The sequence below is a fragment of the Narcine bancroftii genome, chromosome 2, assembly GCF_036971445.1.
Source record: "Narcine bancroftii isolate sNarBan1 chromosome 2, sNarBan1.hap1, whole genome shotgun sequence".
NCBI lineage: Eukaryota > Metazoa > Chordata > Chondrichthyes > Torpediniformes > Narcinidae > Narcine > Narcine bancroftii.
In genome coordinates, this window is record NC_091470.1 from 356,636,478 (window position 1) to 356,780,656 (window position 144,179).

General features: G+C 43.0%; 1 protein-coding gene and 1 long non-coding RNA gene across 2 annotated transcripts; one reads left to right on the top strand and one right to left on the bottom strand.

The window, feature by feature from the left end:
- Nucleotides 1-8,345: 8,345 nt before the first annotated feature.
- Nucleotides 8,346-15,726, bottom strand: LOC138755785 (uncharacterized). The gene is made up of 3 exons (XR_011352559.1): nucleotides 15,637-15,726; nucleotides 13,269-13,376; nucleotides 8,346-8,549 (listed from the first exon to the last, which is right to left on the bottom strand). It is a non-coding gene; the product is annotated as an uncharacterized lncRNA (long non-coding RNA).
- Nucleotides 15,601-112,462, top strand: twsg1a (twisted gastrulation BMP signaling modulator 1a). Its single transcript, XM_069922391.1, has 5 exons — nucleotides 15,601-15,724; nucleotides 29,530-29,699; nucleotides 81,179-81,278; nucleotides 86,054-86,320; nucleotides 111,852-112,462. The coding sequence occupies exons 2-5, from the start codon at nucleotides 29,574-29,576 to the stop codon at nucleotides 112,031-112,033; spliced, it is 675 nt and encodes a 224-aa protein (XP_069778492.1). The 5' UTR covers nucleotides 15,601-15,724; nucleotides 29,530-29,573; the 3' UTR covers nucleotides 112,034-112,462.
- The last annotated feature ends 31,717 nt before the right edge of the window (nucleotides 112,463-144,179 follow it).

A 144,179-nucleotide genomic window follows, 5' to 3' on the forward strand; every position in this document is an offset into this window, starting at 1 on the left:
GCCTTCCAGTCCTCTCCTCTTTGTTATTGTTTTGTCTATAAGTGCCCGTTAAAACTTTTTAAAAGTTTAGAAATAATTAGAGGTGTTGAATTAGTCTGTAATGGTACAACTGTTGAAAATAAGCAAAAAAAACGGCACAGATCGTGAAGAAATTGCATTTTCCGAAGTTATCTGAGCCTACCTGTTTACAAGAAGCCAGGACTCAGCGTGGAATGGATCCAGGAAGAGAGGTACAAGACTTGGCAACTGAGCCTTACTCTTTGTCGGCAGGGATCTTTAAAGATGGCGCCCGGCAGCCCTTGGAATAAAGGGCTGGCCAGGCGCGTGCGCGTGAATCAACGCCCGCTGTGAGCGCTGTCAGTGAGTCTTTGACAGCTAGAACAGCTGGGACGCTGCCAGCTGAAGACCCGACCTTGAAAAGATGCTTACTGATTGATGTAGCGGTGGCGCTGCGAAATGCACCTCCTGAAATGAAGACTTCAACAGACATCGATGTAATGAAGACATTTGATATAATATGGGTTAAGGATAGCCCTGGCCAACAGCCTCCAAGCACTGCTGAGGAGGCTGTGACAGGGGTTTCCACACGTAGTCACACTATAAGAAAAGCAGTTAAACCAAAGGAAATAGAAGACCCTTTTGCTATACAGAAACAGCGAGATCCTACTGTGCCTGAATTTATTCCAGTAGATATGCTTATTAAGAATCTTGAATCTAAGTTATCATCTACAATAAAAGAAATAGGTAAGGCTTTAGTTCAGGTTAATACAAAGCTTAATACCTTGGTGGACATTAATACTCAACAGATGGTTGATTATGGAGCTTTTAAGCTTGAAACGAGTGAAAGACTTGATGGTTGTGATCAAGGCATAGTCAAGGTACGGGACCAAATACAAGATGTAAATAAAATAATTGAAATTTTACAAATTCAGAATAAAAATTTGGTGAAAAAGGTTGATTATTTGGAGAATCAATCTAGACGGAATAATATAAAAATTGTTGGTTTGTCAGAAGATATGGAAGGATCAGATCCAAGAAAATTCTTCACTGAATGGATTCCACAAGTGTTAGGACAAGATAAGTTTCCGGAAGGCATATATTGGAACGTGCTCATAGAGCTTTGAGAAGAAAGCCTTTTCCAGGACAAAATCCAAGACCTGTTTTGGTTCGTTATTTAAATTATTATGATAGAGAGACAATTATACGTGTGGCTATAAGAAATGCACAACAAAGAGGATCTCCCCTGATGGTTCAGAATAATTGTGTTTTTTTCTATCCGGATTTGAGTCAAGAAGTTATGTCTCAATGACGTGAATTTAATTCTGTGAAAGAAGTGTTGTGGAAAAAAGGATATAAAGCAACATTTAGATACCCTGCAGTATTGAAGATTTTTCAAGATGGTTATCAACCAAAATTTTTTGATAATCCTAAGGAAGCTATGGACTTTGCTCAATTACTGCCAATTACGCAATTTCAGGAACGATGTAGTCCACCACGGTCTCCAAGGAGACTGGAGACGCAAGATGGGAACCGAATTTCAAGAAGAAATGGAAGCAATGGTGGTCGGAGTGACAAAGTTGTTTAAATTTTTTTTTTCTGAGAAGATTTCAGATAATGATGATAGATTAATGTGAAACGGGAGTTGGGAGAGGGAGCTGGGTGGGCATCATTTTCCAGAAGTCGTCAGATACGTGTGAGTTATCTCACACCCAATATTTTGTGGGAGTTACCACATTGAGCGGTTGAGACAGGAGGAGGTGGTTGTAACCTCCCACCTGTTCTTTTTTTTTTTAATTAATTTTTGGATTAAGGAGTGAAGTTTTTTTTATTATTTTTAATTTTTTTTCTTGTAGTTTTAGGAGGGGATAAGGGAAGGGGGTGTTTTTTTCTTTTTTTTCTCTTTTTCTTTTTATTTTTCTCTCCTCTTTTTTTGTGTTATTGTAAGTAATGTCTAAACTTAAGTTTGCCTCTCTTAATGTTCAGGGTTTAAATAATCCTATTAAGCATAAGAAAGTACTTGCTTACTTAAAAAAATTAAAAGTTGATGTGGCTTTTTTGCAGGAAACTCATTTAACAGATAAGGAACATTTGAAACTTAAACGTGAATGGGTTGGACAAGTTTTTTATTCTTCATTTAATTCAAAGGCGAATGGAGTGGCAATTCTGGTGCATAAGAACTTACCATTTCAGTTACAGAATGAAGAGAAAAATGGAGGAAGATTATTAAAATTGAACTGTACAATTCTTAATGAGGCTTGGACTTTGCTTGATGTTTATGCTCCAAATGTTGAAGATACAGCTTTTATTGTAGATGTGTCTTTATTACTTGGACAAACAAATTCCAATGTGGTGATTGGGGGAGATTTAAATGTGGTATTGGAGCCTTTATTGGACAAGTATCCAAGAGTAATTAAGAAATCTAAGATGGCAGTACAAGTGACTAATATGATGAAAGATTTGAACTTAGTTGATATTTGGCGAAGATTTAATCCTACAGAGAAAGATTTTTTTTTATTCTTCACGACATAATTCCTTTTCAAGAATTGATTATTTTTTTAAATTTCAACACATTTGCATAATAAGGTTATATCTGTGGATTATAAGGCAAGGCTGGTTTCAGATCATTCATTATTATTAGAATATCAGAGTTCACAAGATGTTCAGAGAACCCCAACATGGAGACTTAATACTATGTTATTACAAAAACCAGAATTTATTAGTTATTTAAAAAAACAAATTGAGGATTTTATTAGTAATAATGCTAATTCTGTTTCTAGTCATTTTGTTTTATGGGACGCAATGAAAGCTTTTTTACGAGGTCAAATTATTAGCTACGCATCTAAAGTAAAGAAAGAGAGAATTAGAGAGATTGAAGATTTAGAGAAAAAGATAACTGTTAGTGAAAAAGAATTTCAAAAAAATGCTACTGAAATGCAAAAAAATCAGTTAACTAATTTAAAATTAAAGTATAATGAATTGCAAACATATCGATTTGAATGTTTAATGAATCAAACTAAACATAAGTTTTATGAATGGGGTGAGAAAGCTCATAAAGTTTTATCATGGCAGTTAAAAAAAGAACAATTATCTAGGATTATACCAGCAATTAGAAAAAAATCGGGTATTACTTTTAGACAAAAAGAAATTAATGAGGAATTTTGTAATTTTTATAAAAAACTATGTACATCTGAGTGTAAAGATGTAAATGAAGATGCAATAGATTCTTTTTTTGAAAAATATTAACTTGCCACAGTTGAATCAAGAAGATAGACAAGAGTTGGATAAATCTTTTACAGAGAATGAAATTGAAATGGCTATAAGAGATATGCCAAATGGAAAGGCGCCTGGTGAAGACGGGTTCTCTATAGAATTTTATAAAACTTTTTATGTTGATATATCTTCTATTTATAAGAATGTAATACAGCAAATTTATAAAACTTTCCAATTACCTGAATCTTGTTCTTATGCAATAATTACGGTTATACCAAAAAAAATAAAGATCCTTTACAGGTTTCTTCTTATCGACCAATATCGTTGTTAAATGTAGATTATAAAATTGTGGCTAAAGTTATGGCTAATAGATTGGCTCAATATTTACCTAAAATAATACATAAAGATCAAACAGGATTTATAAAAAATAGATATGCATCTGATAATATTTTGCGATTAATTGTTTTGATAAATAAATTTAAATCTCAAATGAATCATCCAATAGTGGTCTCATTAGATGCAGAAAAGGCTTTTGATAGAGTGGAATGGAAGTTTTTTATTTTGTTTTGGTTCTTCATTTATTGGATTGATAAAGGCTTTATATAATAGTCCGAAGGCTAGAGTTGCTACTAATGGACAGATTTCAGAATCTTTTGATTTAACAAGGTCTACTAGACAAGGATGTCCATTGTCACCTGCTTTATTTGCTATAGTTATTGAACCTTTGGCACAGTTAATATGTCAAAATGAAAATGTTAAGGGTATGAGAGTTTTAAATGTGGAATATAAGATTAATTTATTTGCAGATGATGTTTTATTATATCTGGTAGATTCTGATATTTCCTTACCAGCAATTCAAGAATCTTTAGAAATTTATGGTCAATTATCTGGCTATAAGGTAAATTGGGCTAAAAGTGAAATTTTGTCAATTAGTAAAGATGATTATTCGATTTATAAAAATATTACAAAATTGAAGTAGACAAAACAAATTAAATATTTGGGAATTAATGTTAATACAGAATATCAGGATCTATATTCAATTAATTATCTTCCTTTAATTAAACTAGATTTGATTAGGTAGAAGGACTTACCTTTAGGTTTATTGGGGAGGATTAATACTATAAAAATGAATATTTTTTCTCGGATGCAATATTTGTTTCAATCAATTCCTTATTTTTTTTTAAAGTTTTTTTAAGGATTTATGTAAAGTAGTTAGAGAATTTTTATGGAAGGGAAAATTTCCGAGGGTAGCAATGAAAAAATTGATGTGGGACTTTCAATTTGGAGGTTTGAGATTACCTAATTTTCAATATTATTATGAGGCAGCTCAATTTAAATTTCTTAGTGCATTAATGAATATGGAGGATCCGCCCAGTTGGGCAAAGATAGAACTGGCAGTTATTTTAGAAAAATCTCCACGTGAATTTTTGTTTCGATCGAATAAAAATTTGCTACGAACCAATATTGAAACATTTATTAAATCTATGGACCAGTAAACTTGATAAAATGGGGCTTAAAAATAAATGGTCTGGGCGAATGCCATTATATAATAATCAACTTGTTCCTTTTACGGTCTCCAATATCACTTTGAAACAATGGGAAAGGAAAGGAATTAAAAATTTATCTGATTGTTTTTTTGAAGGACATTTTTGTTCTTTTGAGGAATTACAAAAGAAATTTGGTATTAGTGGAAATTCTGTATTTGTGTACTATCAGTTAAGATCATTTGTAAAACAAATATGTGGTCGTCAAATGACTTTATTGCCCGAAACTAGTTTTGAGAAATATGTACTTTCAATACCAGAAAAGGTATATCTGATTTGTATTGTATTTTACAAGAAATTGAAAGTAAGAAAGATTGGGACAAAGATAAGTTGAAATGGGAAAAAGATTTAGGTTCTACAATAGCTGAAGAAACCTGGATGGAAATTTGTCAAAATAGCATTCAGAAATTGATTAATGCTAGATTAGCGATGATTAATTATAATTTTATACATCAATTATATCTAACACCAGAAAAATTAAAAAAATTTGGTCTTAGTAAGTCAGATTGTTGTTTTCGTTGTGATCAGATAGCTAGTACTTTTTTACATACTGTTTGGTCTTGTGACCGATTGCAACAGTTTTGGAAAGGTATTCAATCTATATTTAATAGACTATATAATATTTGTGTTGTATTAGATCCTGATATATTTTTATTAGGGAATATGCAATCATTAATTGATTTAGGATTAAATGATTATCAGATTTCTTTTATCTATTTAGCTTTAGCAGTGGCCAAGAAATGTATAGCATCTACTTGGAAAAATAGAAATATACTAACCTTGGATAGGTGGTATTTAGAGATGAAGTCTTGTTTAATTATGGAAAGGATATCTTTTTCAATTCAAGATAAGATGTCTTTTTATAAGTTGAAGTGGACTCCATTTGTTAAGTATATGCAATTAAGTTTGATTTAAGTATGTTCCTAGATGTGATATTTTAGATTTGATAAATCCTTTTTTTTATTATTCTTATTTGTCATATTTTTTTGTGTGTGTTTTTTTTAATATATGATATTATTCATTTTACTAATTCTTCACTCTTTATTTTGGGGGAGGGGAAGGGTGGTTTTTTTTATATATAGACTTTTTTTAGTTCTTATATATGTAGGGGGGTAGGTTGAATTAAGTTAGGTTATTAATGTTGTACTGTAATTATATTATTTTATATTTTTTTCTTTAAATGTAATTTTTCTTTTTATTCCTGTGATAAAATCTTTAAATAAAGTTTAAAAAAAAAGAAACCCTTTGGAATTATTTTTACTCTGTCTGCCAAAGCCTCTTCATGCCTTTTTTTGGCCTTTCTAATTTCTTTCTTAAGATTCCTTCTACACTCCTTGTAGTCCTCCTTCAAATTCTCAGCTCCCTGCTCTTTATACCTCTTGTACACCTCTCTTTTTCTCCTAACCAAATTTCCAATATTCTTCGAAAACCAAGCCTCCCTATGACTTCCAGCCTTTCCTTTGATCCTCACTGGGTCATATCTGCTCTGTACCCTCAAAATTTCTTTTTTGAATATCCTCCATTTTTCATTTACATCCTTACCTGAAAATATCCTGTCCCACTCAATACTCCCCAAATCCCTTCTTATTCCTTCGAAATTTGCTCTTCTCCAATCCAGAACCTCAACTTTAGGCCCCTCTTTGCTCTTCCCTAAAACTAACCGAAAACTAACAGAGTTATGATCACATTATTTTCTATCTTATCCTATTCTCCTTTCTTGAACAGTAGTGCATTAGCCACTCTCCAGACCTCTCCCGCTGCTAGTGAGGATGCAAAAATCTTTGTCAAGCAATCTTAATTGCCTGTTTCAATAACTGGGGATGAATCCCATCCAGCCCAGGGGACATGTCGAGTTGAATGTTCCCCAAAAGACCCAACACCAGCTCTTTCTTGGTCTCAAAATGTCCTATTGAGCCTTCTCCTTATCAATGCTCCCTATCATGGTCCATCTCCTTCTCCTTAGTAAACACTGATGCAAAGTATTCATTTACCTTGTCCACCAAGCATAAATTCCTTCCTTTGTCCTTGAATGCTCTTATCCTCTCCCAGGACACCCTCCTGTTTTTACTGTGTATAAAATGTCTTGGGATATTCTTTCAGCCAGTTTGCCAAGGACCATCTCATGGTCCCTTTTCTCTTTCCTGCAACACTTTTGCAATTTCCCGAACCTTGTATATTGCCTCATTTTTCTTTTGACCAAATTCATCACATCATCCAAAATCCTCTTACCTTACCATCCCTATCCCTCCATCACAACTGCCACATGCTAGTCATGGGCTCGCCTGATAACAGCTGCTCTCAATTAACATCCCCTAGCTCCTGTTTAATCATGTCATTGTAGCCTACCGCTACAAAGAAACACACATACAGTGTGGCAGGTTAAGTTCACTCCTTTATTAGTCTGGAAAGGCTGCCTTTATACTGTTCCAAGTTCCTGCCGTTTTTTTTTCTCTGCTGATTGACTGAGTCATCCATATGAATAACAATGGCGGGCAGGAACATCCGTGCATATGAATGCCCTTCTTTCCCAGCCTGTTTCTGCTGAGTTAGCTGGGCAGCTTGACCAATGCCATTTTAGGGCTGTTGGTCTGATGCTGTCCCAGCTTCTACCCCCACCGGTTCGTTGTCCTGGAAGTAATTTTAGTGATTTCTGTCCGCGTCTGCTGCTGCGCGATGTGGCGGCCCGATCTTAGCAATTGTGGGCCACCACATCATAATTTGCCCTTTTCAAATTTTGTTTTCTCCAAGACCCAAGCTTATCCTTGTCCATAAATGTCTTGAAGCTTAAAAATGATTGATCACTTTTTCCACAATATTCCCCAATGAAACTCCATTCGCCTGGTTGCCCTAATTTTCCAATATAAGGTCCAGTATGCCCCACTTCTTGGTTGGGCTATACATGTAGCTTCATAAAACTCTCCTGGATGCATTTGACAAATTCTACCCCATCCAAGCCTCTGGCAGGAAGGATGCCCCAGTTAATATTAGAAAAAATTAAAGTTTCCCACTCCAACAACCCTATTACTTTTGTAATTTTCCATAAACTGTCCACGTCTATTCCTCCACCTCCAAATGGCTATTAGGGGGCTGCATTATGATCCTATCACCCGATATAATCTTATAAACCACTATCAAGTCTCCCCTCATCCTTCTTCGTTCCAAGGAGTATAGTATAGTTTAATCTTTCCTGGTAACTCAACTCCTGAAAACCCGGCAAAATCTTACTAAATCTTCTCTATGCTCTTTCAATCTTATTGATATCCTTCCTGCCGCTGGGCGACCAGAACTCCACACAATCATCTCACCAATAACTTGACTAACTTTAACATAACATTCCAACTTCTATACTCTGATTTATAAAGACTAAGATGCCAAATGTTTTCTTTACAATCCTGTCCACATGATGCTACCTTCAGAGAACAATGTATATGTATTCCCAGATCTCTTGGCTGCTCTGCACTTAATGGCCTACCATAACTGTGTACATCCTACCCTGATTTGCTCTTCCAAAGTGCAACGCCTCACACTTATCTGCATTAAATTCCATCAGCTGTTTACTGGCCCAATTTCCCAGTGCAACGTGATCGATAGTTCTCAGGAGCACAAATAAGCTTTTATTAGCTTACACCTAATGGCCAGTATTTACAGAGGTCTTCAGGTCATTCGGGGGTAAGACAGGAAAACAAGGTTCATATTGGGGCTGACAGGGGTGGAGCCAAGAGGAGGGGTCGGTCGTCTACTCTACATACAGTGAATTCCAGTTCACTGCATTCACCCCTTCCTTCAGAAAAGAACCTGCAGGTGAAAAAAGAGACCACATTTAAAAAAAAATTTGTACAATTATTTACAAGTTGTGTCTGTCAGGGAGACTGTGCCTCCTGTGGTTCTTGGGTAGTGGGACTCAGAGGGAGACTTTGGGGTCCTGCATCTAGTGGTAGCTAGGGTCAGCCATCTACTTTACATACAGACGGTGAATTCCAGTTACCTGCACCCAGCTGGTCCAGATGCCTCTGCAAGCTTTTAAAATCTTCCTCACAGTCCAGATGCCTCCTTTTTTTGTGTCATCAGCAAACTTGCTGATCCAATTCACCATGTTATCATCTAGGTCATTTATATAGCTAACAAACAATAATGGTCCCAACACAGATTGCTGAGGCACTTCACTTGACAAAGACCTTCAGTCTGAGAAGCAACCATTCACCACCACCACTCTCCGTTTTCTTCCACCAAGCCAATTTCGAATCCAGTATGCAACCTCTCTATGTATACCTAGCGTCTGCTCCTCAGCAGACCCAATATGACTGGCTCTCCACTCAGCTCTGGATCAGCACCTTGAAAACAGCAATTCATACATACGACTGCTCTTCATCAACTACACCTCAGCCTTCAATACCATTATTCCCTCGGTGCTGGTCAAGAAACTACTAACTCTGGGCCTTTGAACCCCCCTCTGCAACTGGATCCTTGACAAAGAACACAGTCAGCATGAATTAGAAACTTCTCCTCCTCACTGATTATCAATACAGGCGCACCCCAAGGATGTATGTTTAGCCCACTGCTCTACTCATTATACACCCATGACTGTGTGGCCAGACACAATTCCAAGGCCATCTACAAACATGCTGACGACACCACAGTTGTCGGCAGAATCACCAACAGCAATGAAGAAGCATCCAGGAGGGAGATAGATTAACTCATTGAGTGATGTCATGCCAATAACCTTGTGCTTAATGTCAGCAAAACCAAGGAGATGATTGTGGATGTCAGGGGAACACGACCCAGTCCTCATTGAGGGCTCAGTAGTGGATAGGGTTAAGAACTTCAAATTCTTGGATGTCAATATCTCCAAGGATCTGTCCTGGAGCCTCCGTTGATATAATCATGAAGAAGGCTCGCCAGCGACTATACTCTGTGAGGTGTTTGAGGAGATTTGGTATGTCACCAAAGACTCCTAAAAACTTCTACAGGTGTACAGTGGAGAGATGGCTGCATCACTGTCTGGCATGGAGGCGCCAACTCTCAGGACGAGAAAAAACTCCAGAGGGTGGTTAACTTGGCCTGCAACATCACAGGCACCAGACTTCATTCCATTGAGGACATCTACAAGAGGCGGTATCTTTAAAAAAAAAAGCAGCTTCTATCCTCAAAGACCCCCACCACCCAGGCCATGCCCTCTTCACTTTGCTACCATCAGGAAAAAGGTACAGGAATCTAAAGACAAACACTCAGTGGCACAAGGACAGCTTCTTCCCCACTGCCATCAGATTCCTGAATAATCAATGAACCAAAAACACTGCCTTACTTTTTGTGCACTTTTGCTTGTTGTAAACTGGTTTATATGAATGTTTGCATTCTGACGCTGACACGCCCGGTATTTGTGATGCTGACACGTCCAGTATTTGTGATTAATCATGATAATAAATTCTGAGTCTGATTTTAACTAGTGTAACACATCCAATAGACGATAACTCACTCACCCCTCAATCAGGTTTCTCTGTTCCTCTACACCACACATGTCAAACTCAGGCCCGCGGGCCAAATTTGGCCCATGATATAATTATATTTGGCCCGCAAGATCATATCAAATATGTATTAGAGCTGCCCCGCTGGCTGCCGCACCAGTATAGCGCATGCACAGCTAATACTACAAATCCCAGAATGCTTTGCAAATGCGTTGCCGCCGGCCCGTCAGCCCGCTAATCACCCCCACCTCCTCTCTTTACTTTCATTAGTATCTGCGACCTGTCGCCCAACTCACATGTAATAAACCCCTTACGAAAAATGGCCAAACGAAAGACAGAAAACAAGACCTTTCAAGACAGGTGGGAGGCAAACTCTGACCCCACAGTTTGATGAACTTGCATCTAAGAAGAGATGCCAAGTATCTGGTTTAGACCCAGGTGCATCAGAGTAAATCACAGTGTAGCAAGCTAAGCTTGGATTAATATTTTCTTTGGTTAACTTTGGACTGTTCATAGTTGAAAGATTGGATTTTCATTGAAGCAAGTTGTTATTTTTTTGACTTGTTGGCTTGTGAAAAAAATACATTTAAAAGGAGCTTAAAGGCTATAGAGAAATATTATTTATTGAATATTTTATTTCTCATTTGTTAATGCTTCTTCTGGAAAGAGTTTAACCCAAACTATTATTAAACATTTATTTTAATAAGAAAAAGTTTAACATTACATATGTTGAAAGAAGAGAAAACATGCAGATGTTGTTGAAAATTTTCAATAAATATTTAGTTTGGCCCACGACTTAGTCCAAGTTTTTAATTTTGGCCCTCTGTGAATTTGAGTTTGACACCCCTGCTCTACACTAAGGAAATGCCTCATTAAGTTGATGTGGCTTCTTCTATTCTTTTTGTCAAAATGAAATACTTCTCTATATTAAACTGCATCTGTCACCTATCTGCCCACTCTGGCTGAAAGACTTCTGCTGCATCTTCCTTGCTATTTACCCAGATCAGTATTAAATTGTACCCACAGACACACATGAACATTCTAGAACTGTTCTTTACAGATCGTCATTGTCTACTGTTCTCCAGTCTGAATTTTTTTTAAACATTGCTCTGAGGCTTAAAGTGGACCATACAAAGGAGGTGATCATGGACTTCAGGAGGACCAGGAACCACCGCCCTCCACTACACATCAACAAATACCTTGGAGTTCACTTAACTCAGTGATTCTCAACCTTATTTTTTCCCCACTCACAGACCACCTTAAGTAATTCCTTACTCACCACAGAGCCACAGGTGTTCTGTCATGAGTAAGGGATTACTTAGGTGGTATATGTGTGTGGGGGAAAAAGACTGAGAAGCACTGATTTAACTAGTGACATATCATGGACACTCAACATCTCCTCACTTGTCAGAAAGATGCAACGCATTTCCTGAGAAGAATGAAATGGGCAAGGATACCGGCCACCATCATGTCAACCTTTTACTGGAGATCTATCATGAGCGTCCTGGCCAGCTGCATTCACAGTGTTGCATGGTTGCTGCAGGGAAATGGATCAGAGGTCAATCTACAGGACCATAAGAGTGGCAGAGAGGATTCAACTGGAATCTCTGACCCCCCCCACCCCATTGATGTGATTGACCAGGATTGTGGTCTGTAGAGAGTGCACAAAATCATTGAGGACCCCTTCAACCCTGCACACAGGATCTTTCAGCTGCATCCAGGATCTTTCAGCTTCACCCGTCGCGATACCCAAGAAGCTTCAGAGCGAGCACTGCCAGGCTGAGAAAGCTTCTTCCCATGGGCAGTGAGAATGCTGAATGACCAAAGGAACTGCTCACACTAACCATCCGAGACTCTCATATTTGTGAAAGAATATTTATTTGTATATATGAATACTTGTCTTGCATATATATTATTTTGTCTGTATGTGTGTTATGTCTGGTTGTGTGTCTCCGTGTTTTGCACTGAAATCTGTTTCATCAGGTGGAACTTGTGCAATCAGATGACAATAAACTTGAATTGACTCAATGAAGTATCCTTGACCTGAGATGTTAATTCTATTTGTATCTCCTGAGATGCTGCATGACCTGAGTAATTAGTGCAATTTTGGATTTTCATTCCAGATTTTGAACATCTTTTATTTGATTTACCATGGCTTGGAAGTTTCTGTCCTCAAGCCAATTGTTTCTATGATTCCAACCACACCTGCCTCCTCCAAAAAGAAAATCACAACTAATCAGGTCTAAAGATTGATGTCGAATTCCTAGTCTTCCATAAACTCTTGTAGTTTGGCTTCAATGTATTTATTATGTACTTTTGGCAGAGACTTCTTTATCTCCCCCTGCTCTCTCCCTCCTTCTTTTCTTCCCTTTCTCTCCACCCTCTCTCCCTGTCCTCTCCATTTCTCCCACCCTTTCTCCCTCAACCCCCTCCTCTCTCATCTTTCCCTCTCCTCCCTCGGTCTGCCAGTTGTGAGCAAGCTGGTCTGTGGGTTGGTCCTCAGTTTGAACAGCCTGAAGCCCACCGCCCCAGCGACAGCCTGCTACCAGCCCCCAATGACAGGTAGTGGTGAGAAGTAAGGGATTATTTAAGGAGGTATGTGAGTGGAAAGAAAAGATTGAAATCTACATCTTTTGTTCAAGACTTGCAGATTTTCCCATACTCTTTTATAAATTGTGTGCATATGGTTTATACATTATGCACGTCTAATTAAATTGTGCGCATTTTTTCCCATGTTCTTACATATTGTGTGCATGTGTGCTTTATTCCCACGCTTTTCTATTAATTGTGGTGTGTTAAAAGTAATGTTTGATAGCAAAACCGTGTCCAGACTCATCTTTCACCGACCTGACACTTTTTCAACACAACAATGACCAGTGCAGGGACAAAAATATTAATGTCAGCGTTATTCGCCATTATCACCCAAATTTCAACCTGGCATACAAGACTGGGGGAATATTTTTGAGCCATTTTTTGGGAAAAACAAGTGGGTCTAACATACCATACCATCAAATATGTTATGTTATACATGTCATTACATGCAGACGCTTACGCTGCTGAGTTGCATGTTCTGTCCCTTTCGTTCTTGGAATGCTGTATAAAATGGCAGACCAAAATGGAGGTTGGCAGTTTTGGTCATTCCAATGTGAACTACCAATGCCTGGATATCATATTGGTAAAATCCCATGAAGGCTGTGTGAAAATCATCTCCCTCTCCATCCTCCTCCTTCTCTCCCTTCCTCTCTCTTCACCTCTCCCCTATCTCTCTCCCTCCCTATCTCTCTCCACCTCTCCCTCCCACCCCTCCTCTACTCCCCCACACCCTCTACTCCCCTTCCATCTCCTCCTTTATTCCCCCCCTTTGTCCCCCTCCCCTGCTTCACTGTCCCCCTCCCATCACCCACCCCTCGCTCCTCTCCCCTGCTTCACTGTCCCCCTCCCATCACCCACCCCTCGCTCCTCTCCCCTGCTTCACTTTCCCCTCCCAGCACCCTCCCCTCGCTCCTCTCCCCGGCTTCACTGTCCCCCTCCCATCACCCTCCCCTCGCTCCTCTCCCCCTCCCATCACCCTCCCTCGCTCCTCTCCCCTGCTTCACTGTCCCCCTCCCATCACCCTCCCTCGCTCCTCTCCCCCTCCCATCACCCTCCCCTCGCTCCTCTCCCCTGCTTCACTGTCCCCCTCCCATCACCCACCCCTCTCCCATGCTTCACTGTTCCCCTCCCATCACCCTCCCCTCGCTCCTCTCCCCGGCTTCACTGTCCCCCTCCCATCACCCACCCCTCGCTCCTCTCCCCTGCTTCACTGTCCCCCTCCCATCACCCACCCCTCGCTCCTCTCCCCTGCTTCACTTTCCCCTCCCATCACCCTCCCCTCGCTCCTCTCCCCGGCTTCACTGTCCCCCTCCCACACCCTCCCCTCGCTCCTCTCCCCCTCCCATCACCCTCCATCACCCTCCCTCGCTCCTCTCCCTGCTTCACTGTCCCCCTCCCATCACCCACCCCTCTCCCATGCTTCACTGTTCCCCTCCCATCACCCTCCCCTCGCTCCTCTCCCCGGCTTCACTGTCCCCCTCCCATCACCCACCCCTCGCTCCTCTCCCCGGCTTCACTGTCCCCTCCTTCACTTTCCCCTCCCATCACCCTCCCCTCGCTCCTCTCCCCTGCTTCACTGTCCCCCTCCCATCACCCACCCCTCTCCCATGCTTCACTGTTCCCCTCCCATCACCCTCCCCTCGCTCCTCTCCCCGGCTTCACTGTCCCCCTCCCATCACCCACCCCTCGCTCCTCTCCCCGGCTTCACTGTCCCCCTCCCATCACCCACCCCTCGCTCCTCTCCCCTGCTTCACTTTCCCCTCCCATCACCCTCCCCTCGCTCCTCTCCCCGGCTTCACTGTCCCCCTCCCATCACCCACCCCTCGCTCCTCTCCCCTGCTTCACTTTCCCCTGCCATTACCCTCCCCTCGCTCCTCTCCCCCTCCCATCACCCTCCCCTCGCTCCTCTCCCCGGCTTCACTGTCCCCCTCCCATCACCCTCCCCTCGCTCCTCTCCCCGGCTTCACTGTCCCCCTCCCATCACCCCCCCCTCCCTCCCCCCCCCTCCCCCCTCCCCCCCTCCCCCCCCCCTCCCCCCCCCTCCCCCCCCCCTCCCCCCCCCCCCCCCCCTCCCCCCCCTCCCCCCCCCCCTCCCCCCCCCCCCCCCCTCCCCCCCCCCCCCTCCCCCCCCCCCCCCCCCCCCTCCCCCCCCCCCTCCCCCCCCCCCTCCCCCCCCCCTCCCCCCCCCCTCCCCCCCCCCCTCCCCCCCCCCCTCCCCCCCCCCTCCCCCCCCCCTCCCCCCCCCTCCCCCCCCCCTCCCCCCCCCCCTCCCCCCCCCTCCCCCCCCCCCCTCCCCCCCTCCCCCCTTCCCCCCCCCCCTCCCCCCTTCCCCCTTCCCCCCCCCCTCCCCCCTTCCCCTTCCCCCCCCCCCTCCCCCCTTCCCCCTTCCCCCCCCCCTCCCCCCCCTCCCCCCTTCCCCCCCCCCCTCCCCCCCTCCCCCCTTCCCCCCCCCCCCTCCCCCTTCCCCCTTCCCCCCCCCCCTCCCCCCTTCCCCTCCCCCCTTCCCCCCCCCCCTTCCCCCTCCCCCCTTCCCCCTCCCCCCTTCCCCCTCCCCCCCCCTCCCCCCCCCTCCCCCCCCCTCCCCCCCCCTCCCCCCTTCCCCCTCCCCCCCCCCTCCCCCCCCCCTCCCCCCCCCTCCCCCCCCCTCCCCCCCCCTCCCCCCCCTCTCCAGCGATGGGAGGGGACAGTGAAGCCGGGGAGAGGAGCGAGGGGAGGGTGATGGGAGGGGGGGGGGGAGAGTTGGCAGGTGGTGGGGCCGGGCCGGCCTTTCCCCCCGCCCCCCCGCCCCCACGCCGCCACGCCCCGCCCGCCGGGATTGGCCGACTCACCGCGCCGCGCTCCACTCGCTGCCACAGAGGGGCTGCCGTCGCGCTCTGTGAGGCCTCACTTTGCCCGGCCCGGGACTGCAGAGGGGGGGTGAGTTTGGGCGGGCAGAGTTGGCGCCGACTCCGCGGCCTCACCTGGGCGGGGGCTTCTTGTTCGGGGGACGGAGGCGACCGTTCCGTTGGGCGGGGACGGGGGGGTCCGCGCGGCGCATCTCGCGGGGCGGGCGGGTCCTGCACCCCTCCCTCTACCCCCCCCCCCCCAAGGTGCGTGCCCACACTCTCCCGGGCCGCGGGCAGAGCGAGCGCGAACAAAGTGTCCGCGTGAAGAGGTGCCGAGAGAGAGGGCTGTTCACGTGACCGCGAGGAAAAAGGGGGGGGTTTGACCGCGAGGAGAGGGTCGGCGTTCCACGTGACATCGGGGAGGGTGTCCGCTTGCCGCGCGACTGTGAGAGTGCCCGCATTTCACGTGACCGCAAGGAGGGTGTCCACGTGACATCTGACCACAAGGACCCGGCCCGCACTGTTGCGAGGAGAGTGCCCGCGTGCCACATGACAGCGAGGAGGGTCACCATGAGGAGAGGAGGGCGCCCACAGGACCGTGAGAAGGGTGCTCGTGTGGAGAGTGTCTGCAGGACTACGTGTCACGTGACAATGAGGAGTGGATGCCACGTGACAGCAAGGAGGGCGCCCACATGGAGAGTGTCCACGTGCCCGCGAGGAGAGAGTCTGCAGGACTGCGTGTCACGTGACAATGAGGAGTGGATGCCACGTGACAGCAAGGAGGGCGCCCACATGGAGAGTTTCCAAGTGCCCGCGAGGAGAGAGTCTGCAGGACTGCGTGCCACGTGACAATGAGGAGAGTGGATGCCACGTGACAGCAAGGAGGGCACCCACATGGAGAGTTTCCAAGTGCCCGCGAGGAGAGAGTCTGCAGGACTGCGTGCCACGTGACAATGAGGAGAGTGGATGCCACGTGACAGCAAGGAGGGCGCCCACATGGAGAGTGTCCACGTGCCCGCGAGGAGAGAGTCTGCAGGACTGCGTGTCACGTGACAATGAGGAGTGGATGCCACGTGACAGCAAGGAGGGCGCCCACATGGAGAGTTTCCAAGTGCCCGCGAGGAGAGAGTCTGCAGGACTGCGTGCCACGTGACAATGAGGAGAGTGGATGCCACGTGACAGCAAGGAGGGCGCCCACATGGAGAGTTTCCAAGTGCCCGCGAGGAGAGAGTCTGCAGGACTGCGTGCCACGTGACAATGAGGAGAGTGGATGCCACGTGACAGCAAGGAGGGTGCCCCCATGGAGAGTTTCCAAGTGCCCGCGAGGAGAGAGTCTGCAGGACTGTGTGTTACGTGACAATGAGGAGAGTGGATGCCACGTGACAGCAAGGAGGGCGCCCACATGGAGAGTGTCCAAGTGCCCGCGAGGAGAGAGTCTGCAGGACTGCGTGTCACGTGTCAATGAGGAGAGTGGATGCCACGTCCTCTCCAGAAAAGTCAGAAAAAACAAAGGAAAACACAAAGGCACAAAAATAAAAATTAAAGTAAAGTGAGTGTAAAGATGGAAAGAAGATGGCGACGAAAAAAGAAAAATCGAAACCAACGGTAAGAAGAGAGGAAGAGAAGACAACGGAAGAAGAAGGAGAAGGCCTTACCTGTTCGAAGAGGCCCGCGGTGGAGAGAGAAACCCACTCCCTCAGGTCGGTAGAAAGTGGACTACAAAAATGGCTCGCTGAGCCGAGTAAAAGTGCGCAACCGCGCATGCAAAAAAACACACCAACGGGAGGGGGGACCAGCTGGGGAGTCGGTCTCCACAGCCGGCAATGACAGCTACAGAACAGCAGCAGCAAGAGGAGAGCATAGAAGACAACGAAAACAAGAAAGAAGAGAAGAAAAGGGCAACAAAGAAACAACAGATGGCCAACCCAGAGGAAGAAGAGGAAGAGGAAGAGTACAGTGAAATAGAAGAAGAAGGGAAAGGCAAGATAAAGGATATACTTTCTCTTATTAAAGAATACATGGAGTCATTTAAAGAATGGCAAGCACAAGAATTTAATGATTTAAGAAGAAGAATAAACAATACAGAAGAGAAAATGAATAAAATAGATATGACCTTATCAGAAATGGGAAAAAGAATGGACAAAGTGGAAGAACGAGAAGCAGCAGTAGAAATGGAGGTAGAGGACTTAAAAAAGAAATTAGAGGAATCTAATAAAAAAGTTAAAGAGACACAAGAGCTGTTAGCTCAGAAAATAGATATAATGGAAAATTATAACAGAAGAAATAACATAAAGATAGTGGGCCTTAAGGAAGATGAAGAAGGCAAGAATATGAGAGAGTTTATAAAAGATTGGATCCCCAGGATCCTAGGATGTCCAGAACTACAGCAAGAAATGGAAATAGAAAGGGCACATAGAGCTTTGGCCTTTAAACCACAACCACAACAAAAGCCAAGATCTATTTTAGTAAAATTCCTAAGATATACTACAAGAGAAAAGGTACTGGAGAAAACAATGGAAAAAGTAAGAGAGGGCAACAAACCACTGGAGTATAAAGGGCGAAAAATCTTCATTTATCCAGATATAAGTTTTGAACTCCTGAAGAAGAGAAAGGAGTTCAATACAGCAAAGGCGATTTTATGGAAAAAAAGGGTATAAATTTATACTAAAGCATCCAGCGGTATTGAAAATATTTATTCCAGGACAGCAAAACAGAATATTCTCGGATCCAGAGGAAGCACGAAAATTTGCAGAACAATTACAAAATAGACTGAGAGATGAAGACGTGTAATGAGAGTACAAAAGAATGCGAACTAAAAAGACACATAAGTTTTGAACTCCTGAAGAAGAGGAAGGAGTTCAATACAGCGAAAACGATCTTATGGAAAAAAACTATTCTCGGATCCAGAGGAAGCAAGGAAATTTGCAGAACAACTACAAAACAAGCAGAGAGATGAAGACATGTAATAAGAGTAAAAATGACCACGATTTATGTGTATGTGGGTAAAGAGGTATATGTGTGTATATGAAAAGTGTGCATACATGAATGCATCCGGATTTAGAGGAAAATATAGATAGTATAGACAAGAATTAATAAGGGAAGGAAATGGAATAGAGGGAATAAGGAGGGAATTAAAAGAGTGACCTTTGTTACATATGAAAAGTGAAATCTTTTCTGGGGGGGGGCTGGGTGGGGAGGAGTTACGGTCACTGCAAAATCAGCTGACCCTTGCGAGTGAATTCGCAAATCCAAATGGAGAAGGGAGATGTGGTTGTCCGACAAGGGATAAAGGACAATTCAGGAGGGGAAGGGGAGATTGGGGCTAAAGAACTTTTAAATAGAATAAGGAAAATGTTGGATGTTTTAGGAATGTTGTCTTATAAAGGGTTCAAAACAAGAAAACAGAAATGGATAAGAAGGAAAGGTAATGATGGAGAAACGGAAAGGGAAGATAAACAAAGTATAAAATGGCTACGTTGAACTATATGACTTTAAATATTAATGGAATACATAACCAAGTTAAAAGGAAGAAACTGCTAAATTTACTGAAAAAAGAAAAAAATTGATATAGCATTTGTGCAAGAAACACATTTAACTGAATTGGAGCACAAGAAATTAAAGAGAGATTGGGTAGGACACGTAACAGCAGCATCGTATAATTCAAAAGCAAGAGGAGTAGCTATATTAATTAGTAAAAATGTGCCATTTAAAATAGAAGAGGAAATAATAGATCCAGCAGGGAGATATGTAATGATAAAATGTCAGATATATTCGGAGTTTTGGAATCTACTCAATGTATATTCACCTAACGAAGATCAAAAGTTTATGCAAGATATCTTTTTGAAGATAGCAGATACACAAGGGAACATATTAATAGGAGGAGATTTCAACCTGAATTTGGATTAAAATATGGACAAAACTGGGAAAAAAATTAACAGAAAGAACAAAGTAACCAAATTTATAATTAAATCGATGGAAGAAATGCAACTTTTGGATATATGGAGGAAACAACACCCAAAGGAAAAGGAATATTCATATTACTCGGCTAGACATAAAACATACTCAAGAATAGACCTATTTTTGTTATCAGCCCGTATGCAAGATAGAGTAAGAAAAACAGAATATTAAGCTAGAATACTATCGGACCATTCACCCTTAATATTGACAATAAAGTTAGAGGACATCCCTCCAAGAATGTATAGATGGAGATTAAACCCCATGTTACTTAAAAGGCAGGATTTTAGAGAATTTATTGAAAGACAAATTAAAATGTATTTTGAAATAAATACGAAATCAGTGAAAGATAAGTTTATACTATGGGATGCAATGAAAGAATTCATTAGAGGGCAAATAATAAGTTATGTAACCAAGATGAAAAAGGACTATAATCAGGAAACAGAGCAGTTGGAAAGGGAAATAGTAAATATTGAAAAAGAATTAGCAATGAAGGAAGATACAACTAAAAGAAGAGAATTGGCAGATAAAAAAATAAAATATGAAACACTACAAACATATAAGGTGGAGAAGAATATAATGAAGACAAAACAGAAATATTATGAACTAGGTGAAAAAACGCACAAAATCCTAGCCTGGCAGCTTAAGACAGAACAAGCTAAGAAAATGGTATTGGCATCAAGGAAAAAAGACAAACAAATTACATATAATCCAAAAGAAATTAAGGAAAACTTTAGAGAATTCTATGAACAATTATACCGAACTGAAAACGAAGGGAAAGAAGGGAAAATAGATGAATTTCTAACTAAAATTGAACTACCAAAACTACAAATAGAGGAACAAAATAAATTAACAGAGCCATTTGGAATAGTAGAAATACAAGAGATAATAAAAAAATTACCAAATAATAAGACACCAGGAGAGGATGGATTCCCAATAGAATTCTATAAAACATTTAAAGACTTATTAATTCCGCCCCTCCTGGAAGCAATCAACCAGATTGATAAAACACAAAGCTTACCAGATTCATGTAAAACAGCAATAATTACAGTAATACTAAAGCAAGGGAAAGATCCACTCACACCAGCGTCATATAGACCAATATCTTTACTTAACACAGATTATAAGATAATAGCTAAACTATTAGCAAACAGATTAGCAGAGTATGTACTGAAAATGGTAAATCTAGACCAAACTGGATTTATCAAAAAAAGACGCACAACAGACAATATTTGTAAATTTATTAACTTAATTCATACAGTAGAAGGGAATAAAGCGCCAACAGTAGCAGTTGCTTTAGACGCAGAGAAGACCTTTGACAGAGTAGAATGGAATTATTTGTTCAAAGTATTGCAAAAATTCAGTTTACCGGAGAAGTATATTAATTGGATTAAAGCATTATATAAGGGACCATTAGCGAAAGTGACAGTAAATGGACATGTATCAAAGCAATTTAACTTAAGCAGGTCAACACGGCAGGGATGCCCACTATCACCTTTATTGTTTGCGTTAGCTATAGAACCACTAGCAGAATTGATAAGAACAGAAAATAATATAAAAGGGATAAAAATAAAAGACAAGGAATATAAAATCAGTTTATTTGCGGATGATGTTATAGTATACTTAACAGAACCAGAACTATCAATAAAAGAATTATATAAGAAATTGAAGGAATATGGAGAAGTGTCGGGTTACAAGATCAACGTAAATAAAAGTGAAGCAATGCCTATGAATAATGCGGATTTCTCAAAATTTAAGAAGGAATCACCATTTAGATGGCAAATGCAAGCAATAAGATACCTAGGTGTACAAGTAAATAAAAATCTCGGCCAACTATATAAACTCAATTATTATCCACTAATGAAAAAATTACAGGACGATTTAGAGCATTGGAAAGATTTACCACTAACACTAATAGGAAGGATAATCTGTATTAAAATGAACATTTTTCCAACGATATTATACCTATTTCAAGCATTGCCAATACAACTGACAGAGAAATTCTTCAAGGAGTTAAAGAAAATAATAAGGAAATTTTTATGGAAAGGGGGGAAACCGAGGATAGCACTAGATAAATTAACAGAATGGTATAAACAAGGAGGCTTACAACTGCCAAACTTTAAAAATTATTATAGAGCCGCACAATTAAGATACCTATCAGATTTTTATCAAACAAGGGAAAAGCCAGATTGGACCAGATTAGAATTAGATAAAATAGGGGAAAAGATACCTGAACACATATTATATAAATGGGATGAAAAATTGGTACAACATAGAAGTTCTCCAGTATTACATCATCTCCTCAATATTTGGAAGAAGATTCATGTAGAAAGAAATAAAACAAATTATCAATTACCAAAACTAATATTGACGCAAAACAAGTTACTCCCTTTTACAATAGATAACCTTTCCTTTAGAGAATGGGAGAAAAAAGGGATTAAAAGAATAGAAAATTGTTTTTCAGGAAATAGATTATTATCCTTTGAACAAATGAAAGATAAATACAATATAACTCAAGATACAGCGCTTGCATATTACCAATTGAGATCCTACTTGAAGGATAAATTAGGAAGCAGTTTGAGTTTGCCAGAGGGAAGTAACTTGAATATGTGATTACAGATACAATGATAATCAAAAGATTTATAACAAATATGTATATTAAACTGCAAGAAAAGGAGAATGAGGAAACAAATGGTAAAAGTAAACAAAATTTCATGCAATCTGGACATGTGAGAAAGTAGAAAAATTTTGGGAAGATCTAAATCAGATATTAAATAAAATAACAGAAAACAATATACCAAAGAATCCAGAGATCTTCCTCCTAAGTAACATAAAAAACAAAGAATTTGGAATTGATTTGGAGGATGCACAAAAAAGATTTGTTAAGATAGCTCTAGCCGTAGCAAAAAAATGTATTATGTCAACCTGGAAATTGGAAGATAATTTGAAAATACAACAATGGTATATAGAAATGAGTAAATGTATTCCATTAGAAAAAATAACATATAGTTTAAGAAATAATATTGAAATATTCGAACAAATATGGGAGCCTTACATGAAACACAATAGCGAAAACCTACCGGGGACAATCACTACCTAAGTTAATGGAAGGAAAAGGAAATGAAAAGAATGGACTCAGTGGAATTTCTGGTGTATTTTTATTGAATGACAACATTGTCTGACTGGTTTAATGTATCCTAGATTTTATACCTTAAATGGACGGGAGGGGGGAGGTAGGGAGGGTGGGATGGGAGGAGGGAGGTGGGGGGGGAGAAAATGGCACTGTATATGTGTGAAAAGGGAAAAGTGTGTATCATGGTTAATGTGGTTTATGGTGTGAAAAATAAAAAATTGAAAAAAAAAAGTGTCCAAGTGCCCGTGAGGAGAGAGTCTGCAGGACTGCGTGCCACGTGACAATGAGGAGAGTGGATGCCACGTGACAGCAAGGAGGGTGCTCACATGGAGAGTGTCCAAGTGCCCGTGAGGAGAGAGTCTGCAGGACTGCGTGCCACGTGACAATGAGGAGAGTGGGTGCCACGTGAGAGCAAGGAGGGTGCCCATATGGAGAGTGTCCACGTGCCCGTGAGGAGAGAGTCTGCAGGACTGCGTGCCACGTGACAATGAGGAGAGTGGATGCCACGTGACAGCAAGGAGGGTACCCACATGGAGAGTATCCAAGTGCCCGTGAGGAGAGCGTCTGCGTGCCATGTGACACCGAGGAAAGTTTCCATGTGGCTGCGAGGAGGGTGCCGACATGCCACGTGCCACATGCCCACGTGCCACATGCCCACGTGCATTGGATCTTTAACAGTAGTGAGGTCTGGGGACAGGGCGTCCCATTTCGGTGGGGACTCCTGGGAATAGCTGGCGACGGTGCCAGTTCGATGTAAATCATGATGGGATAGTGGGAGATGGTCCTTTCCCCAACCTGTGCCTGTCCTGGCATCTCTGAGTTGAGGTCTGTCTATGTCAGAACACAGTTCTAACCAGGCACTGACTGGAGATTAATTCCAAAATATATAACGTTGTTGTGAAGGATGAACCACAATCAGTATTTTCAAGGTTAACTGCACTTTCTCTGCGATTCCTCCAACCCCCTCATCTCCTCCACCCACTCTTTCACCCCCTTCCTCCACCACATACTCCTCCTTTCTTCCAACCATCCCCAACTCCAACCACCCCTTCCTATGCCCACTCTTCCATCCCCCTCCTCCACCACATAATCCTCTTCCAACCTTCCCCAATTCCCCTCCTCCATCCTCTCCTTTAATCCTACTTCACTCCATCTCCTTTCCCTCACCTCCTACCCTACTTAGTCTTTTCTGTGTTCTCCCCCTCTTCCTACAACTTTTGCTCTGCCTCCACCTCTTCCCTGCTCCCTTTCCCACCACCTTTCCCCACATTCTTTTACTTGGCTTCCCTCATACCTATCCCACCAATTCTCTACCCACATCCTCGATGCCATTTGCCCTTTCATCTTTCTTCCTTCTCCCCACTACACCAACCACCACTCCCTCCCTCAGCCTCCCTTTTGCCTCTTCCCTCTCCTCACCTTGACTGTACAGTCTGATGTGGCAGGTGCAGGCAGTATTTTACTCCTAGGGCTTCTAAAACTCAGTGTCACTTTCTCATCAAATCACAGCCATTGTGGAGTGAGATGAGAAACTTTTTCATCCAAGGGATATTCCCACGAGTCTTTGGAACTTTCACTGAGTTTTTAAAGTTGGAAGTTAATTGATCTCTGGTTATTAAAGGATTTTTTGGATTGTGCCAAAAAGGCTGTGTTTGAGCTGGAAGATGAGTGGTAGACTTGTTGGAATGATAGGTCAGGTTTGAGGTGCCAGATAATCTCCACCCTCAGGTTTTCCCTCATGCACTGTAAGTGCTCCTCCAGCCCAATCTATGCTCCTGGAGTTGCTGAGCCATGGAGAATGGAAACAGGCCCTTTGGCCAATTGTCCGTGCTGACCAAGTTGTCCATCTGAGCTGGTCCAGTTTGCCTGCTCTCAACGTACATTATTGTGCTTGTGTATTCTTTGCGCATGGTATAGTTTGTACCACTTTCCTGAGAAATGGGGTCAGTTTGTAGGTAAGTAGGAATATGTTCCTGGAATCTGCAAATCCTTGTTTGCACTTTAAGTGGTACTCTGTGTGAGGGGCCAAGGCAAACAGATTTAGTCTCTGAGGGCATTTAAATTTCAGTTTGTAGTGGCGGCTATTTTGCTAACTGAAGGATCTCACAACCAGACGGGTTGAGTTCAGTGAGTAAAAACTGATTTATTGCAGGCTGCCTGGCTGGTCTTATACTTCCAGCCCGGACCTGGCTGAGAACCGCGCTGGGGGGCCCCGACGTCACCGGGGCGTCATGTGGGTCCCCAAGCGTGGGCTTCTGAGCCTGGTGCCGAGGTCAGGAGGAGACCCCCCGATGGCGCCATTTTGGCCGGCTGCCCCGCCGTGTGCGTGACAAATGGGTCTGGTTTGCCTGCCTAATGGCATACCGCCACACAGTTCCCCCCCCCCCCCAGAACCGGCGCCAATGTCCTTTTTTGTCGGACGGCCTCGCTTCTTGGGTTGGGCCACAACTACTGGCTCGGTGGGGTCGAGGTAGCCTGTCCACCGTAAGGAGTTCCCTCTTACCACCGATGTCCAGTGTGAAAGTGGATCCTGAACGCTGGACGACTTTGTACGGCCCTTCATATGGTCTTTGTAGAGGTATTGTGGATGGGCCCCACCTGATAAAAACGTACTCTGCGGAATACAGCTCACTGGGGGTGTAAGAGGCCCGTATGCCATGTCTGGGCGGCGGTGGGGGTGTGAAGGAGTCCAACTGGGCCTGGAGGTGGGGAAGTAGACTGTGCGGTGACTGCTGGGGGTTGTGAGGTGCGTTGATGAACTCACTGGGTAGGGCTAGCAGTGCACCGTAGACCAGCTCAGCTGATGACGCCTGTAGGTCTTCTTTTGGTGTCGAGCAGATGCCCAGGAGCACCCAAGGCAGCTCATCCATCCAGTCGAGGCCAGTGAGGCCGACCATAAGTACCGACTTAAGTGGCGGTGCAATTGCTCAACTAGCCCATTGGCCTGTGGGTGATAGGCCATGGTGTGATGTAACTTGATTCCCAGCCTGTTGGCGAGCTGCAGAGGTGATCTGGGTGCCCTGATCACTGATGAGGTGGTTTGGAACGCCGAACTGGGCAACCCAACCGTTCATAAGTGCTTGGGAGGAGGAGTCCGAGGAGGCATCTGGCATCAGGATTGCCTCGGGCCAACGAGTGGTGTGGTCTACCACTGTGAAAAGGTAACGGTTACCTTGGGAAATGGGTAAGGGTCCGACAATGATTGTGGCTGAAATGTTCCTGGACGTATTTGAAATCTTGTATAGGCACTTTGGTGTTTCTGTGTACCATGGAAAGCTGGCATTGGGTGCAGGTTCTGGTCCAGTCCGCAATCTGCTTCTGAAGCCCATGCCAGACGAAGTGTTCTGTCATCATATGGACCGTGAACCTGATGGAAGGGTGGGAAAGGTTATGGATATGATGGAAGACTTGCCTGCGCCACTGCTGGGGAACCACTGGTCGCGGGGTGCACATGGAGACGTCGCAAAGGACGGTGCCCTCTGAGGAGTCGGGAGGTCCTGGAACCACAGGCCTGTGATGGCAGCCCTGAAGGCCCGCGTCTCCTCGTCAGACATCTGGTCCCGGGCGAGCTGGTCGAAGTCAAGGCTGGGTGTCAGCACGCAAATGGCCAGTCGTGAGAGTGCTTCGGCAACCACATTGTCTTTCCCCGCTTTGTGCCCAATGTCAATGGTGAACTCCGACACGAAGGAGAGGTGACGCTGTTGGCGGGCCGACCAGGGATCTCTTGCCATAGCGAGCGCCTGAGTGAGTTTGTGGTCAGTAAAAATGGTGAAAGGCCTCCCCTCCATGAAATAGCGGAAATGATGCACCACCAGGTACATGCCCAGCAACTCACGATCGAAAGCACTATACTTGCGCTTTGGTGGGAGAAGTCGGCTAAAGAATGCCAGTGTTTTCCACTGTCCATTAACCTGCTGCTCCAAGGATGGTGCCAACGGCTGTGGCAAAGGCAGCGACAGAGATCGCTATATGCAGGTTGGTGCGTGGGTGGACGAGCAGGGTAGCCTTTGCTAAGGCATCTTTCATGGCTTCAAATGCCCTGCTGGCATCTGGAGTCCAGGTGAGTGACTTGCCTTTGGTCGCGATGAGGGCGAAGAGCGGCTGCATGATGCGCGCAGTGCCTGGAATGAAGCAGTTATAGAAATTGACCATACTCGCGAACTCCTGTAGCCCCTAGAGGTTGTCCGGGCATGGGGACTCCCTGATGGCAGCGACCTTCGTAGTGGCTGGTGTGGCTCCTTCTGCCGTGATGGTATGGCCCAGGAACTGCATGTACTCTTTCCCAAACTGGCACTTGGCCGGATTGATTGTTAGGCCGATGTCGACCATTCAGGAGAAGAGGGTGCACAGGTGAGACTTGTGTTGTGCCCGATCTCTGCTGGCGACAAGGATGTCGTCCAGGTAAATGAATACAAAATTCAAATCCCTGCCCATTGTGTCCATGAGGCGCTGGAAGGTCTGGGTGGTGTTCTTGAGCCCGAATGGCACGCGTAGGAACTTGAACAAGCTGAAGGGGATGATGATGGTAATTTTGGGTATGTCCTCGGGATTTGGTGATACGCGCGCACCAGGTCGACCTTGGGAGTATACCCTCGCACCATGCAGGTTGGCCGTAAAGTCCTGGATGTGAGGGATCAGGTAACGGTCAGGTACTGTCACGTCGTTAAGCCGTCTATAATCTCCGCAGGGGCGCCAGCCGCCAGAGGCTTTCAGGACCAGGTAGAGTGGTGAGGCCCAAGGACTGTCGGAGCGTCGAATGATCCCCAACTCCTGTAGATGCGAGAACTCTTCCTTCGCTATCTGGAGCTTATCTGGTAGGAGCCAGCGTGCCTTGGTGTGGACCGGCGGGCCTTGAGTGGAGATGTAATGAAACACCCCATGGCTTGGTGAGGCGGCGGAGAACTGCGGCTTGAGGAGGGATGGGAACTTGGCCTTGGGAGTGCTGACCGTGGCTATCTGCGGCTGCTCTGTGCGGAAGGCATTGAGGCGAACGGATTGGAAGGTAAGGGCATCTACCAGTCACCTACCTCAAATGTCGACCAGGAGTCCGTGGGCGAGGAGGAAGTCGACACCTAGGATGGCGGTTGGAAGTGACGAAATGTTGAACCTCCACAAGAACTTCCGCTGGCCGATCTGGAAATGGACGGTCTTGTATTCATATGTTCAGATCTCCGTCGAATTGGCTGCATGGAGGGGAGGATGACTGTGGCCAGGATGACGCTGATCTGGGCCCCGGTGTCGACGAGAAAGCGTCGGCCGCTGACTGAATCCCGCTGGTAGAGAAGGCTGTGTTCTTGGCCATCTGCCGCAGCCATTAACAGCGGCCGGCCTGCTCATTTTCCTCGAACGAGCAGGGCTGATGACACTTCTGAGCCTTGGCTCCCCAGCGCTGGTGGAAGGAGCAGAGGCCTGAAGTGGATGACTTGGTTCTGGCTATACTCTCTGAGGCCCCTGCAGGGGCCGGGCGTTCCACCGCAGCGCTAGAGGAAGGCTTGGCGTGGTCATGCCCGTGACTCGTAACCTGCTGGACTGCTGAGCCCTCTGGGAATCGTTCGAGCCATAGCTCCTGAGCCTTTTGAGCCACCTTCTTAGGGTCAATGAAGCTCTCCTGGGACAGTAACGGTCAGGTGTCTTCAGGTAGATGGTTGAGGAAGATGCGCTCGAAGAGTGGGCAGTTGGTGTGATCGCCCATCTCGTCCATCAACTCTATTGGAGTTCTGTCCCCCATGGCGTCGAGGCGCAGCATCCGAGCGGCATGCTGGCACCTGGAAAGGCTGAGGGAGCCAGTGAGCACCCGCTTGATGGTCCCATACTTATTTTCCGTGGGTGGGTGTTGAACTAGGTGCAGCACTCATTTGGCGGTGGCCTGGTCCAGGGTGGCGACCACATGGTAAAACTTGGTCGAATCCGATGAAATCTGGCAGAGGTGAAACTGAGCCTCTGCGTGGCTGAACCAGGTCTCTGGCTCCTGAACCCAGAAGTCAGGAAGCTTGATGGCTATAGCGTTGATCGAAAAGTCGTTCATGTTGGGTTCAAAGACGTTTGAACCAGTCGGGGTCACCAATTGTAGCGGCTAACGGAAGGATTGAACAACTAGACGGGTTGAGTTCAATGAGCAAAAACTGATTTATTGCAGGCTGCCTGGCTGGTCTTATACTCCCAGCCCAGACATGGCTGAGAACCGCGCTGGGGGGCCCTGACGTCACCGGGGCGTCACGTGGCTTCCCCAGCGCGGGCTTCTGAGCCTGGTGCCGAGGTCGGGAGGACACCCCCGACGGCGCCATTTTGGCCACATTCAAGACAAGCAGGGCCGGTTCACCTGCCTAATGGCGTACCGCCACAAGTTGATGGATTTGTTGAGACCTTAGGATTATAGAACATGTCGCCATTCCTTAAATAACACAATTCTGATTTGTCTTAGTACAGCCATGTTAAATTTAAAATGTATGACATCTGATGAAATGGTAGAAACAAAATAAATTTTCCATTTCTGTGGAAACAGGAAATAAAATTACTATCTTTTAGTTTGTAGCTGGAACGTTTCATACGGTGCATTGTAAAAGCAGCAAAGGTTAGTTCCATGGAGAGATAAATGGAGTTTTCAAGTTGAAGGTTCTGAGTTCCAATGAAAGTCCTCCAACCTGATATGTTAACTCTATTTTGCTTCCCACTGTTGTGACTGGACCTGCTGAGTGTTTCCAACGCTTTGTGGTTTTAGTTTAGATTCCCAGCATCTGGAACTTGTTTGATTTCTCACCTGCTGTGGATCATTTTTTTTTTTTAATCGAGTTTTCCTTCCACCCCTCCAGTGCAGCTTGGCAGTCCCAGGCATCAGTCGTCTCACCTGAGAAAGATGAAACAATCTGGATATGTTACTGTATTCACAGTAGCTGCAATGCTGCTCTTCAGTTGGATAACAAACGCCAATGCGTGTAACAAGGCTTTGTGTGCAAGTGATGTTAGCAAGTGCCTCATTCAGGTAGGTTGATAATTAAATCTCTTTGGCAGACCTTGGTGTTAAGTCTCATCATCTCCAACATAAACTTCAATCCCATTGGATATGATCTGGATTCTCCACTTTCACAAAGGATGAAAATCCTGAGGGAGGGCTTAATCGGCAGAGATTCAAGTGAGAAGTTAAACAGATGCTTTTCCCTCACCGATGTGTAATGAATTCTGTGGCAACATTGAAGAAAAACAGGAAAAAGTATCACCAATAATCAAGTCACCATTCATCACGAAGGCAGATAATGTTATCATCTTTCCATAACTCTTCAGTGAAATTTGCTTTTTATACACAACTGTCACAACAACTGTAGCTGCACATCTGGAACATAAAACAGTGCAACACAAGTATAGGCCTGACAGCTCCCTTGTAAACCCATTCTGAAAAACCCATAATTCTATTTTTCTTACATCCATATCCATATCTAAGAGTCTTTTGAATGTCCCCATTGAATTTTCCAGCCTCCATCAATACCCCTGGCAATGCACCCACCATTTTCTGTGGGGTTTTTTTAAACTCCAAAATCTCCCCTAAACTTTCCTCCACTCACCTTAAACGTATGTCCTCTGATACATCTTCAGCACTTTATAGAGATTGAAGCACGTTGGGTGCTCTTATGGATATGAATGAAGCAACAATAATGCAAGCCGAGTCCAATAGTATCAGAACCAAGCAGTAATTCCAGTTAAGTGAATTTAAAGATCATCTGTGAAAGAATCTTAGTTGAACTTAAACATGTACCTTCTCGCAGCCAAAGTACACAATTTTCAGTGGGATGAGATGCAGAGAGAATGAAGAGTTTCTATTTCATAACCTATAAGTGAAACATTTTTTCAGCTTCTGATGAAGTCAAGCATGAACCTGTGGTACTCAACCTTTTTCTTTCCACTCACATACCACTTTAAGTATTCCCTATGCCATAGGTACTCTGTGATTAGTAAGGGATTACTTAAGGTGGTATGTGGGTGGGAAAAAAAGTTTGAAAACCACAGTTTTAATCGTTCCTAATTGACTCATTAAGTGCGCGGTTTAATTAACTCAAAGGAAATGGGCCATTGACAATTTTTCTCAAGCAAAATATTTCAGTAAAAATTGGGTCTAGAGCAGTGGTCTTAACCTTCCCTTCCCACTCACATACAACTTTAAGCAACCCCTTACCACTCACAGAGCACTTATGGCATAGGGATTACTTAAAGTGGTATGTGAGTGGGAAGGAAAAGGTTGAGAACCACTGCATGAAACCTCATCCTCTCTGCCCATTTTTGTGGTTAAGCCTCCAAACAACACATATATTGAAATATTTTGAAAGCTCTAATGAAATTTCTATGGCCTTCATCTTTCCTTGTATCAGTTAGAGCTCAGCTGTGAACTTTTAGAGTTGTAAAATAAGGCACAGTTGCAAACAGATAACACACTGGATTAATTTTGGAATTTGGGAACCATTGGGAGAATTGCTTTGAAACCTTTTTTCACAGTAAATGTCCAAGGTGTAATCCAGAGATTCAGCATTAATATTATTGAGGCAGTCTTAACCAGAGTGGATAGAGGGTCGTGTACTTTGACTGCCAAAAGGTATTTGACAATGTGCTTCTCAAAATGTCAGGTCAAAAATCTGAGCACCCAGAATTGGAAGTGACATTGTGGCATGAATAAAGGTTTGCTAATGGGCAGGATGCAGAACACAGGGTTTTTCTCAAGCCTGTCATGCCAGTCAATGTTGTTGTGTCTAATCTGCCCCAGAATGCCTCTTCTGTGCCCATTCTCACATCACTCAAACTTTGAAAAAATATATCGACCACTTTTTGAATACTCCAGTAAGCCAGGCTCTTAAACCATACTTGGCCAAGAATTCCAGAGATTCACTATGCACTGAAGGAAGAAATTTTGACATAACAAGGTATTAAATGACTACCTCCTTGTTCAAGTTTATTATTATCATATAATTGGACAAAACAGCATTCTTCAGTCCTCAGTGTAAAAACATGCAAACACATACAAAGACATAGCATACCTATTTATAAGCGACTTACATGCAATACATATATAAAATAAATAGATGACATGAAATTGTTTTAATTAATAAATAGAAATAGAGTTACCATTTTTTCATTTTTTATTATCTATGTTCCCTTGTTCAAGACACTTCGTGGAAATGCCTCAATATCTACCCCATCACAGATCTTGTATATTTCAATGAGATTATCACTCATTCTTCTGAGCCAGTGGTTCTCAACCTTTTTCTTTCCACTCACATACCACTTTATGTATTCCCTATGCCATAGTTGCTCTGTGATCAGTAAGGGATTGCTTAAGGTGGTATGTGGGTGGAAAGAAAAAGTTTGAAAACCACTGTTTTAATTGTACCTAATTGATTTGCTATGTGCACGGTTTCATAACTCCAAAGGAAATGGGATGACAATTTTTCTCAAGCAAAATATTTCAGTAACAATTGGGTCTAGAACAGTGGTTCTTAACCTTTCCTTCCCACTCACGTACTATTCTTAAGCAATCACTTACTAATCACTGAGCACCTATGGCATAAGGAATACGTAAAGTGGTATGCGAGCGAAGTTCTTGTGATTCATGTACAAGAGTACATGAATCTCTGCAGTCCACTCTGCCATTTCTCTCCACTTGCTGAAGTGAATGACTTTGCATTTTCAATTTCAGTTCTAATTTCATCATACACAACCAGATGAAACACGTTTCTCCAGACCACAGCGCACTAACATATGCACACACATTGCACAGCACATAATAATTACATTTATAGATAAAGATATGATATAAAATAAATATATAAATATTTTGGAATACTTTATTGCAGGTAGTCTGGTAGGTCAAAGATGCTGTGTTCTTACATTGGACTCATTTTGATAGGTATTTTTCCAATCCAATCTGTCTGCATCCTATGGCAATCTAATATACTCATCACAATACACCTTCCCAGCTAATTTGGTGTCATCAACAAATTTGAAAGCGAGGGCTGGCACATAGGTTACCATAATAACAGAGTAACTGACAGACGCAAAAAAAAATGGAAGGCAACAAGAGAATTGAGAGTTAAGAGGAAGGGTCAGGAAAGTAGACAGAACAGCCATGACTCTACATGGTGGGTTAGTTTAGAGGGGCTGCTTGGCCTGTTCTTATTCCCACTACTTCATTGAACATGTAGAATAAAGGGCTTTGCTCCTGGCAAATCAAAAAAAAATTACTAAGATGCCCCACCACTCCTTGACTCCGTGTAGGCACAGCTCTATGCTACAAGGGACACTAATTAAACGCTCCCAACCCTTTTAACAGTGCACATCTTACCAACAGTTTCTCCAGCACCCTTCCACATTTCTTGGCCTGAAGTGAAGCAGGGTGGTCCCAAGCTGGCAAAGAGAGAGAACAAATAGCACAGGGCACCTTTATAATGCTGGAGGGACAAGCCCAGATCATTTACCAGGAGGGTTAATACAGTAACAACAGCCAATGGCCCAAGGCCAAGTACAAATAGGCGAGAGAGTGTCCAGGTAATTTACATGGAGCCAACAGCAAAGTGTGCACTCATGGGTTGGGCGGAACCAAACCTTGATTGGCACCTGGTGTGTCTTCTGACTACCACAACCCTTCCCAATACATGTGCCCATTGGTTTGGTGTGGAGGGTCAGGTTGATGAGCTGAATCACTTCTGTGGGCCACCCAAAGGTGTGCAGACATTCTGTGTTTCATGGGAGACCCTTGCTGCTGTGGCTCTGACCACCTCTGTGGTTGCACACCTGGTGGAGACCAGCACTAAGTTTCTGCAGTTTTCCAACTTTATCTTGGGGAATTTGAATGTTGAATCTGCAATGGATTTATTCTCAGATACTTCCATTTCAAACAATCTAGGTAACTAACAGTTAAACAAGAAAAAAATCTCCAGACACTGGAGTCAAGTGCAAATCACAAAAGTGCTGTCACACAGGAAGTAAAAGGTAACCAACAATTTGGCCCTGAGCCCTTCGTCAGGAATAGGGATAGATGCCTAAATTTCTCTCTCCACTTTTTTATTCAGCATTTACATTTTTATACCTTTCATGTTTTACTTGCTGAGTTTCTCCCAAAACATTTTTGTAGGTAACTTTCAGAAGGTGTTTTTTTTTATTTGCTTTGAGCTTTGTAATAATTTAACATTTTAAAGGCGGGTCCAATTTTGAATAATTTTAGAATAGCTTTCAATATTTGTCAATGTCAAGCATTCATTGTCTTGTTGATGGCTGGTGAATCTAGGCCTTGATTAGCTATCTCTCAAGGTGGTTCTGGGAGGCTTAGAGTGTGGAATTCAGTGAAAGGGATGGTTCTGTCCAGGGCCACAGGGATCAGGAGCTGGTAATGTGGGGTCAGGTTCCTCCTGCATCTTATTGAGAATGGAAGGAGAGGCCCAGGCAAATCATCCTGGCTGTTTGTATGTTGTGACTCCATTAATGCATTCCAAGTTGTAAATTTATTTTAAAAAACAAGGCATTCTCATGGGCTCTAATGAGAACAATGTTTTTCAAAAAGTTTGCTTTCTGAAAGAAAAGTGTGGATTATGAAAGACAACTTCAAGCTGGACACAGATAATTTCAGATTTGCTGTATCACATTGGAAGTTGGAGAAACATTAAATTAACTCTGATTGCATTTAGCCTGGTTAATCACATGATAATGTCGACACATTGCGTTAGTTCAACTGACCTAAACGTGTTTTGCCACTGATTTACGTTTGTACTCAGCATCTCATACTTCTGGCCGTGTCCAATAATGGTCGGCCAGCATTGATGGATTCCATTTGCCCTGATAACGGTTTTCCATGGTGGCAATGTCCTAGTGAAACCTTTCACCGTGTTTGTCACTGACTGCGCCAAGATCAGCAGGGAAGAAGCCCAAGTGCGAACTCAGGAAATGAACTTTCAACGACATGTTGCATTTCATGGTGGTGAATGCTTGAAGCATGTTAAAAATATGACAGGAAATCACAAAAATCGGTTATAGGAAACTTTTAAGGTGATTTTCACGATCAGCTGCCTAAAAACCATAAAATACACCTAAAAGCGTTCAGGGAGCAAAATCTTTGTCCAGTGTAATTGGAATTTGTAGGTTCACCTGTTCATTCCTGGACTTCGTGATCTGTGGATTCCTGGCCCACTCCAAGTCTTGGGATACTGAGGGAATGCCAAAATATTAAACTGAAGTCTAGTCTAGTCTTTCAGGTGACTGAAAGATCTTGTCCCCTGAGGCTGTTTTGAAGTCTGCAGGAGTGGTATTCTGGCCAGCATGTCTCCTACAGATCATCTATCACCATTGTTTGTGGAGAAATTAAGTATGTAAGGTCACTTGGGTCCTTGTGCCTTCTGCACCTTTCAGCAGGTGTAGTTTCAAAGCTTCCAGCCAACAAAATAGTTAGGACCTTCTGAAAACGACACATAAACACAAGGCCCCTATTCCCTAGAACCTGTTCACAGGCACCTTTATGTCATATTTGATCAGATGTAGAAAAGAATAAGAAAGTACTCAAAGTATTCCACAGGTAAGACAGCATCTGCAGAAAGAGTAAAGTTGTTGGTCAGTAACCATTCATCTGATGAATTCCTTTTAAATCTCAGATTTTTAGCAGCAGCTGTATTTTGCTTTGCTGTGATGGGTCCTTGTGATTCAACTGTGCAACTTGTAATGGGGTACAGGGAGAAGGGGTAAAATGGAGGCTATTGATTTTGCTGAGCATATTTAAGTGATGGAAATCATTTTTGTAGTTTGGGTCTGGAATGAATGGCCAGGGATAATAGTGAGGGAAATTTCACCATAGTACTTGCAGAGGAGCTGGACAAGTATCTGAAAAGAAAGGCTGCAGACCCAAGAGAAGGCAGGAGGAAACAGGGATTGACTGGATTTGTCTTGCATGTATAAGCTCATGACCAAATGACCTACTTCCATACTTGTCAAACTATCTTACAGCTGTTACTCTTGACCAGCCAGCTGTTGTTTTGTACGATGTACAAACAAAGCCATACCTAGCATTACATTTTAAGCTCTGCCTGTTGTATCTGTGTTCCATGACTAATGCCGCGTGACTAGTTCAACAAGGGCTTGCCAAATCTTTAAGTAAAAATCTACCCGAGACATGTAGTTCCAGGCGCAACTTTCCAAGGAAGGGGTTACATGTGGAAGACGGGTTTTGATGTTTGGCCTGTGTTTTTTTTTGTGCAGGCTTGTGGATTGACTAGATGAAACTGAAGTGCAGCTGTGGACGCCCCAGTTTTCTGGCATAATCAGGGAATTTTGGATTAAAGGCTGTCAATTCGAGCAGTGTTGCTTCAGCCACAGATTGTTTCCTTGTGCCAGGTTCCCATCACTAGTATGGGTGGGCCTTCCTCCTTCAGTGGTTTGCAGAGTTTAGGACTGCACTGTGTCTCAAAATAAGAGAGATTTTCTCTCCCCTCAAATGGAATTTTTAATAAACGATTAATGATTGATTTGAATGATTGAGGTTTTCAGTTCACCCTCGGCTACTTTGCAACAATCTTAACCTAGTGAAGTCTGATTAAGGAGGAAGAACAAAAACTGCAGATGCTGGAATCTTGAGTGAACAAAGGGAAACTGGAGGAACATCATATTCTTGCAGTTTCCACAAAGAGTCCCGACCCAAGATGCTGACTTGTTTCTCTCCATAGATGCTGCCTGACTTGCAGGGACCCTCCAGCTTCTCCTTGTTCTCTCAAGTAGAAATGTTTCTAGTGGTAACAGCTCATAGAAGGTTGCATTCACCTCTCACCCTGCCCCCCCTTCTCTGTGCACGCCAGTTTTCCACAGCTGGTCTCACTTTTCCCGACCTTTCCTGTAACTGTGACATTTTTTTCCTTCATTGCAAACCACAATTGAATCTGCCTCCTTCAACTTCGACGTGCTAACATTCCGTCTGCTAACCACTTGCTGTGTTTATATATTGAGAAAAGCTATTTTTTGTTTTGGTCGTTGCTCTTTGTAAATCCATCTTTCCCGGTCTCATTGTACCAATGAGAACAGCCCCTCTGTAACAAGGCCCCTCATTATTTTAAACGCCTCTGCTGCAACTTGTTTGCGTAGATGAGTTGCTCATCCCAAGAGCTCATTGGTGTGTGTGCGTGCGTGTGTGTGTGCGTGCGTGTTGGCGCACGCGTAATAAATATGCACCAATGTCCTGGCCCCTTGCTCCCAGAGGGAGCCAGAATGTTATTTTAAAACATATCTGCCCATGGCCTTGTGTATTGCCAAATTGAGGCCATCCACAAATTGATTGGAGGAACAACACCTTGCATTCCATCTTGACAGCCTCCAACCAGATGGCATCAATATCAACTTCTCCAATTTTTGTTAAACCCCCTCCTTCAGTCTCTTTTTCTCTACCCCACTGTCTCCTTTCCTCCAGCTCCCCACCCTCTTCCCTTCTTTCTCATCAGAGAGCTATCCCTCTTTGCCCTCTGCTGTCTTTCCCTATCACTTCTCAGTTTTTCTTTCTCTTCTTCTATGCCCACCCCCCAACCTGTATCCGCCTATTATCTCTTACCTGTTAGGCTGGGCTCCTTCCCTTTCCATTCTCTTCTTCACCACCTCCCCCCCCCCCTTACTTTTTTATTCAGGTGCCTGCCTATTTTTCGACCTTTCTGATGAAGGGCTCAGCCCAAAACTTTGACTGCCTTTTACTTCCTAAAAAATGCTGCGTGACCTGCTGAGTTTACCCAGCACTTTTGTGTACTGCACCAGTCCTCTGTAGATTTTTTTGTTTTACCTTAAATTTTAAATTGAACATTTCCGTGCAGGACCTCAGTGGGTAGAATGCTGAGAGCAGAATTCAAAATGACAGCTGAGTCGAATCGAGACAGAAGTACAAGAGCATTTGATTTGTGAATGGCCAATTCTGTTATCCAGCAACCTGGTAACTTGAGGACAAGATGGTTGTCACAATAGTTTTTCAGGGAGTAGGCTCTTTTATACTTTATATCATTCAATTACGTTCCTGATTGGCAGCAAATAACAGTAAATACTAGAAGTACACAGCAGGTTGGTCAGCATCTGTAAACAGAAAAGACAGGTTATTGCCCCTTCAATTTTCGTTCTTCAGTGTTTTTGGACAATGAACTTTCCAATGTGTTTCTCTTGAGTTACTTAAGTGTTTTAGATTACCCTGTAAAGGCAGGCAGGCAAGCAATTATTAAAGCAAGAAAATGAAGCAAAAGAGTCCCTTAAGAAACATCAAAGGACCATGGATGTTAATGCCTCTGAGGCCTCACTGTTACCTCTCCGCATTGAACCCAAGCTCAAGGTTCTGCACCAGATCACACCACCTCGACCCCTGGTTCTGAACCCACCAAGGGTCAGGAAGCCATCTACACCCCAGGCCTGCTCACCTTCACAACTCCTGGTTCTCGGAAGCTGGTCGGCATCATTCCACTGAATTCTGGGCTAGAGCCTGCCTTGGCTGCCACACGTAGTAGCTTGCGCTCTGTGCAGCAACCTGGATGGATGATCAGAAGCTTCCTCGACCACACTATTCCCATGGCTCAGCCTCTGTCCATTGTTGTTAGTCATCTATGTTAATGGCCTGGTCATCTTCTCTGGGCTTCTCCTCCTGGTACCCTGCACCAATCCACTATGGACCTCCACCCCTACTTACCCCAGGATTGAAATAGTTACAGAGTTGGACTGCCAAGGACCAGGCCCCTCAGCAGTCCACATCCATTGCTTACCTATCCATGCTATGTCCCATTTACCAGCCCCTGGTCCACAGCCTTCTATGTGCTGCCTCTTCAAGTGCTCATCCAGATACTACTTGAGCTTTGTGAAAGTGCCAGCCTCCCACACCACCCAAGGTAGTTCCTAGAGTTGTACAGCAAAGAAACAAGCCATTTGGCCCATTGCATCCTGTTGACTGTGGGTATTCCATGTTAATGTCCTCTTCCAGCACATGACCTATAGCTGAAATCTAGGCCATTCAAGTGCTCATCAGCAAATCTGCTTCCACCACTTTCTCAGGCAGCATATTCCACATATTTTCACTCTTTGGGTGAAAAGGTCCCCCAAAAATTTTCCCTAAATCTCTTGCCCTGCCCCCTAAATATATCTATGCCCTCTAGTTTTATTTGGCCTCTGATTATGGGTAACGATTTGTGCTGTTGAATCCGTGTGTACTCCAAATGTTACAGTCCTCAATCACGTCCTTCTCAATCTCTTCCCCACCAAGAGAAGCAAACCCCAGTCACTCTTCAACTAGACCTCAACATTCCCAGGCACAATCCTAGTGAAGTTAATCATTGTCCTCTCCATCACTTTCATTTCCTTCCCGTAGTGTTTGTTTTCTGCAAGGATTGTGGTGTTGACTCAGCAATTGATTACTTAAACCATTAAGAGCGTAGAACTCAGCTAAGATATAACAGGGGTTATGGAAATCATGTTTCCCCTGGCTGGGATGTCTAGACTGGTTATGGCCTCAAAATAGAAGATGACCCATTCAGGATAAGGGTAAGAAGAAATTGCTTTGCCTAAACCTTGTGGGAGAAGCCAGATAGTGGTAGTAGAGGATTATCTCTCTGTCTGGAAGCCTGTGACCAGTTGTGTGTCTCAGAGATTCACCCTCTGTCCATTGTTGTTTGTCATCTATATTAATGATCTGGTTGATAATGTGGTAAATTGGATCAGTAAGTTTGCAGATTACACAAAGATTGCAGGTGTAGTGGAAAGCGAGGAAGACTTTCAAAGCTTGCACATGATCTGGACCAGTTGGAAAAATGGGCTGTAAAGTGGCAGATGGAATTTAATGTGGACAACTATGAGATGTTGCTCTTTGGGAGGACGAAACAGGATAGGACTTGCATGGTAAATTATAGGAAACTGTGAAGTGTGGCAGAAGAAAAGGATCTGGGAGCACAGATACATAATTCCTTGAAAACGGTGTCTCAGGTAGAAAGGGCCATAACGAGAGCTTTTAGATCATAGGCCTTCATAAATCATAGTATTTGGTGAGGCCAAATTTGAAATATTTGAAGGAGGCTGAGGGGTGATCTTGTGGAAACTCATTATGAATGATATAGTTAGGGTAGATAGTTACAATTTTTCTGGGTAGGGGAGTCTAAAATCAGAAGGCATAGGTTTAAGGTGAGAGGGGAAAGATGTAAAGGGAACCTGAGCGACAAATTTTTTCACATAGGGTGGTGGGTATGTAGAACAAGCTGCAGAGAAGCTGATGGAGGCAGGTACAATTTAAAAGACATTTGGACAGGTATATGGATAGGAAAGGTTCAGGATATGGGACTGGTTTAATTGGGCATGGGCAATTTGCGCCTCAGGCCCTGTTTCCATGCTGTATAACTATGATTCCCTTTCCCACACTTATAACTATTATCATTTACCTTTTACTTGCACCCTCCATCTCCCTCCTTAACCTTCCTCATCTTAAAGGTTATCTCTCTGTCTGAACTCTGATCGAACCCCCTTGTATATCAGCGTTGAATTTTGTTTGCATCATTACCTTGTTGAGCCAATCCAAGATTTTGACGGCCTCCAAACACATGCTTTCCAACACTGTCTCACATTGGGATGACCTTTGCTCTGGAGTGAAGGTTGAATAGTTTCTTCACTCCAGTGAAAGGCCCTGTTGAAATGAAGGTGTAGCACTGCCACAAGTAAGAATGAGGAAAGTATTGGTGTGATGAGGTCTTAGTTGAGGCTTTTACCCTGAGATTGGCTCTGTTATTAGGATCATAGCTCCAGATTTCAACAACCCTTGAAGCAAAAGGTTTCTTCCTCTGGGGGCCCTTCTAAACCTCTTTCCTCTTCCCCTGAATCTGTAATTAGTTTTTCACATATTTGCCACAGGGAGAAGTTTCATATTATTTAGATAATGTTTCAGATTTTTATCATTAGAGAATATACATGGCATCATATACTTTTTCGTACGAGCGAGGCAGAAATACCGATTATTGGTAGTGCAAACAAAAACTGTACACAACATACACAGGTAAACAAATGAAGAAATATAAGAAAACTGCAATCTTCTCTCTTTGGCTTGGCTTCGCGGACGAAGATTTACGGAGGGGGGTAAATGTCCACGTCAGCTGCAGGCTCGTTTGTGGCTGACAAGTCCGATGCGGGACAGGCAGACACGGTTGCAGCGGTTGCAGGGGAAAATTGGTGGGTTGGGGTTGGGTTTTTCCTCCTTTGTCTTTTGTCAGTGAGGTGGGCTCTGCGGTCTTCTTCAAAGGAGGTTGCTGCCCGCCGAACTGTGAGGCGCCAAGATGCACGGTTTGAGGCGAGATCAGCCCACTGGTGGTGGTCAATGTGGCAGGCACCAAGAGATTTCTTTAGGCAGTCCTTGTACCTCCATAATTCTTCTTCTTTGGCTTGGCTTCGCGGACGAAGATTTATGGAGGGGGTAAATGTCCACGTCAGCTGCAGGCTCGTTTGTGGCTGACAAGTCCAATGCAGGACAGGCAGACGCGGTTGCAGGGGAAAATTGGTGGGTTGGGGTTGGGTGTTGGGTTTTTCCTCCTTTGCCTTTTGTCAGTGAGGAATAAAGTACAAAACTAAGAGTCCATAAATGAGTCCCGGATTGAGTTTGTGGTTGAGGAGTCTGATGGTGGAGGGGTAACAGCTGTTCCTGAACCTGGTGGTATGAGTGTGTGACACCTATACCTTTTTCCTGAAGGGAAAACAGTGGGATCCTTGATGATTGCTGCTGCTCTCCGATGGCAGCATTTCCTGTAGATATTTTCTATGGTGGGGAGGGTTTTGTCTTTGGTAACCTGGGCTGTGTGCACTATCTTTTGCAGGGCTTTAAGTTCAGGGGTATTGGTGTCCCTACACCAGACCATGATGCAGCCAGTCAGCACACTTTCCACTACAATCTGTAGAAAATTTCCAAGGTTTCCAATGTCATACTAAACCTCCATTAACTCCTGATGAAGTAGAGGTGCTGACATGCTTTCTTTCACCTTTGATGTGTTGGGTCTATTTTCTTTGCCCCTCTGATAATTTTGGATACCTCCATCAGGCCTCTTCTCTACTCCAAGGAGAACAGAACTGCTGTTCTCATGATTAAAACCCTCCATCCCAGGTGACTCCTTTGAACTGTACCTAGTACTCCAGATGTGGATTAACCAGTTTTAGAACCATAGAACACTACAGCAGAGAAACAGGCCCTTCAGCACATCTATTATCTTTTATTCTGCCTCGTCCCACTGATGTGCAGCTGTACCATGGTCCCCCATACCCCTTACATCTATGTGCCTATCTAAATTTTTCTTCAATGTCAAAATCGAGCCCACATTCACCGCCAGCTGGCAGCTTGCTCCACACCCTCACCACTTTCTGCATGAAGTTCCCCCGAATGTTCCCTTTAAACATTTCACCTTTCCCCCTCAACCCATGCCCTCTAGTTCTTGCCTCACCTAACTTCAATGGAAAAAGACTGCTTATATTTATATGTACCCCTCATAATTTATCAAACTCTTATCAAATCTCCCCTCTTTCCGCTGGAGAGAATAAAGTCCGAATCTGTTTTAACTTTTCCTTGTAACTTAGTTTTTCATTTTCCGGCAACATCCTTGTCAATCATCCTTAATTTATAAAGTTGATTATAACCTCCCTACTCTTGTTATCTGTGTTCTCCAGTTAATGCCTTCTTCATCACCTTATCGACTTGTGCTGCCAGCTTCAGAGATGCTTGGACTTGTAGACAAAGTTTCTTCAGTTCCTCAATGCTTTGTGGGCCCTAACCTTCATTGTGTCTGTCCTACTTTCTTTTGTGTGTATGCAAAGGCTTGTATTTCTTCCAAAGGTGTGGGTCTTGATTGTTTCTCTCTTTGCTGGACTTTCTGATTTTGGGTTAAAAACTCGAGTTTCAGCTAATTTTTGTTGCCAGACCCTAAACCAGATTCTTTGTTGATTTCTTTATTTTCCTTTATTTCTGAAACCCTCTTTCCACTTCTCTAGTCTCACTCTGCATTAGTGACTATCTTGCTGTCATTTATTTGTCTGCTTCTCTCAGTGGTTGGTTTTGTTTTTGTTTTTATTTGAGTGACATTAGAATGAATGCTAATAAATTCGTCCACATGGGAATCATGTGCATTTGTTTGCAGCCAAGATGTTCCCATGATGTTAAGATTATTTCAGTCTTTCCCACTTTTGAGTGAATGGAACCTACCTGCGTGGTGAGACAAGAGATTGCTGAAATCTAGAGCAAAAAAACATAATCTTTCCCATTTATGGTTCCACCAATCTCCTTCCTTCAGCAGCTCTGTCCATCTTCACCCTAGCTCCATCTGTTTTTTTTCAATCTCCCCTTTTGTCTTCCACCTATCACTCTCTTGCACTGCCTTCCATTCTCCCATCTGTCCATCATCTTTCACCCCCTCCCCCCCTTGCCTCGGCCCACCTATCATCCTCTTCCCTTTTAACACTCCCTCTCTTTCCTCAGTCATGTAGCAGGGTCTCAACTGAAAAGATGGACTGTCCACTCCTCTCCATGGATGCTGCCTGACCCGCTGCATTCCTTCAGCTTCATTAAGGGACCTGGAGAGTTGTGTTGGAAAGTGTCCATTAAGGGGAAATAGGGAAGGTCAATGACATTTGCAGCTGTTCAGTCAGGTTTGAACTTAATTTAGATGTGTAAATGGAAATAATCACAGCTGGTCTGATTATAGAGCTGGTGTTGGTCGGCCTCAACAGCTCCACCAGGCTCTGGTGCTTAAAGGTAAAATGGTTACCTCTCAGGAAAGTTCTTGTTGGTTTCAGAGAGATATTTGTTGCTCGTTGGAAACACACAACTGATTTCCTCCAATCAGTCACTTCAGTGTCTTGCCGAAGAAACTTGCCCCATCATGGGTTTTCTAAATGATAACCTCTTCTTCCAGGTCACCACAGAGTTCCTCTTGTTTCCTATTTTTCAGGAGGAACACACTCTAGCCAGTCATTTTCTCTTGTAAGGGCTACAAGAGTTTGCAACAGGGTGAACTCAGAACTCACAACCTGTCTTCAAAATGGGGTTTTCAACAAGCCTACCAGCTTGCCATGTTGCAGCCTCAAAAAGCTACCGCAGAACTCACTTCTCTCACTCCAAATCCAATCCTTGAAAGATCTTTATCAGCCCTTGAGCCCGGACTTTGTTCCATTTGCACCTGCTTTTGAAATTCCTTCCAATGCAGTTCCATTGTCTCTGCAAAGCCACTGGTGCCTGAATGTCTAGCTTCAGCAAGGCTCTTGCATTTTAAATGAGATGTGAAGTGTAAGTATCTGTGAAGTGACCTACACTACACCTCCCACAAACTATCTCTTTTAAAAACATATAACCCGTAACAGTTTGGAACCACTGCCTTAAACACGAGGAAAGTTTTGTACTTGCAACCATAAATGGTTGTGACTGCAGCATGCTATGGCACTGTATTGTTCTCTTTTGTATTTAATCCAACCCACCCGAACATTCCTGTGGAATGTAACGGGAATAGAGCATTCATGCCTTAGCCTTTTCCATTTGTCAAAGGGAATAAATGATCTATATTCTGGCATCTGTTCATTCATTGTATACCATCAATCTCAGCCTTAAAATTTAATAGTTTGCCTGGCATCAGTTTCCATTTGGATAAGATAGTTTCATCTGTTGCCACCCTCATTCAAGGAATGTTTTCTAATTTCACACCCGCATGAAATGCTCCCCTAAATATTAGCAAAACTTTGATCCTTGGCAATTCGTCCAAGTTAGTAGAACTTAACTTTAGCCTAAGGAGCAGTGAACGATGTCTACCCTGATATCTTACAAACCATTATTCAGGTATCTCACCATTGTTGGAATCTTATTCAAAAATGGTTCCACAAACCATTCAACCTGTTCCATAGATAAGAAGTAAAAGAAACATAAAGGTCTGAAGACACCATGCTTGAAGTAAAAACACAATGCTGGGGAAACTCAGCAGGTCAAGCAGGAAAGATAAAGAGACAATCAATGTTTCGGGCTTGAGCCCTTTGTTATGAGCCCAGAGGACCCCAAAACCCAGCAGCAATAAATATTCACTGACAAATGGTCACTTAAACAAAAGTTGCTTTTAATTATCTTTAAACATGAAAATAGAATCAAACTTTAACTTACCTCTATTGACTTACTTAACCTAACTTAACCCCACTTCTCTGAGAGAAAGCCTGTTTGACTCTCTCTGCTTGCAAAACCACATGATCCTCTTACAACAGCAAGTTCTCTTCCAGACAACAGTGGCTCCAACATGCTCTTTCATCTGTTGCCTTTTGAAAACAACAATCCATTCGTGAAGTCTCTTGAGCATTCTTGCAAAAGCTCTGGAGCCGATATGTCTACCATGGGGCAAATTTTAAATAAAATTTATTTCCGAGTGTTTGCATGTGACCTACTCTTACAAACCTTTCCCAATTTATCCCCCAAAAACAGATCTATATACTCTGTCATAGCTTCATTAAGGCTTTTATCTTTATCTTTCCTATACACCGTTTGACCTGCTGAGTTTCTCCAGCATGGTGTCTTTACAACCTGTTTCATAAACTAACTTACAGCCTGGTCCAATCATCATTCAGGCAGTTTAGACCAATAACACGTGGATCTGCATTCCAGATGTTTTGGCTTTTCCTGTTTATCAGCTGCATCTTAAACTTTAATTGCTTTGTGGTCCCCTCCCAGTGTCTTACATCAATGTACCTTCTCATCAATTCCATTGCACAAAGTAGCTGCAGAACAACTGATTATTGACTTGTTGCCCCCCCCCCCCCCCCCCCCCCCCAGTGGGTGAGTTGTCTTCACCTCCTCTCGAGTGCCTTTGGATGCTCCGTTCCAAGTTTGTGTTCTTTTTACAAGGCTGAGGCCCAGAATAGGAAACAGCTGTGCATTTGTTTTATTACAAATCGCTAAAGTTAAAGATCATTTTAAAAGAGGGGAAGAGAGCAACCAGTACAGATTTTTTCAGCAAAGGACATGCATGGTATGTTGACATAATCAATTAAGATTCATTTACAAATTCCTTCTTTATAATAAGCCATTACTTTTTGTGATCTGATAGATTTCTCTTGTAAGTGGCTGCCACACTCCACACTTATTTATCAGGACTGGAATTCAGTGCTCAGTCTTGCTCTTCTGCCTCTTCAGAGCTCTCATGGCACTTTAAAGTTGATGGAACATGAGCATTATTTCTCTTGGCTAATTTACTATTTGACTTCAAAGTTTATAAGAACTTGAGGCTTTTAAACCTTTAGAATCAGGAATATATTTTTCAACTGTAACAAATACTGCTGTAAAAATTTGACCGGAAAATTGTTAGGTTATTGCGCTATACTTGCTCTGTTCACGAGAAGGAGCCCATTGTTTGCTACGGAAGAGATTAGGCTATGTTCATATTTAAATAAGGTTTAGAACAGTAGAATTGTTGTTCCTCCAGACTTATTCCTCTAACTGAGAGCTTTTTACTTGATACTTAATTCAGCTGTCAGACAGGCAGGAGGTCTGCATGTGATTTGTTTTTAAAGTTACTACATCTAAAAATTTGGATCTTGTAGTGTGTGTATATTTGGGGCAGCATGGTTAGCGTAGCACTGTTGCAGCGCCAGTGATCGGGACCAGAGTTCGAATCCTGCGCTGTCTGTAAGGAGTTTGTATGTTCTCCCCGTGTCTGTGTGGGTTTTCCCTGGGGGCTCCAGGTTTCCTCCCACCGTTTGAAACAACAGTGGTTGTAGGTTAATTGGGTGGCACGGGCTCAAGGGCCTGTTACTGTTGCTCTATGTCTAAAAAAATTAAAATAATCACTGTTTCACTGTTCCAATAAGTTTCTTGAGTCTACCAGAATTGGCAGATCTTTTCATAATGGAGCAAAGAAATATACAGTAAGATAGAAATTGTAAGAAGGGTTTGGGGCTATTGGAAGGTTATGACGTGTTCCCTTGGGTTGAATGGGAGGGGAATTTTGCTGCAAGATATTGATATTGGAGTTCATTCTGGAGAGGTTTTCTGGTCCTGAATAGGTGGATCAGAGGGTAGAGAAGAGAGAATGTAGAGTTTTAGAAAAAAAAATTATAATGTTGTGGATGTGTACAGAATTGATTATAAAGGTGAATGGAATGTAGACCTTTTGTATGCTTCCACTTGGTCCCAATGAGATGATGTTTAACCCTGAAATGAAACATTACGTGGGATATTGTATTCTGATCTAGGCATTGCACCTTTGGAACTATATTTTCACCAAACACTGATGCACAAGAATAATACTGAGTTTAAATGTCCAGAAAAAGTTGCATAGACTAACTATATTCCTTCAAATTCTGAACGAAGTAGCAGAAGTTTAAAATTAGAACTTGGACATTGACAGCTGAGGTCAAGATATTCTTCTGCACCCTCTCCACACCCCCAAAAAAAAAAGAAATATTGAAGGAGGCTAGGTCAACTGGAAACTTCTTAATTGAAGTTAACAATTTTTTGTTGGAGAAAGAAATTGGAATGGGACCAAGAGGTCAGATGTCAGTGTCTCACTGAATGATGGAAAATGTTGGAGTCTGAATGAATAACTCCTGTTCTTATATTACTGCTAATCTGTGCGAAATAGTGACAACATAATGTGACTGGGATTGTCCACTGTGGTATTAGAGGCAGCAGGATCTGAGAGTCTGGATATCGTACTCTATTGCAGGAGGGCAACGAGAGGAAAGTGTCATTAATAAATTTTATACAGGGCATGAAGTTTGTGGAATAGTTGTGTTGGGAATCTTGATTGTATTCTTTCTTATGTTCTGAATCTGTACTCATTTTAAGTTTGGACATACAGCATGGTAACAGGCCCATCCGGCCCATGAGCCCAGTCCACCCAATTTCCCCCAATTGGCTGTCAAACCCTTTTTTGGGTGGTGGGATGAAATTGGAGTACCTAGAGGAAACCCACGCAGACACAGGGAGAATGTACAATCTCCTTACAAACAGCCTCAGATCCAAACCCAGGTCCCTGGTGTTATAATAGCGTTGCACTAACCACAATATATTACCCAATCTTTTCATGTAGGTGTTGGTTGATCACTGCTGCCAATATCTTCAGCTTTCATCACAGATGTTTGAATTGGGTTGGAGTCCTTCGAGATTAAAGTTGCAGCATTTAATTTTTCTTTTAGTAAGCAGGAAAATAAGTTGTTCTCATTTAATACAGATAATTGAATTGTTTGAATACAGTGAAAAGCTTTGTGTAACTACATGTGGACCTTGGCCATGATGGTCGATGGAGCAACTTGTCCTTATTTTGGACATTTTGTGCTGTTCTGATAGCCTTGAATTAAAGAGAAACTTTGTATTCTGAAGATGCCTTCAAGATTCATTGAATTGCACATAAGTGTTTTTCTCTTTAAAGGTGCCAACATTTAGTTCTCGACAATGGCTAAGCACAAGTTGTACAGTTGTCAGAGGAACAAGACAATATAGACTATTTCTGTTCTGATCAGGTTTCAGATTTATTGTCTGAGAACATACATGACATCACATACATTTTTGAGATTGTTTTCAATTCAAGAGTAGGGAGGTTATGATGAAATTGTACAAGGCATTGGTGAGGCCAAATTTGGAGTACTGTGTACAGTTTTGGTCACCAAATTATAGGAAAGATATAAACAAAATAGAGAGAGTGCAGAGAAGGTTCACAAGAATGTTGACAGGATTTCAGGGTCTGAGTAACAGGGAAAAGTTGTGCAGTCTAGGGCTTTTTTCTCTGGAGCGTAGAAGATTGAGAGGGGACTTGATAGAGGTGTTTAAGATTTTAAAAGGGACAGACAGAGTAAATGTGGATAGGCTTTTTCAATTAAGAAAGGGGGAGATTCAAACTAGAGGACATGGTTTAAGATTGAAGGGGGAAAATTATAAGGGGAACATGAGGGGAAATTTCTTTACGCAGAGGGTGGTGGGGATGTGGAATGAGCTTCCGGCAGACATGGTCGAGGCGGTATCATTGGTTACATTTAAGGAAAGACTGGATCGTTACATGGATAGGAGGAGACTAGAGGGGTATGGACCGGGTGCTGGTCAGTGGGACTAGAGGGTGGGGATTTTCTACGGTATGGACTAGTAGGGCCGAACTGGCCTGTTCTGTGCTGTAAGTGGTTATATGGTTTTTCCTGCGGGCAAGGCAAGAAAAAACTGGATTCCACATACTCAGGTAAAGGAATAAAGAAATGTAAACAAACTCCAATACAGAGAGAAAAATATCAATAAAGTGCAAAAGTAAGAGTCCTTAAATGAGCCCCTGATTGAGTTTGTTGTTGAATCTGATGTTGGAGGGGTAGCAGCTGTTCCTGAACCTGGTGGTGAGAGTCTTGTGGCACCTATACCTTTTGATGGTAGTATTGAAAATGGAGCATGTGCAAGGTGATGGGGATCCTTGATGATTGCTGCTGCTGCTCTCTGACGGCAAGATTCCTTGTAGATGTTCCTGATGGTGGCAAGGGGTTTGTCTGTGATATCCTGATACCATGTAGGGCTTTATGTTCAGGGATATTAGTGTTCCCTCATACCAAACCATGATGCAGCCAGTTAGCACACTTTCTACCACACAACTGTAGAAGTTATCATACCAAACCTCTGGAAGCTCCTGCTCTCTTCTGGGACCTCTGCTCTTTGTGATTTTTATAAATAAACTGGATGATGGAAGTGGCGGGGTGGGACAGTAAGTTTAAGAACATCAGGAAGAGAGCAAGAGTTTCCAGATGCTTTGGAGAGGGGGCAGAGGAAATTTACCAGGATGTTGCATGGATTGGAATACATATCTCATGAAACAAGTTTGTTAGTGCTAGTGCTTTTTTCTTTGGAGTAAAAGGTGACTTAATAACAGTATATAAGATTATGAGGGGCTGAGACAGCCAGCATTTTTTTTCCTGGGGCAACAATAGCAAATACCGGAGGACATCGGTTTAAGGTTAGTGGAGGAAATGCAGGAGAGATGTCAGATATGTTTTTTCACATCTGGGTGGTTGGAATGCATTACTTGAGGTGGTGGTGGAGGCTAGTACAACAGGGACATGTAAAAGACTCTTAGAAAGGCTTATGGGTGTGGAGTCAGGAAAAATTAGATCGTTGTGGAGTAGGTTTCCATAAGTTGGCACAACATCATGGGCTGAAAGGCCTGTTCTGCACTTTAAAGTTCCATGATAAATTTAGAAAGGAGTAGATGAAATACAATTTAAGAGGAAGGGTTTCAGAGCTAAATCTGCAATTAAAAAGAGTACTAAATTGGCAGGGTTTGAGAAAGATCGCAAAGCTTTTGAGAATGAATTTTTAGTTGTACATTTATACCTTGTGTAGGGGGTCTGTTTCTGGAACAAAGGTGCTCTGGTCATTTTTAATTCTGGGTGGGGTGTTTCACTGGTCAAAGTCTCCATACCTGGCCTTGTGCACTATGTTTAGATTTTCCTTTCAATGGAGTCAGTGAACCATAAAATGTGCCATGTGGTGTATAACTTTATAAGGGCGCTGAAGTTGAATCACGCAGAAGTGTAAAAGAACGTGACTGCTGGTAGACTACCATCTCCAAAAGTTGTTGAATTAGTTTTAAAACAAAACTTTTATAAAATCTCTATTTGGCCAAAGTCAGACGACAACTCTCAGAACACCTACACTTTCTCACCCCTTCAACAGGACCCCGCCAAAACTCATCAAACCACTACTTCACGTATTATCTCTGAACTCACCACTTCGAGTCATCACCCTTCCATGGCCTCCAAGCTCATTATTTCCAAACCCTGCAGTCCTACCTCCTACCCAAGATACATAACTCCAATTGTCCCAATGGACCCATGCTCCTAAAATTACATCACCTTTTTTTTGTGTGTATATATATGTATATATATATATATTCAGAGCCAGCTCTTCAGCGCTTGACGTCCTGTTTTGCGGAAACTGCCAAAATGTTTGGCCTGGAAGTCAGCCTGAAGAAAACTGAGGTCCTCCATCAGCCAGCTCTCCACCATGACTACCAGCCCCCCCACATCTCCATCGGGCACACAAAACTCAAAACGGTCAACCAGTTTACCCATCTCGGCTGCACCATTTCATCAGATGCAAGGATCGACAACGAGATAGACAACAGACTCGCCAAGGCAAATAGCGCCTTTGGAAGACTACACAAAAGAGCCTGGAAAAACAACCAACTGAAAAACCTCACAAAGATAAGCGTATACAGAGCCGTTGTCATACCCACACTCCTGTTTGGCTCCGAATCATGGGTCCTCTACCGGCATCACCTACAGCTCCTAGAACGCTTCCACCAGCGTTGTCTCCGCTCCATCCTCAACATTCATTGGAGCGCTTTCATCCCTAACATCGAAGTACTCGAGATGGCAGAGGTCGACAGCATCGAGTCCACGCTGCTGAAGATCCAGCTGCGCTGGGTGGGTCACGTCTCCAGAATGGAGGACCATCGCCTTCCCAAGATCGTGTTATATGGCGAGCTCTCCACTGGCCACCGTGACAGAGGTGCACCAAAGAAGAGGTACAAGGACTGCCTAAAGAAATCTCTTGGTGCCTGCCACATTGACCACCGCCAGTGGGCTGATATCGCCTCAAACCGTTCATCTTGGCGCCTCACAGTTTGGCAGGCAGCAACCTCCTTTGAAGAAGACTGCAGAGCCCACCTCACTGACAAAAGGCAAAGGAGGAAAAACCCAACACCCAACCCCAACCAACCAATTTTCCCCTGCAACCGCTGCAACCGTGTCTGCCTGTCCCGTATCGGACTTGTCAGCCACAAACGAGCCTGCAGCTGACGTGGACATTTACCCCCGCCATAAATCTTCGTCCACGTAGCCAAGCCAAAGAATATATATATATATATATATATATATATATACATAAATAATAGTTTCCCCATTTCAGGGGACATTATGGTGGCCTGGCATGCTCTTGTTCCACCAAACTGGTATCTGCTTACCTTAACTTCATTTTATTCTCTACCTCCATCTGCGCTAGTTCGTATGCTTTCCATCACTTCAACAATTTCCAGTTCCCTGAACTTGACTGCTCATCTTCATCATGGACATCCAATGACTATACACTGCCATCTCCCATACTGAAGGCCTCAAAGCCCTTCATTTCTTCCTCACAAGAGACCCAACCAGTCCCCCTCCCCCACCACCCTCCTCCAGCTAGTAGAACTTGTCTTCACCCTCCATAACTTCTCTTTTGATTCATCCCACTTTCTCCAAATCAAAGGGATAGCCATGGTAACTGCATGGCCCCAGATATGCCTGCCTTTTTGTTGGCTATGTGGGCAATAAATGCTACAAGCCTAGACACACAAGGCCCCTCCACTCTTCTTCCACTTCATTGAGGACTACTTTGGTCTTTCATGAACCTGTGATGAGCTTGACTTTTTCTGCCAACTTTCCCTGACCTCAAATTCACTTGATCTATCTCTAGCAACTTGATCCATCTCTAGCAACACTCTCCCCTTTCTTGATCTCTCTACCTCCATCTAAGGAGACAAGCTCTCAACAAACCTTTTCTACAAACCCACTAACTCTGACAGCTACCTTGACTGCACCTCCACATCCTGATTCTTCCATCTCTGTCACATCTGTTCCCAGGACGAGGTCTTCCATGCCAGATCATCCAAGATGTACTTTTTTTTTAAAAAAAGTGGCTTTCTCTACCCTACCATTAACTCATCACTCACCCACATATCCTCCATTACCCACACATCTGCCCTAGTCCCTTTTTCCCACACATTCAACAAGGACACGATTCCCCTTGTCATCACCAACAACCCCACCAGCCTCCGCTCCAACATATCATCTTCTGCCACATGCTACACGATCCCACCAACAGACACATCTTCCCCTCTCCTCCCCTCTCTGTCTTCTGCAGGGAGTGCTCCCTTCGTGGCTCCCAGTCCACCCCACCCCCGTTCCCACTTTGGAACTTAACTCTGACCAATTCGCCCACACCTCTTTCATCAATATTTAGGGCTCCAAACATTTATTCCTAGTGAAGCAACACTTCACTTGTGAACCTGTAGGGGTCATCTTCTGCATCTGGTGTTGCTATTGTGGTCGCCTCTACATCAGAGAAACTGGATGCAGACTGGGAGATCACCTTTTGAGCATCTCACTTCTGTCTGCTGCATTAGTGGGGATCTCCCAGTTCTCCCGGTGACAACCCATTTTAATTCTCCACCCTATTCCCGTGCCTTCATGTCTGATCATGGTTTCATGCACTGCCAGTCTGAGACCACCCACAAACTGGAACTACACCTCATATTCCATCTGGGCATCCTACAACCAGATGGTATTAACATCGACTTCTCTGGTTTCCGTTTGTCCCCATCTATCTCTATTTGGATGGCATTGACGTCAACTTTTCCAGTTTCTGTTTACCCCCCACCCCCAATCTATCCCTAGGTCGCGTTCTGTCCAGTTCTCTCTCTCCTCTTTCCCTTCTGTCTCCTTTCCTCCAGATTTACATTCACAGATCCACCCTCTCCTATCCTTGTCCAATTTTAACCTTTTGTTGGTCTGTACGCCTCCCCCTGCCCTTTTTTTCCTTCTCCCAGCCTTTTAATTCAGGCGCCAGCTTGCTTTTTACTTGTACCTTGAAGAAGGGCTCAGGCGCAAAAGGTGGGTTATACTATATATCCTTATTTCTTATGGAAAGTGCAAGACCTGCAGAGTTCTTCCAGCATTTTTGTGTTTTCTCTCCAATCAGCATCTGGAGACTTTAGTGTTTCACCACAAATTATTTATTGTTAACTGCATTGCATATGGTAAACAAAAAAACTTTAGTACCTGTTGTGACTTGGGCATGCCAAAGGATGTTTACAGGCTATTAAGTGCTGTAACGTACAAGTGATGTCGTCAGTAACACGGCAATGTGATGATTAATGTTGACAATGACAGAGAGATAATGTGGGCCAGAACACTAAGGAGAATTTCTATGCTCTTTGATTGGTGCAATTGGGCCTTTTGCATCCTTCCGAAGAGCAAAAGTTACCTTGATGTGATTTAGCAAGTAGGTGAGTCCTGCAAAGATGCAATTTACAAACGTGCAGAACTGCAGTGGAATGGCAGCCTAAACCTAATGCTGGAGTCTCCACTTAATATTAAATCAACTTGCATTGAGCTGTTGGCCTCCTGTAAAAGATGCGATGGCAGATATTGTGTAGTCCATAGACCCTGTAATCGTTGATTACATTGAGCGACAATGGTGTGACATGGTCTGCTGCGTCCCTTGGGTCAGAGAGGCAACTCCAGCTAACTGGAGAGGACTTTCAGACATTTTTTTGCAGTGCTCAATAAAAATATATTCCAGTTAAACACAAGGATAGGGATGGTCAACCATGGATAATGAAGGAAAGTGATCAAATTAAAAGCAAATGGATTCAAACTGGCCAAGAGTAGTGGAAAACATGAAGAGAGCAATAAGATAGATTATGAAAGTAAATTTAAAGGGGTGGACAGAAACCAAGGAAACTGCAGGCTAATTAATTTTACATCCATAGTTCGGAAAATGTTTCGAGCTTCCATAAGACAAAAACAGCAAGACAACTGGACAGAAATTATTCCATCAGGCAGATTCAGGAGGGGCAGGTTGTATTTAACTAATTTAATGAGTGCAGTGGATAGAGAAGAACAGGTAAATGCCATATACTTAGCTTTTCAGGAGGCATTTGATTAAGTGTTGCACAAAAGATCTCTGCAAAACTACACAGAGTTGAGTGTAATGCATTGGTCTGGATATGGGATGAGTTAACCAATGGAAGACAAGGATTTGAGATAAATGGGTGTGTTTCTTGATGAAAAATAACTTGGGTAGAGGGCACAGAGAGCCTGCAGAGAGACTTGGCAATTTTCTAACAAATGGAGTGTAGCGTTAGTAACTGTGAACCCAACCTCTTTGGAAAGTAAAATAATAAATCAGACTATTATTAAATGGTGAAAATTGCAGCCTGCTGTGCAGAGGAACTTGGGGTGCTTGTACATTAATGGCAAAAAGTCCGTTTGCAGGTGCAGTAGATAATCGAAAAGAAAAATGGATCGTTGATCTTTAGTATTGGAGGGATTGAATTTAAGAGCAGGCAGATTCTGCTGCTCCTGTACAGGGTGTTGGTGATGCTGCACCTGGAGTACTGCATACTCCTTACTTCTCCTTACTTGAAAAAAGATGTACTGGATTTGGGGTGGTGCAGAGGATGTTCACCCAATTGATTCCAGAGATGAAAAAGTTATTTTATGAGGAGAAATTGATGTTGCCTGGAAATATGTTCATTGGAGTTTAAAAGATTGAAAGGCATTTAAAATGTTGAAAGGAATAGATAGGATAAAAGCATGGAGGTTGTGAGACTAGAACTAGGGTACACAGACCTTCGGGAGAGTAGACTTAAGGCAGGTGAGGAGGTAATCCCAGAGAGTAATGAATCGAGGAATGAGTCGAAGTTGCCTTGATTAATTTATTTAAGGTGCACATCAATAGATTTTTGAAGAATCGCTAAATTACAGGCGAACCGTAGAACACTTCAGCACAGAAAATCAGCCATTCGGTCCTTCCAGTCTGTACCGACCATTGTTCAGCTAGTCCCAATAACCTGCTCCCATTTGATAACCCTCCAGACCTCTCCCATCTGTGTATCTATCCAATTTATTCTTAAAACTCAAGTTTGAGTCCACACCCACCACATCAGATGGCAACTCATTCCACGCTCCCACCACTCTAAGTGAAGAATTTCCCCCCTAAACCTTTCCCCTTTCACCCTAAAGCCATGTCCTCTCTTATTTATCTCTCCTAATCTCAGTGGAAAGCGCCTACTCACATTTACTCTGCCTAATCCCTTCATAATTTTGTAAACCACTATCAAATCTCCTCGTATTCTTCTTCGTTCCAAGGAATAAAGTTCTAGTCTATTTCATCTTTCCCTGTAACTCAACTCCTGAAGACCCAACAACATCCTAGTAAATCTTCTCTGCACTCTTTCAATCTTATTGATATCCTTCCTGTAGCTAGGCGACCAGAACTTCACTCGATATTCCAAATTTGGCCTCACCAATGTCTTATACAACTTCAACATAACATCCCAACTCCTATACTCAATACTTTGATTTATAAAGCCCAAGATGCTAAAAGCTTTCTTTACAACCTTGTCCACATGCGACGTCGCCTTCAGGGAACAATGTACCCATATCCCCAGGTCTCTTTGCTTCTCTGCACTCCTCAATGCACTACCATTTACAGTGTATGTTCTTCTGTGATTTGCTCTTCAAAAATGCAATACCTCACACTTATCTTCATTAAACTCAATCATTCATTCATTAGCCCAATTCTCCCAATTGGTCCAGATCCCTCTGCAAGCTTTGAAAATCTTCCTCACTGTCCACTATGCAACAGCAAACTTGCTTATCCAGTTAACCATGTTGTCATCCAGATCATTGATATAGACAAAAAACAACAATGGTCCCAACAGATCCCTGAGGCACACCACTCATCACAGGCCTCCAGTCTGAGAAGGAACCATCCACTAGCACTCTCTGTTTTCTCCCACGCAACCAATTTTGAATCCAATTTACAACCGCTCTATGTATACCTAGTGCCTTAACCTTCTGAATTAAACTCCCATGTGAGGCCTTGTAGAAAGCCTTACTAAAGTCCATGTAGACAACATTCACAGCCTTTCCTTCATCTACCTTCTTGGTAACTTCCTAGAAAACTACAAAGCCATGCTGACTGTCCTTAATCAGTCCATGGCTGTCCAAGTGCTCAGAACTCCTTCCAATTATTTACCTACTACTGACGTCAGGCTCACTGGCCTGTAGTTACCTGGTTTACTTTTGGAACCTTTCTAAAACAGGCTGGTAATTGAGGCTGAATCCATGGCCAGATCAGTCATGATCATATGGAAGGCAGAGCAGGCTTGACGGGCCAGATTGTCTTCTCCTACTTCTTACGTTCTTGTGTTGCCTCTCTAGACTGTAGTGTGATTAAAAGCACACTTGTGGTATCTGTGCATGCCAGCACACATCTGTTTAAGGGCTGCTTAAACTTTCTCCAGGAAATGTAGCCTGTCATATTGTCCTTTATTCTCCTTTTAACAGTTCTTTAACTCCTTCCACTATAAACCTGACTGAGTTGCCTTAGAAATATTGAAACATTTAAAATGTTTGCAATTGAAAGGTTAATTAAAATTCTGCTCTTGGCAGCATCTGGAATGTATTGTGAAGTTCTGGTTTCAGTTATTGAAACCTGTAGGCTGCATTTTTCCTCCTCTGCCATACCCTTTCCAAAAGCATTGTCCAGAGCTTAACAACTGTTGACTTCCCTGCAGCACCTTGTCCAAAGAGTTATTTCCACTTGTAAATCTAAGCACTGAAATTTGCAGTTTTTGATGACAAATCAAGATTTATTGTTGTGAACATGTCATGAAGTTTGTTGTTTTATGGCAGCATCACAGTAAAAAATTAAAACACAAAATGCCAGAGAAGCTCAGCAGGACAAACAGTATCCTTTATGTAGCAAAGGCAAAGATACAGAACCAATGTTTCAGACTTGAGCCTTTATCAAAGTATGAGAAAATGCTGGCAAGCGTCTGAACAAAAGAATAAGGGGGGGCGGGGTGGCAAAGCAGGAGAAGACAGGTGGAGAAAGGAGGAAGGGGACAGCAGCAATGGCGGGGGAGTGGTGATAGGGCTATAATGGGTGAAAGAGCTGGAAGGACAGGAAAAGGGGGGAGGGGGGAAAAGGCAAGCAGGTTTAATGAAAAGCAGTAAAATCAATGTTCATGCCATGTGACTGGAGGGTGCCCAGACGGAAAATAAGGTGTTGTTCCTCCTAACCTGCGGGTGGCCAGGGTGGGACGGTATATGAGGCCATGGACAGACGTGAGCGCGTAAGGGTGACCCGGAATTGAAATGGCGTGGAGATTTGTCCAGGCTTTCCAAGAAGGAGACGAGGTTTTCGTGATAGGTAAGCTCTTCTGAGACAGGGAATGAGACAATATTCCAGAGCAGGTGAGTTTCACCTTCTCTCAGAGCACGCGATGAATTCATGAAGCTCTTCTACAGTACTCTTTGATGTGGGTGGTGTGTCGCTATAATTTCTGGGATTACACATTCCTAGGAATTAAAGACAAAATTCCATCACAATGTTATCCTATCAATTTTCACTTTTCTGGAAGAATTTGATTAAGATGTAAACTAGTTTACTGGGGCTAGCAATCTCTCATTGCATTGAGCATTGTATGACCCTAAGAGGAAACTTATCTTTACAAATCGTTTGAATACCAATGAATGACAAAATTAAAAAATGAAGGATCAAAGAAACAAAGAAAGACTAGAGAATAAAAATGAAAAGCTAGAACTTACAAGGCCTCAAAACCAATAGTTCACCAGAGGAACAGGCCCATGGACCCCTGACGTTGCAGCTCTGCAAAACTCTGGCTCGGAAGGACGTGGAAGCTTTGGAAAGGGAAGACTTACCGTATGTTGCCTGGATTGGAAAACATGAGGCAAGGTTAACAGAGCTAGGGATTTTCTCTATGGAGTGAAGAAGGATAAGAGGTCTACAGATTATGAGAAGCATAGATAGGGTGAACAGCTAGTACACTATTTTCCTCAGGCAACAATAGCAAATACCAGAGGACATCTGAATAAAGTGAGTGGAGGAAACTTTAGGGGAGACATCAGGGATTTTTTTTAAACACGGAGAATTATGGGTGTCTGGAATGCATTGCTGGGGCTGGTGGTGGAGGCTGATACAGTAGGGACATTTAAAAGACTTACACAGGCACATGAATGCAAGAAAAATAAGGGGGTTATGGGTGTGAGGTAGGGAAGGTTAAGTTTGTTGAGTAGGTTTATGTAGGTAAGCACATCAGTGGCCCATGAGCCTGTTCTGTGCTGTAATGTTCTATGTAAAGATATTCAGAAATCAGAGAACAGGTTTTCTTAATGAACAAACTTAAGTAGTTAAGTGGTTTACTCCTGTTCCTCTGGTGATCCGTTGGTTTTGTACACACTAACGTTCCAAACATGAAGGGCCCTATATTTCCCAGCCTAACAGTCCTGATTTTGATGCGCCTGTACCTCTTACTTTTTTTTAAATTTTTTATTTTTCACACCATAAATCACATTAGCCATGATATACACTATTTCTTTTTCACACATATACAGTGACTTTTTCTCCCCCCCCCCCTCCCTCCTCCCAAGCCACCCCCCCACCCCCCCCCCCTCATCCATTTTAGGTATACAATCTAGGTTGCATTAAGCCAGTCAGACAATGTTGTCATTCAACAAAAATACACCAAAAATTCTACTGAGTCCATTCTTTTCTTTCCTTCTCCTTCCATCAACTTAGGTAATGTTTGTCCCCGGTAGGTTTTCGCTATTGTATTTAATGTAAGGCTCCTATACTTGTTCGAATATTTCAATATTATTTCTTAACCAATATGTTATTTTTTCTAATGGAATACATTTATTCATTTAAATTTAGTAGTTTCTTCCTTTTAATTTGGTTATGTATTCCATTAATATTTAAAGTCATATAGTTCAGCGTAGCCCTTTTATATTTTGTTTATCTTCTCTTTCCGTTTTTCCATCATTACCTTTCCTCCTTTTCCATTTCTGTTTTCTTATTTTCAACTCTTTATAAGACAACATTCCTACAACATCCAACATTTTCCTTATTCTCCTATTTCTATCTTATTTAACCCCAATCTCCCCTTCCCCTCCTGAGTTGTCCTTTATCCCTTGTCGGACAACCACATCTCCCCTCTCCATTTGGATTTGCGAATCCACTCGCAAGCGTCAACTGATTTTGCAGTGACCGCTATTTCCCCCCACCCCGCCCCCCCCAGAAAAGATTTCACTTTTCATATGTCATAAAGGTCACTCTTTTAATTCCCTCCTTATTCTCTCTATTCCATTACCTTCCCTTATTAATTCTTGTCTATACTATCTATATTTTCCTCTAAGTACAGATACATTCACGTATGCACATTGTCTCTATTCACTCTTATACCTCTTTACCCGCATACATATCAATCGTGATCATTTTTACTCTCATTACCCATCTTCATCCCTCAGTCTATTTTTGTCTTTACCCACATACATATCAATCGTGATCATTTTTACTCTCATTACCCGTCTTCCTCCCTCAGTCTATTTTTGTAATTGTTCTGCAAATTTTCGTGCTTCTTCTGGATCCGAGAATAGTCTGTTTTGTTGTCCTGGAATAAATATTTTCAATACCGCTGGATGCTTTAGTATAAATTTATACCCTTTCTTCCATAAAATCGCCTTTGCTGTATTGAACTCTTTTCTCTTCTTTAGGAGTTCAAAACTTATATCTGGATAAATGAAGATTTTTTGCCCTTTATACTCCAGTGGTTTGTTGCCCTCTCTTACTTTTTCCATTGTCTTCTCCAGTACCTTTTCTCTTGTAGTATATCTTAGGAATTTTACTACAATAGATCTTGGTTTTTGTTGTGGTTGTGGTTTAGAGGCCAATGCTCTATGTGCCCTTTCTATTTCCATTTCTTGCTGTAGTTCTGGACATCCTAGGGTCTTAGGGATCCACTCTTTTATAAACTCCCCCATATTCTTGCCTTCTTCATCTTCCTTAAGGCCCACTATCTTTATGTTATTTCTTCTGTTATGATTTTCCATTGTATCTATTTTTTGAGCTAGTAGTTCTTGTGTCTCTTTAGTTTTTTATTAGATTCCTCCAATTTCTTTTTTAAGTCTTCTACCTCCATTTCTGCTGCTACTGCCCGCTCTTCCATCTTGTCCATTTTCTTTCCCATTTCTGTTAAGGTCATCTCTATTTTATTCATTTTCTCTTCTGTGTTGTTTATTCTTTTTCTTAAATCATTAAATTCCTGTGTTTGCCATTCTTTAAATGACTCCATGTATCCTTTAATAAGAGAAAGTATATCCTTTACCTTGCCTTTCTTTTCTTCTTCTATTTCACTGTACTCTTCCTCTTCCTCTTCTTCTTCCTCTGGGTTGGCCATCTGTTGTTTCTTTGTTGCCCTTTCCTTCTCTTCTTTCTTGTTTCCATTGTCTTCTGTGGTCTCTTCTTGCTGCAGGTGTTCTGCAGCTGTCGTTGCCGGCTGTGGAGATCGACTCCCCAGCTGGTCCCCCCTCCCGTCAGTGTGTTTTTTTTCATTCGCATCGCGCATGCGCGATTCCTCGCGCATGCGCGGTTGCGCACTTTTACTCGGCTCAGCGAGCCATTTTTGTAGTCCATTATTTACCGACCTGAGGGAGCGGGTTTCTCTCTCCGCAGCGGGCCTCTCCGGACAGGTAAGGCCTTCACCTTTTTCCTCCTTTGTCTTCTCTTCCTCTCTTCTTACCGTTGCTTTCGATTTTTCTTTTTTTGTCGCCATCTTCTTTCCACCTTTATACTCACTTTTCTGTAACTTTTATTTCTGTGCCTTTGTGTTTTCCTTTGTTTTTCCCGACTTTTCTGGAGAGGGCTGGAGTTCACCGTCCGGCCACTACTCCATCACGTGACTCCTCTCTCCCTGTAACTCTTACTTGATGGTACATGGTCCTTATCCCTTTATCTGTGATTTTGAAAATTGAACATTTTTAAAATTGCATATACAGTATATTGAGAGAGTGAGGAGAGAACGAGACTTGGGCTGCGAGCGGGGAGAGAACGTGGCTTCTGCTGTGAGCGAGAAGAGAACGTGGCTTGGGCTGCGAGCGAGGAGAGAACGTGACTTGGGCTGCAAGCGAGGAGAAAACACAGCTCGGGCTGTGAGCGGGGAGAGAACAGGGCCAGAAGAGCATGGAGGAGCAGTAGGGACAAGGAGAGTTGGAGCCCGCCAAACACTGGAGCCAGAGGGCAAAGGGATCTGGGTCCTGAGCTCCACAACCTGGGAAGGAGGAGAAGCGAGCCGGTGTTGAGGAGAAGGTGGTGCTCAGGGGACACCGAGAGTGGCCAAGTCTGAGCAGCAAGAACTGGGCCCAAGGGAGGTGGGAAGCCTTCTGGCAGCCGAGCTGGTGCAGAGTGACCAGATGATGGGAAGCAGCCCAACGACAGCCGAATTGGTCTGGAAAGAGACAGACAAGGGCACGGTGGAGCCTGGCGGGGGAGTGCCTCTTTTTGTTTTAAAGAGGGAACATGGGCCATCTTCATTACAGCTGCGTGGGGGATTATGCCAGCTTCAGTGCGGCATTGCTTCATAAAAAGGGCTTGTGTTTTGTGCAAATCTGTTCCAATTCCATAATCTGGAAAAATCCAAATACCAAGGATCTCGGATAAATGGATAAGCACCTGTATTGTGTTGGTGAGCCTTCTTTGTGACTTTGTGATCAAGATTATGGATTTAATACTTGATGGACAATAATTGTTTCTGATTAAGAAGGTGAAACAGCATTCCAACATAGGAACAGCATATTTTTGTATGACACTCAAACCCCAGCATCTGTACACCTTGTTTAACAATGTAGGAACATTGCTGAATTTGGCAATTATGCTTTAAAAAATTCAACTGTTTTCAACTTGTTCTCAATTTAGGTTGTGTTGAAGGGAGATGATCTGTCAACATAACATTGTTTTTTAAAGTTTCTTTGTTCCAAAGTGATTTACCTTTTAATTTATTCCACCACTCATCAATTCTTTCAATTAAACAAAAATTACACAGAAAAAAATGACACCCACTGGAAGATGTGGATCTGTCTCTTATTAAAAAAAACCGACTTGAGAACTATAGATCAGTGGTTCCAAGGCTCGCACTAGCGTGCTCTCTCTCTCTCTCTAAGACGATTTATTCTGTTGTTTGAGGTCACGCAAGTACAAGAAAAGTAATTTGAAAGGCTGGACAGCATTCTCATACATCGCCAAGAAGGTCAGACAGAATCTATGGAAAGAAAAACTGTTAACAAAACGTTCCCCTTTCCATAGACGCTACCTGACCTAAGGCACGTCACCAGAACTGGGAGAGAAAACCTAGCTATTTTCAATGGTTAGGGAGGAATGGGCAGAATAAAGGAAATGTATCTGAAAGGGTGAGGCCAAATGATTTCATGTGAAGTTAGAAGCCCATTATGCTGCCTTGTCTGTGTAATAAGTTGCTAATAACAAGGTTGTGGACTTGCCCAGCAAGTCAGTCTAAGCGAATACAATAAGAAAAACTGATTCAAAATGCTACTTATGACATAAGTAAAAAGTTACTCAGATGAAGACGAGGAGGTGTTTCTCAAGCTTTCAAGGAGCCTGGTAACAGTGCAGGAGACTGCATATAGACAGGTTGAGCATTAAAATGACAGGCCACAGGAAACTCAAGTTTGTTTCTGCACACTGGATGCAGATGGTCAACAAAATGATTGCCCGATGTTAGTTTCTCCAGTATAAAGAGCACATTATGAACAATAAATACACTACAGTAGATAAGAAAGGGTGTAAGCAAATTGTTGCTTCACCTGGAAAGTCTGTGCAAACTCCTAGATGGTGAGGAAGGATGAGTTGGCAGGGCACGTGTTGAAAGAGGTGGCTGTGACAATTGTAGGAAAAACTGGTTATCATTTTTCAAAATCGCATAGATTTTAGAATAGTCCCCGCAGATTGGATAGTAGTAAATAACATCACTTATTTTCAAAAGAAAGGAAAGAGAAAATTGGGAACGACAGACCAGTTAACTTTCCGTCAATGGTGGGGAAAGTCCATTTAGACAGGGAGTGATAGGTACATGGGATCTACAGTACAATCCAATCAAATTGATCAGTCCCCTCATTTTTTTTGTCAAAGTTCTACCCATTTAGACTCTGGATATTTCTTCCTCCCCAACCTCCCGGAATAAACTCTAAATTAGCGGTTTTCAACCTTTTTATTTCCTCTCACATACCATGAAAACAAGGTTGAGAATCACTGCTCTCGACCCAATTGTTATTGAAATATTTTGCTTGAGAAAAATTGGCCCATTTCCTTTGGAATTATGAAACCGTGCACATAACGAGTCAATTAGGTACGATTAAAACAGTGGTTCTCAAATATTTTCTTTCCACTCACATACCACCCTTACTAATCACAGAGTACCTGTGCCATAAGGAATACTTAAAGTGGTATATGAGTGGAAAGAAAAAGGTTGAGAACCACTGGTCTAAATATTGCCATTATGTTCTCCTGTCAAACACAACTGTCTGACTGTTCTTACTTCCATCTCTGTCATACATCATACTCCAAGTTCCTTGGAGTTATTTTCTTCTTTTCTTTGGCTTGGCTTCGCAGACGAAGATTTATGGAGGGGGTAAATGTCCACGTCAGCTGCAGGCTCGTTTGTGGCTGACAAGTCCGATGCGGGACAGGCAGACACGGTTGCAGCGGTTGCAGGGGAAAATTGGTTGGTTGGGATTGGGTGTTGGGTTTTTCCTCCTTTGTCTTTTGTCAGTGAGGTGGGACACCTACTGTGGGCACACAACATCTCCTCACTTGTCAGGAAGGTGCAACAGTGACTGTACTTCCTAAGAAGACTGAACCAGCCACCATTATGTCAACCGTCTACAGGTGCTCTATTGAGAGCATTCTGGCCTGCAGCATCAGTGTGGTACAGTTGCTGCAGAGAAATGAATCAGAGGTCAATCCAGAGGACCGTAGAGTGGCAGAGAGATTCATTAGGGTGTCCATCCACCCCAGCAATGTGATCTTCTGGGATTGTTGTCTGAAGAGGGCGCACAAAATCATTGAGGACCCCTTCCACCCCACACGCAGCATCTTCCAGCTACTCCTTTTGGGAAAAAGATACAGGAGAATCAGAGCCACCACCAGGTTGAGGAACAGCTTATTTCCACAGGCAGTGAGAATGCTGAATGACCAAAGGAACTACTCCTATTCATTAAACAATATTTATTTATTTGTGTATATGAATACTTGTCCTGCATGTGTATTGTTTGTCTGCTACGTCAACAGTGCACCCCCTATGTCTGCCATGATATGCTTTCAATAATTTGCATTTTTTTTGCCTGTATCAGGACTGGCCATTTTGCCTGCAATTATTTCTCTTCTATTCATATAGACTGGCTAGCTGGACATGTCTCACAGCATAATACATTAGATCTGACTGCTACATCAGGTTATTTAGTTTTGCCATATCAGAGATTTGTTCTATTCATCCCTCCTCTACCTTGGAGATGCAGGAGGCTGCAGATGCTGGAATCTGGAGCATGGGTTTCAACCAGAAATTACGACTGTTTCTTCCCACCCTCCACTCCTGCTGCTGAGGTAATCCAGCAGATTTTATTTTCCTCTCTGCTTTTGAAAACTACCTTGCTTTCCTTCATTGTTTCTGTCCTGACCAAGGATGCAGGCCCCGAAGTGTTGACTTTTTCCTGATCCACATGTGGTGAATGCCTGCCAAGCTGCCTGTCTCCCTCTGGCGAGCCTTGCTGTACTAACATTGGCTGTGCATTATCTCTTCTGTTAAGGACACTCCCCTTGGGTATAACTGTGTATGTACCTATTGTCTTTCATTATTGTACCAATAAAAGCCATGATTATTGTTTGACCACATCGTCTTTGGCTACTTCATCAACTGGCACTTCACCACGGATACTGCTTGATCTGCTGAGCGTTAACAAATTCTATTTCAGATTTCTGGCATCTGCAGCTTTTTAAAAAATGTAACCACTCTCCTCTCTTTTTGTGGAAATTACCTTATTTTTGTGGTAATTGCTGTAGTTTGTTTCTTCCACGTAGTATTCTGTGTAAAATTTTTCTTGTACGTAGCCTGTTCACTTCCAACTCAATGACTGATGTAGTGTTTTTAATGTCTGAACTTCAAAAAAAATCCCTACATACATTGGACATCCATCTTGCCCACAAGCTGCTCAAATAAAATTGCACTGCAATTCAAACTACTTTTATAAACCATTTAATCTGTTTCTGCTGCTTCATATATCTTCCAGATACCTTGATTTGATTACAGTATTGATCTGATTCTTTGCAATTCAGATGCTAGATATTCATGGGGAGGTAATCAACTGGATTTGACATTAGCTACACAGGAGAAGCCAGAGAGTGGTAGTGGAGGCCAGAGCTGTGCCTCAGGGATCATTTTATTTGTCATCTATATCATTGATCTAGATCTTAATATAGTAAATTGGATCAGCAAATTTGCAGATGACACAAAGATTGGGAGTGTTGTGGACAGTGAGGATGGCTTTCAAGGCTGCAGAGGGATCTGGACAAGCTGGGAAAGTGGGCTGAAAATGGCAGATGGAATTTAATGCAGACAAGTGTGAGGTGTTGCATTTTAGAAATAGAAATCAAGGTAGGACATACACAGTAAATGGAGGGGCACTGAGAATTATGGTAGAACAGAGGAATCTGGAAATACAGATACACAATTCCCTGTAAGTGGTGTCACAGGTAAAGAGAGCCTTCATAAATCAAAGTATCAAGTATAGGTGTTGGGATATTATGGTAAAGTTGTTCAAGACATTGGTGAGGTCAAATTTGGAGTATTGTGTCACCTAACTATAGGAAATATATCAATAGAGTACAGAGAAAATTTCCTAGGATGTTACCTGGACTTCAGGAGCTGAGTTACAGGGAAAGGTTAAACAGGTTAGGACTTTATTCCCTGGAGCAAAGAAAAATGAGGGGGGATTTGATGGAGGTATTTAAAATTATGAGGGGTCTAAGTGTAGGTTGGCTTTTTTGACTGAGGGTAGGTGAGAAACAAACCAGAAAATGTGGGTTAAGGGTGAAAGGAGAAAGGTTTTAGGGGGACATTGGGGAGAACTTCTTCACACTGAAAATGGTGGGATTGTGGAACGAACTGTCAGCTGAAGTGAATACAGACTCAGTTTTAATTTTTTAGAAGAATTTGGACAGGCATGTGGATTAGAGTGGAATGGAGGGCAATGGTCAGGGTGCAGGTCATTGGGACAAGGGAGAATAATAATTTGGCACAGACTAGCAGGGCTGACGGGCCTGTTTCTGTGCTGAATTGTTCTATGGTTCTATTTTGTAATGTCACATTTGGGTAAACTAGCAATGAGATTATTGCAAACAATGTGCCCTTTTTTGGAGAACAAATGTAGAAGGAACAAGGAACTGAAAGAAATTAACATTAATTTCTTGAAAACATTTTAAGTAAAATGGAATTAAATGAGCTAATCGAACCAGAAATCAATACAGAGGATCATCAAAACAGCCGAGAACATCACTGGGGTCACCTTTTCCTCTATTGATGACATTTACTGGGTGCTTTGCTTATAAATTGAGCTAAATGAATTATTGAAGACCATTTCCATCCAGCGCACGATATCTTTGACCCACTACCATCAAAAAGGTGTATCATTATATTTACATCCTTCCAGTCCATGGGATCCATTCTGGAATCAATGTGATTTTGCAAAAATGACAATCACCATCTCCATTCTTGTCAGTGCCAACCTTCTTCCAAACTAAAGGGTGTAGATTATTAAATTCAAGTTTATTATAATAATTTGACAGTTCATATGCAACCAGATGAAACAACACTTCCCAGCATCAAAATCAAGACTGTCAGGCTGGGAAATAGCTTCTTCCCGCAGGCAGGCTGAGAGATTGATGAACTGAATAAATCATATTTTAAATGTTATTTTGTGCGTGCGTGCGTGCGTGCGTGCGTGCGTGCGTGCGTGCGTGCGTGCGGTGTGTATGCATGAGTGTGTGTGTGGTTGTGTGTGGTTTGTGTGTGTGGTGTTTGTGTGGTTGTGTGTGTTTTGTGTGTATGTGGTGTGTGTGGTGTGTGTGTGAGGTGTGTGTGTGTATGTGTGGTGTGTGTGAGTGAGTGTGTATGTGTGGTGTGTTTTGTGTGTGTGCATGAGTGTGTGTGTGGTGTGTGTGTGGTGTTTGTGTGGGTGTGGTGTGTGTGTGTTTTGTGTGTGTGAGTGTGTATGTGGTGTGTGAGTGGTGTGTGGTGTGTGTATGTGTGGTGTGTGTATGAGTGTGTGTGTGGTGTGTATGAGTTTGTGGTGTGTGTGTGTATGTGTGTGTGGTGTGTGTGTGAGGTGTGTGTGTGTATGAGTGTGTGTCCACTGTGGTCTGGAGAAACGCTGTTTTGTCTGGTTGTATGTATACAGTCAGATTATAATAAACTTGAACTTAATGATGATCTGCAGCCTTTCGTTTTGGAGAAGGGAGCAATGTTTTTACGAATGGCTTTAGCTGTCACAAGGAAATGTATAGCTATTACTTGGAAGTCTGATACAGAATTAGGGATGCAAAGATGGCACACTGAAATTAGATGTTGTATTCCTCTTGAGAAAATAACATAATTCATTTTCTTAAAATATAGAGCCCATATTTACAACAAGCAGGTTAAAAAATGTATATTCTTAATGACCTGGGTGATATTTGGCTCCATGGCACCAAATTAGAATTTATATATTCATTGGTAATCTCTTTTTTTCTCTCTTTCCTTTTTTGGGGTGTTTGGTGGGGGAGGGGGGTGGTGGGGAGGGAGGTTGGATATACCACATGTATTCTTTTATATGTATAACCATATTAATTGAATGTACTGTGGGGGTTTTTTTGTTCTTAAAATTTTAAATAAAATATTCAAAAAATAGGTGTCAGTGAGAAGAGTGGATGCAGTGATTGTCATGTCCCACACATCTCCTTTAAATATTCCCCACTCACTTTAAACGTATATTCGTAAAATTTAACATTTTACCCTGAGAAAAAATTCTGACTTTCTACCCTGGACTGACTAATTTGTGTATTGGGAAACAGCCTCTTCCCGTAGGTGGTGAGACTGTTGAATAATCCAAGAAACCCATAAGTTATTATTAGTGTATATTTATTTTAGATCGATGTGTATATATGTCATTTGTGTTTAAGATGTACTGTATGTCTGTGTGTGTGTGCTATGGTTCACAAATACATTGTTTTATTGGGTTGCATATCTGCAATCAAATGACAATAAGCTTCAACCTTTCAATTTTGGGAACTCCATCAATATTGTTGTATCTTTGAGTTGGGGTCCATTTTAGATATCAGAATAATTCCTAAAATTGCTGAATCTGGCATTGAAATTTCTCCTTCAGTTCACCTGGGCCGCAAGAGATTGTCAGATGCTGGAAAACTTCTGCAACAAAACTCAATGTGCAGGATGAACTCAGCGGTTGATGTTGATGTTTTGGGTCAGAACCCTTCACCGACACTGAGTGCACAGAGGGGAGAGGGCCAGTATAATGAGAACATATAGAATGGAGTTGGTCAGGAGCCAAGAGAAGATTGGTGAAACAGGGAAGGGTGAAGGATGGCAGACAGATGGAGCAATGAAGGGTAGAGTGGCAATTGATTGGCCAGTGCCAGACAAAGGGAGAAAGAGGCAATATTTAAAGATGGGGACAGCTGGAGAAAGATGAGCCAAATGGGGTGAACTGGAAAGAGCTAATGATGATAAACAAACATATTGGAATCTTTTTCAAAAAGTTGATAAAATGGAAACTATTAAGGGAGAGGTGAAGGACCGATTAAACCAGATAGAAATTAAAGGATTCTGCTAGTGAAATGTGGGTTGAAGAGAATGGAACCAGAAAGCGTAGGGGAATGAGAATGGGTGGGGCGGAAGGGTGAGGGTGTGTATGAAGGGGAAGAACAGGGGTGGATCAGTAGGATGGTCTTGTTACCTGAAATTGGAAAACAAAGAACCGTGATATGAACAGCACCACCTACAGACTTGGAGTTTTGTCTCATAACTTTCTGCATATTTGGAAAAAGTCAGTCATAACCTCTGCTCTGTGGTGACAGAGAATATTTAACAGCAATGTGCAAGTAATATGTTGTATTTTCATACCTTCATTTTCATTTTTATCTTGTTTAATGGCTTAGCAAGATAAATACAACCCAAATATGATAATGAGTATTCACAAACATTCACAAAAACCTCAAGAGTTTTGAATGATATCTCCCAACTTGGCTTCAGATTCCTCACACAATAGCCAAAATGGCTGGTAGTTCATGGCCCAGGTTCTGATGACACTCTTTGTCCTTGAATCGTTTCAAAAACTGATATATTCTGATGCCCAATGCAATGAGATGGAAAAATGTCACTCACCTCTTTTTAGCACCTGGTTCCGTGAAGCTGCGTTTCCCATTTTCTTTCTGAGCACTGCACGAACACTTCTAGTTGTTACTGCTGTAGTTTTTTTTTCTGCTTGTGTGTTTTCAAGGTATCCAATGCAGAGATTTCAATTTCCATTACCATGGTTCAGTTGTTTAGGGGGACTGCATCTTAAGAATTTTCACTCTCCATTAAGATGAGCCATTGTGGTTCTGACAAGTAACAATTGTGGAATATCCTTGACACCCAAACTTTCATCCATTTGCAGGAAGACAGCCTCTCTTTGAGGAGATTTTTAATGTGTTCTAAAACCAGTCCTAACCTGGTTTTCCCAATCTAGTTGCATGTTAAAATCCCCCATGACTACTGTAATATTGCCCTTTTGACATGGCATTTCTATTTGTAGTTGTAATTTGTTGTCCATATCCTGGCTGCTGTTCAGAGATCTGTATATAACTGCCAACATTGTTTTTGTACCCTTGCCATTTCTTAACCCACAATGATTCTTTATCTTTCGATCCTATGTCACCTCTTTCAAATGATTATGATACATGTGATTGTTTGGAGCAAGCACAGAAAATGTTGTGGTGTAGCCTCGTGCTACTCGAAAGAAGACACATATGCGTAGTGTAGTCTGGTTCAGCTCTGAATTTTATTAGGGCTCAGGCCTGACTTTTATACTTGCACTGTTACTGCCATTGCCCCCCTTGGCTGTCATCACAACATGCATAACAAAAGCGGGTTTCCTGCACATGTAGTTTTCTGCATAACAATGCCCTTCCCCACGCACTGTCCTTGTCTGTTGGCTACACAGCAAAGCCAATGCCATTTTGGGGTCACTGGCCTTTAAGCTGCCCTTGCCATTCACCCGCCAGTTCGCTTGTTGGGGCCAGTGCCACTGCGTGGGCTGCTGGCTTTTGGTTGCGCTCGATCACTGCCGCTGTGGGCCACCACTTGACCCACCTCAAAGAACCAGCGGTATTGTCCTTGGTACCCAGAGGCAAAGTCTCTGCAGCCTTCAGTGGCCTGCCTCTTCAGCGTCATGCTAGTGTCTCAACCAGGCGCACTGGGTCCAGGTGTGCCAGCTTCATTCTGTCTGTGGTGAAGACCTCCATCTTGCTTCCAACCTCCAGCTTAAACATGGTCCTGTTGTTGCGGATGACCAGGAACAGACTCTCGTATGGTCTCTGAAGCGGTGGATGATGTGGACCCCTGCAAATGAAAACATACTCACAGTCCTGCAGGTCTTTGGGTATGTTGTCCGAGAGATAGAGAGAGAGAGAGAGAGAGACTGTGTGTGTGTGTGAAGTCCTGCTGTCTGCCTGGAAATGGTACTAATTCTCCCAGGATCACCAGTGCAGCTCCATAGATGAGTTCGGCCAGAGGTGTTGAGGTCCTCCTTGGGTGCCATATGGATGCCCAACAGCACTATGGTAGCTATCTACCCAGTTGGGTCCTTGGAATCTGGTCATGAGCATGGTTTTGAGGTGCCTGTGGAAGCAGTCCACCAACCCATTGGACTGTGCGTGGTAAGCTGTTGTGTGATGCAGCTGGGCACCCCACAGGTTGGCGAGGTCGGACTACAGTCTGGAGGTGAACTGGATGCCTCTGTCAGATGTGATGTGGGACAGTAACCCAAACTGTGCCACCAGCATGAGATGAGGGCCATGGCGCACGAGGTTGTGGATGTGCCTGCCAGTGGGACTGCTTCTGGCCACCTGGTGAAACGGTCCACCATCGTGAACTGATAGCGAAACCCTACTATGTCTGTGTGGATGTGGTCAAACCTTTGTTCTGCGGGCTCGAAGTGCTGAGGTTGGGTCTTGGTGTGCTGCTGTACCTTGGTCGTTTTGCACTGTGTGCATACCTTAGCACAACTGCTGACCTATTTCCATAATCCATGCCACGTATTTGCTTGCCACCAGCTGGACCGTGATCTGTTTTTTTTTCCCCCTTACTCCCTTCCTTCCCTTCTCTTTTCCCTCTTTAGTTCTTTACATAAACATTGTTTTTATATCTTCATATATACTTTTTCGCCTTTCTTCATTCTTGTTACATCTCTTCATCTCTTCTCCTGTCCTGCAAACGTTCTGCAAATTCTTGCGCTTTCTCTGGATCTGAAAACAGTCTGTTTTGCTCCCTGGGTATAAATATTTTAAGCATGGCTGGATGTCTTGATATGAATTTGTAACCTTTTTTCCATAAAGTTGATTTCGCTGTATTAAATTCCTTCCTCCTCTTTAAGAGTTCAAAACTTATGTCTGGGTAAAAAATATTTTTTGACCCTTGTATTCCAATAGTTTATTATCTTCTCTAATTTTATTCCTTGCCCGTTCCAGTATATTTTCTCTTGTCGTGTATCTCAAAAATGTTACCAAGATGGATCTTGGTTTTTGATGTGTGTGTGGTTTCGGAGCTAATGCTCTGTGCGGCCTTTCTATTTCTATTTCTTCCTGGATTTCTGTCGTTCCCATCCTTTTATAAATTCCTTCATGTCTGTGCCTTCTTCACCCTCCTTCAGGCCCACTATTTTTATGTTGTTTCGCCTACTATAATTTTCCAATATTTCAATTTTCTGGGATAACAACTCTTGTGTCTCTTTAATTTTTTGTCACTTCATTTACTTCCATTTCTACAGCCGTTTCCCACTCTTCCACATTCTCTACTCTTTTCCCTTTTTCTGTCATTACCAGTTCTAACCTTTGGATTTTATCTTCTGTTCTTTTCATTTTCCTTTTAATTGCATTAAACTCTAGTGATAACCATTCTTTTAGTGATCTCATTTGTTCTTCAAAAAAAACTGTTCATCAGTTTTACCTTCTATTTCTCTGTGAAGATCTTGGTCTTCTTCCTCTTCTTCTATGCCTGTATCTCTGTTTGTGTCTTCTTCTCTTCTTTATGTCTGTGTCTCTTCTGTTTTTCCTGATGAGCTGCTTGTATCTCTTTGTTGGGCCTCTTCTTGCTGGTCCTCCCCTCCTGAGCTTCCTGACGTTGGTGGTCTTGTCGGTCTTCCCTCCGTCTGGCTTCCACATCTATTTCGTCACTCCCTCTTCTGCTGTCTCCCTTATCCTCCAGCTGAGAGCCCTGGTGTCGGGCGTCCCACAGCTGCTTGCTCTGTGACAGCCCGCTTCTCTGCTGAGACCCCCTCCTGCCGGTGTCCTCTTTCTCCTTTGATTGCGCACTTTTGTTTGGCTCCGAAAGCCATTTTTGTAATGCACCGACTGGCTGGTGGGTCGCGACTCTGTAAGGCAGGCACTGACCTCGAGGGTCGGGCGCTCCTCGTCACCACAGTGTCCTGTTCCTTCCTGCAGGTAAGGCCTTCTTCTTTCTTCTCCGGCAACTTTTTTTACTTATTTTTTTTCCAGTTGTTCTTACTTTCTCCTTCTTCCAGCCCCCAGTTGCTTTGGGTACCATGTGCAAGGGAGAAGCCCGTGGGCTGTCCAACAACTGTACGATGCTGAGCTCCTCCAGCTTCCTGAATTCCTCCTTTGCCAGCTTTAGCTTCTCCGGAGGAAGGCGTCTTGCTCTTGTGTGGGTCCTGGGTTACGATGTGGTGCTGTACTCTGTGGCTAGCATGAACATCCATGAGAAGAGGTTGCCTCCCAACTTGCGGGTACCATAGGTCCAAATCATGCTGTGGTTGGCAGCCCTCAGCGTGGTGTCCTGTCCAGGGGGCAGGATGCTGACCTCTACTCCTGTGTCCACGAGGATGCGTCATCTGGACTGGCAGTCCCAAATGTACAGGATGGTGTCTTGGTGGCCAGCCGCGGTGGCCATTAGCGACGGTTGGCCCCGGCGTTTCTCTGAAACGTGCATGGCAGCCTGCACTGGCGGGCTCCAGCGCCCCATCTCTGGTGGAAGGAACACCACTGGTCATCTGGATCACCTCTTCTAGGGTGCTGCTGTTCTCTCAGCGTCTCTACATGGGTCTGGCTGCAGGGTTTAGTGACGAGCCCCACAGACGCCGAGCTCTCTCTCTTCTGTTTCTACAGAATATCTGCTTGTGCTGCGACTTTCCGGGGGTCGTTGAAATCTGTGTCAAGCAGGAGCAGTTGGATGTCATCAGGCAGTTGCTTCAGGAATGCCTGCTGAAACATGATGCAGGGCTTGTGTTTGCCCAGGAGGGCCAGCATCTCATTCATGAGCGCTGATGGGGTCTGTCCCCTAGCCTGTCCAGTGGAGCAGACGTGCTCCTCTCTCACACTGTGAGAGCCCGAAGGTCTCAATCAGCAAGTCTTTGAAGGCGGTGTCCCTTCCGATGGGAGCTCCTGGATGAAGTTGCGACCTGCTGTGTCCTGCTGCAGGACGCTCACCACATGATAGTACTGGGTGGATTCTGCTGTGATCTGCCGGATCTGGAACTGTGCCTCAGCTTGAGAGCGACCGCATTGACTGCTGCTTGTTTGCCTGTTACTGGGTTTAGATGCCATCTAAATCGTTGGAGTCACCAATTGTAGGCGCGCGCTACTCGAAAGAGTAGTGTAGTCAAGTTAAGCTTTGAGTTTTATTAGGACTCAGGCCCGACCTTTATACTTGCACTGTTCCCGCCATGACCCCAGTGGCTGATGTCACAAGATGCAGAACAAAAGCGGGTTTCCAGCGCGCAGGTACTTTCCGGCATAACAATGCCCTTCTTCCCTGTGTGCCATTTTTGGGTCGCTGGCCTTGAAGCTGCCTTTGCCGTTCACCCGCCGATTTGTTTGTTGGGGCCATGACCTTTGGTTGCACTCGTTACCCAGAATGCCGGCTCGGATCGCCGTCATGGCGGGCTGCCAGAGTAGATGGTATTAAATCAGGCAACATTGATGCAGGATTAAATAGAGTTAATGCTTCAGGTTGGTGACCTTTCGTCAGGTTTGGGACTGAAATTAGATATTCCTTCACCCAAGGGCTGTGAAGTTGGAGAGCTGCAAAGACTCAATCAAGGATTTCATCAGATTCATAGATTTTTGGATGTTGGAGAAAGTTAGCGTAGAGGTTAGTGCAACACTATTACAGTGCCGGCAACCAAGTTTGGATCTGGTGCACAGCTAGTCGAACAATGTCCTTTATGTAGTAAAGGTAAAAATACATAAATGATGTTTCAGACTCGATCCTTTCATTTCCATACCTTGATGAAGGGCTCAAAGGTCACTGTTTGGCCAGATGTGTTTCCCTAGAATTTTGTGTTTTTACTTCAACCACGGTGTCTACAGATTTTCGTGATTTAATTTTGAATCTGGTGCCATCCGTCAGATGTTTATGCGTCCTTCCCGTTTCAGCCTGGGTTTCCACCAGATACTCCAGTTTCCTTCCATCTATAGCGGCACTACAAGTTTCAACAAACTCACTGCCGAACGTCATGATGTAACATCATCAGGGCGTGTAACATTGGGTTTTTAAAAAGGTTGTGCGCGTCTATAAAGTACACAGGTTTGTTGAATTTCCTCTCAATTGCAACTCATTACTCCTTGAATTACCCACTGCGACATCACTGGCTACAATTGGTGACCCCGGCGGGCCAAAAACAAAATTTTGGACCAGCGATGGACAGCACGGCAGTATCCCTAAAACTACCTGTCTTCTGGATGTGGCAACCCAAAGTCTAGTTTGGACAAGCAGAGGCACAATTCCAGATCAAGAAAAGTCGAGGTGGACGCTGCCATTACCATGTGGTGAGCGCCTTGGACCAGGACACAGCCGTCCACATTGTGGATTTCCTTCGGGAACCACCACTGCACAGCAAGTACGAGGCACTGAAAGCACTCCTGTGTATTTGCGGTTCTCCTGGCGTAAAAGCTGTGCGGCTCTTCCACATCGACGACCCTTCAGAGCTCATTGGAGACACGTTGGAAATGGCGGACAGCCAAAAGCCATGTTTGTTCTTTAAACAGATATTTCTAGAGCATTTGCCAGTAGACATCTGCCTTGTTATCCAACGAGGATTTCAGCTACCCAAGAGCAGTGACTGCACAGGTGGACATCCTGTGGCACACGAAGCAGCAGGATGTGAAGCCCATCAAAATAATTGTTGCGTCACGCCCCAAGGCACCGAACCTTCCAGTCCCAACGACGAGAACGCGGTCTCCACGAGACAGATGTGACTCAGGAGCTAACTGCTGGTTCTTCACCGACATTGGGATGCTGGTGCCCGCAAATGCCGTGGTCCTTGTGATTTCTTGGGAAATGCCCAGGCCAACGGTCAATAACGGCTACAACAGCTGGCCAATAAAACAGCCTGCTTTATGTCTGGGACGAGCTCTCGGGGTGAAAATTCCACGTGGACATTGGTTCAGAGTTAGCGTCCTTCCTCCTTCAGGGTTTGACGTTCGTACCAGAGGAGCAAGTCCCAACCTCACTAACAGCACTATCCATAAGTACAGGACAAGAACCGTGGCTGTGAAATTTGATGGCAGCAAGTTTACATGGAGGTTCACTCTTGCTGCCATATCCTAGCTATTGCTGGGAGCAGACTCCATCCGCACCCAATCCCTAATGGTGGATGTGAAAGGACACCACTTGGTGGACAGCACGACTTTCCAAACCTTCTGCCTCGGAGATTCAAGGTTACCTGCCCTGCACTTGCACACCCTCGAATGTATGAAGAATGAATTCGCCAGAATCCTTGAAGACATCATCACTCCCCAGTTCTCCACTGCTACTGCGGAGCATTGTGTAGGCCACCATATTTTGACCCAAGGACTGCCTGTATACGCCTGAACCCATCGACTGCCAACTGAAAAGTTGCGCCTTGTGAAGGAGTTCGCTAAAATGGAGAAGTTAGGCCGGTCAGACTTAGAACGGCTTGTGCCACACCCAACAGTTTCATAGCATGGCCGGCCGCCAAAGACAAATGTACTGGACCTTTTTGAGCTGGTTCTTGTTGGGGGGGGGGGGGGGTTGGGGGTGGATGTAGCGACACTACAAGGTCCAGCAAACCAGCTACCGAACATCGTGACATCATCAAGGCACGTGACGTGGGGTTTTTAAAAAGGTTGCGCGCATTTTTAAACAGTTTTGCTTGAACTTCCTCTCAATTGCAACTCGTTACTCTCTCCTCTCGAATTACCCAACTGCGATATCAGTGGCTATTCTCTCTCTAAAAGTATATGGGATTTGTCAGTTCAGAAAGGCCTGTTACCATGCTATATCTCTTAAAAACAAAACTGAGAAATATGGGGACACAGCAAAAAAAATGGACTGTGGTAAAAATTCTGAATTGTTTTGTTCCAGGAAATGTTATCAAATCCATATGTTTTATGTTACAGAGATGGGATTTGGTGGTGGTGGGGGGGTTGGAGAGAACAAATGGGCTTTCTTCTGAAACTTGAGGGTAGTCCATGTTCGACACTGAACCAGGAAGGACGTACGTCATTGTTGTCAAAGGATCTGTCCTGGAGCCTCCATGTTGATGCAGTCATGAAGAAGATGTGGTATGTCACCAAAGATTCTCCAAGATTTCTACAGGTGTACTGTGAGAACATTCTGGCTGGTTGCATCATTGCATCTCTGGCACCAAATCCCAGGACAAGAAAAAACTCCAGAGGGTTGTTAACTCGGCCTGCTACATCACAGGCATTAGACTTCACTCCATTGACCACATCTATGAGGCAATGTCTTAAAAAAACAGCCTCTACCTCAAAGTCCCACCACCCTGGCCATGCCCTCTTCACTTGCTACCTTCGGGAAAAAGGTACAGGAGCCTAAAGACGAGCATTTTGCGGCACAAGGACAGCTTCTTCCCCACTGCCATCAGATTCCTGAATGATCAATGAACCAAAGATACTCCTTTACTTTTCATGCACTATTATTTTTTTATATATTATTGTTGTAAGATAGTGTAAACATTCATATTATAAACTATGATGCTGCCACAAAACACCAAATTTTGTGACTTGTTCATGACAATAAATTCTGAATCTGATTGAAAGTGTCTTGTCCTGTCAGGGTGCATCACTGTGTTGTACAGGAACTGCTCTGGAAAGGGTGCAGAGAAGATTTACAAGGATGTTGCCTGGCTTAAAATACCTAGAGAAAGATTGAAGAGGTTAGGACTTTATTCCTTGGAACGTAGACAGTTGAGAGGGGATTTGATAGAGGTGTTTAAAATTATGAAGGGAATAAATAGACTAGATGCAAGTAGTCTCTTCCCCCTGAGAGCAGGGGAGGTTGAAACAAGAGGACACAAGTTGAGGGTAAGGGGGGGAAATTTTAGGAGAAACATTAGAGGATGTTTCTTCACTCAGAGAGCGGTGGCTGAATGGAATAATCTTCCAGAGGAAATAGTTAAAGCAGAGTCAATTCTTTCATTTAAGAGGAGGCTGGATATATACATGGATAAGAGGGGGTTAGAGGTTTATGGGCGGAGAATAGGCGGCGGGGAGCTAGCAGATTTGTTTGAGTAAACTGGCATGGACGTAGGGCCGAGATGGCCTGTTTGCATGCCATAAACTGTTATATGGTTATATGGTGTGAATGTGGTTCAAACTATCACACATATTCCCTCCATTCACTTGGAAAAGCAGCCAATATATTAAAAGACATTCCATTCTGCCAAACTCTCATCATTTCTTTTCTGTCAGGAAGAAGATAAATGACTGTAAGCTTATGCACCACCATTTTGAAGGCCAGTTTTTTTTCCTGCCGTTATCGGATTCCTGATTGAACCGTGAAATAGTAAAATCATATTGCCTTTGCTCCGTACCTACTAATTTCTCTGTGACTCTGTATTGCTTGTACCATGTACGAGATGTTGAGCTGGACTGCTTGGAAAAACAAACTATCACTTCATCTTTGTACATGACAGTGAACTTGAACTTGACATCCTCCAAGATGCATGGAATAGATTTACTAAATCCTCGTTGATTAGACTTTGTGTGTGATTAGAATCTGATGATGTAATAGGAACCCTCATAGCCGCAACCACAATATGAAGAAAAAAATTTGGCAGTTCTCTCTCTCCAACAAAGCCAGAGCAGATGGTTTTAAATCTTTTCCAAGACATTCAAAAACTTATTAAAAAGAATTTAAAAAAAAAAAATCAAAATTAACAATGCTGCTTTTTATGTTCTTGAAAAGATTTTTTTTTAAATAACAAATTGTCCAAAAGTGTTCTGGAATGATCAGGCACATGATGTACACCCACTTTCTCTCTTTCTTATTCAAATCAACATAATATTCTTTCCACCTCCTCAGACCTGGCACTGAATTTGATAATTAGTTTGTAATAATAGTGCTGGATAATTGGCCCAAATTCCAGCTTCCCGGCTAAACCCTTCGATGAGCCCAGCATTTGAGAGTAGCCTGTCGTCTTAAGCCTGACCTCTCTGTGGAGTTTGCACATTGATCCACTGATTGTGCAAGGTTCCAGCCCTTGCTTCAACATCCTGCCTCACCCCTGGTTATTTAACCACTGAAAATTGCGCGTCAGTGAGTTGCAGTAAAAGAAGATGGCAGATCAGACTACAGATAGACCCCGATTTACAATGTTCCAACTTATGATATTTCAAAGTTGTGATGGTCAGAATCCATATTTTTGGTTTTGAGTTCTGATGTTCATTCACTCTTGCAATGTGCGGCATGCTATTCTCATGCAATTTTGGCCGATGGCAGCATCTTGCGAGAGTAGCGTACATCATACTCTCAACGATACTGACTTAACCATGCTACTCTCATGCTCCTCACCCCGACTTCCCGCAGATCCTTGCACCGGCCGACCATGCATACTGTTACAAGCCATTAGACATTCAACAAGACAAATGGTTACTTAAACAGAAAGTTGTTTTTAATTATCTTTAAACATGAAAATAGAATCAAACTTTAACTTATCTTGATTAACTTAACTAACCTAACTTATCCCCCTTCTAATTCTAAGCACACATGTATGTAATGTGTGTGTAAGTTCAGAAAAGTTCTTCGGTTCACAGTCCAATCTCACTTCTCATTCCTCAAAGTTCACTGGTTGCAGGTAATTCTTATACTGTGCACAGAATTTAATATGTATAAAATTCACCAGGCTTTGGTGCTCGAAAGGTAAATAGTTACCACTTAAGAAGGTTCTTGTCAGTTTTCAGAGAGAGATTTGTTGATTCAGGACATCCACAACTGATGTACTTCCACTGGCCACTAGAGTGTCTTGCTGACAAAACTTCAGGGTTCTCCAGATGATAGCCTCTTTCTTTCAGGTGTTCCTTTTTGTTTCTCTTATTCCAAGTGAAACATTAGGCAGCCAGTCCTCTCCTCTTGCATAAACCACAAGGGCTTTGACTAGGCCATCTTACAAATGGGCTTGCCAGCTTGTTCTGTTCCAGTCCCAGCTACTTTTGCTGGCTGTAACACGGTCCAAGTGATCTCTGTGTGTGTGTCTCTCTCTCTCTCTCTCTCTCTCTCTCTCTCTCTCTCTCTCTTTCTCTCTCTCTCACACAGAGAAAACCTGTTTGATTCTCTCTGCTTACAAAACCACATGACCCTCTTACAACAGCAAGCAGCGGCTCCGACATGCTCTTTCATCTGTTGCCTTAGGTAAAGTCTCTTAAGCACTCCTAAAAGCTCTTGCCAAAGCTGTGAGAGCCAATATGTCTAGCATTAGTAGAGCTCCAGTATTTCAAATAAGATCTGTTTCAAAGTGTTTGTATGTGACCTACTCTAACAAACCTTTCCAAATTTATCTCCCAAAAACATATCTATATACTCTGTCACAATACTAACTCCTGATGCCCTGGCCACCCACACATCTGAACTCCCAGCCATGTAAAGTGGCTTTTGAATAAAGGTTTTCAGCATTTAAATAAAAAATAAATTAAAAAAAAAAAAACAGTAGAGTGCAGTATTGTTTTGACTTACAATGCGAGTCCCGGAACTGAACCCCATCATAAGTCAGGGTCAACCTGTAATTGGTTTGCTCTGTTGGGGGCTGGAATGGGTCTGATGGGACAAATGGTCTCCTTTTCAGATAAGCAATAGAATATATCTTGGGGCAGCACAGTTAGAATAGTGGTTACAATGCTTTTGCAGTGCCAACAACAGGGTTCGAATTCAGCGTTGTCTGTAAGGGGTTTGTACTACGTTCTCCCTCCCACCATTCAAAAACATACTGAAGTTGTAAGTCAGTTGGATGTAATTGGGAAGCACAGGCTTGTTGACTGAAAGGCCCTGTTATCATGCAGTATATATCAATTTAAATTTTACTTTTAAAACTTTGTGTGGTGATGTTACTTCCACTAGCTCTTAACCTAATTGGTCAGAAAGACCATGTCCAGAAAGGTGCTGACAGGAGCTATTTTCAGGTTCATTTCCATGCTGTTTACTGATGACTTTTTAAAATTAATTTTCTATACTTTACGAACTCTAAAGCTTATTATTTGTAGTTCAGTTCAGATATGTTCTCATTTCTCCAATGCTCTGTTGCATGTTTTTATTGCAGGAACTGTGTCAGTGTCGTCCTGTGGATGGAAACTGTTCGTGTTGCAAGGAATGCATGCTTTGCTTGGGAACTCTGTGGGATGAGTGCTGCGACTGTGTGGGTAAGTCCTCTTTATCTCCCTCGGGTATTTGTTAATTTAATTTCAGTGGCGCAGCTTGTTAAACAGGAAGTGTAAAGAATAAAAAACATACAACGTAGTAATAACTGGGGCATGTTGTTATTGGGTTAATTGCAGCTTGTTTAAACTTATCCTGTGCTCCTGTAATAAAATTTAAAAACTGCGCTACAGAGATTACAGGAGCGCAGAAGGTGGAAGCATCTGAGGAACTGGTGGTCTCTGAAGAGACTTTTCCTTTTCTCTTTGCTTGTGGCACCTCTTGGTGTACTTTTATAGGGCAAACAAAAGTAGACAAATTTTGTTTATTGTGTCCATGGAAATTGAGGAACTTTGAAAAGTACATGAATGCATTCTTTCCAGCTGAAATTGAAAGTTAATATTTCTGGACATTTCTACATTTAGGGAAGAACATACTGGCTTGCTTATAGATGTATTTATTGGTCAAAGACTTGTGTTTGTGTAACAACTTCCATCACTCCAGGGTATCCAGTGTGTTTGTTTGTAACCAGTGATGTACTTCTAAAGGTCTGCCCCTGTTGTGAGCCAAATTGCATAAACCAATCTCCATATTTCCTTACAACGCAGAAAGGGACTTTATGGCCAACTCAGTCTTGTCCTCATAGAGAAATCATATGTCCTACTGACTTCCTCTGTAAAATGTCCTCCCCACATTCTCCTCAACTCCACAGAGTCTATCTCTTGCTTACATGGCAGGGGCAATTTACAGTGGCCAACCAACCCATATGTCTTTAGGATGTGAGAGGAAACCAGAGCCCCTGGGGGAAGCCTTGGGATGGATCACAGGGTGAATGTGCAGAGTTTGCACAGAGAACACCAGATGGCAGGACTGAACCTGGACACTGGAGCCGTGAGCACTGTGCTGTAAATAGTATGTTAAAATGATTGCACCTGTCTTGCAGTCTTGTTTCAAGGAAAGCATGGACACTGGGGCTAATGACCCTGAATTTTAAAATAATTTGTATGTATCTGGGAAGACAGACCTTTAGCTCCACATGTATGGCTCGGATGCAGTGAGCCAGACAGGCCACATCTGTAATGGTTCTATGGCTTAGTGCAACTCCATTTGGAGTTAGAGAGAGATCTAGCACAGAAACAGGAACATTGTTCCACTGAGTCTGCACTGACCATCGAGCACCCATTTACAATAATGCCCTCAACCATTGTTTTATTCTCACCATAGGAACAAGTTAAAAGTCAGTACCTCTCTAGTTGTAGTCTCAGAGCCATGGGGCTCTCGAGAGTAAAGCCAAGAGATTTAGGGCTAATACCCTAAGTGGCAACATGGGTAAACAGATTGGCAAACAAAGTATTTGGCATGCCTGCCTTCATTGGTCAGAGTAGAGGTTTGGTATGTTACCAAAGACATTTGAAATCTTCTACAGGTGTTTAATGGAGAGTATTCTGGCTGGTTACATCACTGTCTGGTACGGAAGTGCAAATGCACAGGACAGCAAAAAAATCCAGAGGGTTGTTAACTCCCTGCTGCATCATGGGCACCAGTTTTCACGATCGAGGACATCTACAAGAGGCGGTGTCTTTAGTAAGCAACCTCTATCCTCAAGGGCCTCCAATATCCACACCCTCTTCACTCTGCTACCATTAGGCAAAAAGGTACAGGAGACTGAAGACGAAGACAAGCTGGTCCAATTTCCCCTGCACGCTGTAGGAAATGCTTGGGCACATTTTTGAAGTAGTCCTATAGGACCTGAAAATGGTACTTTAAAATTAAACAAAATTCAAGTTCAAGTTTATTGACACGGGTAGATCTTCTACAATCAGTCTAACAGGTTAACTCTGACATGCATAGAGCTATACAAAGTAGGAAAACAAGAGCAATTACAGTGTATAGTGTTAGAGTGAAAAACATCAATTAGTGCATAGGAAGGGTTAACATGAAATCACTGTAAAATTCATTCAGGAGCCTGATGTCTGCAGTGAAGTAACAATCTTTCAACCACGGTAGGGAGTCTAGTACAAGAGGGCACAAATTCAGGATTGAAGAGCGCCCATTTAAAACAGAGATGTAGAGGAATTTCTTCAACCAGAGAGCAGTGAACCTCTGGAATTTACTACCATGAGTGGCTGTCGAGGCCAGGTCATTGGGTGTATGTAAGGCAGAGATGCATAGGTATCTGAATAATCAGGCTATCAAAGGTTATGGAAGAAGACAGGGGAATGGAGTTCAATGGGAGAATGGATCAGCAGAGCGGACTCAATGGCCTACTTCTGCTCCTGTATCGTATGGTCTGTGGTCCAAAAGGAGGGAGGAAAGAGAATGTCTGAAGTGGGATGTGACCTTCACAATATTGGCTGTTTTTTACCTTGGCAGCGGGAGGTTGATGAGGGGAGGGATACTTGTCTGATGTTCTGAGATGCTTTCACCACCACCTGCAACATTAGAGATACTCTCGAGCAGGAATGGCCAAACTACAGACCCTGTACCAACTGCAGCCCATTCCCCATTTTTAAGTGACCCAAGGTGAACTTTAAAAATAAAATAGAATATGGCCCAATAGAATGTAGTCTCTAACAATAAATGGCACTGTACATACATTGCCCTACTTAGTTTCAACACTAGATGTCGCTGCCAATTTGAACAATTACTATTCTATTAAAATGTTACTCATCAGTGAAAACGTTTACCTCAGGTTAAAAAAAAACATTTACCTCGGTTAATTAAACCTGGCGGAAACAAAAAAGATGGAAAATAGCAAGGAAGTGCCGAAAATGAATACTTTTTCACAGAAGCTCAAGGGGTTTGATTTGCAAGGAAAGTTAATAGCCTATTTTTAGCCTACTACAGGTGCTTATCCTTTTATTCGAGATTCTTGGGACCGGATACTTCTCAGTATTCAGAATATTCTGGATTATGGAATTAAAATGCCAGCGGTACAGACTTGCGCAAAACATAAACCTTTTTTATGGAGCAATGCCGCATTGAAGCTGGCTCATAGACCAACGCTGTCTTCGTTACCCATAATCCCCCACTCTGCTAGACCACTCTGAGGAACGCAGAGCAGTTCCAGCTGTGTGAGGGATTATGGGTAACGAAGACAGCTATTGATCCCGCATTAAAACAAAAAAAAAGCTCATGCTGCTGGGCTCTGCTGCACCCTTGTCTGCCTCCTACTGGCCCAGCTCAGCTGCCATTAGCCTGCTTCTCATCAGCTGGTCCCTCTGCTGCAGGGTGGCTTCCCATCACCAGCTCCTCTCTCAGGCCTGGCTCTTGCTGCTGCTGCTTGGGCTCATCTGCTCCCCAGCATCCCCCTCGGCTTTTCTCCCTCCGGCACCACCTCCTCCTTGGCACTGGCTTGCTTCTCTCCTCCTTCCAGGCCGTGGAGCTCAGCACCCGGCTCCCTTTGCCCTCTGGCCCCGGCAGGCTCCAACTCTCCTTGTCCTTGCTGGGCCTTCACGCTCTTCAGGCCTTGTTCTCTCCTCACTCTCTCCCCGCTCGCCCGCCCGAGTCGCACTGCTGCTTTCTCCCCACTCAGAGCTCAAGTTGTGTTTTCTCCTCACTTTCTCCCCACTTGACCGCCCAAGTCACACTGCTCCTCTCTCCCTGCTCACAGCCCAAGCTGTGTTCTCTCTTCACTCTCTCGCTGCCTAAGCCGAATTCTCTCTTCGTTCTCTCCCCACTTGTTGCCCGAGCTGCATTCTCTCCTCGTTCTCTCTAGAACACTTGAAAATATACTATACATGTAGGAAAGAAAATGTTTGGTTTTCAGAGGTTTTTGAAATCATGGATAAAGGGATAAGGACCATGTACCATCAAGTAGGAGGTACAGGAACATCAAAATCAGGACTGTTAGGCTGGGAAATATAGGGCCCTTCATAACGTTTGGAACGATAGTGTGTACAAAAACAATAGTTCGCCAGTGGTACAGGAGTAAACCACTTAACTACTTAAGCTTGTTCATTAAGAAAACCTGTTCTCTGACTTCTGAATATCTTTACATAGAACATTAAAACACAGAACAGGCTCATGGGCCACTGATGTGCTGACCTACATAAACCTACTCAACAAACTTAACCTTCCCTACCTCACATCCATAACCCCCTTATTTTTCTTGCATCCATGTGCCTGTGTAAGAGTCTTTTAAATGTCCCTACTGTATCAGACTCAACCACCAGCCCCAGCAATGCATTCCAGACACCCATAATTCTCCGTGTTTAAAAAAAATCCCTGATGTCTCCCCTAAAGTTTCCTCCACTCACTTTATTCAGATGTCCTCTGGTATTTGCTATTGTTGCCTGAGGAAAATAGTGTACTAGCTGTTCACCCTATCTATGCTTCTCATAATCTGTCAACCTCTCTTAAGTCTCCTCTCATCTTTCTTCACTCCATAGAGAAAAGCCCTAGCTCTGTTAACCTTGCCTCACAAGATGTTTTCCAATCGAGGCAACATACTGGTAAATCTCAGCATCCTTTCCAAAGCTTCCACATCCTTCTGAGCCAGAGTTTTACAGAGCTAAATGTCAGGGGCCCATAGGCCTGTTCCTCTTGTAAATTCTACCTTTCATTTTTTTATTCTCTAGTCTTTCTTTGATCCTTCATTTTTTTAATTTTGTCATTCATTGGTATTCAAATGATAAGTTTCCTCTTAGGGTCATACATTGCCCAATGCAATGAGAGATTGCTAGCCCCAGTAAACTAGTTTACATCTTAATCAAATTCTTCCAGAAAAGTGAAATCTGACAGGATAACATTGTGATGGAATTTTGTCTTTAATTCCTAGGAATGTGTAATCCCAGAAATTATAGCGACACACCACCCACATCAAAGAGTACTGTAGAAGAGCTTCATGAACCCATCCCATCTCTCTTCCGTGCTCTGACAGAAGGTGAAACTCACCTGCACTGGAATATTGTCTCATTCCCTGTCTCAGAAGAGCTTACCTATCACGAAAACCTTGTCTCCTTCTTGGAAAGCCTGGACATATCTCCACTACAAAATGTTTCACTGCCAGCAAACAGTCCACACGTCAAACTCGATGGCGAGAAAGGTAATGTATAATCATTGTGTTGAGTTAAATAACTTAATTTTTTTTCTTTCTGACTGTTAAAGAAGGCTATTTCTGCCTGTCTGATTTTAGGCCTAGATTTCTTTCTCTTCATTCAATAAAGATAATCTACTGAATATGACCCACATTTCTGTTTTTAGCAATAGAGTACAGTGAAGCATTGAATTATAGAACAGAGGTATATGAGTATGCCATTCAGCCATTTAAGCCACAGATGCTGGCTATTCAATATGATCATGTGTGATGGTGCAACTTCAATACCCTATTCCTGCTTTCTCCCCATGCTCCTTGATCCTTTTGGCCAAAGGGGAACATCCAATGCTCTTTTCAATATATCTAATGAATTAGCCTCAACTACATTCTGTGTAGGGAGTTCCACACATTCACAACTCTTGAGTGAAGATAAATCTCAGCCCTAAATAGCTTATCCCTAATCCTTCAACTGTGATCCTTTGTTCTGGAGTACCTCAACATCAATAACTCAATGTCATTCATCAAGTTCAAGTTTATTATCATCTACATTTACAACAGCTTTTCTACAGAACACGGCACACACTCATACATCCAGTTCATATGTACATCTATATCTATATTCCTGTCAGAATCCCCTCATTCTTCTAAATTCCATTGAATACAAATGCCTAACCTTTCATCCAGAATTCTGAAAAACGGCAACCTCCAAAAACCAGCACTTTTTTCGGTAGATTACATAAACTCATCAAAAATGGAGTTTGGCACCAAACATGACCCATTGTGACCCTGGGTCAACTCCCATATATCCCATCGTGTTCCGCTACTATATAAGAGCCTCCAAATCGCCTATATGGACACCTGTCCACTGTTGTGTCGTGTGAAGATTGGTGGTAGCTCAATGGCTGTCGTCGCTACCCATAATCTCCCACGCATCTGAAATCACTGTACCAACACTGGGGAACTGAGAAGGGGGCTGTTCTCCCGGCACTAGCACAGCGGGGTGGGGGGGGGGGGAAGAGATGGCAGCACGACTCGGGTGGGTGAGGGGGGTGAGAGACAGCTGCATGATTCGGCTGGGGAAGTGGGAGAGAGAGAGAGACGGCAGTGCAACTCGTGCAGGCGAGGGGGGTAGAGAGAGAGACGGCAGCGCAACTCAGGCGAACAAGGGGGAGAAAGTCAGCAGTGCGACTCTAGACAGGCGAGGGGGGGGAGAGAGACTGCAGCACAACTCGGGCAAACAAGAGGGGGAGAAACAGTAGTGTGATTCAGATGGGTGAGGGGCGGAGAGCTGGCAGCATGACATGCGGGCAAGGGGAGGGAGAGACGGCAGTGGGACTCGGAGGGGTGGGGAAGAGAACGGCAGCGTGACTCGGGCAAGCGAGGAGGGCAAGAGAGATGACAACGTGACTCAGGCAGGCTTAAAGGGACGTAAATCAAAATGATTCTGAAATCTGGATTCTGAACAATGGTGGATGTCAACAATCCCAGATAATAGGCACTTACATAACCAGAGTTTATCAAGCCTTTCCTCATATCCCAGTCTTGCCATCCCAGGAAGCAGTTTGGTGAACCTTTGCTGCATTTGCTCATTACCAAGTATGTCCTTCCTCAGATGAGCAGCCCTCACCAAGGCATTAATTTGCTGTTTCTGTATTCAAAATCTCTCACAATAAAGGCCAACGTGCCATTTGCTTTCTTCAATGCCTGCCGTTTGGTACTCCAATAATAACTGTCTGCCAATCTGAAAAGGACCTATTTATTACTATTCTGCTTCCTACCTACCAACAACCAGTTCTTTATGTATGTCAATACATTGCTTCCAATACCGTGTTCTCTGAATTTTCACACCAATCTCTTGAGTGGGACCTTGTCAAAAGCCTATTGAATGTCCAACTATACCTCATCAACTGATTCACCATTGTCCACTCTACAGATTACATACTCAAAATATTCTAGAAGATTTGTTGAGTACAATTTCCCTTTGTGACTCCTCTCCAAACATGCATTCAGAGAATCTTATCCTAATTGCCACGTTAACTAATTTGTTCTGACCCTATCAGAGATATTCCCTTTATTCTTTCCTCTTCCCCTCTCTCCTCTGTAACAGAAAATTAATCTATATTCACTTTCACATTTCTAATGAAAGGTCTCAGACCTGAAATGTTATCTGTTTCTCTTTCCACAGATGCTGGCTGACTTGCTAAGGGCTTCCAGCATTTTCTGTATTTATTTCAGATTTCGGCATCAACTGAATTTTTGACTTTTAAACTTTTCCCTTAATCAGTATCAGCTAACCTAAAAGAAGAGTGTTTCATTTGTATTTGGTTTGTTTACTTTGTTCGCCATCAGTAATTGGAACAAAGCTGTATGTTTTCCTCATGTCTGCGTGGTGGGTTTCCTCTCATTGTTCAAAATGAACCAGAGTTTAAGTTAATTGGGTGTAATCGGGTGGCATGGGCTTGTGGTGTACCCTGCTGTATGTCTAAATTTTAAATTGAAAAATCATGAAGCCTGATCGGAAAAGCTATTCCCTTTGTCTTAATCACAATGTGCCCAATATTACCTGTTAACTGGCCAGCCTGTGCTTCTCCTCCTGCACCTTCCTCCCTCCTCTCCTCACCACACCTCTCCCACCTTTTTATTGAGACACCTGCCAATTTTTGCTTATCCTTGACTAAGAGCCCAGGCCCTAAATGTTGTTTACCCTTTACTTCCTGTGGATGCAGTGTGACCTCCTGCTGTCTTTCTCCAGCATGTCTGTGTATTGCACTCAACCCCAGCATCTGGCACTCTTTTGTTTAACTTCTTTGCTGAAGGCGTTTTTGTGAGAAGGTTGGGTAACTGGTTGGAAGCTAGAATATTACAATGAGGAATCTAAAACTCTTTCTTTGGCTTGGCTTCGCGGACGAAGATTTATGGAGGGGGTAAAAGTCCACGTCAGCTGCAGGCTCGTTTGTGGCTGACAAGTCCGATGCGGGACAGGCAGACACGGTTGCAGCGGCTGCAGGGGAAAATTGGTGGGTTGGGGGTGGGTGTTGGGTCTTTCCTCCTTTTCCTTTTGTCAGTGAGGTGGGCTCTGCGGTCTTCTTCAAAGGAGGTTGCTGCCCGCCAAACTGTGAGGCTCCAAGATGCACGGTTTGAGGCGATATCAGCCCACTGGCGGTGGTCAATGTGGCAGGCACCAAGAGATTTCTTTAGGCAGTCCTTGTACCTTTTCTTTGGTGCACCTCTGTCACGGTGGCCAGTGGCGAGCTCGCCATATAACACGATCTTGGGAAGGCGATGGTCCTCCATTCTGGAGACGTGACCCACCCAGCGCAGCTGGATCTTCAGCAGCGTGGACTCGATGCTGTCGACCTCTGCCATCTCGAGTACTTCGACGTTAGGAATGAAAGCGCTCCAAAGTCACAGGTTCAGTTAACTGACAACTTACAAGAGCTTTCTAATGAAGGCACGAAGAGTTGCAATACTTGACCTTATACTGTCTCACTATCCAGGGACTTAAATAGTCTCTCCAGCAGTGTCACAGCATCTAGGGTTATTCCCCTCTTAACTCTCGGCCCTTTCATGCAAAGAAAAAGCCCGACTATAAAGGCGGAGATCTTCTGCCCTTAGTCGGAGACTTCGCTTCTTGAATACGGCTCCAAGGCGCCGACTGCAATCCCTCTTGGGGAAGGATAATCGATGGAGCACAGTGCTCTGCCACCTCCAGCGGCTGGTTAGGGGCGGGCTGATGATGCTGTCAGCCCATGGCCCATCTCCCACTCATCCCTCTCCCTCCATGACCTCCTCAGGACAGGGGCGGTCGGCAGGAGCCATCAGGGCAGGGGTGACCGGCGGGAGCCATGAGGGCAGGGGCAACCGTGAGGACAGGGAGAGCCAGCCGCTCTGGTGCCTCACCAGGCCACCGGCCTTCGGGACTGCTCTCTGCGGCTCAAAACACTGAAGAGCAAAGGCCGTCTTTCCTGCCCATAAGCCGCTCTGGTGCCTCACCAGGCCACCGGCCTTCGGGACTGCTCTCTGCGGCTCAAAACACTGAAGAGCAAAGGCCGTCTTCCCTGCCCATAATCTCTCATGTAGCTGGAACTGTTTCGGGAAACAGAGCGGTTCCGGCTGCATGGGGGATTATGGGTATTGAAGACAGCCATTCCTCTGGCGTGTATTTACGACGGGTGGCACTACGGCACCAGTTGCCCTGCCTCAATCGGCTCCGGAGGGCACTACGAGGCACCACTCAACATGAATGCAGCACAGGAAACAGCCTTTTAGGGCTGCTCCATGAAAGGTAAGTTTTATGTTTTCCCTCAGCGCTTGTAGCTGGCCTCCAGGTGGAGGACTTGCATGAAAGGGCCCTCTGCCTCTCTATCCCTCTCTCTCTCTCCCTCCTCCGCCTTCCCATTCACTTCATAACATTGTGTGAAATATCTCTCATGTTTATTTACATGGTGCAATTAAACTTTGGATCACTGCCAGCAAATTTATTGCTGTTCCAACTGCAGGATTCTTTGTTTCTTTTAAAAAAAATCTGGTGTCGTACATATTGACTGTTTCCTTTGAGAATAAATTTGTTAGAAAGACCAGAATAATTGCAATTGACAGGAGAATAGTATGTTGATGTATTTGGTATTAAAGCCAATTTTAATTTCCCATGCATTACGGCAGTTAGGAAAACAGAAATTGGATCTCACGGCATTAACAAATCATTTCTTGACACATGCACACATGATGCAGCTTCACATTGTGGAAAGCCCTGAATCAGACCATTCTCTAGGAATGTTAGCTCCCATGCCCCTGCCATTATACAGGCGTCACCTATGTTGACGTGTGTTGGAATCAGGCTCATATAGTCCTTTGGGGAAAAGGAAAATCTTTGGAAGAACTATCTAGTTAGCCCTTGTTCCAGTTCCTAACCAATAATTTATGAAAGTTTAGAATTTCTTGATTTTAAAATCAGTTTTTAATTTCAGAAATAATACTTTTTTTTACTAAATTCCTGAATATATATCATGCATAACACATCACCAATCTTAGTATAAACCATGTAATTTCATTTATCCAGTTAAAGTGGACCTTTGGTGGTTTGAAAACAAACAGAAATACTGCTGCACAAACAGACTTTTTAATCACTTTGTAAGGCGCGAGAACTCCATTATAGCAAGAAGCACCTCCACAAGCTGCTAGTTTTACCCCAAGAGAGACTCCTCGTGGCTTACAAATCATATCTTTTATAGCTTCAGACCACTATATTTCTAGAGCATTCAAACAGACTGCTACATGTAAGTACATGTTCCATGGAATTCTCTTGGGATTTGTTAATCAGAGTCATGTCCCTGACCCAATGGTTAATGGTCTTTTACTACCTTACCAAACATGGAGCTGTTCTTCTTCATCGTTGCTGAATTACCAAAACGTGTCATGGAATCTTCTCTGCCATATTATTTTGGTTACTAATTTAAAACTTACATTCACAACGCTGTATTAACATTATCACAGTTTTCCTTTATGTATGTTTCTGAACAAACCAAGGGTTTTTAACACCAGTTTTATCTCCTTAGTGTTTAACACTAAGAGGGCTTTAAATTCTGGCCTTGCCCCATAGAGCCTTTGCAGCAACCATGACTCCCAGGAGATAAAATTAATAAGTTTGCAGATGTCATGGAAACTGATGGTGGCTGGCGTTGATAGTGAACAGGGCAGTGTGAGGCTACAGTGATATTGATCAGCTCATAAGTCAGGCAGAGCAACAAAAGATTATTGTAAGTCGATGCCTTGTGATGGGGTCAATGAACAGTAGGTCGAAAAGGACAGTTGAGGTACAAAGGAACCTTGGAGTACAATTCAGAGATCCCGAATCGTCACATTACAAGTAGATGAGATGGTGATGAAGGCATATAAGATACTTGCTTTCATTAGCCTGGACTTGGAATATGACAGCAGGGTCTGGTAGAAATTTCTAAAATAGTGGTTAGGTTCGGCTGGAATACTGTATGCTGTTCTGATCACCCCATTATAGAAAGGGTGAGAATGCAGACCAGATTCGCCTGGATGTTGCTTGAGATGGAATATTTACTGAATTACTTTTTTTTAAATTTAGAGATACAGCACAGTAACAGGCCTTTGCAGCCAATGAACCCATGCAGTCCAAAAAAAACAATTAATCTACAAACCTCGTATGTTTTTGAAGGGTGGGAGGAGACCAGAGCACCTGGAATAAACTCTCGCAGACATTGGAAGAATGTACAAACTCCATAGAGCGCCGGATTCTGACCTAGGTTGCTGGCACTGTAATAGCATTGTGCTATCTGCTACGCCAATCTTGCCTCAATAGAAAGACTAGGTTTGTTTTCTTTGGAACATAGTATAGCGTCATCGATCAGCCACATTAGACAGAGAGTTATGATTACTAGGCTTTAATCACCTTAAGTCAGGGGTGTCAAACTCAAATTCACGGAGGGCCAAAATTAAAAACTTGGACTAAGTCGAGGGCCGAACTAAATATTTATTGAAAATTTTCAACAACATCTGCATGTTTTCTCTTCTTTCAACATATGTAATGTTAAACTTTTTCTTATTAAAATAAATGTTTAATAATAGTTTTGGATAAACTCTTTCATTGTCATTGTCATTGTCACTGGCCCATTTCCTTTGGAGCTCTGAAACCGTGCACATGACGAGTCAATGAGGGATGATTAAAGCAGTGGTCTTCAAACTTTTTCTTTCCACCCACAGACCACCTTAAGCAATCCCTTACTAATCACAGAGCACCAATGGCACAGGGACCCGAGTGGAAAGAAAAAGGTTGAGAACTGTTGTATTGTGGTAATTTCACATCTGATTAGGTTAATTTTTAGGCAAGTGGTCAGAGAAGGACCCCCCCCCCCCCACCCCAAGAAAGGCTTAAATCACAGGAACAAAATAAGCTTCCGTCTCACTGCTCCCAATCTTACACACAGTCCTGATGTGGAATGTGGGGTCGCAGCTCCACGTTCACCCGAGTTCAGGTGCTGTCTGTGTGGAGTTTGTACGCTCTCCCCTTGTCTTGGACCAACAGGTCGGTCGCCTGACGAAGGCACCCGAACCCCCCATTGAAACGCTGGGGTCCGGGGCGGTGGAGGAATTGGCTGAGAAGAGCACGTTGCTCCAACCCCCCTCCCATGGTTGGAGAGGGATTAAACTGCGATCTCACGGCGCCAGGCTCGTCTCCAACAAAAGGAGCGGGAGGCAGGGTCCGCCGCGCACGGAGCGAGGGGGAAGGCATCGCCAACGAGACGTTCGGTCCGGCGGCGTCGCTGAAGCGCAGACCCAGCGAGGATGGTCCCCAACTCCAGCCGCGTCTGTGTGTCCGGGAGCCGGGCGGGCTGAGTGCGACGCTCCGATCCCCGGGATTCGGGACTCTGAGATCCCTCCACACCTCCAGCGTCTTCATTTTCACCTTCAGTGTGCATGCGCTATACTGGCACGGCGGTCAGCGGGCCAACTCTAATATATATTTAATATGATCTTGTGGGCCAGAGTTTGACATGTGTGCCTTAAGTCATCAACACATCTCACATGTTGCTGCCCCAGTTCCACGGCAGGTACTGAGGGAGGAGTTTGGGTGTAACAGCCTTTATAGGGATTTCTGGGAGGGAGGAGTCACAGGTTCAGGGGATGAGCCAGCTCATACAATACATAGATGCTTAAAGGTAACCAATCAGGAAGGTTCTTGTTGGTTTCAGAGAGATATTTGTTGCTCCTTGGACACCCACAACCGATTCCTTCAGATCGGTAGCTTCAGTGTCTTGCGGAGGAAACTTGCCCCATCAGGGCTTTCCAAATGATAACCTCTTCTTCTGCAGGTCATCACAGAGTTCCTTCTGTTTCTCTTATTTCAGGTGAAATACTTCAGCCAGCCATTTCCTTTTGTTTGGATCACAAGGGTTTTCACAGGCTGAAGTCAGAATTCACAACCCGTCTTAAAAATGGGGTTTCAACAAGCTGGCAGCTTGCGATGACTGCAGAAACCAGTTTTCTCTCTCTCTCTCTCTCTCTCTCTCTCTCTCTCTCTCTCTCTCTCCCTCCCCCCCCCCCCCCCCACCCTTGCAAAACCACATAACCTTCTTATAACAGCAAACTACAACCAGACAGATTGCAGTACCGGTTCCAAACTTTTGAGTCCTGTTCATCTGTTGCTTTGAAAACAATAATCCATTTACACCTGCTTTTGAAATTCTTTAGCAAAGCAATCTCCTTGTTTTATTGTCTTTGCAAAGCTCTTGCATTTTAAATGAGATCTGTTTTGTGACATGTTTGTTTGTGAGCTACACTAAACCCCCACAATCTATCTCCTTCAAAATCATATCTATATACAAAATAAAATAAGATATAATCCATCACAATACATTCAGTGGCTTGCACCATATTCACCCCTTCTTTTGAAACAAAGTCCGACAGGATGAAGTGATTCAATGCTCGTTACAGGTTCAGCCTGTCCAGTGGTCTCGTCTGTCACTGCCACCATCGTAAGGTTTGCTGTGGTTCAGCTGCTGGTTCCCAAGTGGTGTCTTGCACAACAGGCTGTGCCTCCAGGGCTGGTGGGGGTGGGGGGGTAGTAGGACCGTGGGATTGCTTGGTCTGGCACTGTGTCGGGCGCAATTAGTGGGGCCAGTTGGCTGGGGATACCGTGAGGGAATAGTGATTGGTTGGTTGAAGGGTCCCCTGCATGCTCCAGATCTCAGATGGAAACTGTTTCCTGGCACCCATCCTGGTACTCCACGTAACCATATTGGGGGTTTGCATGGAGGAGGTGGACTTTCTTGACCAGAGAGTTAGTGTTGTGACATCTGATATGCCTCCAGAGCAGTACGAGCCCAAGGGTCATCAGCCAGGATGGCAATGTGGTTCTGGCACCAACTTCCTCCTCAGGAAGGAAAAAGCCTTTCATGCAGTGTCGGATTAGTAGTGGTACAGAGGAGGGACCTTGTGAGATAGAGCTCCTCAGAGAGGACATCTTGCCACCGGGAGATGGGTAGGCATTTTAACCTGAGGGCTAGGACTGCCTTCCAGATGATGGTATTCTCCCTTTTTATCTGGCCATTCCCCCGGGGGTTATAACCAGTGGTCCTGCTCCTGGCTATGACCTTGGCCAGCAGGTGCTAGTGTAGCTCCTCACTCATAAACAAGGATCCCCGGTCACTATGGATAGAGCAGGAGTATCCGAATAGAGCAAGTATGCTACACAGTACCTTTATGACTGTGGCTATGGTCATGTGGGGCAGGGGATGGTGAAGGGGAAGCGGGAGTATTCGTCAATGATATTCAGTAAGTATACTTATCTGTTGGTGGACGGGAGGAGCCCTTGAAGTCCATACTCCGCTCGAAGGGCACTTGGCTTTGATGAGGTGGGTTTTGTCTGGCTAAGACCGGGCAGCTCAGTGTCAGTTCCCTGATATCCTCAACCAAGTAAGAGAGGTTATGGGCTCCAACGGTGTGATAGAGCCTGATGACCCCGGGATGACAGGTTGTTGTTGAGAACTTGGAGGAGGTCACATGTGCGCGTTGGCACATGTCCTCCAGGATAGGGCATCAGAAAGCTCGTAGAGCTTCCCTGGCTGGTACAAGATATTGTAGGTGACTGCTCGTTGGTCAATCAGCAGGGTGAACAGTTTTCAAGCCAGGTTAGTGCTTCCAGTGGTGCACAGCTACCACAATGGCTTGGGCCTCCTTCTCAATGGCTGGCAAAGTTCATGGCCCTGGAGTGTCTGGGAAAGAAATCACGTATCACTCTCCACCTGGAAGGGGATGGATTCATCCACAGCGTGCATCACCACCATGGCAATGTCGCCTTTGAAGCGTGTGGACACCGCTTGTTCTTCTGTGGATGGGGGAAAGGTGGTAGATTTCATTGGGGGTGGTCTTTGTCCACGTAATATGGGTGTAATATGAAAAGAAGCTCAAGCACCTATTCAGGGCCTTGAGGGTATGGAGCAATGGGAGTTCCAACAGGGGGCGCACGCGATTGGGGTCAAGCCTAATGAAGCCATTCTCCACCACGCAGCCAAGGATGGGCAGCCATGAAGTACTGAACACGCACTTTTTTGGTTATATGTTAGGTTGAGGCTTTTGGCCATCTGGTGAAATTTCTGCAGGTTAGTGTCATGATCCTGCTGCAGATGGTCACATTGTCCAGGGAAGGAGATGTGGATTTTAGCCCATAGTTATCCACTATCTGGTCCATCTCCCTCTGGAAGATAGAAACCCCATTGGTGACCCTGAAGGGGACCTGGAGTAAGTGGTAGAGGTGGCCTTCTGTCTCAAAGGCAGTGTATGGGCTTTCTTCCAAACAGATTGGGAGTGGTGGTAGGAAAACTTGAGGTCAATGGTTCAGAAGACCTGGAACTGGGTGATCATGTTTGCCATGTCAGCAATGCGGGTGAGTGGTTAGGCATCCAGCTGGGTGATATGGTTTATGGTCTGGCTGTAGTTGATGACAATGCGGTGTTTCTCTCCGCTCTTAACAACCACCACCTGTGCCCCCCAGGGGCTGGTACTGGGTTCTACGATCCCTTCTACCAGAAGCTGTTTCACTTATGCTTTGATGAAGGCTTTGTCCCCAAGGTTGTATCACCTGCTTTTGGTGGTGACCATTGCAGTCGGGGGTGAGGTTCTCGAACAGGGGCAGCGGTGGGACCCAGTGGGTAGAGAGACTGCAGGTTGTGCTCTGAAGGGGGTTCAGGTGGTTTAAAAATTTGCAGTTGCAGACAGTGAGGGAGAGGGGTATGAGCCATCAAACTGGATTTGGACGCTCTTTAACTGGCACTGGAAGCCCCACACAGTCAGTGTCATGGTGCAGCAGCCTTGGATATCAGCCGAGTGGGATTTGGAAGCCAGGGAGACTTTACATTGTGCCGGGGTAACCATGAGAGAGTAGCGCTGCACTGTGCCTGGGCGAATTAAGCTCTCCGTGCTCCCTGTATCAAATAGGCAGTTCGTGGCGCGACCATTTACCTCGATGTTCATCGTGGCCTAGGCCAGTTGATGTTAGCTGTCGTGATTCAGGGTAATCGAGGCCAGCGTATGGTCACTGTCTGAGTCGCAGCTGTAGAGTTGGTTCACGGGTGCCCACCAAGATGGCTGCCCCCATGTTGTGCACGCAGTGCTGCTCCTAGCCGCCAGAAGCGGTGCCATCCCAGTTTGCCATCCCCATGGTCCCACCGAGCCGCTTCCCATGACTGGAAGTAATGCCAGAGGTGAAGCCAGATGTGGCACAGTCCACAATGGCAGCAGCTGCTGGGAACACACGCCGCTGCTAGAAAGGGGTTGGGTCCTTTCTTTCTGCAGGCGGAGAATGTAGCACTACAGATGGGGCATTTCTTTCTGGGATGCTTTGCATGCCCACAGCAGTAGCACTTCGGGTGCTCAATGGCAGCAGCGTTGACCTGGAACCCCGCGTCCCAAGATAGCGGCACCTGAGCTCCCCATTTGGCGGCCACGTTCCCTGAAGAGAAGACCTCTGTGTTCAGTTGTGCTGTCACGTACTTTAGCCAGATCGACTACTTCTTGCAGCCTTCGATCGCCCTTTTCCAGGAATCTCTGTCTGATGTGATCAGACTTGAATCCAACCTCGCATGCCTCGCAAATCAGGCCTTCTAGGTGGGCAGTAGCAAAGACTTCTTTGCAGTCGTAGGCTCACCCCAGCTCCACAGGACCCTTTTGTACTTGTCGACTGACTCACCAGGCACTTGTCTATGACAAGGAATCTGGCATGGATGATGTTCATCGGGTTTCGATACTATTTCTTTAGCAGCTCCATTGCGGCCGAGTAAATAGTGCAATCCCTTATCATCTGGAAGACTCGGTGGCCGACCTGGGTGAAGAGTAGATCTCATTTGTTTTCCTCACTCTGCACTCATTGCGTCTCATGAAAGCGTTGAGGCAGTGCAGCCATTGATCGAATTTGACCGAGGCCTCTGGATCTTTAGGGTTGGTGTCCAGTTTATCTGGCCATATTGCCTTGTCCATGGCAAAAATTTAAGGTGATTAAATTGTAGACAGAGAGTTCTGATATAGGCTTTAATCACCTTGAGACACCAACAAATCTCACATGTTGCTGGCCCGGTTCCAAGGAGGGAGGAGTTTGGGCATAACAGCCTTTATAAGGATTTCCGGGAGGGAAGAGTCACAGGTTCTGGGGGTGGGCTAGCTCATTCAATACACAAATACATACATAGGTGGTATAAGGGTGATCAGAGGGAGAACCTGATAGTTGTACAAAATTATGAGAGCAACAATAGGATAGATCGTATAAAACCTTTCCCAGAGCAGAGAGCATAGGTTTGTTAAACAATGAGAGGTTTAAGGGGATCTGGGTCAAGTGGATACTGGAGACAGGTATCCTCACAATGTTAAAGAAGTATACCAGCAAATTTGAGCCGAGCACTACATTGCATTGGATCCTACTATTTTCCCGCTATATCCACTAGCTTCCAGTGTGCACTATCTGGCATCCCATTTTACTTCATTCATCCCTCAACCCACCAGTGCCTCTTGACATAGAGAAGTTTTTAAAAAATGACCAATTTCATTATTAAATGTTCATTATAAAATAGTAGCAAATAGATTGGCAAAATATTTATCAAAATTAATACATATGGATCAAACTGGATTTGTTAAGGGTTGGAAACCTTCAGATAATGTAGCGAGGCTCCTTAGTTTGATACATTTGGTTCAAAAAATGGGAGACATGAGTGTGGCAGTGACTTTGGATGCTGAAAAGGCATTTGATAGGAGGAGTCACGTGATGGAGTAGTGGCCGGACGGAGAACTCCAGCCCTCTCCAGAAAAGTCGGGAAAAACAAGAGAAAATACAAAGGCACAGAAATAAAAGTTAAAGAAAAGTGAGTATAAAGGTGGAAAGAAGATGGAGACAAAAGAAGAAAAATCAAAATCAACGGTAAGAAGAGAGGAAGAGAAGACAACGGAGGAAAAAGGTGAAGGCCTTACCTGTCCGAAGAGGCCCGCTGTGGAGAGAGGAGCCCGCTACCTCAGGTCGGTAGAAAAAGAACTACAACAATGGCCTACAGAGCCGAGTAAAAGTGCGCAACCGCGCATGAAAAAAAACACACCGACGGGAGGGGGGACCAGCTGGAGAGTCGATCTCCACAGCCGGCAACGACAGCTGCAGAACACCTGCAGCAAGAAGAGACCACAGAAGACAATGGAAACAAGAAAGAAGAGAAGGAAAGGGCAACAAAGAAACAACAGATGGCCAACCCAGAGGAAGAAGAAGAGGAAGAATACAGTGAAATAGATGAAGGGAAAGGCAAGGTAAAGGATATACTTGCTCTTGTTAGAGGATACATGGAGTCATTTAAAGAATGGCAAACACAGGAATTCAATGATTTAAGAAGAAGAATAAACAACACAGAAGAGAAAGTGAATAAAATAGATATGACCTTAACAGAAATGGGGAAAAAAATGGACAAGATGGAAGAGCGGGCAGTAGCAGCAGAAATGGAGGTAGAAGACTTAAAAAAGAAATTGGAGGAATCTAATAAAAAAACTAAAGAGACACAAGAACTACTAGCTCAAAAAATAGATATAATGGAAAATTATAACAGAAGAAATAACATAAAGATAGTGGGCCTTAAGGAAGATGAAGAAGGCAAGAATATGAGGGAGTTTATAAAAGAGTGGATCCCTAAGACCCTAGGATGTCCAGAACTACAGCAAGAAATGGAAATAGAAAGGGCACATAGAGCATTGGCCTCTAAACCACAACCACAACAAAAACCAAGATCTATTGTAGTAAAATTCCTAAGATATACTACAAGAGAAAAGGTACTGGAGAAGACAATGGAAAAAGTAAGAGAGGGCAACAAACCACTGGAGTATAAAGGGCAAAAAATCTTCATTTATCCAGATATAAGTTTTGAACTCCTAAAGAAGAGAAAAGAGTTCAATACAGCAAAGGCGATTTTATGGAAGAAAGGGTATAAATTTATACTGAAGCATCCTGCGGTATTGAAAATATTTATTCCAGGACAACAAAACAGACTGTTCTCGGATCCAGAAGAAGCACGAAAATTTGCAGAACAATTACAAAAATAGACTGAGGGATGAAGACGGGTAATGAGAGTAAAAATGACCACGATTGATATGTATGCGGGTAAAGAGGTATAAGAGTGAATAGAGACAATGGGCATACGTGAAAGTATCTGTAATTAGAGGAAAACATAGATAGTATAGACAAGAATTAATAAGGGAAGGTAATGGAATAGAGAGAATAAGGAGGGAATTAAAAGAGTGACCTTTGTGACATATGAAAAGTGAAATCTTTTCTGGGGGGGGCTGGGTGGGGGAAAAGAGCGGTCACTGCAAAATCAGTTGACGCTTGCGAGTGGATTCGCAAATCCAAATGGAGAGGGGAGATGTGGTTGTCCGACAAGGGATAAAGGACAACTCAGGAGGGGAAGGGGAGATTGGGGATAAAGAAGATAGAAATAGGAGAATAAGGAAAATGTTGGATGTTGTAGGAATGTTGTCTTGTAAAGAGTTGAAAATAAGAAAACAGAAATGGAAAAGGAGGAAAGGTAATGATGGAAAAACGGAAAGAGAAGATAAACAAAATATAAAATGGCTATGCTGAACTATATGACTTTAAATATTAATGGAATACATAACCAAATTAAAAGGAAGAAACTACTAAATTTACTGAAAAAGGAAAAAATAGATATAGCATTTGTCCAAGAAACACACTTAACTGAATTGGAGCACAAGAAATTAAAGAGAGATTGGGTAGGACATATAACAGCAGCATCGTATAATTCAAAAGCAAGAGGAGTGGCTATATTAATTAGCAAAAATGTGCCATTTAAAATAGAAGAGGAAATAATAGATCCAGCAGGGAGATATGTTATAAGATGTCAGATATATTCGGAGCTTTGGAATCTACTTAATATATATTGACCTAACGAAGAAGATCAAAAGTTTATGCAAGATATCTTTTTGAAGGTAGCTAATACACAAGGGAACATAGGGAATAGGAGGGGATTTCAATCTGAATTTGGATCCAAATATGGATAAAACAGGGAAAAAAATTAACAGGAAGAACAAAGTAACCAAATTTATAATTAAATCAATGCAAGAAATGAAACTTGTGGACATATGGAGGAAACAAAACCCAAAAGAAAAGGAATACTCATACTACTCGACTAGACATAAAACATACTCAAGAATAGACCTATTTTTGTTATCAGCTAGTATGCAGGATAGAGTAAGAAAAACAGAATATAAAGCAAGAATGCTATCGGACCATTCACCCTTAATACTGACAGTAAAGCTAGAGGACATCCCTCCAAGAATGTATAGATGGAGATTAAACCCCATGCTACTTAAAAGACAGGATTTTAGAGAATTTATTGAAAAACAATTAAAAATGTATTTTGAAGTAAATACGGAATCAGTGGAAAATAAGTTTATACTATGGGACGCAATGAAAGCATTCATTAGAGGGCAAATAATAAGTTATGCAACCAAGATGAAGAAGGACTATAATCAGGAAACAGAGCAGTTGGAAAGGGAAATAGTAAACATAGAAAAAAAATTAGCAATAAAGGAAGATACAACCAAAAGAAGAGAATTAGCGGATAAAAAAATAAAATATGAAACATTACAAACATATAAGGTGGAGAAGAATATAATGAAGACAAAACAGAAATATTATGAACTAGGTGAAAAAACACACAAAATCTTAGCATGGCAGCTTAAGACAGAGCAAACTAAGAAAATGGTATTGGCAACAAGAAAAAAAGACAAACAAATTACATATAATCCAAAAGAAATTAAGGAAAACTTCAGAGAATTCTATGAACAATTATACTGAACTGAAAACGAAGGGAAAGAAGGGAAAATAGATGAATTTTTGACTAAAATTGAACTACCAAAACTACAAATAGAGGAACAAAATAAATTAAAAGAACCATTTGGAACAGTAGAAATACAAGAGATAATAAAAAAATTACCAAATAATAAGACACCAGGAGAGGATGGACTCCCAATAGAATTCTACAAAACATTTAAAGATCTATTAATACCGCCCCTCCTGGATGTAATCAACCAGATTGATGAGACACAAAACTTACCAGATTCATGTAAAACAGCAATAATTACAGTTATACTAAAACAAGGGAAAGATCCACTCTCACCAGCATCATATAGACCAATATCTTTGCTAAACACAGATTATAAGATAATAGCTAAACTATTAGCAAACAGATTAGCAGAACAGGTACCGAAAATGGTAAATTTAGACCAAACTGGATATATCAAAAATAGACGCACAACAGACAATATTTGTAAATTTATTAACTTAATTCATGCAGTAGAAGGAAATAAAGCACCTGCAGTAGCAGTTGCTTTAGACGCAGAGAAGGCCTTCGACAGAGTAGAATGGAATTATTTGTTCAAAGTATTGCAAAAATTCAGTTTACCGGAGAAGTATATTCATTGGATTAAAGCATTATATAAGGGACCGTTAGCGAAAGTGACAGTAAATGGACATGTATCAAAGCAATTTAACTTAAGCAGGTCAACGCGGCAGGGATGCCCACTATCACCATTATTGTTTGCGCTAGCTATAGAACCACTAGCAGAATCGATAAGAATAGATAATAATATAAAAGGAATAAAAATAAAAGACAGGGAATATAAAATCAGTCTATTTGCGGATGATGTGATAGTGTACTTAACAGAACCAGAACTATCAATAAAAGAACTATATAAGAAATTGAAGGAATATGGAGAAGTGTCGGGATACAAGATAAACGTAAATAAAAGTGAAGCAATGCCTATGAATAACGCGGATTTCTCAAAATTTAAGAAGGAATCCCCATTCAGATGGCAAATGCAGGCAATAAAATACCTAGGTGTACAAATAAACAAAAATCTAGGCCAATTATATAAACTCAATTACAATCCACTAATGAAAAAATTACAGGACGATTTAGAGCATTGGAAAGAGCTACCACTAACACTGATAGGAAGGATAAACTGTATTAAAATGAACATTTTTCCAAGGATACTATACTTATTTCAGGCATTGCCAATACAACTGACAGAAAAATTCTTCAAAGAGTTAAAGAAAATAATAAGGAAATTTTTATGGAGAGGGGGGAAACCGAGGATAGCACTAGATAAATTAACAGAATGGTATAAACAAGGAGGCTTACAATTGCCAAACTTCAAAAATTATTATAGAGCCGCACAATTAAGGTACCTATCAGATTTTTATCAAACAAGGGAAAAACCAGACTGGACGAGATTAGAATTAGATAAAATAGGGGAAAAGATACCTGAACACATATTATATAAATGGGACGAAAAATTGGTACAACATAGAACTTTTCCAGTATTACACCATCTCCTCAATATATGGAAGAAGATTCATGTAGAAAGAAATAAAACAAATTATCAATTACCAAAACTAATATTGACGCAAAATAAGCTACTCCCTTTTACAATAGACAACCTTTCCTTTAGAAAATGGGAAAAAAAAGGGATTAAAAGAATAGAAAATTGTTTTTCAGGAAGTAGATTCTTATCCTTTGAACAAATGAGAGATAAGTACAATATAACTGGAGATACAGTGCTGGCATATTACCAACTGAGATCCTACTAGAAAGAGAAATTAGGAAGCAATTTGAGTTTACCAGAGGGAAGTAACCTTGAATATGTGATTACAGATACAATGTTAATCAAAAGATTTATAACAAATATGTATATTAAACTGCAAGAAAAGGAGAATGAGGAAACAAATGGTAAAACTAAACAAAAATGGGAACAAGATTTAAATATAAAGATAAAAAAGGAAACATGGGAGAAATTATGTTCTGGAACGATGAGAAATACAATAAATACGAGGCTGAGTATGATACAATATAATTGGTTACACAGACTATACATTACACCGCAAAAGTTAAATAAATGGGACCCAACAGTATCTGATAGATGTTTTTGATGTAAAAAAGAAAGGGGATCAACAATTCATGCAATCTGGACATGTGAGAGAGTAGAAAAATTTTGGGATGATCTCAATCAGATATTAAATAAAATAACAGAAAACAATATACCAAAGAATCCAGAGATCTTTCTCCTAAGTAACATAAAAAAATAAAGAATTTGGAATTGACTTGGAAGATGCACAAAAAAAGATTTGTTAAGATAGCCCTAGCTGTAGCAAAAAAATGTATTATGTCAACCTGGAAATTGGAAGATAATTTGAAAATACAACAATGGTATATAGAAATGAATAAATGTAATCCATTAGAAAAAATAACATATAGTTTAAGAAATAATATTGAAATATTCAAACAAGTATGGGAGCCTTACATTAAATACAATAGCGAAAACCTACCGGGAACAAACATTACCTAAGTTGATGGAAGGAGAAGAAAAGAAAAGAATGGACTCAGTAGAATTTCTGGTGTATTTTTGTTGAATGACAACATTGTCTGACTGGCTTAATGCAACCTAGATTGTATACCTAAAATGGATGAGAGGGGGGGGTGGGGGGGTGGCTTGGGAGGAGGGAGGGGGGGGGGGAGAAAAAGTCACTGTATATGTGTGAAAAAGAAAAAGTGTATATCATGGCTAACGTGATTTATGGTGTGAAAAATAAAAAAAATTTTTAAAAAAAAGAAAAGGCATTTGATAGATTAGAATGGGATTTCCTCTTTAAAGTTTTAGAGAAATGTAAATTGGGTTCTATATTTATAGATTGGGTTAGAATGTTGTATAAAAATCCGATTGCAAAAGAAGTGACAAATGGACAGATTTCAACATCTTTTGAATTAACAAGATTAAGTAGGCAAGGTTACCCATTGTCCCCAGCTTTATTTGTTTTAGCAATAGAATCGTTAGCTGAATTAATAAAACAAGATTCAAAAGATTGTGGATATTAAGTTGAAGCAAAAAGAATGTAAATTTATTTGCAGATGATATTTAGATTTATTTCACAGATGCTTTAAATTATTTGCATCAACTTAAAGTAGAATAAAAGAATATGGAGATATATTAGGTTATAAAATTAATTGAGAGAAAAGCGAAATTATGTCTTTAGTTAATGGAGATAATCAGAAATGTAAGAAAGTAATTGAATTGAGATGGCCCGATCTTAGCATAAAATATTTAGGTATTCGTATGCAATCAGATTTTAACAAAATTATTTAAATTAAATTATTTATCTTTATTAAAACAAATTAATGAAGATTTGGAAAAATTGAATATGTTACCTATTACTTTGATAGGTAGAGTAAATTGTAAATTAATGTTTTTCCTCGAATACAATATTTCAATTTATTCCAATTTCAATTCCTCAAAAAAAAAATTTTTAAGGAATTAAATGTTTGTGTTAGAAAATTTTTACGGAAAGGAAAAATGTCTAGGGTTTCTTTGGAGAAATTGACATGGAAATACGATTTAGGAGGTTTACAGTTCCCCAATTTTGTGAATTGTTATGAAACAGCATAGTTGAGATTTATTAATGTAATGTATGAGTTAAATAATGTTCCAGCAGGGGTACAAGGCATTGGTGAGGCCACATTGGAGTTTTGGTCACCAAATTATAGGAAAGATATCAACAAAATAGAGAGAGTGCAGAGAAGGTTCACGAGAATGTAATGTATGAGTTAAATAATGTTCCAGCAGGGGTACAAGGCATTGGTGAGGCCACATTGGAGTTTTGGTCACCAAATTATAGGAAAGATATCAACAAAATAGAGAGAGTGCAGAGAAGGTTCACGAGAATGTAATGTATGAGTTAAATAATGTTCCAGCAGGGGTACAAGGCATTGGTGAGGCCACATTGGAGTTTTGGTCATCAAATTATAGGAAAGATATCAACAAAATAGAGAGAGTGCAGAGAAGGTTCACGAGAATGTTGACAGGATTTCAGGGTCTGAGTTACAGGGAAAGGTTGTGCAGACTGGGGCTTTTTTCTCTGGAGCGTAGAAGATTGAGAGGGGACTTGATAGAGGTGTTTAAGATTTTAAAAGGGACAGAGTAAATGTGGATAGGCTTTTTCAATTAAGAAAGGGGGAGATTCAAACTAGAGGACATGGTTTAAGATCGAAGGGGGGAAATTATAAGGGGAACATGAGGGGAAATTCCTTTACGCAAAGGGTGGAGGGGATGTGGAATGAGCTTCCGGCAGACGTGGTCAAGGCGGGATCATTGGTTACATTTAAGGAAAGACTGGATCGTTACATGGAGAGGAGGGGACTAGAGGGGTATGGACCGGGTGCTGGTCAGTGGGACTAGGAGGGTGGGGATTTCTTACAGCATGGACTAGTAGGGCCGAACTGGCCTGTTCTGTGCTGTAAGTGGTTATATGGGTGAATATAGAACTTGATAAAATAGGAGAAGCAGATCCACAACATTTTATATATAAATGGAATGAAATATTGTTAATAACAAATAAAGAAACACACATGCTGAAACATTTAATTGAACTTTGGAATAAAATTGAGAAAGAGATTGGTGGAAGAACACCTTTTTTAAAATTTTTTTTATTTTTCACACTGTGAACAATTTTAATCAAAATACACACAAACATTTCGCTCTTGAATATACACAATGTCATTGTCTCCCCTTTTTCCCCCCTCCCTTCCCTCCCTCCTTTCCACCCCCTTCCCTACTCACTAAACGTTCAACATATACAATACAGTAAACCCATTAAACAATGTCATCACACAATGAAAATAAACAAGAAAATTGTGTCATCTGCTTTTACACACTGGGTCAGTTCATTTCGTCTTCTACTCATTCTATCATTTTAGGGGGTGGAGGTCTGTGGTAGGCCCTCTCTGTTGTGTTCCATGTACGGTTCCCAAATTTGTTTGAATACTGTGACTTTATTTTTTCCAATGGAAAACATTTATACATTTTTTTGCTACAGCTAAGGCTATCATAATAAATCTTTTTTGCGCTTCATCCAGTTTGAGGCCTAATTCTTTACTTCTTATATTACTTAGAAGAAAGATCTCTGAATTTTTTGGTATATTGCTTTTTGTGATTTTATCTAATACCTGATTTAGATCTTCCCAAAACTTTTCCACTTTCTCACATGCCCAAATTGCATGTACTGTTGTTCCCGTTTCCTTCTTACAGCGAAAACATCTATCTGATACTGTTGGATCCCATTTATTTAACTTTTGAGGCGTGATATATTGCCTGTGTAACCAATTATGTGGCAATGTGCCACATTGACCACCGCCAGTGGGCTGATAACGCCTCAAACCGTGCATCTTGGCGCCTCACAGTTTGGCGGGCAGCAACCTCCTTTGAAGAAGACCGCAGAGCCCACCTCACTGACAAAAGGCAAAGGAGGAAAAACCCAACACCCAACCCCAACCAACCAATTTTCCCTTGCAACCGCTGCAATCGTGTCTGCCTGTCCCGCATCGGACTTGTCAGCCACAAACGAGCCTGCAGCTGACGTGGACTTTTTACCCCCTCCATAAATCTTCGTCCGCGAAGCCAAGCCAAAGAAGAAAGAACCAATTATATTGTATCATGCGTAACCTCGTGTTTATTATATTTCTCATAGTTCCGGAGCATAGCTTTTCCCATATTTCATTTTTTATCTTTATGTTTAGATCTTGTTCCCACTTTTGTTTGGGTTTATAGCTTATTTCATCATTTTCTTTCTCGTGCAGCTTGATGTACATGTTTGTTATAAATCTTTTAATTATCATTGTGTCTGTTCCTTCTAGTAATCTCAGTCTGCTTCCCAATTTGTCCTTTAAGTAGGTTTTCAGTTGGTGGTATGCAAAGTTATTCCGTATTTGTACTTCATTTGTTCAAATGATAATAAATTATTTCCCAAAAAAACAATTTTCTATTGTTTTAATCCCTTTTCTCTCCCATTCTCTAAAGGAAAGGTTATCTATTGTGAAAGGGATTAGCGGATTTTGCGTCAATAATAATTTTGTTAGTTGGTAATTTGATTTTTTTCCTTTCTATGTGAATCTTCTTCCAAATGTTGAGCAGATGGTGCAGTACTGGTGAACTTCTATATTGCACCAGTTTTTCATCCCACTTATAAAGTAGATGTTCTGGTACCTTCTCCCCTATTTTATCGAGCTCTGGTCCGGTGGAAGAACACCTTTATTTCAAAATAGACAATGCATTTTCTATGGAAATTTTTTTTTAATGTGGCTAAAGTATGGTTTTAGGAAAATTCAAGATTGCTTTGAAGCTGTGAAATTTATTACTTTTAGTAGAATGAAGGAGAAGTTTAAGATATTGGAAAATACAAAATTTTGTTAATATCAAATTAAGAGATTTTTTTTGTGAAATTTATTTGGTCAAGATTTAGTATTACCAGCAGAGACTGAAGAAGAATTATGATTATGTACTAAAGATGTCAATAAATTATATTTCAGAGATGTATAAATTATTACAAAAGTAGGCTTGAAATGCTGTTCATAAATCAAGACATCAATGGGAGGTAGATTTAAATAAGCAAATAGATGAATGTAGATGGATTCAGATATGTAGAGAGAGTATGAAAAGTACAGTTAATGTGGGATATTGGGTAGTTCAATATAATTTTATTCATCAGTTGTATTTAACACCACAAAAGTTACATAATATGAATTATATTTATTCAGATTTATGTTTTAGATGTGGACAAGAAGTTGGTACTTTTTTGCATTCAACTTGGCAGTGTTCTACAATTAAACTTTTTTTGGCTTGATTTGGGTAATTTATTAGAATGGATAACTGGAGTAAGATTCCCACAGGATCCAATGTTATTTTTACTGGGAGATGTTGGAGGGATTAAACCCAAATTAAAATTGAATATGTATCAAGAACAATTTGTTCAAATTGCCTTAGCAATAGCTAGAAAATGTATTGCTGTAACTTGGAAGTCATGTATTGATTTGGGAATAGATAGATGGCATGCAGAAGTTCAGAGTTGTATTCCACATGAGAAAATTACTTATAATTTAAGAGATAAACATTTTTTGTGAAATATAGAGCCCATATTTACAAACGTTATTAAAATTCAAATTAATCTCAAACATTCCCTTTCTCTTATGGGTCTCTATGAATATATTTAAAAGTTTAAAAGTATTGGAAAGTTAAGTACTCCTGTTGTGGCTTTTTTGTCCCTTTTTCTTTTTCCTTTGTTTTTAGTTTGTTGCGGGAGGGGTGGGGGGATTTATAGGAAGTTTTCCTTTCTTTTGTACTTTTTTTTTAATATAAAATACCACATGTACTGAGATTAAGTTTGAAATATTGTGATATGTTTGTTAAGTGATTTTTATATTAAATAAAATATTTTTAAAAAGTGAAGTTAAAAAATGTAGATAATATAAATCTGAAATAAAAAAGAAATGCCAGATACCCCTGATATCCAGCACCTATGGGGATTGGTAGATGTCGGATAAGTGTATTTTCCAGTTGCCTGAGACTTGCTCTTACAACGTCGAACTAATACACCTACATTAAGAATAAACAGTTTAAAAGACAAAAATACTATACTTACACTAAACAAACTTCACTTAAACAAACATTAAAGCATTTTACTATATTTTCAATCAAATTCTTTGAAAATATTTAACTGTCGCTGCATCTCCAGGTTCCTTCCCCTCCACGGAGCTAACCAAAAGATTAACAATAACATTATAGGTAACAGTTCCCCAATTTTATGAATTATTATGAAGCAGTACAGTTGAGATTTATTAATGTAATGTATGAGTTAAATCTTTGGCTTGGCTTCACGGATGAAGATTTATGGAGGGGTATGTCCATGTCTGCTGCAGGCTCGTTGGTGACTGACAAGTCCGATGCGGGACAGGGAGGCACGGTTGCAGCGGTTGCAAGGGAAAATTGGTTGGTTGGGGTTGGGTGTTAGGTTTTTTCTCCTTTGTCTTTTGTCAGTGAGGTGGACTCTGCGGTCTTCTTCAAAGGAGTTTGCTGCCCGCCGAACTGTGAGGCGCCAAGATGCATGGTTGGAGGTGATATCAGTCCACTGGTGGTGGTCAATGGGGCAGGCACCAAGAGATTTCTTTAAGCAGTCCTTGTACCTCTTCTTTGGTGCACCTCTGTCTCGGTGGCCAGTGGAAAGCTCGCCATAGAACACGATCTTGGGAAGGCGATGGTCCTCCATTCTGGAGACGTGACCCACCCAGCGCAGTTGGGTCTTCAGCAGCGAGGATTCGATGCTTGCGGACTCTGCCAGCTCGAGTACTTCGATGTTGGTGATGAAGTTATTCCAATGAATGTTGAGGATGGAGTGGAGGCAGCGCTGATGGAAGCGTTCTAGGAGCCGTAGGTGATGCCGGTAGAGGACCCATGATTCGGAGCCGAACAGGAGCGTGGATATGACAACGGCTCTGTACACGCTGATCTTTGTGTGTTTCTTCAGGTGGTTGTTTTTCCAGACTCTTTTGTGTTGTCTTCCAAAGGCGGTATTTGCCTCGGCGAGTCTGTTGTCTATCTCTTTGTCAATCCTTGCATCAGATGAAATAGTGCAGGCGAGGTAGGTAAACTGGTTGACTGTTTTGAGTTAAATTATGTTCCAGATAATAATGTTTACAGATAAAGCCTCTGACCAGGATGACTCTTACTAAGCAGGGATAAGAGAGTTCCCCCCAACAGTGAGTGGCATCAACCCGCTCTTCATCCTGGGAATCACCTTTGCTGTTTCACACAACTTTATTCAAGCAGCTGCTATGAGCAAAACACGACCAAGGCCCTCCGCTGACTGAATATTTGCTCCCGTCTTCTCCAAAGATTTATGTGTTACTTCAGAGAACATTTACTTTTACAATTTTAAACATGTATATTTTTTAACCTATAATTTCCTCAATTTTTTTTGCCTGCTGCTGGAGGCTGCCAGTTGGATGAATTCAGGATAAAGGGTTTTACTGTATATTTTTTTTTTAAATTTTCATGTTTTCAAATTCCTCTGTGGCCTTGTCCTCCCTGTGTCTGTAGCCTCTTGCAGGCAATGCCTTTCCATTTCTGGTCTCCTGCACATTCCCAGTGGAATTCCTTTCTTTATCCCTCAACCAGCCCCTGCACCCTTAGATTCACCGTAAACCCCTCTTTCATCAAGTTTTTTTCACATCTCCCCAGTCCCAATATATATCCATGTCGCCCAGGGGTTTTTTAAAACTTTATTTAAAGATTTTATCACATGAATAAAACAAAAAAAAATTACATTTAAAGAAAAACAAAAATTAAATCAGTCTACCCCCCCCCCGATATATACGACCACTAAAAAAAATCTATATATAAAAAAAACCCACCCTTCCCCCCCAAAATAAAGAATGAAGAATTAATAAAGTTAATAATATATATATAAAAAAAACACTCACAAACAAAAAAAAATAACAAGTAAAAATACTAAGTAAAAAAAAGTTATCAAATCTAAAATATCACACATCATATAGCCCAGGGTTGAGCTTTTCTTGCTCATTGTTGTGTTTTAAAGGTACCCTTAAAATGCATGTTTAACATTTTCTGACTTTTCTTAATATTTTAATTACAGAGCCTCACTGCACAGTGGTTTACTTCAATGACTGCATGTCAATCCATCAGTGTAAAAATTCGTGCGAGTCCATGGGTGCCTCGAAGTACAGATGGTTTCACAATGCCTGCTGCGAATGTGTAGGCCCAGACTGCATTGATTACGGCAACAAGGTGGTCAAATGTATGAACTGTACCTTTTGAAGACAGAACTGTAATGTTGTGAAGAAATGTAGAGTTAAAAATTGGTGACTGTCTTTTGACGTGAAGTTTTAAGTTTTACTTTTTTTTTTAAAAATTTTTGTTGAAGTTATGCACTTCATGCTTAGGAGTGAATACCGACATTGGACTTCGAAATGGATAGGAGTGAGGAAACTGCAGCTTTTTTATGGTGTAATTACTGCTGATATTTTTGTAATTTAAAAGAAAGCATTCCTTTCCAATCACGGTGACTGGATATATAGAATAAATCAGTGAACCATCTGTTTTTTTAATTGCTATACTCCTGCATCTGCTTACTTGATGTTATGAGTAAACTATTTTTGTATAGGTGACTAGGGCTGTTCAGTAGTTATCACTAGTTTTCATCAACCTTATGTACATAGCACTTTACAATAAAATGAATTCAAAATATCTAGCAGCAGATCATGATTGAAATGATCTTAATAAAAAGTCTGCTCATTTTATTATGCTAAAATACATTTTATCATCACCACAATGGCACTGAGCCAGTACACTTGGAACTCCCTCCTAATCTCATTGTAAATAATTAGGCTCACTTTAGTGACTTGCAGGAATGTTTGAAACACAATTAAACCTTTAAATCCCAATTTTGCTTCATTATTCAATGAGGTTAGACCTAACCTTCACCTTTGCTCTGTAATCTTTGAAAGGCTTATTATTTATTTCCTTCCCTTTGTTCAGTTCACACAGTCTCTTTCTTCACTCCATGGCTCAAGTGAACAGCGTGGGCTGTGGCTCAGTTGGGAGCACTTGCCTCCCTGAATCGGAAGGTGAAAGATTCATGTGGCCTCCTCCACAGCAGGGAGGGTGGGCACAGACTGGAAGACTGTTTCATTTAGCACCTTCACTCTGTCCGCTTCGGCAAGGATCCTCCCCCCACTGTGGAAGCCGTTTTAATTAAATGCACCATGGCCACACTGACGTGTCTGTCCATGACCTTATGCACTGCCAAATCGAGGCCAATTGCAAATTGGAGGGACAACATCTCGGCACTCTCCAACCAGACGGCATCCAGTTTCCATTAATCCCACTAACCCGGTCGGTCTCTCTTTTCCTATTTCTCTTTCTCCTTTCCACAAGCTCCTCACCCCCTTGCCTTCCTCCTCTTATCAGAGATCTACCCTTCTCTCCCCATCGCTTCTTAGCTTATTTCTCTTCAGCCATTCCCACCTGTGTCCACCAATTTCCTCTTATCTGTTAGCCTGTGCTCTTCCCCTTCTGCTCCTCCTGCTCCCTCGACCCCCCCACCAACCATGTTATTCAGATGTCTAGCTGTTTTTCCACATTCCCAACGAAGGGATCAAGTCTAAGACGCCAATTCCCTTTTCATCCTGTGGATGCTGTGTGACCTGCTAAGTTTCTCTGCCGTGTTTATGTATTGCTCGATCTGATACTGAGGCTTGAGCCCCCCCCAGAAATGAGTTTTTCATTCCATTGCAGTGTGGAGGGAGAGCTGCATTCCTAAAAAGCTTTCACTCCTTAGTTGCTCCCTCAGGTTAGTCATTTTTGAAGAGAAATTCAGAGCCTGATCAGTTTTTAACAGTTAGTACAATGAAGCAGACCCCCCCCCCCCAAGGCCCAACTCCAACCCCTGCTGTTACTTCACATTTCACTCTGACCTCCCCTTCTCTGATGCTGAGCAGACTGTCCTCTACCTCTCCTTCATACACCAGCATTGCACATTAACAGGTTCTGAGCCTGTCATGAGCCTCTATTTCTGTGCCTATTTGTTTGGCAAGAAGTCTACCTTCCACTGATGATCCTTTCTTCAACGCTCCTTCAAGGAAACTCCCACTGATTCCAACATCTCTGTAGACTAAGCATCCTCCATCCCTGTCTCTTGTAAAGATACTTTTGTTTTCTCTCAGGCTTCTCCATTTCTCCTTCATCTGTTCTCAAAATGTGGGATTCTCCAGAATGCATCCCCTGCATCAGTGAGATCAATCCTAGGCTTGAGGATCACTTTGCTGAAGCATAAGCATGGTTAGTGTAGTGGTTACTGTTACAGTATCAGCGATCGGGACTGGGGTTCAAATCCAGGCTTCATCTGGGTGCTCTGGTTTCCTCCCACCCTCCAAAACGTACTTTTGTGGGTCAATTGAACGACATGGGCTTGTGGGCCAAAATGGCCTGTTTCCATGCTTTTATCTAGATTTTTAAAAATAATTTAGAGCATATGCGCTGTCTGCAGTGGCCATCTTGATGTTTTAAATTTAACAAAATAGCACAGTATAAGGTCCTTCTGGCCCGATTAACCTACCAACCCCATATGTTTTAGAGGGTACGGGGGAAAACACACAGGCTACAGGGAAAATGTAGTCTCTTTTCAGACACCACTGGGTCATGGAGCTGCAGTAGCATTGTACTAACCTCTACGTTAACCATGCTGGCCTTTGAGTTCATGATGCAAACCATCTTAACTCCCCTCCCTATTCCCACATCAACCCATCTGTTCTCATCCTCCTCCACTGCAAGGGTGACACAAAATGCAAACTAGAGGAACAACAGTCCTTGAAGCAGTGTTTCTACCAGAGAGGTCATCTGTCCATTTTCCTCCCTGGTTAAAAAATTGGCTTGCATGTAGAAAGCAGAGTAGTAGTGGAAGGAAAATATTCTGTCTGGAAGTCGATGACTAGTGGAGTTCTGCAAGGATCTGTTCTCAGACCCCTACTTTTTGTGATCTTTATAAATGACCTAGAATCCCAGATGAAGGTTGGGTCAGTAAGTTTGTAGATGATACAAAGGCTGGAGGAGTTGTGGATGGAGCTGAAGGTTGTAGGTTACAAAAGGATCTAGACAGGATGCAGAGTTGGGCAGGAAAAGTGGCAGATGGAGTTAAAACTGGATAAGTATGAGGTGATACATTTTGGAAGAATTAACCAGAAGGCTGATGGTCCATTACTTAGGAGTGTAGATGAACTGAGGGACTTTGGGGCCCAAACCAATACATCCCTCAGGCACACCACACAGGTTGATAAGATAGGAAGAAGGCCCATGGGATGCTGGGCTTCATAAAGAGGGGATTCAGTTTAAGAATTGAGAGGTCATATTGCAACTCTACAAACTCTCAAGGGAGACCACTCTTAAGAGTATTGTGCTCAGTTCTGGTCACCTCATTATAGGAAGGATGTGGAAGCTACGGAGAGGGTGCAGAGGAGATTTACCAGGATGTTGCCTGGATTGGAAAATAAGTCTTATGAGGCAAGGTTAGCAGAGCTGGGACTTCTTGGAGCATAGGAGGATGAGAGGAGACTTAGTTGAGGTCTAAAAGATTATGAGAAGCTATTCCTACCTACCAGAGCAGGAATAGCAAATACCAGAGGACATATGTACAAAATGATGGGAGGGAGGTTTGGAGGCAACATCACAGAGAGTTGTGGGTGCCTAGAATGTCTTGCTAGGGATGATGGTGGAGGCTGAAATGGGCATTTAAGAGACTTTTGGATAGGTACATGGATAGAAGAAAAATAGAGGGTTACAGGGTAGGGAGGGTTTCATTTTTTTAAGGAATATATGGGTGGGCACAACATCGAGGGGTGAAGGGCCTGTACTGTGCTGTAATTTTCTATGCTGCCTGACCCACTGAGTTTCAGCATTTTCCCTGTTCTTGGATCCTTTGCTGCCAGGTTATTAGATCTTCGATTTTTTATTTATTTTTTTAATGTAGACATGTTGCATGGTAATAGTCTTTCCGGTCCATGAGCTTGTGCAGCCCAAATATATCAATTAACCTACAAACCCCATACATTTTTATGGGTGGGAGGAAACCAGAGCAGCCGAAGAAAACCCACGCAGACACAAGGAGAACATACAAACTCCTGAGAATCAAGATCACTTATGCTGTATATTTTTAGGCAAATTCACAAATGCAGTGGTGGTGGAGGTTTTATTAAACCATACAGATGGAAACCAATTTAACTTGGTTTCAACATCACGCAAACAGAACACAATAAATACAAGGCAGGAAGCCAAGAAATGGGGAATTGTTTCATAAAATATTCTAGATATTGAATGGATTAACAACATTTGATGATGCCATTTTATAATTAAACATTTCACATATCTTAATACATCTACCTAGATCACAAACAAACAAAAAATGAAATTGTGGCAATACCTCATATAGTAGATAACTTTACAAATTTTCACTAAGACATTAATAACTTTTTGGACAATGTGGACAGTAATTTTTGACCATTACAAATAATGCACTGCTCTTCATGTTTAAGAATGTTTGTGCCAAAAATGTTTTAGCCTACTTTTGATTAGTGTAATTTTACTCAGCATTTTCCAGGTGCACATTCCTTTCCTAAATCAGGTAGAGAGCTTGCTTTGCCCACCTCTTAGTCTGCATTTTCACAGTGTGTGGACCAATGGCTATCCGACTCATCTTTTTTTTTTCACACCATAAACCACATTAACCATGATACATACTTTTCCTTTTCAAATATATACAGTGCCATTTTCTCCCCCCCCCCCCCCCCCCCTTCTATGCAGCAGTAACAAAGCATTTCATCGGAATGCTATTTTGCTCATAAGGAGACATTTGGTGAGTTTTAAGGAGATCTTAAAGAGGATGCACATTTCTGGGAGGTTACACTCGAGCTTGGGTTTGACACCAGAAGGCAATGTTGCCTGTGCTTGAGGAGATGACCAAAATTAGAGATGCCAAAGAAAGGGAGGGTCAAGGGGGAAATTGAAAATAAAGATTTGTCAATAATGCTAGAAGGAAGCAGGGTAGGTTGGCAAGCATGAGGGTGACGGGTGAAAGGTAGGTGGTGCGAGATGGGACCAGCGCAGCAGAGTTTTGAATGATGATGTGGGAGGATGACCTAAGTCCAATGGAGAGTGTAACCCAGAGGTAACAAGTCGTATACATGAGTTTCAATCGCAAGCCGCTTTCAGGTGCATTCTCCGCCAAGAATCCGCCTGCAGAAGCGGATGCAGAGCTTTGGAGTCGTTGTTCAGGTGGCGGCCCTGAAAGCCTTGGAGCGCACTCTGGTTCCTGTCCACCGTAGCTGTACTCCCGCCCACTGACGTGACGTCATTTGAAGCGCGATGGAGGAGAAGCAGAAGGAACGCAGGATTATAGTGGACCCGGAGTGTGCAGGCAAGAGAAATACTGATGATGGTTCCAGCCTTTCTCGGTGTTCAGAACGAGATACCCTGCCTGCACACTCTGTTTCCAAATTCGCGCCAAGCGTCTCGGGCTGATTACATCATCAACCCGCCCCTTAGCAGCCGCTTTCAGGCAGATGCATTCAGGTGCCTAGGGGGACTTCATTGCTCCGGCGATTATCCGTTCCGGAGGAGGGTTAGAAAGAGCGCCTTGGAGGTGCCTCCTGCTCTTTCAGGTGGGTACCCCGAGAGCCGCATAGGGGTAGAATATGCGGTTTTATGTCGGGGTATTCTGGCCACCTGAAAGAGCCTACAGAGTGGCTGAAGAAAGAGGTGTTAATAAGGTGGAAACTGACATCCTTAGTGATGATACAAACACGTGTTTCAAGCTTGGCATGATTAGTGTAGCAGTTAGTACAATGTTATTACAGTGCCAGCGACTTGGGTTCAAATCCAGCAAAGGCTGTAAGCAGTTTCATACATTCTGCATGGGTTTTCCTGGTTTGCTCCCACGTTCCAAAGATGTACTGGGTTCATCGGTTAATTGGGTGGATTGGGCCGGAAGGGCTGTTACTATGCTTTATCTCTAAATTAAAATTGAACTCAAGTCAGGGTAAAATATAATAACATGGATTTAGTTTCAGCTGGTTTCTGGGAGAGAGATGAAGGCAACTGGGGAATGCAGTTTGGACACGATCCAAAGATTCAGTCTTTCATTGTTTATTTCTGCTTATCGAGTGCTGGATGTTGTCCAAGTATTTCTAATATTTGAGTTTAGATAAAAGCTCTCTTATCTGAAATGCAACTTGGTTGACAGAACCAAGGTAGAGATCATAAATAAAGGGGCAATGACTCTGATAGGAATATTCTATAGGCCTCCAAATAGCCACTGGGAGGTAGAGGAACAGATGTGTAAACAGATTGTGGAAAATTGTAAAAGCAACAGGGTTGTCATAGTGGGAGACATTAATTTCCCCAATATTGACTGAGACTGCATTGCTGACAGAGCCTTAGATGGGCTAGATGTGCAGCGTGCATTCTTTGGTAGTCACTTTGTCATTGAATAGAATCATTATGAGACCTTTCAACCTTTTGTGTCTGTCCTTGCTTTTAGAGCTATCCAGTTGCCTTATTTGGTACCAATCAGTATTTGCCCTTAAATTTGACCTCCCAAAATGCAACACCCCATATTTGGCTGCCGTAAACGCCATCTGCTCATATTTTTAGTTTACTCTCTGCAGCCTCTTGTGTCTCCAGTTTACTAGTCCACTGCAATGCCTCTTCAAAGCAAGCTGACTTTGAAGAGGTTTTCTTCCTCTGGAGTTCTGTGAGTCTCTTCCTCACTGTTGTTTCCACTGATCCCCGGCTCTTTAGCTACATTCTGACCAAGTCTCATGCTTCACCCCTCCCTAGTTCATCCACCCCCCCCCCCCCCCACTGACCCCTGATCAATCCTTTGTACCATCCTCATTACACCAGCTATCTCCCCTCTGCTGCCGTCGTGATGAAGGGTTCTGACCTAAAATTTTGGCAATTCATTTTCTCCCACTGATGTTGCCTGACCTGCTAAGTTCCTCCAGTAGATTGTGTTTTGCTCCGGATTCTAATATCTGGAGTCTCTCATATCTCCAACCACCATTCTTTATTTACACACATTAACATTATACATAAGCTAACGGCATTTTACCACACAAAGTTACAAATCAGAATTTACTGTCACGAACAAGTCACGAAATTTGTTGTCTTGCAGTAACCCAGAGGATCCCAAAACACGGCAGCAATAGAAATTCACCAAGACAAATGGTTCCTTAAACAAAAGTTGATTTTAATTATCTTTAAACATGAAAACAGGGTCAAACTTTAAATTATCACTATTAACTTAACCCCCTTCTAATTCTAAGTGCACGTGCATGTGATGTGTGTGTGAGTTCAGAAAAATTCTTTAATTTCCAGTCCAATCTCACTTCTCATTCCTCCAAGTTCACTGGTTGCAGGCAATTCTCATACTGTGCACAGAATTTAACATTTATGAATTTCACCAGGCTTTGGTGCTTGAAAGATAACTGGTTACCACTCAGGAAGGTTCTTGATGGTTTTCAGAGAGAGATTTGTTGCTCCTTGGACACCCACAACTGATTCCTTCAGTATCTTGCAGAAGGAACTTTCCCCCTCAGGGTCCTCCAGATGATAACCTCTTTCTTTCAGGTCACCACAGAATTCCTTTCTGTTTCCCTTATTTCAAGTGAAATATTATGCAGCCAGTCCTCTCCTCTTGCATGGACTACAAGGGCTTTGACCAGGCTGAACTAACTAACAACCAGTCTTCAAAATGGGGCTTTTCCACAAGCTTGCCAGCTTGTCATGTTCCAGTCCCAGCTTCTGCTGCTGAACTGTAGAACTGAACTCTCTCTCTCTCTTACTCAGAGAAAACCACATGACCCTCTTAGAAAAGCCAACTGCACTCAGACTGCAGCCCAAGACCCAATCTACTGAGTTAATTCATCTGTTGCTTTCCAAAGCAATAATCCATTACTCCACAGCATGTCCAATTAACATCTACTTGTGAAGTTCTAAGTTCTTATAGGCATTCTTCCAAGTTTTTGCAAAGGTATCTGGAGCCTGGACGGTCTGGCTTGAGCAGAGCTCTGGCATTTTAAAGTGTCTGAAGTGTCCTCATGTGACCTGCACTAAAAAAAAACCTGCCACAATTTATCTCCTTCAAAACATATTTATATACAATATAAAATATAACATAATCTGTCACAGCAAACATTCATATAAACCACCTTACAATAAATAAAAACTAGTACATGAAAAGTCAAAGTGAGGCAGTGTCTTTGGTTCATTGATCATTCAGGAATCTGATGGGAGCAGGGAAGAAGCCGTCCCTGTGCCATAGAGTGCTTGTCTTTAGACTCCTGTACCTTTTTCCTGATGGTACCAGAGTGAAGAAAGCATGGTCTGGATAGTGGGGGTTATTAAGGATAAAGACTGCTTTCTTAAGATACTGCCTCTTGTTAAGTGATGGAGTGAAGTCTGGAAGAGACTGTGCCTCAGTGCTGACATTGTGTTGATGTACAGAAACCTCCAGCACAAAAATCTAGTTTTTCCCCATCTCACACCCATACCCCTCTATTTTTCCTACATCCATTTACCCATCTAAGAGTCTTTTGAATGCACCCATTGTACCAGTCTCCACCACCACTCCCAGCAATGCATTCAAGTCACCCACCACTCTCTGAGTAACAATCTTCCCTCTGACAACTCCCCTAAACCTTCCTCCCCTCACTTTAAACTGATGTCCTCTGGTATTTGTGATTGAAATGTGATCAGACCCTCCTCCACGCCATTATCATCTCCTCCAGGTCACCATTTCCTGCAATGGAGAGCAGTTCCGCCAGCTTCTTCTGATGCAGCAGCTCGGATCTCTGCACATCAGCTGCCACCAGGAACCACGTGGGGAAAGAATCAGTCTGGAAAGTATGTGTTCATTTTTAACCAAGTTTGTTTCTAGCCAATTTTTGAAGTTTTCTTATTATTGTACAAGTCATTTAATTGGGAATTCATTCGGAACACCAAAATGGATGAACAATCTGCACAACTGACTTTAAAAATATCTCCTCTATCCTGCCCAAGTTTTGAAACTGAGTCATGATTTTTGAAAGTTAAAGGTCGCTGATGCTGTCAAACCCTTCGAGGGAAGGGAGGGTTGAAGCAGTGGTGACGGGGACCATCTGGCATGATTATAGAATGCCACCTCATGGGCAGTTGGTCACAAGAGTACTTGTTTACCAAATAAATCGTTATGATTGCTTCCAGTCATTTTTTATATCATGAGTATAGGATTTGGGATGTTATGGTAAAGTTGTACAAGACATTGGTGAGGTCAGATTTGGAGAACTGCATGTAGTTTTTGTCACCTAACTACAGGAAAGCTATCAATAAGATAGAGTGCAGAGAAGATTTACTAGGATTTACACCAACTACAGGGAAAGGTCAAACAGGTTGCAACTTTATTCCCTGGAGCATAAAAGAATGAGGGGAGATTTGATAGAGGTATTTAAAATTATGAGGGGTTTTGACACAGTAAATGTAGATAGTCTTTTTCCACTGAGGGTAGGTGAAATACAAACCAAAGGATGTGGGTAAAAGGGGAACAGTTTAGGTGGAAAATTTGGGGGGTGGGGGGGAACCTCCACACAGAGAGTGGTAGCAGTGTGGAACGAACTGCCAGCAGATGGGGGCTCAATTTTATATTTAAGAAAATTTGGACAGGTACATGGATGGATGGGAGAGGTATGGAGGGCTATGAACTGGGTGCAAGTCAGTGCGACTAAGCAGAAAAATAGTTTGGCACAATCTAGAAGGGCTGAAGTGCCTTATTCTGTGCTGTAATGTTCTATTAGGGGTTACGGAGAGAAGGCGGGGATGGGGTACTGAACTTTAAGATCAGCCATGATCTCATTGAATGGCAGAGCAGGCACAAAGGGCCGAATGACCTACTCCTGCTCCTAACTTCTATGTTTATATGGTTCTATGATTTTTATGGGAGCACTTTAGTAAAACCTGCATTGGTCTTTATAGAAATCTACAGCACAGGACAAGCCCTTTGGCCCACAGTGTTGTGCTAACCTAATAACCTATTCCAACAGCTGCCTCAAATAACCCCTACTGCATAACCTTCTATTTTGCTCAGAACAAATTTCTTTAAGAAATCAAGAAGGTATTTCTCTTTGGTCAGCTTTTCCTAGCGAAAAGAAGGAAAAGGTTACTGAGACACTGGGACAAAGGCATTACTAAGATGGCAATGCATGATGCGCATTACCCATTAGTCAAGCAACTTAAATCTTGGCGACACGAGAGGCAGCAGATGCTGGAATCTGGAACATTATCAATCTGCTGGAGAAACCCAGCTGGTCAAGTAGCATTTGTAAATCAGATGAAGGTTGGTCAAATGCTCGCTTATGTTAAATAGCCCGCTGAATTTCACTGTGTACACGAGGCAGGGGATGACTACTTGCTGGAACCACAAACTGCAGCATGGTCAGAGCTGATATCTTCAAGAAAGGAGCAGGCAAGAGAGAAGGGAAAAAGATAAAGTATTTGCTATTGATCCTTGAAGTCGTCGTGACTTCTAAATCTATTCAGGGAACCTTGCCTTACCTTGACTTAAAAATATTTTCAGACTGCACAAATCACCAGAAAAAGATGGAGATGACAGGGGCTGGTCAGTCAGTGGAGACAAGGGAGTGGGGGGGGGGATTTAAAGAATTAATTATATGATTGTGCTTTCAGAGTCAGTGGAGCCCAGACCCCGTTACTCTCAATCAGTGGCTTTTTATGACTGATTGTTGCTATGGTTTATCCGGCTGGTTGAGAAGCAATTATGGGGATAAGGCTGGAAAGGGGTACTGATGGTAGTGATCAGCCATGATCTGTAAAATGGCGGTGCTGGCTCGACGGGCCAAATGGCCTACTCCAGCTCCTATTGTCTATTGTCTAAAGTTGTCTTCAATGAATGAGATCCGCAAAGGCAATAATGTATCTGTTATATGAACGTTACATTTTCTATGTTTCACCAACTTCTTTGTCCATGGAACGGATGTTATTCTGGGAATGAAATATAAACTCAAGAGTGAGATCGACAATCGCTGCAGTCCACTCAGAACAGGCATCTGGATCTAAAATACTTCTACAATCGGTGGTGGGGGGGTGAACTTTTGCCAGAATGCAAAAATGCGTGCAAGTGAAAAAAGAGAAAAGTTGGCATTGTTTGAAAATTCTCAGTATAATCCTCCACTTTTGTTAGATCTCGTGGTTCCTCCAGATGGCATCAGCCGATCTGGTGCCGTGTCTAATATTCCCCACTAACACGGTCAATGAAAAGATTCATTCTTCTCCAATCCTCGCGGAAAGGATGGGAACGCACAGCGACTGAGAAATGGATGATTTCACAAAATGTGCTCTCTGCTGTATCTGTAATTCCCCCAAAGGAAAACAAAGGCTATTAAGTGTAGATTTTTCACCATAAGTGAAAATGTGCACAATGTTCTCTTTGAGAAGGGAGACTTCACATTGCAATGACCGCCTGCCAGAGAGGAACAGGATGCAGTGAAGGTTATTGTTTATATACTGACTACCATCAATGAGAACTTACCTACACGCATGGATTCTCTTCCAAAAAATATTTTGCTTTCTTTGCAACTATAATCCTAAAAATGTTGATTCTTGAGTTCCGCTCAGCTTGTCATATGCTCCTAATACACAGAACTGGGCAAAGAGCACTGGTAGGTTTAGATAACCATTAAAAACATGTTTCATCCTAAACCTGCTTGATGTTCACTCATGTAGCATTGTCACAAGAGGAACTTCTTGGTGACTCTGTGCTAATGGGAAAGGGGGTGAGGTGGGGTGGCATATAGGAAGGGTCAGTTACACTGCTAAAGGGACCTACCTGGTTAAGAAGAGAGATTTTGCCTCTTGATCCGTCTGAGATGAATTTGGAGATGCTGGAATCCTACTCAAAAAGCACAATGGTGAAGGAACTCAGTTGGTCAGGAAGCATCTGTGGAGGGTGAGGTAAACCACTATTTATTGGTCTGGGCACACTCATTGGCCTGCTGAACCTGTGGACCCCTCCCAGCAGCATGGACGTCACTTTGTTCTCTAGCAAATAAAAGCCCTTCAGTTTTATGAAATCGCTGACGGTGCATCAATTTTTGTTCGCGACAGTCTCGATAATGGAGCAGATCCTGAAGCAAGGGAAGCTGGAAATTGACCCTCAATCTCCTGAGGCATCACCCTCTGGCTATGCTGTTTCGAGGCATTCCTGCAGGTTTCTTCAGCCATCGTGTGGTCAGAGATCGACAAATTACAGGTACTGCACTCCCGAGTCGGTGTACTCGATGATCAGGGACGCTGCGTCATCTCAGGAGGTCATAGACATTCTAAAGGCCAATAACTGCAAAAGATTAACGAAGTCTACACCAGGCACCTCCTGGTGACCTGAAAGCAGTGACCCAGGGAGTCAAACACCAAGAACCTCCAGGCGTTACGAACCCTTGGAAGGGCCTGTGAATGAAAGGCTATGATGGCTGTGAGTACACCAAGGAGCTGATCGGGGATGCCTGTGTTGCAGGGATCAGGTCAAATTATATCCGCCAAAGAGCAAGGGGAGCTCAGCCTGCAGAGAGTAGTCGAGCTGGCAGGTACGCTGGAAGTGGCCCTTCGTAATATGGAGGCCTACTCAACCGACAATGCGGCTACCTCATGATTGCCCCTGGTGCCGCCATCTTGGGATGCATTGCCACCCCCTCATCCTGCTAACGATCTGACCACAGCGGCAGTACTCTGTGAACACCTTCTACCAGGTTCCATCAGCAACGCGACCACGGCCACTATACTCCGGGAGCACCCAAAGGACTACTTCTGCAGTCTGGGAAATGCTGCCCAGTGAAAGACACGATCTGCTCCAGCTGCGGGGATAAAGGAACACTATGCTAAGGTGTGTAGATCCAAACCCCTTTCCAGCAGCACTTTGTGCGATTTGCGAAGGCCACCATCTTGAATGCTGCCATCACTGGGAATTAGCAGTGCCACGTGCAAGTCGTGGGGACCACCATCTTGGGCACCATCTTTTGGGCTCAGCATGCAGGCCGTGGGGTTGCCATCTTGGACGGCACCATCTTCTGTATCAGCACGCGATCTCTCCACTGCAGTGCAACGCTCCGACACTGGCCTCTGTCACACTCGACCAGGGCAGACCACGTCAGCTCGCCAGGTCAATGATGGATATTCAGGTGAACGACCACGTGACAAGATGCCTGTTCGATAGTGGGAGAACAGAGACCTTCATTCATCCCGACATGGTGCAGCGCTACTCCCTTGTGGTAAGGTCAATAAACCAAAAGGTCTCCTTGGCCTCAAGGTCACAGACAGTGGATGTCCGTGGCTACTGCATAGTGACTCTGACCATGTGGGGTACAGACTATGAAGACTTAAAACTTTTGGTGATGCTCCAGCTCTACTCTGCCGTACTACTGGGGCTTGATGATTTTTGATGACACCTTAGAAGTGTGACAATGGAGTTCAATGGGCCCCATCCACCCCTCATTATCTGTAACCAGCAGTTCTCCAAGAGCCCACTGCGCTCCACCTACCCTTCAGCAACACTCCCCCCCCCACCCCCACACATTGCACATAGCCAGCAGCCCAGTCGCTCTTCACGCACAATCTGTGGACTCTCCACGCTCAAATTACCCCTCCTCCATGGTTCACCAATCTCACCCCCAACTGTAAACCTAGCTCCACCAAACATGAACAGTACGGTGCTGGGGACAGGGCCTTTATTCGGGCAGAGGTGCAGTGGCCACTTAATGAGTGGATCGTTGCGGTGGTAGTGACGAATGGGGAGAAGAACAGGATGGTCATCGACTCCAGTCAGAACATTCATAGGTATACACAATAAGATGCGTACCCCCTCCCTCCTATATCTGATATGGTGAACCAACCTGAAATCTTCATATCATCAGCTCCCTATTCACCATGAGGACTATCAATATACTGGGTTCGAGCAGATGGCCACTACCACTTCCTCATGTCCCCTTCGCGTCATCAACAGAGTCTCGGTCTTCCAGTGGAAGAAGGACCACATGGTGGATCAGTATGAGCTGCAGGCCACGTTACCATATATCGACAATGTCACCATCTGTGGCCACGGCCTGCAGGATGTTAGGTCTGCTTTGTTCATGAATGAGTGAGACAAACACCAGGCTGAGTCGAAATCAGGGTTCTTTGTTCTCTATTACCGGATTGTAACACTTGCGACCAACCAGGTTAGTCGGAGAATGCATTCTGCCGTTATCAGCAAAATGGTGATTTTTTATACCCTTGGATACATGCTTAGAACATCATCATATCATTACTTGTCCAATGACTAAAACTGTTGCTATCCTTTCCCTGCTAGCTTCCTGCCTCTCAATCCATCAATGTCTCTCTTATCTTGTAAGTACAAGGATGCATTCTGTTACTCCTTAGTACTGGGTGACTCCTTCTCCGGTCCCATCTCATGATGTTTTACCTAACAGGAGTACAAGGACACCTCCCCTTCTTGTTACTGCCCTGTACAGGGTAACTCCCTACACATTCCCATCTCATGATGTTTTACCTTACAATCCCTCCTTTGTCCTCTTTAGAGGACAATCTCGCCCTGACTATGCTACCACCGCGTTACATTATTTCGCCTATTATTGCCAAGCTCTATACGGGTTCTGTTCACAGGGTAGTTCGGCTGGTGGGCGAGGGCTCCCCCAACCCTCCTTTGCGTACACCCCCCATCCGTCACTCCGATCCCATTGCCCGTTTACAAGTTTCATCCCATTTGCCCCCAAGCAAAAAACTAGCTAACCCCCCGTACATTAGTAAATTCCCAAGTTAACATATGGTCTACAATCTAATTCATAATACTTGTTCTACAATCTGATTAATAATGTTTGTGTTACAATCAATGTTATAATATTTGTTCTACAATCAAGGTTATAATATTTAGGTTACAAGCAAGGTTAAAATTATATGTGTAACAATCTAATTCACAATCCCTCCTTCCCATCACATTCCCCTTCAGACTCCAGATCGATCTCAGCAACTTTCTCCGCCTCCTGTAATGTGAGATAGTCTTGCTCCACAGCCTGCACCGCTTGATATTTCGGAGGCAGTTCATCACGGTCAGCAAAGGCTTTCTCTATGGTCCTCGTGACCAGCGTTCGAATGCATGGAATACAACAACAGCCACAAGTGATAAAAATTGATACAGAAATGAACAAACCCAGCAAAAGTTGTCCTAACAATGTGCTCCATCTCCCAAACACTCCCTGTAACCAGGATAAAACAGGATTGGAGACTCCAGACTGGGCTTTTAATTCTTTCGCCAATGCCCTAAGTTTCGTTAACCCCTTAGTGAGTGATCCATCTGGCCCTGTGTTATTAGAGATAGAAGTGCAGCATAGATCTCCAAACATAGCACACACTCCACCTTTCTCTGCCAGGACCATATCAATCGCTATCCTATTCTGAAGTGTCATAAGGGAAGTTTCTGACAGTTGTTGATGTATTGCCTCAACAACGTCCCTGGTCAAATTTGCAAGGCGCTGGACATTATAGTGAATAAGGTTGATCCTATTAACATTTTTATTTACAGTGATGGGAAAAATTGCACTAAAAACAGGAAAACTTTCAAACCCAGCTGCAATCTCATCGGCTAATTTAAATTCGTCCGGAATATTCCGGGCTTGGCCAATGGCATCAATCCATACCCCATCAGGGTTCCTTCCTCCCGGCCCCAAGAGTCCAACACTCCTCCTTTTTCTCCACAGCCAACTCTCTGTGTGGCGCAATTCTAGGGAATCCTCGTCTCCCTCCTGCCTTTTGACAATCAGCACTGGCGCATTAAGGGTTACTAGAGCACACCGACCATCCCAGTTAGCGGGGAGCCAGTTGTACAGCACTCTTCCTCCACAAAACCACCAAATATCCGCCCTAGCCTGGGTCAAGCGGGTTGCACTACTGCTATGTGAGAGATCAACATGAGTCCTGCACGAGTCGCTGGGCAGCCAACCCACATGGAAAACGTGCGCTGCTGTGTTGTTGTTGGCAAAACAAGTAACATTAGTTATGCCTGTGGATCTAAAGACAGGGGGAGCTACATTAGCCGGAGCTATGGGAAACGTCTGTTCCCATATCAGACACCTATTCAGTGGGTTGGATTCTGACATTAGGTTCAAGGCGCAGTCCATAGCATCTGTCTCCTCAAAAATTGATCTGCTCATCCGTAATAATGGCCTTCCTCGGGCACAGACCCAGCAGTTCCCATACCCTGCTTGGTCCGCATATTTACCCATCTGATCTATCCAGGAGTTTGACTCATCAATACCTGTCTCAATTGCTATCTTCTCTCCCCTGGTCATCTTCGTACTGTCGAATTTTCTCACTTCCCCCTCTTTCGAAGTGGGTTTAATTATGTCCTTTGTGTATGTTTGTAAGTCGAACCTCACCACTCCCCAAGGATCTTTTCCACTAATAGACACTCCAATCATTAGATAGAAGAGGTCTCCGACACCATGTTCTCTCCCTGTGCCCCCCTCGCATGTCTTAGAGCTCCATCCCTTCATATTCCACGGGTTGCGCAGCCCCGCCTTTACTGTCAAAATCAGGGGATTCTCTCCTTTCATTGAATAGGTCACAGCACCACGTATCAGGGAGATTTTAGTGAAAAAATTATAATAAGGTTTGCTGGACCCTTTGTTAAGGGGTTTTCTTATCCATCTAGTGTCGGGTCCTGTCCACCACCAAACCTCACCCCAAGACGGACAGACATGTAGACCCCATTTAGGATATCCTATTTTAAAGGCACACATGTAAATATCATATCCTCTCCAGGACGCCTCATTCTTACCACACGCTATTATACTGCATAGATCGAACTGGAAGGTGTTATCCCTGTCTTTGTCTACCTTTAGAATAACTTTGGCCCCGCAAGAATCCGAGCTATTCTGCTGACTTATCCGGCATCCCATTAGTAGTACTGCCCATAGGGCCCCCGGTATCGTCTGCATGAGTCTCATCAATTCTATCAAGGCTGGCTACGTGCTGTTTTGCCTTGGAACAGTAGGCAAAATGATGCCAATTATGATCCCCTGGTTTGTCAATTCTTACCGACCTATCTGTTACGGCGGTAACAGTGTATGGTCCAGACCACCTAAATTCAGTCCAATGTACTTTACCTGGTTTACGGATATACACCAGGTCTCCCTCCTTTACTGGAACTCCTTCGGTGTCCGGGTTCTCCTTACTAGCATTCGCCACCTGTTGTGAAACTAAAGCAACCATATTACCCAGCATCTGCATATAATGATCCAGTTCCACTTCCCTTTCTTCCCACAACTTAACCCATGCTGGATCAGTCTTTGGACCGGGCATGGGTCGACCCGTTAGAATCTCATGCGGTGACAGGAAGGTATCTTTGGCCTTCTCTTGTCGCATAGACATCAGTACTAATGGCAATGCCTCAACCCAATTCAACCTGGTCCCCCCTAAAACTTTCCCTAATTTAGATTTTATCGTTCTGTTTGCCCTTTCTACTAACCCCTGGCTCTCAGGCCTATAGACACTACCAAAACGATGTTTGATCCCTAGGTATTCTTCAACCTGTCGGATCAGCTCATTCTTAAAATGAGACCCATTATCAGAGCATATCCTGCTGGGGACTCCATAGCGGGGTATTAACTCTCGCGTTAGCCAGCCTATTACACTATCCGCATCTTCTTTCTTTGTTGGAATAGCCTCCACCCATCGTGAGAACCTATCTACTGCCACTAAAAGATATCGGTAACCCTCCTTTGTCCTAAGGTCAGTACCCATATCTGTATAGTCAATATAGATCTCTTTCCACGGGGCTGTCGGTACTGGAAATCGTAAAAGCGGGTGGGGTAAGGTGATCCTTTGGTTATGCCCGTTGCAGATAGTACATTCAGCTCTAAAGTTGTCAATGTGCTCGCGTAAGTGGGGATTCCACCAATGTTGTTTAAGCGTATTATAAGTTTTGGTGGCGCTAATGTGAGTCGGCCCATGTGCTTCTTCAAATAATAGTGGGAGTAATTGACGAGGGGCAACTATCGTACCTATAGGGGAGCGCCAAACATGTACTGTCTGATTTTCATAGCTGATCTCCTGTCGAGTGGCACCGCGTTTCATCCATTCCTCTTTCTCACTTGGGCTAGCTTTTTCCTGTATTTCTATTAGGTGCTCAATATTCGGTGGGGGTCCCTCTCCCTTCTCATCTGTGTAGTCATTCAATCTGCTACAAGTCTCCTTAGTTTCAGATTCACTTTTTTTGTTATGGGACCTCAAAATCATCCCCTGTATGTGTTCATGATAACCAGTAACCTGTTTGGCTGCCCTGTCAGCCGCCGTGTTTCCCTTCCCTTCCTTTGTGTTATCTGGGGAATGGCCCGCCACCTTAATTAGGCTCAGAGCCCGGGGAAGCATGACCGCCCTGACCAGTCTCCGTAAAACCAGATCATGACGGACGTTTTGTCCGGCAGCAGTCCGAAAATCCCTTCTTAGCCAGCCTGGTGCTTCAATATGTACTGCACTCCAAGCATATGCAGAGTCAGTATAAATATTAACTGTTTTACCTTCGCTAAGCTCCAATCCTCGTATGAGCCCTATCACTTCTGCTAACTGAGCTGATGCCGGTTGGGGAATAATAGAGGACTCTACTAGATAGGGTGCCTCATCCTCCCATCCTACCACTGCATAACCCGCCACATTACCCTCAGAATTTTTATGGCAACTACCATCTGTAAATAACTCCCAGTCCACCTCCTCCATGGGTTCCTCAAATAGCTTTTCCCTCAGCTTGGAATCTACCTTGACTCTTGCTACACAGTCATGCGTCTCCATAAACCCCGAGTTCAATCCTCTAGCCATGTTGGAATAGTTGTCCCTGGGTGACCTGAAGGTGATGTGAGGACCCTTAAGGGCGTCCTCCATCTTAATGGATCTGTTGGCCGAAAAGCTGAAAGCATTAGACATTAAAATGGCTGAGACACTGTGGTCTGTATTAACAACTAGGGGATGACAGAGAACAATATGCGCGGTTTTTTGTATCGTTCTAGCTACTGCTGCGAGGTAACGGAGACATGGGGCTTTTCCTCTCTCTACATTATCCAGTCTGCAACTATAGTAATTTAGTACTTTCCTTCTTCCTCTATCTCTCTGATACAGTACTGAGCTAACAATGCTCTCAGTTTCAGCCACGTCCAAGTAGAATTCTTTACTGTAATCTGGATTAGCCAGGCTGATCGTTCTTCCCAGTTCTTGTTTGACACGCTGAAAAACCGCTTCACGTTCTACATTCCACCTGACTGGTTCTTTAAGCCTCCGGTGACCTATTTCTGTGACCATTTCCCTCAGACCTTGGGTTAGACTCACATATCCTGGAACATATGTTCGACTATACCCGCAAAGCCCCAAGAATGCCAGCATGTCTTGTACTGTAGTAGGTTTTCGATACCCTAGTATCATTTCTCTATGTGCCTCAGACATGGCCGTACCGTTTTTACCCACGAGTCTTCCTAGGAAAGTTACCACCCTCCTTCCGGTCTGACATTTCGACCTTTTTACTTTAAATCCAGCCTCGCCTAACCCCTTGAGTAAAACTGCTGTCCCTGTCAGGCACTCATGTGGCGTTTTCCCTGCTAATAGTAGGTCGTCTACATACTGAATCAGTGTAACATCTTCCGGGAGCTTTAATTTCATTAGGATTTCGCTAAGGGCCTGATTGAACAGTCCTGGACTGTCCTTATAACCCTGAGGTAATCTAGTGTATGTGTACCGATGTGCTTGGTAAGTGAAAGTGAACCAGTCTTGGCATTCCTCAGCTAATTTCAAGCAGAAGAATGCGTTTGCCAGATCAATGACAGTATAGTATTCGTGCTCCGGACTCAGAGCCCTAAGTGCTACATATGGGTCTGGGACTGGTCTCCCGATGGTCTTGGTAGCCAAGTTAATTTCCCAGAGGTCGTGTACCATCCTCCAGTCTTTTCTACCCTGTTTGGGAACAGGCATGATGGGCGTGTTCCACATACTGTCAGGTGCCGCCCTTAAAACCCCTGACTCCATTAACCCTTCTATCGTTCCTTTAATACCCTCCTCCTGACTGGGCGACAAGCGGTATTGTTTTCTCCATATTGGTTTCTGCCCGGGGTTGGCCAATTCTAGAAATACCTCTCCTTTTATTACTCCCACATCATAGGGCCCCGTTGTCCATATATGTGGACTCAGATTAGAAAGATATTTGTCTGAGTCTCTGTGATCAATATTTTCTCCTTCTATGGCTCGGTCTCTTTCTACTTTCTCATTCACAACCTGGTCCCATGCTTCAATATTCAGTCTGACAAATTTTCCTCCCTCCGAGGTGGAATATCCCGGGATTTCTGTCTGCCTGTATTCACACCCTATCGCTTCCTTTACCATCGGACCCAGCTGTCGAGCGTGATGATCTTTGGCAATACCCAAGGTCACATGAGGCACACTTTCTACTCCTAAGCAGAACCACTCCATTTGTTCTTCTGTCATGACAACCATAGCAGCTATTCCCTCCTTACCTACAAAGATAAATGGACAATGTATCGTTTCTGTCTTCCCTTCTTTTAGAGAGTCCCACCTCTCCTCATATTCCTGGTCCGGGTGGATGGTGTAGTTTAATGTAACATGCATAGGATCTAGTGGATAAAGGTAATCCCCATACCGAGGAATACTGGCCCTCCACTCAAAAAACTGTTTAATCAGCCCTGGGCCTGGTTCATCATACAGTAGCCGACTCCAGAAAATACTAACCTCCACAGAGTCTTCTGAAGCGTTAGATGGGGTCATTACTATAAACTGTCCTCCCCTTCTTATTGTATCCCCTGGGTATGTTAACCGAAGGCCCTTCTCAGAACATTGTATGGTTATTCCTAGTTTGGTAAGAATGTCCCTTGCTAATAAATTAATGGGGCAACTTGGCACAACCAGGACAGGCGTTTTAACCCTTTGTCGTCCAAATGTCATGTCGATGTTATCTGTATAGGGCTGTGTTTCCCTTATCCCGGAGAATCCTATTGTAGATAATGTTTTGCCCGAAAATGTGCTCCCTGGGGGTTTTTTAATCACTGTCGTAACTGCTGCCCCTGTGTCAACCATAAATTCAATTTTTTCTCCATTTACCGTCCCCCAAATTTTTGGTGGCTCCCAGGGAGGCGTGATTTTTGATTCTCCTGGGCACCGTCAATAATCAAATTCAGCACCTTCCTCAATATAGTCATTACACTGAGGTGCCTGGACTTGTTGATCACTCTGCCACCCCCCGATTCTCTGGGGCCCATCAATGTGTCCACCCCTACCCCTTGCTTGTCCTCTTAAGTTTCCTCCTCTTCCCCGATAGCCTCTAATAGAGGGTAATCTTTTTCCCCTTGCTCTCCCAGCCTCCGGACAGTTCCGCTGGTAGTGTCCAGGACTTTGGCAGTACCAGCATACTGCATGTTCCCCTCTATACATTGTACCTAGCTGTCTTTCCCAACCATTTCTTACTTGGGGTCCCGGATTTATCACTGGCCCCATGACCTGTGGGACTATCTGTTGGGCCGCTAATTTAACCCCTATATTTTCTATGGCTCTCACCAATTTATCGGTTGTCTTGTCCACCTCCTTCTGGGACGCACTTTCTGACTTAGCATGCTCTGATTGACGATGTCGTTTGATTGCATGTGTCAGGTGTCTTTTCCACAAATCCTCTGACATTGTCTCTAATCCCACAATGTCCCTTAATTTTGCTTGAACCGTAGCAGGTAGTCCGTTTATTATCCCATTACGAAAGTGAGCCCTTCCTAAGGGGCTGTGGTCAGGTCTTTCTCCAGTCCCTGTTTCCCATAAGTCCCATGCTCGAGTGAAATACTCGTGTGCAGTCTCTCCTTCCTTTAGTTGAAGGGTTACCAAGGCATCCAAATTATAGGGTGTAGGAAATGTTTCTCTAAGTGCTTCCCAAAATTTATTCCGAAGTGGGTTAAATTCTATTTCATCCCCCAATTTACTGCTTCTTACAATTTTCTCTATTTGCTTCAGGGCCCCTTCTGCCTTTAATTTTATCATGATAGTTCTGACATCTGCGAGTGCTAATTGTTCTTGGCAGGTTTCTCGCTCAAAACAAGAAATCCATGGACTAGCCCCATTACTCAACGGAGGTAGTTTTTTCATTAAACTCTCTAAGTCCATTCGTGACCAGGGTACATATTTTTGAGTTCCCCGTCCCGTGATCAGTAATGGGCATTGATATCTCAATTTTGGGGATTTCTGCTCCTTCTTTACTCTTGGCATGCATTTATTTATCCCACCTTGTTCTGACTCTTCTTTGTCACTGTCACTGTCCCTATCAGTTTCCAATGTCTCAGGGTCAAAGGTATATTGGTCACGTTCATCTCTAAGATAATCTTTTCGGCCATAGTTTAGTTGTTTCACATCTTTCTCTTTTGTCCTAACTATGTCCAGGTAGGCATGTCTATTTTTCTCCCTCCCGAGTCTTTTCCTTTTACTTTCCTCCCATGGTGGATCGTATCTCGTTTCCTCATCTGTACTACACTTTTCATCCTTTACTCCTATTACCATTCCTTCAGCTTTAATTTCTCCTGACAGTGTTGTAGTTATCTTTTCCACTTCCTTAAATACACCTACCATTAATTCTTTTTGATCCTCACTGATCTGCCCCAGCACATTAATATCTCTGTTTAAGTTTTTAATGTTATCCTGAACCTTTTTCATGTTCCATTTCTGTATCTCTAACTCCTTTTCTATTTTCTTAGACTCCAGAGGGGTCTCTACATCTATTACTCCCCCTTCTATTTTTATTAAAGGGGCCTGTACCTCGTCTGATGTGTCCCTATTCCCGAGGTTCTTGTCACACCCCAGTGTCTCAATATCTGGATATAAGGGACGTGACTCCAGGATCCCATCTGGGGTGCCAGGGGCACCTTTTGACGCCACATATGTATAGGGCGGGGGTCTACAAGCTATTTCTACAGGGGCCATAATAGGTGGGTTATCAGGGAGACCAAATTCTTCGAATATAGCTAGGACATCGCGGTACTGCATCTCCTTGTCTCTAACCCTCTTTTTTGCTGACTCGCGATTAAAGATTTTGTTTTCTGTGTCCCGTTTTGTTTCTTCCAGCTTGTCTAAGACTCTACGTTTTAAAATTTTGTTTCCCTCACCTGTCAGGAACATCTCAGTGCCCCCGGGTAACCAACCCCTCTTCCTCCAGCGGTCTACACATTTTCGGAGCATTTTTTGTTTTTCCAATGCCGCATTACTGGTATTTCGCTCCTCTAATTCCTGATTAATTTCCTTAATAACTTGGTCAAAAGTCTTAGCAGGCAACTGTACAGCCATAGCTGCGGGACCGCTTTCTAATGCCTGTTTTAATTTAGGTTCTTGTCCGTTTAGGGGATCTATGTCAACGAAAATTGCTTTTAAAAATGTCTCCTTGCAAGCTGGATGACTAATATCTTTTAAAAGAACAGTCTCTAAGTCTTGTCCTCCAATTGACTTCAGACTGTCCTGTATACTCTGATTGCTCGTTTTCCACTCTCTGTTTTCCCAAAGGGGTCTGAAAGTTAAATTACAACTAGAAAACCAAATATTTGGGCTATACTTTTGTCCTGTTTCCCTGTACCAATCTATGAATTTACGTAACTTTATCTCCTTGGTGATGTTGGGAATACCCTCATTTAACTTATCAAAAGTATTTCGAATAAACCGGGTGTCTCTTAGGAGTTTGTCAACTTTTTCATTAATATCTCCTACCTGATCCGGACACAGCTGTCGCAGCCTTCTGTCGTCGTTCTTGTTCACCAGGCAGGCGTCCCTGAGTACTTTTTTTGTTGTCTCAAGGTCTCTAGTGTCTGCTGTGGTATTCCACCACGGCGAATTGGGGAAATAAATTCTTAACTTCTCAAGTGTACAGACATTATCATACCTACCGGACATTTATAAGTCAGTCTCTCAGATACAATTGAGGCCAATAAGCCTGAACCTTTGTTTTCTTTCAAAGCCCAACCTTCACGTGGGAGATTTCTCCTCTTAATAACCAGTTTAGGGCAGAAAACTCAGGTCCTCAATTGTTTATAGACCACCTTCTCACTCTATTGGACTTTGCAACGACACAATAAAGACTTTTAAACTCTAGTAGTTTCTTGCGAAGCACTTAATAAATGTCATTCAAACACCTTAAGGACTTTTATCTTGTCTGTAATCACTTACGTGTTACAATCCTGGCATGCGACCTTCAATTGTGGTCGTCTAATTTGTCCGATCTCCAGTTCTTACTGACAATCATAAAGATTTTTAAAAAAAAGAGAATTTTGTTAAAACAGGCTTCTCTGGACCTTTTTATCAGCCGGCTGAGATGATTGTCAGAAAAAACAGAAACCGTCGTCCAGTGTTCACTCACCCATCACGTCGGGGTCACCAAATTGTTAGGTCTGCTTTGTTCATGAATGAGTGAGACAAACACCAGGCTGAGTCGAAATCAGGGTTCTTTGTTCTCTATTACCGGATTGTAACACTTGCGACCAACCAGGTTAGTCGGAGAATGCATTCTGCCGTTATCAGCAAAATGGTGATTTTTTATACCCTTGGATACATGCTTAGAACATCATCATATCATTACTTGTCCAATGACTAAAACTGTTGCTATCCTTTCCCTGCTAGCTTCCTGCCTCTCAATCCATCAATGTCTCTCTTATCTTGTAAGTACAAGGATGCATTCTGTTACTCCTTAGTACTGGGTGACTCCTTCTCCGGTCCCATCTCATGATGTTTTACCTAACAGGAGTACAAGGACACCTCCCCTTCTTGTTACTGCCCTGTACAGGGTAACTCCCTACACATTCCCATCTCATGATGTTTTACCTTACAAGGACCATGACGCCAACCTTCAATAATTTCTCAATCTCACCTACAATAAAGCCAAGTGTGTATTTCGCACAACCCGCCTTGCCATCCTTGGCTGTGTTGTTGAGAACGGAGTCATTGGTCCAGACACTGACCGCATGCACCCACTCCTGGAACTTCCCCTCCCCCACAGCCTTAAGACCCTGAAAGGGTGCCTAGGATTTTTCTCTTACTATGCCCAGTAGTTCCCTAACTATGCAGACAAGGCCCACCCCCTCGTCAAATCCACCTCTTTCCCTCTGATGTCAGAGGTCTGTGAAGCCTTCAGCTGCATCAAGGCAGATATTGCCAAGGCCACAATGCACGCTATGGATGAATCCATCCCATTCCAAGTGGAAAGCGAGGCATCAGATTTAGTTCTGGCTGCTACCCTTAACCAGGTGGGCAGACCAATTGCTTTCTATTCCTGTACCCTCCAGAGTCCCGAAATTCAACATTCTTTTGTCGAGAAGGAAGCCCCAGCCATTGTTGAGGCAGGGCGGCACTGGAGACAATACCTGTCCAGTAAACGATTTACTCTGCTTAACTGACCAATATGCAGTTGTGTTCGTGTTCAATAATCAACAGCGGGGTAAAATCAAGAACGACAAGATACTGAGGTGGAAAATTGAACTGTCCACCTACAATTACAATATCTTGTGCTGATCGGGGAAACTTAATGAGCCACCTGAAGCCCTATCCTGCGGGACCTGTGTCAGCGCACAGATTGACCTCTTACAACAGTCTGAAAACAGGGTAATTAAACTGTTATCTTTATTTACATGCATGGGGGGGAGTCTCAACAGGGATAAAAGGGAGGGCACACATATACATATACACACACACACACACACACAAACACACACACACACACAAACACACACACACACACACAATCACGGATAGATAGCCACAAAAAGGTAATAATATACGATACAGTGCAGGTATGGCTCTAAACTCGGTACAGCGATATCTAAACACACAATTCCCAATCCTTTCTCAGCGCACACCTTAACAACGATTCTCCAGCGTTACTCGTGGTTCCTAACCTGGATTGGAGCTGGGGTTCATCCCAGGGGAAGAAGAAAAGAGACAGATGGTCCAAACGTGTTGGGGTTTATAGTGCCATCAGCTGGAGAGCTCGCCCCTGGTATCGATGAGGTAATTAAAGGGGCCAATGACCAGGTGTGTGCTAACCTGTGGGCGGGGCCTTGACTGGCAGGAGATGCGACTTCCAACTAGGTTCCAGCCGGAGAGGTCACATGACTCTATAATCTACACTACAGAGCTTTATATTTTAAATATACAAGATTTATATATTTAAATATCAAAAGAATTAAAAAAAATTATAAGGACAGGTTTTAAAATAGAAATAAGTTCTCCAGTGATCTCACTGAATTACAGAATGAGCTGGGGCCCTGTGTACTTACTATTTATTCCTGCACTTATTTCTTGTTCTTTTGGTTCCTTCAGGAAGCTTGTAAATAGCACAGTTGAGTGGATCACCAACTATCTCCAATTTCCAAGGGTTTTAGATGAATTAGTCATGAGTTCCATTTAATATTTCTTTTGGCCAACTCAACAGACCATTGATATTATCCTTCAGTCTAAGGCCACTTCTTTTGTCTCGTCAGCAATTAAGAAAAGCCACCCTCATTTCCATGAAAAAAAGACGGGACCAGCTTCAGATCCAGATCCAAGTCAGTTTTACCTTTTGAAGCACCCTGCCATGTATGGCTTTGCTAAAATCCCCTCCCTCCTTGTACATTCTTGAAAGCTTCAATCAGGTTAGGCAGCTACAACCTACCTCACCAAATCCTTGCTGACTGAAGGAGTCAATTGCCCTTTAAAGTAGATTCTAACAATTTCCCTCCATGTGAAGTTAAACAAATTGGCCTCTAATTACCTTCAGCTAGAGAAAAATGAAATATTATCACCAGAGCCACCAGAATTTCCTCTCTTGCTTTCTCCCAACAACCAGCAATATATATCATTCAGGTAGCATTTTAAAAGATGCTAACTCTCTTAATATTCCTTTTTAACATGTTCAGGGCATCCCGTATTTAATCCTAATTCATCGCCCTACAAAATCAGTTTCACCCCTTCTCTTTTGTGAAGGTATTTGTGAAGTATTTAAGAACCAACAACTCCAGAGGTTTTCCAGCACCTACAGCCTTCTAGTTTACCTTCCACATTCTGTGTGTCTCCAGAAGACCTTACCCTTCGCTTTTGGTTTGAATGACCCTTTGCTTTCTTAATCTCTGCTTTAAATTGATTCCTGCACTTTCTAGACCAGTGTTTCTCAACTGGTATTCCCCGGAACCCTAGGGTTCCGCAAGAAACAGTGATAAATAGGCTAATGCATCTTTGAGTAATTTTTGTTTACTTTTATATTCATAATGTTACTATACATGGACAGCATAATTGTTGGAAAATCCTCGGTCATTATAATAAAGGCTTCGACCTCTTAGATTATTTAAAATGAAAACCCCGGTGTGAGGTCTCATCAATGAGCACTGTTACAAGATCAAACCAGCAACCACAAAGAAGGCAGATCACACAGGAGTAAAGATGAACAATTACTTTATTAACAAAAAAATTCACCTTCAAACTTCAATTCAAAATCCCCCCTTTTATAACAATGCCCACTGGTTACTATGCAAATCTCTATAACAGTGTAAAACTAATAAATTCCCCAGCCTAAATTTAACATACGTAATCAAAGTCTAAGCTACACTTCTAACCAGCCCAGAGAAAAACTTAGACACAAAACACACACGACTCACAAAACTTCGATCTCAACCGAAGCAAAGATCATAAACAAAATTCAGTTTGTTTGGTAAACTGAACCCAAAAGATCTTTGAGAGAGAGAGAGCACAAAATTCGAAGTTATCTTGTGTTGCTTGCAGAGAGAGGAACCACTGGCTTGGTTCTATTCCTTCTGCTGCCTTTGGAATGCTCATCCTCTTTGAAACCCCAACATTCTAAACTATCCTCCAGACTATGACTCATGCTCTGGGCCTTCTTCCACTCCTCAGCACCACCCAGTGGTGGTTTATCATCCAAGTCCAGACATTTTTAGATCATTTTCTGCACATGCTCAATCCGTCTCCCACTCTCTCAGCAGTCCACCTTCACCTTGGCTCTCTAAGGCAAACTGTCACTTTCCAACACAAAACCACACAACACATAGGCCAATACACAACACAGAACTCTGTAACAGCAGTATGATTTTTTTTTGCATTGCCAATAAATTTTTACCAAAAAATGGGGGTCATTTTTTTCCTTAAACAAGTTATCCGAAAAAAATATATAATTTTACCAAGTGAACTACGATAAAAATATAAAAGAGATTGATATTAATAATGCCATATAATAATTTTTATGCAGGGGTTCCCTGAGACATTAAAAATATTTCAAGGGTAAAACGGTTGAGAAACGCTGTTCTAGATTCTTGAGAACCCAAGAAGTGCAGATCCTGGATTTTAGTTTTCATTTTTGAAAGCCAATATTTTAACCTATTTACACGTTCTTGGTACAAATCGCTTCTGAGTTTCAGATACTTTGCGAGTTTACTTGTAATTCCCCTCTCTCTCCCCCACCCCCCCCCACATCAAAAGAAAACCAAACAACTAAAGAGACAGAAAATAATGAAAGAAAACAAATTCAGCATTCCGCCATTCTTTCTAATCGACCCTCACTTTTTGAGGTGCTTTACGTGTTTTATCAGATTTTCTGACCTGTGAGCTGCTATTATAACTGGTTCCCTAGATAAGGTTGCCATATTTTGGCAGAAGTGTCGGATTTATATCTTAAATTCAAGATCCCGGAGTCTTAAGCAAACAATGTGGCTGGAGAGATTCAGTAGGTTTAATCTTTCTAGGTTCTTTGTGGCTTTCTATTGCAATTAGGCTGTTTTTATCCAGATGGTGGTGCATTCCTTGGGCATCTCCAAGCTATTAGTCAGTCAGCTCCCAGGAGGAATTGTACAAAACCAGAGGGTATAGATTTTAGGTGAGAGGGGTAAGACATGAGGGAAATCTAATTCACAGAGAATGATGGGTATATAGAACAAGAGGAAGTGGTAGAAGTGGGGACAAATGTAACACTTAAAAGACATTTGGACAGATATATGGATAGGAGAGGTTATGCGATTGGAGAGGTTATGGGATTGGGCAGGTTGGGCCGAGAGCCCTGTTTCCATGTTGTAGGATTCTGACCCGCAAAGGTCTCCGGGAGACCATGTGGTGAGAGGGGACGTTAAATCTTTGCAGATGGGGGAGGTGTGAGTTCTCACTCTTGCTGATGACCACATGACAAATTGGACACATTAACAAAAGTAAGTAACATTTTTAGTACAGAAGCTGGCGGCCCATCATTTTATGGAATACTCAGCTATTGAGAAGACTATTGTGGAGGTGTGAAGTACTCTCACTGGTCCCATCTGGTCACTAACTCTTGAACTTTGAAAGACAATTGCCAAAAGTTAAAGTACAGTCACACCAAGAAGGGATGGAATTCAGAAGGTGGTAAAATTTTTCTACACTTCCTGGATTTAATTGCAACCTCCTCTTGCAGAAAAATACCACATCAGGCTAAAAATCAAAAATTGTAGAAATTGCAGATCTTAATTAAGAAGAGAAAATGCCTGAAAACTCAACAAGTTGGGCAGCATCTGTGACAAAATAAACATTTTAATTTTAATTCAGAGATGCATCACAGTAACAGGCCATTCCGGCCCACAAGCCTAAGCTACCAAAATGCACCAATTAACAAACAAACCCCATCCTGTTTTGGGGGATGGGAGGAAACTGGAGGAGGCAGTGGAAACCCTCGCAGACTCGGGGAGAACATGCAAACTCCTTACAGCGTTATAGGATTGAAAAACAAGTCTTATGAGGCAAGGTTAACAGAACCGGGACTTTTCTCTTTGGACCGTAAAAGGATGAGAGGAGACTTGATAGAGATCTAGAAGATTATGAGAAGTATCGATAGGGTGGACAGCCAGCACCTGTTTCCCAGGGCAGGATCAGCAAGCACGAGTGGACATATGCACAAAGTGAAGAGAGAGAAATTTAGGGGAGACATCGGAGGTAAGTTTTTTATGCAGAGATATTTTTATCGTAGTTCACATGGTAATTTTTTTTTTTCGGATAACTTGTTTAAGGAAAAAATGACCCCCATTTTTTGGTAAAATTTATTGGCAATGCAAAAAAAAATCATACTGCTGTTACAGAGTTCTGTGTTGTGTATTGGCCTATGTGTTGTGTGGTTTTGTGTTGGAAAGTGATAGTTTGCCTTAGAGAGCCAAGGTGAAGGTGGACTGCTGAGAGAGTGGGAGACAGACTGAGCATGTGCAGAAAATGATCTAAAAATGTCTGGACTTGGATGTAAACCACCACTGGGTGGTGCTGTGGAATCCCTTGCCAGGGATGGTGGGTGGAGGCTGAAACATTATGGAGATTTAAGAGAATCTTAGACAGGCACATGGATGAAAGTAAAATACAGGGTTACACGGTAGGGAGGGTTTAGAACTTTTTTTATAGGAATATATGGTTGGCACAACATTGAGGGCTGAAAAGCCAGTACTATGCAGTAGTGTTCTATGCTTCTGTTCTAAAAGTTGGAAGGTTAGGTAATATCCACTGTATCTCTGTAATGAACTTCACCACTCTGGGTGTATCTGTTTGACCCTGAATCTCATTTTATTAAATTTTATGGTTGATTTCTCTCCAGGAAAAACAAAATGGTGCTGCAATAAGATCCTGTGCCAGGGTGGATCAGATTTCAGATTTATTGTCAGAGTACGTAAAACCCTGGGTGCAGGCGCGGCAGTATTACCACTAATTGGTAGTGGAAAAATAAATTGTACACCGCATAAACATGTAAACAATAAAACCGTCTAAATTAACGGCCCTCAACTCCGTGCAACCTGATCTCACTTCTCCAACTCATTCATCAGGAGAAAAAGGCATCTATTTTAATTTTAATGTTTTGATAATACTTTAATAATACAATACAATAATTCAAGCAACCAGTAGCCTCCATCAACTGACAAAAAAAAACTGCAGAAAATAAATAGGTAAAGAATATGGGTTTAAAATTGGCGCGCCTTGCCATTAATTCACCAATCATGCAACATGCAATCTCAAGCAACGAGAAAATTCACTTATCTAGTATCAACCAATCCTCATAGGTGCCGGATACCAGGGGCTTTACTGTATTTTGGTCTAATCTTTTGTCAGCGGTATAAATAGGTGTTTCTGAAGCTACCAGTGAGATCCAGGATAGTGGGTTGCCTCCTGCGTACCAGGGTTAAGAATGTCTCTGAGTAAATACTAAAATGGAAGTGTGAGCAGCCAGAGGTCATAGTCCACATTGGTACTAACAACAGAGGAAGGAAATGAGAGATCATCCTACAGAAGAAATGTAGAGAGTTAGGCAGAAAATTACAAAGCAATACTCCATGTCTTCAAATCTGGAGATTACTCCTATATCTAATGAGGAAAGAAATATAAGATTATAAGAAAGATATACAGGTATAAAATTATGAGGGCCTCAAATAGGGTGGACAGTGAGGAAGATTATTAAAGCTTACAGGGTGATATAGGACAGTTAGAAGAGTGGGCTGAAAGATGGCAGATGGAGTTTAATACTGATAATTGTGAGGAGCTACATTTTGGTAGGACTAATCAAAATAGAACATGTATGTTAAATGGTAGACTATTGAGGAGTGAAGTGAAACCAAGGGATTTAGAAGTCATGGTGCATAATTCTCTGAAAGTTGAATCACATGTGGATAGGGTGGTGAAGAAGGCATTTAATATGTTGGCTTTCATAAATCAGAATATAGAACACAGGAGTTGGGATGTTATGTTGAAATTGTATAAGACATGGAGTTAAAGAAAATAATAAGGAAATTTTTATGGAGAGGGGGGAAACCAAGGATAGCACTAGATAAATTAACAGAATGGTATAAACAAGGAGGCTTACAATTGCCAAACTTCAAAAATTATTATTGAGCCGCACAATTAAGGTACCTATCAGATTTTTATCAAACAAGGGAAAAACCAGACTGGACGAGATTAGAATTAGATAAAATAGGGGAAAAGATACCTGAACACATATTATATAAATGGGACGAAAAATTGGTACAACATAGAACTTCTCCAGTATTACACCATCTCCTCAATGTATGGAAGAAGATTCATGTAGAAAGAAATAAAACAAATTATCAATAACCAAAACTAATATTGACGCAAAATAAGCTACTCCCTTTTACAATAGACAACCTTTCCTTTAGAAAATGGGGAAAAAAAGGGATTAAAAGAATAGAAAATTGTTTTTCAGGAACTAGATTCTTATCCTTTGAACAAATGAGAGATAAATACAATATAACTGGAGATACAGCGCTGGCATATTACCAACTGAGATCCTACTTGAAAGATAAATTAGGAAGCAATTTGA

Coding starts and splice junctions, on each gene's coding strand:
- twsg1a (XM_069922391.1), top strand. CDS start 29,574: ATGAAACAATCTGGATATGTTACTGTATTCACAGTAGCTGCAATGCTG. Junction 29,700..81,178: donor TTAGCAAGTGCCTCATTCAG/GTAGGTTGATAA, acceptor TTTTTATTGCAG/GAACTGTGTCAGTGTCGTCC. Junction 81,279..86,053: donor TGAGTGCTGCGACTGTGTGG/GTAAGTCCTCTT, acceptor TTTAATTCCTAG/GAATGTGTAATCCCAGAAAT.